The 117,055-nt window shown below is 38.7% G+C and overlaps 4 protein-coding genes, 1 long non-coding RNA gene and 1 pseudogene across 11 annotated transcripts; 3 read left to right on the plus strand and 3 right to left on the minus strand.

Annotated features, from left to right (window-relative positions):
- Positions 1 to 5,172: 5,172 nt before the first annotated feature.
- Positions 5,173 to 5,723, minus strand: LOC119054776 (60S ribosomal protein L31-like). The gene has a single exon (XM_037152826.2). It carries the CDS (start codon positions 5,721 to 5,723, stop codon positions 5,367 to 5,369), a length of 357 nt encoding a protein of 118 aa, XP_037008721.2. The 3' UTR covers positions 5,173 to 5,366.
- Positions 5,724 to 12,105: 6,382 nt separating this feature from the next.
- SHOC1 (shortage in chiasmata 1) lies at positions 12,106 to 76,038 on the plus strand. 6 transcript variants are annotated; one of them, XM_053656550.1, is made up of 28 exons: positions 12,106 to 12,172; positions 12,762 to 12,808; positions 13,499 to 13,579; positions 15,836 to 15,959; positions 19,409 to 19,496; positions 26,561 to 26,745; positions 33,627 to 33,792; positions 33,981 to 34,077; positions 35,464 to 35,611; positions 36,550 to 36,651; positions 37,727 to 37,847; positions 41,703 to 41,917; positions 42,973 to 43,380; positions 44,632 to 44,757; positions 48,089 to 48,265; positions 51,613 to 51,717; positions 53,587 to 53,765; positions 54,807 to 54,879; positions 56,519 to 56,588; positions 57,719 to 57,897; positions 59,579 to 59,696; positions 62,319 to 62,430; positions 64,246 to 64,367; positions 65,255 to 65,348; positions 69,634 to 69,765; positions 71,537 to 71,686; positions 72,336 to 73,302; positions 75,791 to 76,038. In XM_053656550.1, exons 3-28 carry the CDS (start codon positions 13,535 to 13,537, stop codon positions 75,889 to 75,891), a joined length of 4,404 nt encoding a protein of 1,467 aa, XP_053512525.1. In that variant the 5' UTR covers positions 12,106 to 12,172; positions 12,762 to 12,808; positions 13,499 to 13,534; the 3' UTR covers positions 75,892 to 76,038. The 6 variants fall into 6 exon arrangements, with proteins under 6 accessions (XP_053512525.1, XP_053512527.1, XP_053512526.1 ...); XM_053656551.1 differs by lacking the exon at positions 12,762 to 12,808 and having other exon boundaries at positions 12,118 to 12,172; XM_053656552.1 differs by lacking the exons at positions 13,499 to 13,579; positions 26,561 to 26,745.
- On the plus strand, positions 29,845 to 30,604 carry LOC119054671 (transmembrane protein 106C-like; annotated as a pseudogene).
- A 4,140-nt stretch (positions 76,039 to 80,178) lies between the features above and the next one.
- On the minus strand, positions 80,179 to 86,650 carry GNG10 (G protein subunit gamma 10). 2 transcript variants are annotated; one of them, XM_037152665.2, is made up of 3 exons: positions 86,520 to 86,650; positions 82,043 to 82,174; positions 80,179 to 81,116 (listed from the first exon to the last, which is right to left on the minus strand). In XM_037152665.2, exons 1-2 carry the CDS (start codon positions 86,598 to 86,600, stop codon positions 82,049 to 82,051), a joined length of 207 nt encoding a protein of 68 aa, XP_037008560.1. In that variant the 5' UTR covers positions 86,601 to 86,650; the 3' UTR covers positions 80,179 to 81,116; positions 82,043 to 82,048. The 2 variants fall into 2 exon arrangements, with proteins under 2 accessions (XP_037008560.1, XP_037008557.1); XM_037152662.2 differs by having other exon boundaries at positions 80,179 to 81,119; positions 86,520 to 86,648.
- Positions 86,606 to 108,043, plus strand: LOC128626035 (uncharacterized). Its single transcript, XR_008389919.1, has 3 exons — positions 86,606 to 86,730; positions 86,953 to 87,082; positions 105,743 to 108,043. It is a non-coding gene; the product is annotated as an uncharacterized LOC128626035 (long non-coding RNA).
- DNAJC25 (DnaJ heat shock protein family (Hsp40) member C25) lies at positions 90,642 to 111,750 on the minus strand. Its single transcript, XM_037152661.2, has 4 exons — positions 111,319 to 111,750; positions 95,671 to 95,823; positions 93,423 to 93,893; positions 90,642 to 91,483 (listed from the first exon to the last, which is right to left on the minus strand). The coding sequence occupies exons 1-4, from the start codon at positions 111,649 to 111,651 to the stop codon at positions 91,361 to 91,363; spliced, it is 1,080 nt and encodes a 359-aa protein (XP_037008556.2). The 5' UTR covers positions 111,652 to 111,750; the 3' UTR covers positions 90,642 to 91,360.
- Between the last annotated feature and the right edge of the window lie 5,305 nt (positions 111,751 to 117,055).

The following is a 117,055-nucleotide window of genomic DNA, read 5'->3' on the forward strand; positions in this document are numbered from 1 at the left end:
TGACCTTACTTGTATTCTTTATTATTTTTTTTACAGAAATTAACCTTTATTTATTGTACAAAAGTCTGTTTAACTTTTGATACAAAGTAAGGTTTGTCGGAACAGTTTTTGTGCCCACCGTACCATTGGAGAAACAGCCCACAGCACATGCGGTCACGGTCACCGCCCCGGGGACAGCCTACAGCTTGTCTTAGTCGTCCGAGCTAGAAAAAACGTGTACCTGTGAAACCAAGGACAGCACTGAGGACTGAAATGTGTCTGTTCTTGAACTGGGCAAGAAAACATATCCCTTTTAAAAAAAATGTCAGTATGACTAAACTACAATCTAGTGTCTGGATTGTCTCTACAAAGAAGAAAATGAAATAAAAAAAATTTTGCTAGTAAACAAAACATTAGCAACACTATTAAAACATAGGTACTACCCTGGTGACACTGGCACAGAGCCCAGTACAGTACCTACTATTAACAGGACACACAGTTCAGGGAGGAGCCGCTTCCAACCTTCAGCCACAGACATTCAGCAGCAGAAGTGCAAACGAATAAACAAGTCCCAAATGAAGACATCCTCACAGCGTACTGCTCCTGACGTCGGTGCTGTAGCCAAGACTAAAAGGCTCCACTCTTTCTTTAGATTTTTGACAGTGACAACACTAACCATCACGCTTCTCCGAAGACTCTCCATTCAAAGTTTCAAACATTTCACATCCGAGAAAGCTCATGTGTCGACCCCACTTTACAGAGTTTAAGAACTCTGGCAAACACTGCACAGGTATAGCTGTCGCTATTTACAGCACCTAAGGAGGACCCGATGGCAGGCATCAGCTTCACATCCTGCCCAGAACTAGTTACCATCATGAACCCAAGGGGCTCTGACGAAGCAGGTAGAATCCCTTAATGGTAAATGCAGATGGAGAAGAAATGAGGGGGTGTGGAAGGAAGGAGGGAGAGTCTGAGAGATGAGTTCGTAAGAACGACAACGCTGCCACGCCTGATGCAGGAGGGGACCACGCTGCTGCTGGCCAGTGCTGGGTCTGCCGCCACAGGTGTCCAAGCATCTGCAGCCATGATGTTCTTCCATGAGAGATGCCGCTGAGCAGCGGAAAGTTTTTCAGAGCTCTGGTCCCACCCACAAGAAGACTTCAAAGCAAAGCAGCCCCAGTGGGGTTCGGAGTTGTTTCACTGAGAACAGGAACGAAACCAACACCGAAGCAACATGGGGGATCAACGGCGGGGCAGGAGGGGCTGGGCGCTGACAACCTGGGGCCATTGAAGTGAACATAAACAGCCAAATACGTAGAAAAGGCTTGTAAACTTGAGATCTGATAGGTTCTCTTTGTAGCATCTTTGATCAGCTGGCTAAAGAAGGATTTGGGTTGAACCTCTCCATCAACGTTTTTTTTGTGTGTGTTTTGTTTTGACTTAAAGCACATACGTGAGGGGAAGACAGTCTGCTGAGCTGCGTCTGCCTACTGACTTTAAATAACATATAAAAACTTGTTTGTTAAAGGTGTGTGGCACTGGTGTCCTGAAGGGGTAATACAGACTTCAACCTAATGTTGCCTAAGATACTTTATCAGGTGGGAGGGTTTGTTTTCCTTTGGCCCAAATAAGCAATTAAATACTATGAGTGAGAGGATGAGTCACATGCTAAAGTGCTCTTATTCTTGGTGGCCAATAAATCTCTTATGACTCTCAATCTAAAAGAGTATGTTCATAACAGTCATTTACTCATTCATTCAACATGTATTCAGTAACTACCAACACCAAGGTGTACAGCTAGGATATGGAACAAACCTCTGAAGTCACAGCAGGTACGGCAGGAAGAATTCTCAACTGGAGACATAGCTCTTAAGTTTAGGGCCTTGGGTCACCTGGAATAATTTTGCCTTTTGGTCGGCCGCTTGACCTCTCTGAGCCTCAGTTTCTCTATCTGTTAGTAAAGTATGGTAATACCTTGGAGAATTGCTATGAAGATTAGAACCAAATAAGTACATTTATTGAGCTTTTACTCATTGTTAGGTGCTTACCATATATGAAAGTGTTTGTAAAATTCTATGCAAAAATAGCCCTGCCTGGTGTGGCTCAGTGGATTGAGCGCTGGCCTGCAAACTGAAAAGTCACTGGTTCGATTCCTGTCAGAGCACATGCCTGGGTTGTGGGCCAGGTCCCCCGCTGGAGGTGTGTGAGAGGCAGCCAACTGCTCTCTTGCTCGAGAAATAAATAAATAAAATCTTTAAAAAATACATTCCTAACAAAGTTTAATTAACATAAAAAATATGTTAATAACAAAATTTGAAGGCAAGAAAAACTCCACGCCAAAAACAACAACAAAAAAGAAAAATGATGAAAAGATCAGAGAAGATTAGGGAATTCATCTGGGAAGTTTGAATTGCACTTGAGATGCGGGTGGATATTTGGACCTTTAAAGACATGTGAGACGGGCAACGTAGAGAGTAGGACACGAGTGGGAGCAAACAGAAGAGGGAAAACAAAGACAGGAAGCAGAGAACAACGGTGCTTTGACAAATGTGCATTAGCCAAATGAAGGGGTCAGGACTGAATCCCTCAGGAAGTGTAGAGGTGGATAAAATGTATTGACTTCGGCATAAGACTGACTTAGGTTTGAATCTTGACTCCTCACTCCTTAGCGGTGTAGTTCTGAGCAAGTCACTTAACCTCTCTCAGTCTTCTTTCTCCTCTCTATGATGGAGATACTAATAGTAATTCCCTCATAAGCCAAGTTTTCATAATCACTTTAAGTTGATTTGGCATATGTATCATGTACAGGCATTGGTTGACTGGTGAAAGACTATAATGAGCATAGTGGATGTAATCTAAATTCTACAGCACTATGAAGATTAGATTAGAGGGTGAGAGAATGGTTAGAAGAAAATGCCAGCAAAAGTGCTGATATACGTGAAAAGAAATAACCTAAGAACTAAATTCTGGAGGTGAGTAGAGGTGAGATAAAGAATCCTAAGGGAATAAGCCCTGGCTGGTGTGGCTCAGTGGGTTGAGTGCTGGCCTGTAAACCAAAAAGTCTCACTGGTTCGATTCCCGGTCAGGGCACATGTCTGGGTTGTGGGCCAGGTCCCCAGTAGGGGACACACAAGAGGAAGCCACACATTGATGTTTCTCTCCTTCTCTTTCTCCCTCTCTTCCCCTCTCTCTAAAAATAAGTGAATAAAATCTAAAAAAAAAAAAAAAAGAATCCAAGGGAAATAATACTCTCTGCATGATTTCTCATTTGCCTTTATTTTGTGATACAGAATGAATCTTTGTAGGTAGCATAAACAATTTGGAGACTAAGATAGGGCATAAATATAGAAAGATAGCAGTTTTGGAAAGAAAGAGTTATCCACAGAAAGAGGATACATAGACATTTTGAGATGAAAAAAGAAAAGTGAAGGAACACATGAAGTCATCTGCAGAGAATGGGACAGGTTTTATACATATGACAAGAGTGTAGAGAGTGTGAAAATAGTTCAGCCTTTAGTTTAGATCGGGATTTCTTACCTTGGATTCCATCAATTCCATCTTAGAGGGGGAGGGGGCTTTCCTTTCCATTTTAGCAGCATCCTGGTCTCCACCTATCAGATGCCAGTAGCACCTTTTCCCCAACTGTGACAACCAAAAATGTCCTCAGACATGCCCAAATGCCCCCTGGGAGGCAAAATCACCTCCAACTGTCAACTACTGGTCTAGATGTTGTTGGAATAGGATGAGGGGCCTAAAGACATGAATATTGTTTAGTCTGAGACTCTTCCTCACATCTAGAATATTGCTGGCACAAACTGATTGTCTCTGTCTAGCTAGCTAGCTAGATATAAACATATAGACAGATATAGGTATGAAATTAAGGGGAAAAGGATCGACCACTGGCATTGAGGGCCTAGCTAAAGTTGCATAGCATATATTTGTAGTGAAACCAAAGAGCCTGGTTTTATGGTTTTATTATTTTCTTCCAAAATTTTGGAGCTTCCGGGTGCAGAACAGGTGAGAGAAAAATGGAAGCTAAAAGCCAAAGGAGGAGAATGTTTACAAGAGAAAGTGGCCACTAGTGTTACATGTTATTGCTTGTATTTTTCTTTTCTTCTGGTGAGAGACCATACATGTTATCTAACTTCCCATTAAATTTGTACATATCGAGCCCATAAGTGTTCAAAATTATGTGTTAAATTAATTTATATTCTGAGGTATTAGATTGGGTCTGAGTTTAAAATATAACGTGGCAAGAATTGCTGTTTACAAAATCTTTTGATGTATAGGAAAAGCCTCCCCTCAGCTTTTCGTTAAATAAGTTTTCCTGCTTATGAAAGTATTAATGTAACATCCTTCTTCCCCAACTCAGCTCAATGTCCTGTCTCCTCCATTTAAAAGATATAAAGCTTAATAAATGCAATCTAGGATGCCTCAATCAACATTAAAGACTTTTTGGAGGTAAGAAGTGAATTGTTTTCTCATCTTTTGTGAAGACAATGTTGGCTGCCCTGAATGTTTACAACATTTGTTCAACTCACAGCTTGACTTGCCAAGTTTAGACCCTAGGAAGTTACATGGTCGCAAGTTGGTTCGTTTTCCTTTAGAGACACAGTAGTGCTGTTATGGCTTTTATGTTCAAGTACCTTGATTTCCCATAAGTGTGGTTAACCTGAGGAAATACGTGAGTTACATAATCAATTATTTTTTCTGTGTCTCTACAACTCATTTGTTAAAATAATGAAGCATTATAGTCATGTGCTGATTAATGACAGGGATACGTTCTGAGAAATGCATCGTTATGAGAATTTGTCCTGCGAACGTCATTGATGGTACAGCCTACTACACATCATATGGTACAGCCTGTTGCTCCTAGGCTACAAGCCTGTACAGCACGTTACTATCCTGAGCAGCATGAGATTAAATCAAGCACAAGAGAAAATGATGCAATTGAGACCTGGTATGTATGAGGCTGCTGCTGGCCTACTGTTTTCAGCCAACACTTTTTTATATGTAGAAAGAATATACTCTAAAAATGATAAAATGTGTAGTAAATACATAAATAGCATAGACATATATTATCATTATCCAGTATTATGTACCATACATAATTGTATATGCTATACTTTTATACCACTGGCAGCGCAGTAGGCTTGTTTACACCAGCATCACCACAAACACGCCAGTGAGGTGTTGTACTATGATGCTGTGCTGGCTACAGCATCACTGGGAGACAGGAATTTTTCAGCTCTATTATAGTTTTATGGGACTACCACCATACATGTGGTCTGCCACTGATTACAATGTTATGTGGCACAGGACTGTACTTCCTACTTTTGGAAGATTTATAACTTTATTTGACAATCAGCAGTTATTTCTCATCCACATTAACTATGTAGATTTTTGAAGGTGGTGACAGGTACGTAGGTGACCAATGTATAGAGCTTGTCTGGTGAATCTTCATCCTCGTCACATTTCCTGGACAACCACACCCAGACATGGTGTGGGATATTCCTTATCCCTTTGGCCCGAACAGCTCTGCTGATGCCGGCGTGGATGAGCACATCTGGAGTTCCCACCTCCTTCATGGCAGATTCCCGGATCTCTTTGAGTGCTGGGGAGAAACAGTTCTTGAAACCCACTCCATGGATACACTTGTCAATGCCCATGCTGTATTCTCTGGTCACTACTTCACTGCTGGCAGAACAGCCCTTCTTCTCACCATCCTTCTTTGTGGGAGGCATTATGCCGGGCCCAGGTTGCAGAGAAAGAGTGCGAGGTATTGTGGGGAAGGGAAAGAAGGGTTGCAAGCCTGTACTTCTTTCTTATACTCCATCACTCATGACATTAATTTCCTCAGGGAATAACTCGTCATTTGTGCAAACATCTTATTTCTCCCGCCACAACGACAGAGCTGAATCATTAGCTCTCCCCAACTAGCCTAGTTCCTTACACATAATATGTGCTTAAAAATAACTAATGGATAAATCAGTGATGAACAATTGCACCTCACTAGATGGAAGTTAGAAGACCTGTGTTCTATATTTATGTAAATATAGACAAATGGCTGGACCCTAAAATATGAGGAATATTAGGGTGTTACCCAGAGAAATATTCAAGTATAGAGTTAACCCTTCCATTTTCCCCAAAGAAATAACCACTCAGGTGTAACTGTTTATTCTGGTCCCTGGCTTCTTCAGGGATACAGAGTCAAGTCTAAGCATGATAAAGTTTTCATCCTGGCCAGAAACTTAGCTCAAGTGAATTTTTCAATGTGTGTTAAAGATCCAATAAACACATGAGGTATGAAATGGTGCATAATCGGAAAAAAATGTTGAGGGGCTGAACATGCAGGACAGAAAATACTCACAATGTTTATGAAAACAAATGGTGCAAAAATAGGCTACAATCACATTAGGCTTCTTTATCTGAAAAGAGGTAAGCTACGGGAATGTGAAATGTTAGCTTTGTCTTCTATACTTGTGAAAATTTCCTTACATGGCAATGCTACCACAGGTCTTTTCTGGAAGTACTATCTAGTTTAATTATATTAAATATGTTTTGATGAAATGTTTGCTCTCAATATATTGATGTAAAATAGTTCCTTACTGATCAAAAGATAGCATGTGAGACTACACCCATAAATTAGCAACCATAACACAACAAGTTACTTATGCAATGCATTTGTGCAATATTATTTCATTCCATATATCCAGATTTTCTGCATGAGCTCGTTCAGAGTAATCTGTAATTCTATCTCAAGCTAATTATCTGCCATATTCATGCCATGCTCACTTTGGCTGATGTGTGTTTATGTGTAATATTTCATACACTGCAGAACTTCTGCACGTAGTAGAAAATGCAAAAGAATGTGATAACGCCATTTCGAAATGACCTCGTGCCATATTTTGAGAAGTAAATTAAGTTCAAGGTTTACTTCAGAGCTTACTCTAGACAAGGCACTGTGCTAGCTACAAAGTATGTAAAGGTAACAAAGACATGGCTTATAGTCCTTTATCTCAAGAAGATTGCAGTGGGGGAGGCAGATATGAACAAAACAACTGTAATGCAAAGCATGACAACTGCCCAAAGTGGGTACTGACAAATATTGTACCGGGGCCGAAATGGTAACAACGAATTTTAACAGTATCCGTGGGAGGAGAACACATTTAAACTGAATCAATAAATAAAGTTTCAACCTGTGATCAGAACGCAAAATAAAATAAGAGGAACAGAAACCTGGAAGTGGGAGGCTTTGGGAGATGTTCAGAGAATGGCCAGTTGTTTGGGGTTTCAAAGTAAATAGGGCTGAGTGAGTTGTTTCAGGCTAAAGGTTTCAGATTTTATCCTGTGTGTGATAGAAAGGTAAAAGAGTTTAAGCAGGGTAGTGGTATTCTCAGTTGTTATGCATTTTTTTTAAAGATTTTACTTATTTATTTTTAGAGAGAGTGGAAGGGAGGAAGAAGGAGAGGGAGAGAAACATCAGCGGGAGAGAGAACATCAATCTGCTGCCTCTTGCCCGCGCCCTAACCGGGGACTGAACCACAGTCTAGGCCTGTACTGTGATGGGAAATCTAACCGGCAACCTTTCACTTTACAGGATGGTGCCCAACCAACTGAGCCACACTGGGCAGGGCTTGGTGGCTTTAGAAATATCATCCTGGCAGCAGCGTATGGAACTGTCTGAAGATATTAAAGATTAGAGTAACTTCACACAAGGATCTGTGAGCTTCTTAAAGTCAAACATTTGTTTTCCTTATTTTTGCACCTTTAGTGCCTTGGACTCTGCCTGGTACAAAGTATGTTCTCAATAAACATTAAATACTATCATTATGACTCAACAACACAGCATGTGAATACAACAGTGAAGCTTAATAGCATTACAAGAGATTTCCACAATTATGTGTAATTGTTCTGGACAGTAGAGGGGTTTCCCTTGCCCTTCCTTTACAGCAACTCATTTGAGTTAATATTCAAGTGTGTGTAAACTTGTTTTATTTCCACCTAGACTCAAAATAATAATGGTGAAAATAATGGTGAATTGACAATTACAGAAAAAAGTCATTGTTCTAACATTCTCATCATAAGCATAATTTTAGAACTGATACAGAAATGTCAGCTACTGAGAAAAAAATAGAGATGATTTAGATAGGGTAAAACTCACTATAGATATATAAAGAAAATTATTTTAAGAAATTTCCAAAGGTAAGCAGGGTAAGTAATTGCCAAACACACGGCACACTAAGAGCAAGCATTCCTGTTAAAGAGTGTATGGACTGGCTAAAAGCATGGGCGCTGAACCAGGCTGCCTGGGTTTGCAATTTTACCACGTACTTTCTAGCTGTTTAATCTTGGGCAAGATACTTAAGTTCTCACTGTCCCAGTTTTCTTATCTGTAAACTGGGGTTTGTAATATGGTATCTAGTTTATAAGTAGTTGCAAAGTACTAAGAATAATGCTTGGTACATAGTAAGTGCTCAATAAAAGTTAGCTATTTCAAAATTATTATTCTTCTTTTACAGTTTTTAAAAAGTTCATTTATTTATTCATTTTTAAAGATTTTATTTATTTATTTTTAGAGGGGAAGAGAAGGAGAGAAGGAGAGAGGGAGATAAATATCAAGGTATGGTTGCCTCTCATGCGTCCCCCTGCTGGGAACTGACCTGCAACCCAGATATGTGCCCCAACTGGGAATTGAACCACAATCCTTTGGTTTGCAGGCCTGTGCTCAATCCACTGAGCTACACCAGCCAGGGCTAGAGGTTCATTTATTTTTATAGATTTTATTTATTTACTTTTAGAGAGAGGGAAAAGGAGGGAGAAAGGGAGGCAGAGAAACATGGATCGGCTACCTCTTACACGCCCCCAACTGGAGACCTGGCCCTCAGCTCAGGTATATGCACTGACCAGGAATCGGAACAGCAACCTTTCAGTTCACGGCCAGAACCCAATCCACTGAGCCACACCAGCCAGGGCTAAAATTATTATTCTTAATGTAGCAGAGACTGTTATATATTTCCCAAAGTCTGTATTCCCCTTCTTATTTTAGTAATGGAATCTGTAAGTTGTAGTGTGCACATGACTCTCCTGAATAAGCACAGCATCTTCTAGACATTATTACAGCTAAGAGTGACCACACGACTACGTCCCGGCCAGTCATATGCAAGCAGCAGTGTCATGTGGCAGCTTATGGGAACCCTTCTTGAGAGACAAGTAGAAGGAAAGAAGAAAGGGAGGAAGGAAGGAAGTCTAAACTCCTCCTCGAAAAATAAAAAGGGACAAGTTAATACCAGATTCTCTTAAATAGTTTAGGGTTGGTGAGTATACAAAGCAACAGAAACTCTCAGACATTGCTGGTGGAAATGTAAATTGGTAAAATCACTTTGGAAAAACCATTTGGTATTACTGAATACCGAATAAATATGAAGTTATGCAGACTCATTAATCCAGAAATGCATTCCTAAATATACAGTTTAGAGAAACGCAAATGTGTACTAGGATACATGTCAAAGGGTATCAGTAGCAGCATTATTTGTAATTGCCATAACTGTACTAATCCAAAGGCCGATCAACAGCAGAACAGATAAATAAATTGAGGTATATTTATACAATGGTACACTAGTCAGCGAGAAATTGAATTAGCATCCATTGAATAGCAGCAAGAATCAAACTAACACAAATAGTAAGATTCAAAAATAGACAAAACGATACCCTTTAGAAATGCATGCTTAGGTGAAACTTTAAAGAAAAGCAAAGGAATGATTACCGTAAAGTCAGGATTATAGTAATCTCTAGGTCAGGAGTGGAATTCCTCCAGGGAGATCTGTGATTAGAAAAAGAAATAGAGAGCTTCTGAAATGCTCATAGTGTTCTGTTTCTTCATTTGAGTGGAGGATGCGTGGGTGTTTCTTTAAAATACATATTTTAAACTATACATTGTCTTATGTATTTTTCTTTGTGAATATTATATTTCACAATTTTAATTACGGATATATAAAGAAACACTGTGTCCTTGGTCTCTCATCTTCTTCAGTCCTTGCTCTATCCTGCTGCCTGAAACATAGATATTGCCACCTGAGACCCTGAGAACAAACATCGCGACATAGAAATATCAGAGTAATGAGCTGAAGGTGAGTCCCTGAGGACTTTGTGGGGCACAGCTGCCATATCAGTTCTGAACCTTTTGCTTCTGTACTTCATTTACATAAAAGAGAAATTTTACATTACTTTAGAATTTTGTTATTTATATAGCCAAACCTGATATGAATATACCTATATACAAGATCTTCCCAAAGACAACCTCCTCAACAGAAAAATTGTCTGATTCATACACACACAAACATACATGCACACATATATACTCACAAACACACACACACAATAAGGCAATTAATGCATGGAATAAGAATCCAAAGACCTTGTAAACACTAAAAAGTGGGTAATCTTAGAGGTAATCAGAGAAATGCAAATTAAAACAAGATAGTGTTTTTCATGCAACAGATTAGCAAACGTTTTAAAAAGCAATGTACTCATTTCTGTTGAGTAGTCAGGATAATGCTCCCTCTCAGGCATTATCAATGTAATTGCTATAAGTTTTCAGAAGGTAAATTGGCAGTATCTTTTAAATTTGAAACGCTCTCACCATTTGAGACAGCAAAGCAATACGCATCTGTACCACAGAAAAGAAAGCAATAATCACAGCACTAATACTCAAGGTCATATGTTCAGAATTCTTATCATGGCATAATCTGTCAGTGTAAAAAACTGGAAACAATTTGTTACACCCATCAGTAATAGAATGTTTGGGTAAATTAAAGCATATCTTTTCTATGAAATGTTACATAGCTGCTAAAAATGACTTCTATCTTGCTCTAGAAGTTTGTTTATTATGTATTGTGTAGTGAGGAAAATAAATTACTCATCTTTATATAACTGACCAAACTATTTTGTGGAATAATATGTATGAACATACAAGAAGGTGAAAAAAATACACCCAACACTAACATCGGTTATTTGGGGGTCAGGGAGGACTCTTTTTTTCTGTATTCATCTTTGGGTGGTTTTACTTGTTACAATGAGTATAACTATGTGTTGCTTTTGTTTTATGTAATTTAAAATTGGCTTTAATAAAAGGTATAAATCCAAGAATGCAAAATAATTAATGTACCTCAGAGCAAGATGAATATCTTCATAATTGATTATTGTCAAACATTAAATCCATATCACTGAAGCAAACTGCACAAACCTGTACAAAATAAAGTATGTAACTTCAGAAAATCATGTGGTTTACCTACTGATGTTTCATAATTAGTATTTATTAATGAGTAACTTGAAAGATAACCATGTGTTAGTAAAGTAAATAAATGCATGTTACCTCTTGCAACCTTCTGGGAAAGAACTTAATACCAAGCTATGTTATTATGGAAAGGAAGACAGGAGTTAAGAAATACAGAGAAAAGGACAATTCCTGTTTCCTTATCAGATGGGTCTAAAGATTCTCAAAGGAGTGTGTGGCAGGGGGTTATAAATCAAGGTATACCAACCTCCCAGTTCTAACCTCTCTTCCTGCTTCTTCTCAAATGTTCTTCCTCCATCAAAGCATGGCTTCCTCCAGCCAAAGCATGGCCAGCACCTAGCCAGACACATGAGTCATGTTTGCCTCCTCCCTTTTGCTTTGCTTTTCCCCTGAAACTTTGGCTTTTACTGAAACTCTGTGGTTGCTAAATCCCCTTAATTTTATCTCTGGAATGCTCCTGCCCTTGCCCGCCTTCCGAACCTGTTGCATTTGGCCAGAATCATTTAATAACACTGGAGCTGCCACTACCAAGCAAGTTTAGGCTCTCTGCCAGCCCTTCTCAACCTTTCCTATCTGGCTTCTTGTGGCTTCCCACCACCTTCTCCACTGTTGCCCTCCTTTGCTCTGTATGATCAAGATTTTGCTCACCCACGAGGACCCCCTTGCTGACCAGGCCTAGGTATCTGACCCTTAGAAGCCTGGGAAACTCAGGATGTGGGCAACTGCATCCGGAAGAGACAGAAGCCCGGAGCCTGAGGGGTGGGGCAGGGGCGGGGCCAACCCTGGCCGGGCTAGCCAATGGAAACGCTGAAGTCAGGGTCAGAGGTCACCTGTCCAGTGAGCGGGAATTTCCGCCATTGAAGAGCGCGGTAGGAAACCTGCTTCCTCTCGTAAAAGGTCTGAGAGGCTAGAGCGAGGTGGAGCAGATGTGTTCCTGGGCTGAGGGGAGGACAAGTTCAGGATGGGCTGGAGTATGGCGGCTCAGAACTCTCTAGAAAACGGACTATTGTGGCTCTGCGGCGGCAAGGCCCCAGAACCAGCGTCCACGTCCCCTAATTAGGCTAGAATAGAGGATGGGGAGGAAGCACAGAAAGGCCAATAGGACTTCTATCCATTAACTAGAAGCCGATAGTTAGACGGGACGGGAAAATACGGGGGCGTCGCTTCCTGCTCGATTTTACACGGTTAAGATGGCGTTGTTACAGGAGGGAGAGAGGAAGGGGAGGAGTCGGGTGCTTTAGGCTGGCGGGCGGAGGGGGAAGCCAGCCCAGGCTTTCACACTCGCCTGCGTGCGTGGTCTTCAGTGACCCCGGAATTACTGCCAGCGTCTATATGTACACCTTAAATGTATAGCGCTTGTATCGGTATTTGTGAATTATGCCTCAGTATCGCTAGGAGGGAAAAGTCTTGGGAGAGTTTACTCTTCAACCTTGTACGTAAGCGCCTGACCTAATTATCTGTATTCGTTTCCATTTTGGCCTAATAGACACAGGTCAGCCGGTAGTACAGGATAAATAAAATCTTTAAAAACAGGTAAGAAAAAATATTTCAGGAATTGCTGCCACTCAAAAGCCGGCTATTTTAAGCACATTTTCTCTAACCATGATTTTGCTTGTTTCCCCCCCTTGTCTTTGATTTTAGACATAAGGCCTCTCTGTCTCTCCTCTTGTCTATCCACCACTATAAGATGGACTCAAATATCTGTGATGCAAGGAAATTAAGATGCAAATGAAAGAAACGCTATGAGTTTATAACATGGTCAGGGACACGCAGAGGTTGCAGGCTCCGTGCTCCACCCCTGGTGGGAGGCAGCCGATGGATCTTTCTCCTTCACATCTGTGCTGCTCTCCCTCTTCCCCCCTCCTTACCCTCTCTAAAATGAAATAAAATAACATAGAAATAAAAAATTAAATAGTTGTCCTGAGAAAACCACTCTTGCAAACTCTAGCCTCTTTTGCAACAAAATGACTACATTAAATATATTTCAATCCCTCAACTGGACGTTGTATGGATTCAACAATATGAAACTTATATGAGTAATTTTATATCAATATATATTACTACATATTAGATATAAGGGTTACGTTCATAGTTAATTTTGTTTATCATTCAGAGCCTTTTTTTAAATGAATGAACCAAAGTTTTGTAATTAAAAATGATATTTCTGCTCCTGGCTTTGCTATTTTACCAACATTTAACATAATTTAATTTTTATTTTCCCAGCTGTTGAAACTTGCATTGCTTTCAAAGGAAGAAGATATGTTTTCAATATTCAAATACTGTGCGATAGATTATTTATATGAGGTAGGGTGTTACTGGATCACCGTCTATTTACTGGATTTACTAAGAATTGTGATATAAAAAGTGTTATCTGTCATCACTATATGATTATGATCATTTTACAGTTGTCCTTGGATTCATCCTTCATCTCATTGCTTTCAGATTCATTTAAAATTACTTCCTACCCTTAATATAGTTTAAAAATGCCAGTCTTGGAGGGAAATAATTGATAATTTAATATTAAGTTAAAGCTCTTAGGAAACAAATGGAAACTCTTGGCAAGTTTGGGCTGCTTTCATGAATAATCTTTATTGAAAGGAGTGTGGGGGAAAAACAATCTTAGTTATCTTTATGATAAAATAATAGTAACAACACGTATTGACCACTTACTGTGGGCCAGGTACTTTGTTTGATGGGTTATATCATTTGATCATTGCTCCTTTACAATTTTTACTAGTAGATACTAGTGCAAAGGTTTTACAGTTTAGGAAACTGATGTCTAGAGAAGTTAAGTTGCTTGTACAAAGCTAAGAGTGTAGCCAGCCAAACACATAGTTAAGAACTAATTGGTGTACTTGTCATACGACAGTTCACTGTTCTCATGATCTTAATTGACACATTGAATTTTAGTTTTAGGTTATAAAGAAAACTAAAATAAATTACTCCAATATGACTAAACCTTTGTTATATTATACAGAAAATAAATACATAAAGGCATCTTCCGTTTTTATTATTCCCTCATAAATGAGAAGGCAAGTGTGTCCTTATAACATACACAGTAGGGAATGAGAAGTCATTGTTACACAAATATATTTGTGACTATATTGGCCACTTGCAAAACTAGTCCATACTCAAACACCCTCAAACTTTTGCCTTTGCCATAATATCTCAGTTTTTTGTTTGTGTGCCATACCCCCAATACAGTACAAATATGATACTAATCGATGACAAACCTTGCAAAAAGTGCAGGATTTTGTAAAATTCATGAAAACAGTGTTGAAGAACTACTCAAATAACAGGTAAAGTTATTATCAAATGATGATCTTGTAAAATTAGATTAGTTAATAAACAAGAGGCAGAAAATAATTTGAATATTAGAGTCAGAGATGCCTTGGAAAAAATTGATTAAATCCTCTAATATTTTCTAAAAATGCCTTTTTATGATCAAAGGTAAACGAATGTCTAATATACATATTATCATGTAATATGTTTGTGGGGAAATTATGACAAAAAAGCTATTATAATAACTTTATATTTTTAAAGTATCAAATTATTTTTCCTTCTTACTTTGAACCTTTGGTTCTCATTTTATATAAGTTACTTTAACTGAGCTTTTCTTTGTGCCATTCTTGGATATTGAGGATCTCTTATTTATTCTGTTATCACACCTTCAGCAAACATAAAACTCTTGGGAAATAATGCAGGAAACTATTGTTTGTCCAAGTTCCTAAAATAATGAACTCTGTGGGAAGTCGAGAGTCACTGAGGGACAATTTCATAAAGGAGCTAATGCTTAAGATAAGCCGTGAAAAATAAATAAAATTTTGATAGTTAAAGAAGAGTATCAGGGCATTTTTCAGGGGCGCACTGCAGACCATGGTGTCAGTAAGGAAGTGACTGTTCAGTGTTAAGGGAGGTAGTAAGGAGACAAGTCTATTTAAAGAGAACTGTTAGTATTAGAGAGTAATGGGAGATAAAAGCTAGAAGGTGAAGGCAGGATAGAATTACAAATTTGCTTAACTGATTTAACAGTCTTCTAAAGAAATAGTTTTGTTTATTAGATATTTAAAAGTTAGAATCACATTCGATAGGTGTCACAAGTGAAATAATGTGAAGACATAGAAAGCACAGGGCAGGTGGGCTGGGATGGGAGAAATAGAAAACTGTACTTGAAAAATAACTAAATAAAAATTTTAAAAAAGGTTAAGACAGCTATTTGAAAAACATGCTAAGTGAAAAACAAAAGCACATTGCTAAATGGCATATAAATGATGGGATCCCATTTTTTGTCAAACACACATGCACACACATTTTAGCCTAACTTAGAAAAAAAAAGTCTGTAGGAAAAGACACTAACTGGTACTGATATTACCCTGGACCTTGCTTTTCTCAGTATGTGGTTTTATATTATTTGATATTTATAATGAGCATATATTACCTTTAAAGAGAAATATATAAATTTAAAAGACTAGAGGTTTTTAATATTCTGAATATTAATAGATAAATATGTTAAATCTGTTGAACATATTAAAAGATTTTATAATCTTACTTTTGACATAGAATGTAGTTAGAAAGAAGTCTTGCAGAGATACTTTATTGCTTCGAATCCCTTCATGTTTACATCAACATGGAAATTATCATGCAGAAGTTATTGATAATACATTTAGGAGGCCATGGACAAGAGGTATGTTTTATTTTTTATTTCTCAAAAATCTATTTTAAAAATTATTGTAGAGTTTAGCACAATAAATTAAGAAAATATAGTGCTTTTCTCATTAAATAAAACCCATTGCATTTATTCATTTATGTGACAAAATAAGGAATTGAAAAGTTTATACTAGAAATGAATAGAACAAATAAAAGATTTGAAGTCTTAAACTATTCTAACATTGTAAACATTTATTATATAAAAGGGTCTAACTCAATTGTTGGAGGCCTACTTTAAATTGCAATGATACACTGAATATAACACTATTTTTAAATGTATATATACAAAATATCATCACTTGTTTTACTCATGGCATTGACTTAGGAAAGAGGCAGGCTCCATGGACAAGTCAAGTCAGCTAATAACACTTATTTAGCATATATTATATATCAGGCACTGTTATAGGTGCTAAGGACACAGTTACTAATAAGACATAGAAATAGTCCCTGCCCTCAGTGGGTTTTCAGACTGGTAAGAAGGATGTAGCAGTAAAGCAACTAAATACATAAACTAATATCTGTTATTGATCAGTGTATAGAGAAGACATAGTAGTGTGATGTGATATGAAATCTTAGAAGTAAGGAGTGCTGCTAGTTCTGCTGACTATGGAAGGGATTCTGTGTAGAGGTGGACATTTGAGTTGAGACCTGAATAATGAGAAGGAAATAACTACAAAAAGATATGGGGGAGACGCCTTTCAAGTAAATGTGAAGTGCCTGACTCAGGAATAAACTTGATGTGTGTAAGGGTCAGAAAATTAGGCCATTGTGACTGGTTCATAAAAAGGTGGAGATCCAAGAACTAGGCAGTTTCTGAAAGATAGAAAGATTTTTGAAGGCCATAATATGGCTAGTGTGGTAAGTCAATGGACAGTTTTAGGACAGGGAGTGACATAACCTGATTTATACTTTAGAAAAATTATTCTTGTTGTCTAGCAGATGGAAGGGATAGGGACTGGGCGGCAAGAGTAGAAGACAGGAAAGTCAATCTGGAAGCTATTGTAATAGTTCAGAATCTAGACTATTAGGTGAATCTACATTCCACGTAAAAGATGGTGGGGTTTAGACTAGTCTAAATAATGGAGATGTGAGAAGTGGTTAAAACGGGGATTATTTTAGAGGTGCAGCCAACAGTGAGAGGATTAAAAAATTAGAAGAATGAGAAATTTCTTCTAGGTTTTAGATCTGAGCAACTGGTTAGGTGGCAGTGCTATTTTCTAAGATAGGAAAAGGTTCATGGGGAAGCCAATTTTTGGCTGGAATCAGTAGCTCTGCTTTGGCCAGGTTAAAATGCCTATAGGCATTTAAATGGATGCATCAAGAAGGCAATTGTTTATATTCATTTTGAGCACAGCTGGAGCTTCAAATCGGAGTCATCGATATGTAAATTGCATATAAAGTCCTGGAACTGGATGAAGTCTCCGAAAGCGAGGGTATAGACAGGGATGAGAGCCTAGGACAGAGCCTTGGAAAACTCCAACAATTAAAAGGAGGAACCACCTAAGAAGACGAGTGAGATAGGAAACCCAAATGAATGTGGTGTAGCATTCAAAAAAAGAAAGTGTTTCAAAAAGGGAGTAGTCAAAAGCTTTTGTCCCTGTTAAAAGGCCAAGTAAGATGAGAATAGAGAGTTGACCTTTTAGTTTGACTAAATGTAGGGTATTGATGACCTTGGTAAGAGAGATTCCACTAGAATATTGGGTAAGAAAACTTCATTAGAGTATATTGAAAAGAGAATGAAAAGTGGAGTGAGAAGGAGATAGACAACTGTTTTGAGGAATTTTGCTATGAAGGAAAATAGAAAAATGAGGCATTAGCTTAAGGGAGAAACGAGATAAAGAGTTTTGTTGTTGATGTGTGATTTTTAAAAAATTTATTTGATGAGGAAAAAGACTATAAAATGTTTTGTTTACCAGTGGTAATAGTCTTGGGAAAAAGAGAGAAAATGATACAGGAAAGAAAAAGGATAATAATTAAAAAGGGATAGTATCAAGAGCACAAGTGGAGAAGATGGTGTTAGATAGAAGCTAGGATGGTTCTTCCGTTGTGATGGATAGAAAGACAGGGTTTGAAGGTACTTAAGCCAATGAGATGGTAGCATTGGTGGTGAAAGATCAGGTGGTCTTGGTTTATGTCAATGTCCTATGTGGAGGCAAGGCCATAAACTGACAGAGGGTAGGAAGATGAGTATTGAAAATTTGAGGGGGAAAAGTGTTAAACAGTTGTCTTCAAAAGTGAGAAAGTCAGTTTTATTAGGAAGGTGTACTATTATCATGCATCAGTGTTGGATGCCCTTTTGAAATTTATGGTCATAATGAGTTCATTCAGCATGGCTGGATAATTTTTTCCAGTAATTTTCAATTGTTCTAGCATACTTATACAAAGTGGACAGTAGGGGTTTTCCTAAATTAATACAGGAGAAGGAAGAGCAACAAAAGAGTCTTCATAAGGAAGACTTATGGGAAGGTTATGGGATGGCCATGGGACCTACACTGTCTCAGAAAGAAAGTGAGGACATGATGGAGGATGAATACTGTAAAAATGGAAGGGCCAGGGGATGGAAGGTCTCAATCAGGTTGGAGTAGCTTTCATCCAACTGCTCTAAAAGTTCAGAAGGAAAAAATGAGTTTATCATTTCTTCCTAATTATTTTCCTTTTCATCTTTTTAAAAACAGTAACAATAACACCCAAGATGTATTAGGCTCTCACAATATGTCAGGTAGTGTTCTAAGCAATTTACACGTCTCTTCAAATTTAATATGTATACCAACACTATGAAAGGGACATTATTATTCTTAATTTGTAGATAAGGGAACTGAGGTACAAAGAAGTTAAGAGGTTTGCCTAAGATCATATAGTTAATAAGTAGCAGTGCACATATTAAAATCCAGGCAGGGTGATTCTACATAAAAGATGTACAGTAAACTTACATATTTTTTTAGTGAGGTATGTGCTCAGATGTTAAGTGATTTGTGCAAGGTAATAAAACTGGTAAGTAACACTGGTGGCAAAATACAAGTCATTTGACTCTTCACTCAGTTGCTTCTTCTGACACTAGTATATGACATGGTTCCTCTCCTTAAGGAACCAAGGGTCTAATTTGGGACAAAAATATAGATACATACATTTTAAATATATGACTATATAATTAAGTACCAGAGGGAGTGCTACTGACAACATTATAGCCTTTCAAGGAGAGTATATTAGGGTGAGATGGAATGGCTAGTAAAGGCTTTGCCAGGAATAATGTGAGCTGTTGAAGAACACTGTCTGGGGTGGTAGTGCTGTGTAACCAAAAGAGAGGCAGAAGTTGAATGTTTGGCTTCCTTGTATTAAGTGTAAAAGAAAATAGTGTCTAGACTAAATACAGAGAAGCCCCATATACCATTTCCATTAGAAACTAATGTTTACTGTGCTCCTTTCTAGTCTCAGCTGTTTCAGTTTGGGGAATGACAGATAGCTCAATCTTGGATCAGTGGAAAGCAAGCCTCGATGTGGAAGGCTTCCTTGAGAAGTAAGTGTCCTCTGCCTCAAATTTCCCTTTTACATCCAGAAGATAAACAGGAAGTTCTCCAGATAGCTAAAGAGAGAAGATCCTTTCCTTTATATCCTCACAGATTGATTTTCATTTGAAGAAAAAAACCTTAATTTTTCCCACAAAAGAGAGGTTAATGTAAGTGATTTCCATCCTCTTTATCTTTCCCTCATTTATCATATACTATCTGTTCTCTACACATTTGTATTATAAAGACATACATAAAGAAAATGTTATTATGCTTTCATTCAATAAGTAAACTTTTTGCAGAAAGTGTCTATAAAGAGGCCCTTATATTAAAATCAGTCTTTTCCACTGTAGTATAAATGCATATTTAAGACTATTTTCTAACATAGTTCGTCAAAATGTTATTTTTTATTCAGTCATTCATCAGGTATTTACTACATACCATCCTGAGTGCCAGATACAGAATACAAAAGTGAATAAGACAGCCTCTACTCACAAAGAACACACAAAAATATGAAATGGAAATTTATAAATAAATGATTATAATGCAGTGTGGAAAGTACAATGAGATATAGGAACGCAAAGTGTGATGAGAGAGCATCCACCGTGTTCAACATTGTTAATATAGATGTAAATTAGAGATTTGAGTGCAAATGTAAATAATTTACTCTATTGCTACAACACATGCAAAGAGTGCTGATCAGACCCAAGAAGGATTTAGTTATTCACATTTTCAAGTTTTAGTAATTTAACTTTTCCTTAGTTGCACTTGAAAGAAAGAACCAATTTAAATGTGTCTGGACTCTAAATACAGAGAAGACCCATATACCATTTCCATCATCTAAGAATTTAAACTCTAGGCTTGGAAGATAAAATATAAACATATAAAAATTAATAAGATAAGGATTAAATAATAAAATAAATAGCCATCATAAGATCACAAGGCATAACACTAATGCAAAGTATCTGTTACAGGACTGAACTCCCAAGCAGTGAGTAAGTAGGCAGGTATAGTGAAAAGAGCTCTGCATTATGAATGAAAGGATGTGGATTTCAAGTCTTGATTTGAAAAGTCAAGTACTACTTGACAAGCCATTTTATCTAACTCTCACTTTCTCTGTCAGTATAATGATGATGGATCAGTGCTTCTAAAACTTTAATGTAATATAAATCACTTGAGGATCTTATTAAAAATGATGATTCTGATTCAGTCATTTGTATTGGAGATTCTGCACTTCTAATATGCTCCAAGGTGTGCTGATGCTGCTGGTCTAAGGATCTACTTTGAGTAACAAAATACAAGATGATCTCTAAGATCTGTTTTCACTGTTTTAGATTGACAGGGCTGTGCTTTCATAAGGAATTGAGCTAGAGCTGGACACTGAAGGAAAAAACTACTTAAAAGAAAACATTTCAGGCAAAGGAAACAGCATGTCTGAAGGCCCAGAGGCAGGAGTGTGCAATAAGTGCTTAACGAAAGCAGTGATGAGGCTACCTTGGCTCAAACCAAAGATTCATGTATGAGAGAAATGAGAGGCCCTACAGGAATGGACACCCCATCATATCTGACCTTCCATTCATTTTGCTGTATCAATATACTTATAGTCCAAGGCAAAGCAGGTTTAATCTTCAGCACCACCTAGAATAAGATTTACATTTCTCAACCTCTCTGTGGCCAAACATTGCCATGTGATAAGTTCTTCCCCATAGAACAGAAGCAAAAGAGGCCTATGTAAATTCTGGGAAATGTCCTTAAAAAGAAGTAGCATGTTTTTTCTCTCCTTCCTGATGCTTGAATACAGATGTAATGACTGGTTACCACCTTGGACTATACTGATGAGAACTAAATCTAGACATGGCAGAGTAGATCAAAAGGCACCTGAATCCCTGACAAATTGTGGAACTGCCTTACTAGCCGTGAACTTCAAACCTCCAGCCTTTTGTGTGTGTTTAAGCCACTATTAATTTTAGTTTTGTTTCAGGTAGTAAAATTTAATTTTTTGATAGACTTTTTTTATAGTATATTTTGGTTCACAGCAAAATTGAGCACGAGGTACAGAGATTCCCCATATTCGGGTTTAATTTTGAATTATTCAGGAGCCACTGCAGTTTTGATACCTAATGGAACTTAAGAACAAACATCCCGATCATTGACACTACCTAGATTTCCTAAATCTTACTTTTCCTTTCTGTCTCACCTGTCTTTGTTTCTTGTTTCTACTTTTGTTACTTCTTTTTTAAAGACTATATGTATTTATTTTTAGAGAGAGGGTAAGGAAGGGAGAAAGAGATGGAGAGAAACATGAACATGAGAGAAAAACATGATCTTATGTGCCCCAAATGGACCGAACCAGCAGCCTTTTGGTTTGCAGGACAATACCCAACCAACTGAGCCATACTGGTCAGGGCTGTTATTTCTTAATATTAATTCTAAGACCTCAAGTCTTTTACTTTTACTAATTTGTTGGTATATTGTGTTTTAACAATATGGGCATTTTTCTGCCATGTATTCTTAAAAAACCTTGTGTTCTACAAAATTGCACAGTAAAAATAACAGGGCATACAAGAAAATTAGATTCTATAGTCAATGCTATGCAACTTGCAAAAGGGCATTAACAAAAAATAATATCTACCTAATTTTTAAAAAATCATCAGCATAAGTAAAAAGACGTGTTAAATTTATAAGAAATAAATACATACTAGAGTAAATCTAGGACTTTGAAATAAAGGAAGAGTGCTTGATGGACAGGCTAAAGGAAAGATTGAGGATAATGAATTATGGAGACAAGGGCAAAATGCAAAAAGATCAGGGAGAACCATTCAGTAAGCTTCCTAGCTTCTAGGACGGAACAGATAGCCAAATAGAGCAAGAGGAAGAACATATATGAATATTTATATTCTCTGTTCCTCTGAGGCTTGTTACATTCAGATGAATACAGTTGAATGTACGACATTGCATATATATTTACTTCCTGGATGCCTCATAACAACTATGTGAGCTCAGTATTACTATTCCAATATTATAGATGAGAAAGTGAGACAGATTAAGTAACTTGCCCGTGGTCATGCAACCAGTCAATAGTTGGAGCTATTATCCAATCCTTGAAGTTCCAATCTGTATGACTGCAAACCCTATACTTTTTTGTTTGGTTTGGTTTATGTAACAGCTTTATAGAGATATCATTTATATTCATATATTCACTTTTTTAAATGTCCAATTTAATAGTTTTTAGTATTCACAGAGTTGTGCAACCATCCCCACAATCAATTTATTTTATTTTATTTATTTATTTTTTAGATTTTATTTATCTTTAGAAGGGAAGGGAAAGAGAGAGGGAGAGAAATGTCAATGTATGGTTGCTTCTCATGTGTCCCATGCTGGGAACTGGCCCCTGCTGGGAACTGGCTTGCAACCCAGGCATGTGCCCTGACTGGGAATCAAACCGCAATCCTTTGGTTCGTGGGCCCATGCTCAATTCACTGAGCTACACCAGTCAGGGCCCCCACAGTCAATTTTAGAGCACTTTCATCAACACACAAAGGGTCAATGTTCTTATGAGTAATATGGAGATGAGTGAGTTGAGATGATTTTTTTTGTACCTTATATTTTCTTCAAGAGTAAAACAGAAACTTGAGAGATTTTTCCATCTATGATTTTTAAGATATGGCATATTCATTTTCTTCTCCAATTACATTGGGAACTTATATTGATTTTGCTTATTTAAGTCTGTATTGTGAATTATTAAGGCTAAAATATTTTAGGATATCAGAAAAAAGATGTATTAGGATGTGCAGCTAAAATGCCAATAATATTTTATCTGTTGAGAAATTCATTGGAAAGATCTCTTGTGAGTTCAATATCTCAACTGTATAGACAACCTTGACTGTTTCCCAAACCAATTAGGAAATAGGCAAGGTATGGGCAAGGTGAAGGGAGCAAAAAAAAAAAAATAGTGCCCAGGATTAGCAACAGCAGGAAGTTATCAACACCCTAAGCTTGCATGAATAAGTGGACTCAGCAGTATACAACCCAGTTAAGGACTTCAAGAAGGGCTATATGATGAAAGATACAACTTTATAAAAGAATGAAGCAACTTACAAACTGTAGACTATGAGGGAAGAATTTGGGAAAAATTATATCCTGTCTCTCTCCCCACATTTGATCTCCTGGCTGAACCCAACCAGAAACCAGAGGGCTAGCTTAGTAGGTTCTTAGAGATCAGCCTCTGAGATTGTAGAACAGAGTATAAAAGGCTGGATAATAATGTGGAGAAGCAGACATGGATTATCCAGCACATGAGCACTTGGGCAATGCATGGCAGAGTCTAAGAATCTGTGTACCTTTAACTTCATCATTTCCATTTTTAGGAAAATTATATTTTTGAAAATATATATTTTATTGATTATGCTAGTACAGTTGTCCCAGTTTTTCCCTCTTTGCCCCTCTCTACCCAATAGCCCCATGCCATCCAGCAATCCTTCTCACCACCCCCTCCCCCACCTTAGTTCATGTCCATGGGTTGTACATATAAGCTCTTTGGCTTCTCCATTTCCTCTAGCATTCTTAATATCCCCCTGTCTATTTTGTGCCCACCAATTTATGCTTCTCAATCCCTATGTCTTTTCCACCATTCTCCCCTTTCCCCTCCTAGCTAATAACCCTCTAAGTGATGTCCATATCTATGATTCTGTTCCTGTTCTGGTTGTTTGCTTAGCCTGCTTTTTTATATTCAGTTGTTGATAGTTGTGCATTTGTTGCCATTTTAATGTTCATAGTTTTTATCTTCTTTTTCTTAAATAAGTCCCTTTGACATCTTACATAATGATGGCTTGGTGATGATGAACTCCTTTAGCTTTACCTTGTCTGGGACACACTTTATGTGCCTTTCAATTTTAAATGATAGCTTTGTTGGATAGGGTAATCTAGGTTATAGGTGCTTGCTTTTCATCACTTTGAATACATCTTGCCAGTCCCTCCTAGCATGCAGAATTTCTTTTGAGAAATCAGCTGATAGTCTTATCAGAACTCCTTTGTAAGTAACTCTGTGCTTTTCCCTGACTGCTTTTAAGATTCTTTCTTTATCTTTAACCCTAGGCATTTTAATTATGATGTGTCTTGGTGTGGTCCTCTTTGGGTCCAACTTATTTGTGCTTCTTGGACTTGCATGTCTATTTCCTTCACCAAAGTAGGGAAGTTTTCTTTCATTATTTTTTTCAAATAAGTTTTCAATTTCTTGCTCTTCTTCTTCTGACACCCCTATGATTTGAATATTGGTACATTTGGAGTTGTCCCAGAGGCTTCTTAGTCTCCTTGGGTTTTTTAATTCTTTTTTGTTCTTACTGTTCTGATTAAATGCATTTTTCTTCTTTATGAAGAAGAAATCATTGATTTGATTCTTGGCTTCATCCCCTCCACAGTTGATTTCATGTAGATTTTTCTTTATTTCACTAGTATAACCTTCATTTGTGCCTGGGTCTTTTTTATGCTGTTGCAGTGCCCAATGAGTTCTTTGAGCATCCTGATAACTAATGTTTTGAACTCTGCATCTGATAGGTTGGTTATCTCCATTTCATTTAATTCTTTTTCTGATTTTGTTCTGTTCTCTCATTTGGGCCATATTTCTTTGTCTCCCCAGTTTGGCAGCCTCCCTGTGTTTGTTTCTGTGTATTAGGTAGAGCTGGTTTGACTCCCTGTCTTAGCAGCATGGCCTATTATAGAAAAACAATATTGTAGAAAAAAAAGTGTACCTGTAAATTGTGTGGGGCACAGTCTTAGGTGATTGCTAGGGCAGGGCAACCCATTTCACTACTTTGTGGCTCTTTGTGGGGGGATGACTCACAAAGGGGACAATCCCCTGCCTGGCTTCTGGAGTTTTGCCCAGGAAGAAGCTGTCTCCCAGCATTCGCCCTATTTCCAGTCACTTCACTTTTCTCACTGTATGCCACTTGTGACCTTCTGGCTGTTACCCTGGTGCTGAATCCCAGGGGCGGTGGGTCTGCATAAGTCCTAAATCTGTGCAGGCCCTTTAAAAGGAGTCTACTGATAATCGACAGTTTTCTCTGCTGCTCCAACTGCCACTGGTTTTTACAGGCAGTAGTTATGGGGATTTATATTTCTGGTGCTGGAGCCCTGGACTGCTGGGTGGTCCAGTTTGGGGTTGGGATCCCTCACTTTGGAGGTATTGCTTCTGATTTTTATCTACCACATGTGAACGTGAGACTGCCTGTTCAGCTACCTCTCCGTTCCACTCTGTGGCTCCAGGCCTCTCCACCTCTCTTTGTGTCTCCACCCCTCCTGCCCTTCTGGATGAATGTGGCTTCTTGAAATCCTTGGTTGTCAGATTTCCATACTGCTTGATTGATGGTTCTGGGTGATATGGGTTTTGTAGTTTAGTTGTATTTTTTCTGTAGTTTTGCAAGGAGGCAAAGCACATTTACCTACACTTGCATCTTGACTGGAAGTCAGCTGGCTAGTGGTCCTGGCCATGGACCCTGCGGCAGCTCTGGCACCTCACTGCAGTGCTGCACAACTCAGTGCTTTCTCAGTGTCCTCTCTCTGGCAGAGCTGCAGCCATGGCTGCCCTTATCCTGCTCCCTCCCTGCTCCTCACAGCCCCTGGCACAGCCCCCCAGGAAAAATACCTTGATAAAACAAGCAGACAAGTGCACAAAGATATTCCTTGTGTTATAATAGCAAACAATCACAACAAATTTAAATTTTCATCAAAAGGGAACTGGTTCAATAAATTATGATTTACTAACACAATGAGATCCTGTTCATCCATCCAAAAATGAAGTAAATGTACATTGATCAACATATAAATGTACTCATGCTTTACTGTTTAGCAGAGAATAAGTTACAGAATACTGTGTACATGAATCCTTTTTGGTATAAAAATATTCAAAATCATTTAAAAATACATAATTTTTCAGTTCATTTCTTGAGTTGTGGGGCTATTGTAATTTTCTCTGTATTTGTTGGAATTGGGTATTTTTCCTACAGTGAATACAAGCATTTTTGTTAATAAAGTTGTTTTAAAATAAGACATACATAAAATCAGTAATTTTATGTCATAGAAAGACAATTACAGGAATGGTGACTCAGATTAACTGTGAATTTGAAGAAATTGTTCCAAGTTCAAATCCAAACTCCCAAACTGAATTCGAGGAAGCCAGCTTGCATGCTTATAAGGACTACAGTGAAGTCTTTACACCTATTAGATGTTCAGGAAAATGGCCAGAATTTCAAGGAGAAATCCAAGGTAAAACATTTATTTCCATTGTTTTAAAGCATTTTTTACTGATATACAGATTTATTCCAGTGAGTTTGTTCTATTAGATTTATTTTTTAATTTTATTAAAGATACCCACCTCCAAGGTTATAATTCTAAGCTTTGCCACATTAGAGAAATATTTTTCTCTTTTATATTAATCTCCTTATTGTAAACTAGGTTTTTTGGAGTTTAAGTTTGTTGGACATCAAAATAGCCTCAGAGATTTGATCAGAGTTGCTCACAGCACCTGTATACAGGTCTGATGACACAACAATCTGGTATAGCATTAAATTAGTATGTGATTAAGGGGTGCTTATATTCATTTGCAAAAGTATCCTAAAGATTTTCAACTTTTTCTCACTTATGTAAAACTAATTCAAAGTAGAGATGTGTAATTTCAGTATTAGGTCAGGAAATTCATCCAGGTTTTACAAATTAACCGCAAGTAATAATTAAATATTTTATCCAAAATATATTCTAAATATTTCATACTACTAAAGGGTGCTGAATTCTTACAAGCTTATAAAAACTTGCTAAGAACTACCTTTCATGTATGTATAACTGCCTAGTCTCTTTTTAAATTAAAAAAATTAAGACTATTATATGATTGCTAAAATGAAAAAACATATACTTCTGTTATATAATTGCTATTATCATTTAAGATATGCTATAGATAGAGCATGAAAAATAAATTGATTCTTTTGTTGCCACTTTACATAGATAACATATATTGTGTATAAATTTTCAGTGTTGGCCAATAGGTATGTGATGATATATAAAGAGATAAATCCCTCCTATAGTTGCAGAAGAGAGATGGTGTGGTTGCACTAAAGTCTAACCTTCAGAGCATGTTATCGTTTGGGATAGTTATTAAAAATTTCATGGTTTTCAATTTCCTTCTATAATTTATTTTTATTTATTCTAATTTCTTATAAAATTTTGTGTGGATCAAATTTTATACACACACACGTAAAGAAATGGTTTGTAAAAAAACAGGCTACCCAAACATAGCTATTATTTTTAATGTGGCAAACTAGAAGCTACTGTTGGCGAATTTAATAATATTTATTGTCCACTTCCCCTAAAATCGGAATCTTCATTACAATTCACTGAATGAAAATATGCTCGAGTTTCCCAAAACAACCAACTCATAGATACAAAAGACAAACTGATAGTTGCCAGATGGAAGGGAGGTTAGGGGGCTGGGTAGAAAAAGTAAAGGGGTTGAGTACCAATTAGCAGTTACAAAAAAGTCATGGGAATGTAAAGTACGGCATATCCCTGTATTCCCCGAGAGTCAATAATGTTGACTATGTATTGCGCCATGTGGGTACTAGACTTATAGTGGGAGAGGGTTATTTTGTGAGTTAAATAAATGTCTAACCACTACGCTATACACATGAAACTAACATAATATTGAATGTCAACTGTCTGAAAAATAAAAAAATTTTAAATGCATATGAATTATTCATATCCTATATTTTCTTTGGATCCTGTTTCATTAGATCTCCTTCTTTTTAAGGCTGAACATTATTCCCTTGTGTATATATACACCACATTTTCTTTATTCATGTCTGTCAACAGACACTTAGGTTGTTCCCACACATGGGCCATTATTTATAATGCTGCAAGAGAACATGGGAATACAGATATCTCTTTGAGATAGTGATTTCATTGGCCATCTGTTTCTTTCTTCACAACATTTATATCTTTTTTTGTCTCATCGTGCTGACTGAGACCTCTAGTACATTGTTCAACAGAAGCAATGGTAGTTGCTATCATTGTCTTGTTCCTTACAGAAAAGGAAATACTTTAATGTTTTGTCATTAAAAATGATGTAAATACCATTTCATTGTTTACGTCATTTTAAATGATGAATCATTTTCAATGTTTACATCATTCTCAATGGTGAAATGTTAGAGAATTTACTCTGTTGAGTTGAGAAAGCTTTCTTTTGTTTTGAGTTTGCTGAGAGTTTTTGATCATGAATGAGGATTGACTTTTACTAATGTTTTTCTACAACTATTATCTACACCTTTATAGAGTCCCTCTACTAAAAACCTATAGTCCTATAATCTAAATATAAATTGTTTTACTATTATAATCATGCTATGCGTGCATTACCTTATTTTAAAATGTTAACATTGTCTTGGGAACATTTTACCATATACTTAAGTTTTCTTCAAAAGCATGATTTTTAATGACTGAAGTTTTTTAAAATTTAATTTATTTATCTTTAGAAGGGAAGGGAAGGAGAGAGGGAGAGAAATATCAATGTATGGTTGCTTCTCGTGCCTCCCCTGCTGGGAACTGGCCCTTGCTAGGAACTGGCCTGCAACCCAGGCATGTGCCCTGACTGGGAATTGAACCGTGATCCTTTGGTTCACAGGCCCGTGCTCAATCCACTGAGCGATACCAGCCAGGGCATGACTGAAGTTTTTTATGGTAATTTTTTTTCTTTTCAAAAAAATTTTTTATTGTGTGTTTCCATTAATTACTGAAGTTTTTAACCTTATTTATGATTCATATATTTGAGAACACTAACATTGTCTTTAATTTCAAATGTGTATATGAATGTATGTTTTATTTCCAATTATTTCCTTAAGGTGAATGCCTGGAAAAGGAATTATTTGATATAAGTATTTTTTTAGCTATATGTTCACTAGCATGGTATGAGAATAACCTGTTCACACCAACCTTATAATCACTAGGTATATTACTATTGATGTTATAGTAATATATTTATATAATATGATCAGAAAAAATACAGTATTTTTACTTGCACTTTAAAAACCACTGGAGCTGAGTGGCCATTTGCACATTTTTATTTTGTGAAATGATTCTCTCTTTGTCATTTTTCTATTCTTATATTTTATCTTTATATGGCAAAGATATCAATAACTCCAAATCTATTTACTTTGAATTTAACCAGTTCTGTCAATGTTTTCTTTTATGGTTTCTTTCATTGCTTTTATACTTAAAAATTCTTCCTTGAATTAGATATTTATTCATGTTTTGTTTAAGATTTTGGTTTAAGTGTAAAATTAAGAATAAGAGGGGCAGCTCTGAGGACCCGAGAAGCAGGACATGACACCACATGTCTGCCATGGAGTCCCACATTCCGCCTCTGCTCGCCCTTTATTCTACAAGTGAAAGAAAGATGAAAGAGGATACACCAGGTGAATGGGAGCAGGAAGGATCCATTACCCAGCTCCCATGTGTGGAGTTCACTGGGTGGGACAGCATCACCTGTCTCATGTGCCAAGGGACAGGTTACATTCCAACACAGCAATAAATGAGTTGGTGACTTTGATCCCTCACAGTGATTAGAGATTGCGCCCTCAGAGAACTAAACAGTATGTCCTCCTCTCTGTCCTGCTCTGTCTCCTGGAATTTGGTTTGATGACTTTCTTCCTGTTTCCACATTCAGTCCTTGTGGATGGTGACGGCATCAGAGTGATGAAAGTCACATTTAATAATTGGGACTCCCTTGTAATCCTCACCATCAAGGCCACCCTGAAAATCAGGAACTCCAACTTCTACTCTGTGGCAGTGACCAGCCTGCCCCACCAAGTTCAGTAAATGAACACAGTGGTTGGGTCACATGTGACAACTAATAGCTCCCTCATTTCATCTCAGAGCAAGCAACTGGTCAATTTTAGTGTGCGGGTGGAGATGGGAGGACCATTTTCCTATGTGTACTTCTGCATATTGCCTAATATCCAGGTGTACAACAGTGATCTTCAGGAGAACTTTAGTGAATATTTCATACATTGGGCACATGACCAAGAGCTTCTTGGAGATAGATCACTATGTGGATGGTGGAACAAATTCCTCAGCTGTTTAGAAACTGCTTTTGGTTCTTCCATGGCAGCGTCTCAGAAGAGGCACAGCATCTACTTCCAGTGCCTGAGTTCCATACCTGCCCCGGGTGGTGGAAGCAGAGGAGAAATTTGTTCTCTTAATCCCCAGCACACACCCTCCTGCTGCTTAAGAGGAAAACTCACCTCTAGCATTATTAGTGTTTCTCTGAACCAGCAGAACTACTGCCCAGTACCCAGTCTATGCCCAGCAAATAGTAGGCACTCCAGGTGTGAAGAATTTAATCCAGATCTTTTCTGCTGTTCTTGGAGCTGGTATGATTTGGAAGCATACCATTGTACTAGGTTATAAACCAGACTGACATGAAGGTAGGACTCTTAGTGCAACGGCACAACTATTACCATGATCTCATCTGTACAGACAGGGCAGCAGAGAGGGCACATTTGAATATATAAAAGAGCACAGACCATTCGATATGTGAAATTTTTCATCTCCCAAATGCCTCCTTTTTTTCTGCTTTGAAGAGCCAGATCTTCAAAATGAGTTTTCCCATGGGAATCAGGCATAGAAAATACTTAGACTGTTATGGCTTGCTCTTGCTAAAACTCCCTCACTGTGGTCTAAAACAACAAATGTGTATTGTCTATCTTCAAGGTAATTTCCAAAGCCTGAATGAGTTCTCCCAAGGACAGAGCTAATGAGCTCATCGTCATTCCCCTTTGCATGTTATTTTTATATCCTTGATTGTACCTAGAATGTAGACAATAATATTCTACGTGATAGATAATAAATCTTCCTATGATGTAAGACCCCAGGAAAACAAGAAAAGCCTGTCTAGGCAAGGGTCAGGGCACTCCCCTCTTGAGGGAGTGGCCGAGGCACCACAGGCACTCTCCCCTTGAGAGAGTAGTCGTGCCTGTTCCCTTTTTCCACACAGGGTTGTTGTCGCCTGTGAATGATTCTCATTGTAAACCACAACAGGACTCTGCTGGACAGGGTCTGCAACAGGTTAGGGGATGGAAGGACTGAGCAAAAAAGGAAAAGGACTCATGGACATGGACAACAGTGTGGTGATTGCTAGGGGGAGGGGTTATAAGGGGACTAAATGTTAAGGAAAAAATACAATAAAGATTAAATTTTAAAAAAAGGAAGTGCCTTGGTTAAAAAGAAACAAAAACTATATTTGTAGTTATAAAGAACATTAATTGTGGTGTTATGCTGCCATCTAATGGCTTAATCTAAAAAGGGTGGTTGGAAAATAATGTCCTTATGGACTCCCAGTAATAATACCAAGATGAGCCTGTAGGAAGGGAAATGAGTAGAGGGCCTGAGCTTAAAAATGAAATGTGAAAATGGGGATATAAACAAATGCTGTTTGGGTTTTTACTATTAATACAACTTCACTGATATTTACAGAATGAATGTATAATGACCTGTCTTTTTTATTTTTATTTTTTATTTAATTGTTCTTCAAATACAGTTGTCTCAAAATATGTAATGTACAGCAACCAGGACCATCCCTTTGCCTGCTCCTAACCTAAAGTGTCAAAAGAGAACTTGTTATATAAACTAGCCTCCTAAGAGATTGTTTATCTGAACCTGTTAAGTTCCTAACAATCTTGTGGTCCAGAGCTTCCCCTTACACACTAAGAAAACTAGCCATCTAAACATATTATGTTTAGTTCCCTATCTAAACAGGGCATATCTGAGAAAATTTAAATATGGTTAATTTATATTGTCCTGGCAGTTCCACTCTTGAGATGGTCCCAGCTAGAGTACATTACATATTAAGAGTACATATGCCAGTAGGTCATGGGAGACTCCACTCCATCCTATCCCTCTCTCGTACCATTCTAATATTATCAATACTTAACTGAAATACCACCGCCCAGGACAAAAGATCATTGCTTCCCTTCAAGGTGTCTTTTGCTTTTGGGAGCTTAGCTTTCTGAGGTAGTTGAGGAATGGGTCCAGGTTTTAAGTTTCTTCCCTTGGTTCAGAAACTGTTAAAGCCCTGCTACAATTAGCTAGGATTCTAAAGTAACCCAAACATGGTAGGTAGGATGGGGATAGAGAGGAGAAATTTATTCTAGGAATTACCTGTTAGCTGTAGTGTTTCCTAATATGTAAGATATATCATATTTCTCAAGTAGATCCTTTGCTCTGTCACTTTCTTTTTTTTTTTTAAATATTATTTTATTTAGTTACTTTTCAAGTACATTTTTTTTTAATCTATTTCTCCCAACCCCCCTCCCCTCCCCCCATTCCCCCCCCCAGTCTCATCTCTGTGTCTTTCATACTTGTTCCTCAAAATCCCTCCCCCTTTTTCTTTGTACCTAATTTTATAGCAACATGTTTAAATGACAGGCTGACAGTGACAGGAGGGGAGAGGGGAGGGAATTTCAAGGGAAAAGGGTGAAGGGTTTGCAGGAACAAGTATAAAGGACACATGGACAATAATGGGGGCGTGGAAATGGGAGGGAGGGCTAGAACAGTGGGATGGGGTGGGGGGGAAGGCAGAAAACTGTACTTGAACAGCAATTAAAATTTAATTTTTTTTTAAAGTGCTAGAATCAAACTTGGTCTCACTTGTAGCCCTTGCAGACCATCTCCGTTTGCTATGTCAAAGTCTCTGGGGATAAACTGGAGAGCTTAAGAGACCTTGCAGAGAAGAAAAGACTATAGTCATCAAAAGTCAAATGCTATTATTTCTTTACAATTTGTCTAGGCTACTCTTGGCTATTTTGAAGTATAAGGCCACAAGAGATTTCCGTCTATTGATTAATTTTTGTTGAAAAATTATGAGTCATTATAACTGTTTCAGGATATTTACTTACTACTCAATGTACGAGATGATATTAAAATTTATTGAGCTCTTACCTATTTACCACTACTATGCTATCTGTTTTATATGTGCAGTATGAGGAAGAACTAAAGAATTAAAAATGTGTTCGAAAACCCCAGCATTATCTAATAGCTCACTAGTGTCTAGATCCTTTTGTATAACTTTCAGATTTTATTCTTTTATATGTCTTATTTCTTTCTAGATTTGTTGTTTGATCATGAAGAAATACTTTTTGCAGATAATTTGACTGCCTATAAAAATCATCTACCAACATCACATACTTTGTTGAGTAAGCTAAAACCGTTTTTGCTAGAAGACCCCCCTTTAGACTTCAAAGAACAGATCTTCACAGAAGCTAATTTTTTCAGGTACTTAATTGCCCAATGTTGTAAATATTTTAAAAGGAGAAAATATTCTTTGTATACTTACAAGTCTAGATATTACCAATAATAATATCAGTACTCTAATTTTAATCAGTGTGTATTTTTATTGGCTGCAATTTAGTATGCAAGTTGCTATTAGTAAGCACTAATTTAATGTTTTATTTTTTGTTAAGGGAATGTTTCTCTTTTCAAGGAGATTTGAAAGATCTTATAAAAGAAGATTTTTACATAGATAAAGAGAACTTTTGTCGGGTGGAGCTAGATGATACGGTAGGTTTAAATGAAGCTATAGTACCTGCTTTCAGTAATGTTTATAAAAGTGGTAAAGCATACTTTAAAAAATTAATAATATATTTTGACTTGATAATGAATTAAAAGCATGTCAGCTTAGAAATTAAATTTACTTCTAAGATAGTGGTTCTAAACCTTGGCAATACATTAGAATTACTTGGGTAATTTTTTTAATATAAAACTGAAGCCTGAGTTCTACCCAGATACATTCTGATTTAATTGGTTTGGTGTGCAGCCCAGTTATAGGAAATTTTAAAACCTCTCCCAATGATTTTTAATCATTGAACCTGATGTAGGACATTAAGTGATTATGTGGACATTAAGTGATCATTTTCTATTTAAAAATTGAAGACTGGAGCTAAAAATGTTGATTTGTGAGTTATACAGAAAACAGTTAGTACTTGAAATATATACTTGAACTGATCTCATTGAAAGAGTAAGAATAAGGATGGTCTGAATAAGAATGGTCTGAATTAGGTGCTGCCAGTGATTAATAAGGAAGGTAGCATCTTTGCACATTAAAGGTCAATCTTTTCAAAGGCAGCCCCTTGTTTTTAGTATACATTTCCAATTGCACACAAAGTATTATATGATGTTAATATTGCACATAAAAGATTCTAGCAGTTGAGAGTGTGAATAACTTTTCACAGTGATAAGCTAAAAAAAACTAGACCCATGTGGATTAGATGCATTTACAAAGCTACTTTAAATATTTTGGAAAAACTACAAATGTTTTATATTTGGAGCTTTTCTTAAAACATTCAAAGGCAATATAGATATAGAGTAGTTATAGATACAGATAAAGATATACAGATATAGATAGAGAAGTCTTAAGGCATTTAAAGGGTCTCCTTACAACTAAAAATGTTAGCAGATGTGGTAAAAATATTACTTCTTTACTCCATTTCCCCTCTTGCTCACCCATTAACTTTGAGAGTTGAGGGCTTCAGTTCTGTAGGAAGAAAAGGGAAGCATTCCAGGGAGTGCAGTAAAAATCCATTCCATTCCATCTGCCCCTTTTCACTTCTCCTCATTCACCATTTCTCATCTACTGTAGTGATTGTTTTTAACTTAGAATTTTTAAAGTTTATTAACCTAAAAGAAGATATTTCTGCATCTAGGGATATTGTACATCACTAATGTAATCAGTGACCATAAAGGACTCAGAACATTGCTTATTATGTAGCATAATATATTTTTGGCTGCTATACCTCCATTTTTAAAATATATGCATAGCATGAAATTTTTTGAGGGTGGGTTTAGTTTAAAATTTTGTATAACAAACAAATATGTCTGTTTACGAATTCAGAAATCTTTATTTGGAAAACCTAACTAAAAACTTTTTAAAATTATATATTATCTCAGCCATTATTTTTGCTTGACTATGAAGTAATACCTCCAACTTTCAAAGAAGAAGTTGATATTCCATCATTTTCAGAATTGAAGGAGTTATTAAACTTAATGCCAGAAATAATAAATTATGAAGATGAAAATGAAAAGCTTTTTAAAAAAGGTAAGAATTAATTTAAAAATTTATTACTTATAGAAACTATTGAATAATTTTTCTTATAAAAATTGTTGCTCATTAAACTTTTTTCTGAACCTCTAGAGTTTTAAAGAGTGTTCTGCAGCTAATATGGTGAAATTTCAGAATTATTGATGAGACTCTTCTCATCTTTCTTTTTATATGCTTACAAACTTAAAATATCTCTGAAATTAATCTGTTTGAACACACATAAAGCCAAGACACTTATGACTATACTAATTTTTTAGTTGTTTTCTTACATAGAATGACAAAGCCTAACAACTTACATGCTAACTCTAGTTAGGTAGAGAAGCTCAGAGTAAGGTTATGATGCGTGGAATCAGATGGCTGGTAGAGTCATAGCCTAAAATTTAGATGGTTTCATCTCAGACAGACTTAGTAAATATTGTTGAATTCTTTTTAATGACAACTTGAGCCCAAGTATTTAACTTCCCTCATAAATTACATTTGAATGATGGAAGACATATAATATTAGTGAGGAGTGAAGGGGATTTGTGACGTCCACTGAGAACAGGGATGCTTGCTATCTGTAGAGTACGAACTTGAAGGGATCCTTGAATACAAGACTAGATCAGGGGAATCATCAGCCTACAAATCAAAGCAAGGGAGTGAAAAGCCAGTTTGAGTAAGTGAATGAAATCCGTACTAAGACTGGAAAGTATAGCAGAGCTCAAAGTTGCAGGGTGGCCTATGGGCTTTTCAGCAGTACACACATCTATGAATGCTAATGGAAAGATGCGTGACTTTCATGGATGACTGTGGTATTACACTCCCAGCCTTTACTTGGCTGTGATGGTGACTGAGTAAAACAGAGTCACTGCCACAGAGGAATGAACGAAATTACAAAAAAAATCTAATATACTAGCACTTTGGCTGATAGTAGATTTTCTTCCTTTTCTTTCTAGATGTTACCACTAACCATGGAATTGACATTGAGCATAGAAAATACAGCTCCACAGACATTTTGGCCATTCAAAGCCAATATGAACCAGAGAGCAATGAACCAGGTAGAAATTTGGGATAAATCATCGAGTTTATTAGAGGTTACTTATATATGATGTAAAAGTACAGTGCATTCACTTACAAAGTCTATGGGACAGTTTTCATGTTTAAAATTTGATTATTATAATCCAAGGTGTCATATGTTTCTCTTATCTGTTCCTTTACATTTGTACTATCATTAACTCATTAGCCTTCTAGCATCAAAACTAAATAATATACAAAGAGAGTTACAAAGACTGAGGAAGAAAAATGGGGAAAGAGCATTAATATTAAAATAGAAATCTTATAACATTATAACTCAGTAAATAAAATTTTATATTTTCTCTTAGAATAAACAGTCTTCCTAATCCCTTTTACATCTTTATAAATTTAACTTTTAATCCCAAAGTAATCATATCATTATTGTTAATGTTATAATTTTATCACATTTGGAACCTTAGAATCATTTTTTGATCCAGCATAATGCCAAATTGTATTGCTTCTTAACTATGTTGATGATATTCTTATTTAGTTACATTTACAGGTAGATCACATGAATCATCTATTTGGAAGTTTACTTCTTTATTTATGAAAGTTGGTAGAAACATACCATTTATGAATAAATGAGGATCAGTTTGTCAAGGCTATCCTATAAATACATAACTCTGCTAGGTCACCTAGACTCCAGACTTTTTAAGGTGTAGGGTTACCCACTATTAATACTATTTATTTAACATCACCAATATTTAGTATGCAGATTAAAAGAGTACTAACCTCTAAATACTGACAACCCAAGTTGTAAGAATTAAAAGCATTATCACACATGGAGCTCTTAGAATTTGTCTCATAGAGCAAACTCAGTCAAGTTTGGTTATCAATGGGTTTTTTGAAAACCACCAATATCACAGTTGAGACACCATGTGATGTATGCATGATTCCTTGTATAGGTAGAAAAGTAAAACAGTTATTTTATATTTCAAGTAGCCCAAGTTTTACTGAAAATTTTTGTTGAACATAATAGCTGCTAACAAAAAGTTCTACATTATATGTAATTTTATTCAATGTTTATGTAATATTATGATTTTTTAAATTTTATTCTAGAAGAGTTAGGAGAAGAGTTAGAAATGCCATTGTCTCCTCTACACCTAACAAACCAACATTCTTCTGTGAATTCATTATGTACAGAACTTCAGATGTTTCCATTTTCTCCTGTTTGTAAAATGTAAGTAAGGATTACATCTAGAACTCAAATTGCAATTCAAATCAAGCAGTCTGTAATTAAATCTCTCCATGTAAAGGCAATTTCCAGGACAGCTCTAGCTCTGTGAAAGAAAAAAGTCTAAAAGATGGAACAGTGCCTACAGTAAGCAACTGGAGGGAGAATATGAATATACATATACACGCTTGTTTCTATGTGCATAGAATATATTAGAAGGACACAGAAGTGTTAGGTAATGTTAGTTGTGTCTAGAAGGGAATCAGGTAACCTGGAAATATGGGAGCTAGTAGTGATAGAGCCAGGATCTTTTATACTTTTAGTATTTCAAATATGACTATATTACCATTAAAAATAAATAACTTGAAAAGTTAAAACATTTCTGGCATTGGAACAGTCTGCTTAGGATATTGCCACCGGATGCTTGTTAATGGCACTGCCTCTATTTGGCACTCACTGCCATGAAAGACAGTGTAGAGGTGTCCTAATTTGCTAGGGCTTCCATAACAGATACCATGACTTAAATACCCAGTCTACGATAAATAAATTTGTTTTTTCACAGTTGGGGCTAGAAGTCCAAGATCAAAATATTGGTAGAGATGGATTTATTCTGAGACCTGTCTTCTTGGCTGTCTTCTCATGGTCTTTTCCCCATGGATATCTGTGTCCTAATCCCTTCTTCTTACAAGGACACCAGTCCTTTTGGATTAGGGCCACCCTAACCACTCCACTTTAACTTAATTACTTCTTTAAAGGCTCTATTTTCAAATGGTCACATTCTGCTGTACTAAGAACTAGGGCTTCAATATATGAATTCTGGGCCACAATTCAGTCCATAGTAAGAAGTTAAGAGCCCTATAACATTAATTGACCTGTACTTCTGTTTCCTTACCTGTAATATCAGAATAATAACATTTCATACCTCACAGTATTGTTATGAGGTCTTCTAAAAGATTTGCCATAGCCTTCTACCAGGAATAGCCAAGGATCACAGAGCAGTGTGGACAGTGGTTGACCAATAGATTTGGCTATCAACTTACTCCCCTAGGAGTATCAGGGATCACACCCTATTTCTAACAGCAGCCCACTGACCTTGTTTACCTCTGTCAATGTGATATTGACAATGTGAAATTGGTGTTGGGGGAACCAGTCAGGTAGCACCAAGTATTGACCCATAAATCTGCTCAATACCCCATTGTTACTGCATAGATGGTCTATAATCTTGGAACTGTTATAGTAGGACTGTACCATTGTGTTCTAGTTTGAGCCAAAGTTGCATAGCTTAATAACCCAGCATCTTTGCCCTCTGAAAGAAGCCTGAGGTAGCTTTGGTTGCTATCTTGTACCATGTGGCATATGTGTAACTTAATATTTTCCAAGTTCGATTCGTTTGCTGTTATGTAATAAAGCTACCCATTCCTCTGCTTCTTACACTACTTACAAAACTAGGAACATGACTAGTATAGTCCCTTCTTTCTTACTGTAATCCTGGAATTTAATATGTCCTAAAATAGTACAGTTTCAGGAAAATTACAAAAAAATTATAAGTCTCTAACAAATTTTTTTCCAAGAGTGGGAACAGTGGCAGCTATATGCTGGATTTTTAGTTCTTACGTATGGTCGGCTGATCTATCAGAAGAGAATGCTGTTCAGTTGCTGGGAACAATTCATCACACGCTGCTCAGGCTGCTGTTAATGGCTTCAGGAAGGTGTCACAGCATAAGATGGAGGAGGCTGACATTGAGGGTCCTAGTTGCCTTCATATTCTGGCAAAGGATTATGTCATTTGGGGGTTATTATATCTGTGACATAGAGAACTCTACCATGAATTAGAACTGCCCATACCAGACATGAGCTCTAAATAACAGCATGGGATAGGTATAGAAACCACTTAGAATTTGTCTAAATGCTTTGAGTCTCTTTGCTAAAGTGCCAGATTTTGTTTGCAGGACCTACACTGTTATTTTTAGTGGACTTCTACTGTTTTATTTGCTCCACACAGCTGGATCCATCTATTCAAACAGATTCGCAAACTGAAACAGAAGCTAGGAGAAATTAGTGTAATTTTGAATTTCAATCAGATATAAAAATATTTACTTAAATAATAATAAACTTTTAATCACAAAGGTTATATATCTACTTATTGTTATAACTCAAATATCTAATGTGAATTTATGAAACTTAAGTCTTATCTATGCATTAGAAATTACCAAATTTAGAAAAAGACTTAAATTAGCAAAGGTACTAAGGCCATTTGAACAGTTTGAAGAAGTTGTCTCATTACCACTACCTTCGCTAATAAGCGGTAAATCACTTGCATTTGATTTGTGAATTATAAAAGGTTAAATATCCCTGTTTGAAAAATGGATTTATACCTCAACTATGAAACTAAAAGCAGAAAGTATTAAAATAAAAATACAACAGAAGGGAAAAGTAATACATAATATTGTATTTTTAACTTGCTTTTATGGCCCCGGTCACTTTTGTTTCAGAGCACATTTGGATGGAAACATGCCCAGGTAACCCATATTTTCAGTGCCTACCACATATAAAACTCTACACTAAATTTTCTGGGGCTAAAAAGAAAAGTCTCTATGACATAAGATTTTATTTCCATACCAACTGATTACTGAATTATGAATATATTTTTATTTATGACCAAAGAAGATATCAAATTCAGAAAAAGTCTTCAGAAATTTCCATTAAGAATGAGAATATATGTCTATATTATGGTTCTTTTTTGGATATGGCTTGCCTAAATAGTTCTCCTTCCTTTTACTTTGAAATAATTGCCTACAATCTGAGATGTCTATTTACCAAAGGCCTTGGTAAGGTTCAAGATTGTCTAGATTCTCAGATTTTGCCAATGCATGCCAGATTTTTGGATTGTGCAGGTAAATTGGATGATTTAGACATAAAACCTAGCTTTTTGCTGCCCAGGACTGTCAATTGTAGCAGCACTTATAACTAGCATGCTCATATATGTTTCATATGAACAGAGAAACAGATGCAATCAATCCTCACTTAGGAGGGAGTGGAAGGTTTGGGGGACTAGATAGAAGGGGTGTGAATTAATGCCCACTGCACTACCAAGGCTAGTATCTCCATAATTGTTAATAGGCTGTAATTTACATTGACAGTTTGCATAATTCTCCTTTTGGTACCCCCAAAATGTGCAAACAGACACTCATCCCTCACTCACACACCCACAAAGAGTGAAGGCCTGAACTAAACTTTAGGACCTGTCACTTCCTGAGAAGGGAGAGCAGACAGAACTTTTTCATAGTCTGATCCTCAGCCAGTAGAGGCTCCAAAATTTTGGTTTAGAATGAACTTGGGCACAGCAATTATGTAAAAGTTTGTGTTGAAACTACTATTTTGTGTGGCAAGGAGAGTAATTTTACTTGCATTGTATTTTTATTTTGAGTGACTTATATATAGGGTTGGTGCTAGCATGTTTTATAGGGTAAAGTGCTAAAATCCTTCCAGCTCAGGCTCTTTTGACCGTAGGTTCACTGAGGGAGATAGAGGAAGGTGTAAGTTATAAACAAGCAGGTGCACTTAAAGAGCTGACAAGTTGCCTACCCTCCCAGGAGAGAAAGAAGTATTTGAAGTTTGGTCTATGGAAGTCTCTACCTTAGCTTACCCATTTATAAAATAGTTAAATTTTCACTTTGCTTTTTTAGTGAGAAAAATACTTTTCATAAAATGAATTTTTACACAAAAAACTAATATTATTAATGTATTAAACTTTTACTTTTTTCAGTAATTTGCTTCTAAAAATAAGCTAATGAATATTATACACTGTAGCAATCAGAAAGCCACAGAAACTTTTTGAACTCAAATTTTTTTTTATTATAGAGGGAGTGGAGAAGAAGAAGGAAGAGACAGCGAGAAACATCAATGTGAGAGAGAAATACCCATAGGCTGTCTTCCACGCTCACCCGGAGGGACTGAACCTGCAACCCAGGCACATGCCCCAACTGGTAATGGAACCCATGACCCTTCGGTTCACAGGACAACGCCCAACCAACTGAGCCATACCAGCCAGGACTTGAATTCACTTTTGCTTCCAGGTAAAGATTAATTGGTTTTGAATGCTAAATAAAATGTATACACAAAAATGTATAGTAAGTAGAAATGTAATAGTCAGTTTCATTGTGTTTATTATTACCATCATTAAAAAACACATGGCTCCAAAATTAGAATTTTCAAATTCATAATCCTAATTTTGGATTAATGCTTATAATGCAGGTAATAATGTCCCATAGTCATACTAGTTCAGTTCCTCTATAAATTATGATTTGTCCCTATTTAGGCTAGCAATATTAAAGCAGAAAGCTCTGTGCCAAAATATCTAAGATGATAGTCATTGTAAAATCTGATCAAATATCTCTTCTTGTTTAGGTTCATTATAATGAATTGGAAATTCAAATTGAATAAATCATATCAATTCTTTAAAATGTTATCAAATATACTAATTTGGTCAAAGTAGGAGTTCCATCTCCTACTAAATATTAGAATAATTTTAACTTCATAATATTTCCACAGATTGAAATAAACCTCTTATGTGATTACTATTGCTGTAATATTTTAAATTTTTATAAATATTGGCTTCTTGAAGATAAAATACCAGATATGTTTATTTCACTTTTTTCCTAATGTGTGAAAATTTATTTCATAAGAAATTTTTAGTTGTTCTGTTTATTGTATTTCTCATCTTCTTTGGCCTATAAACTTTTACAGACTATTCGTTTTATGAGTTATTGTTTTTTAAGTGCCAAGAACTTAAAAACCCAACAATCAATATTCAGTTACAGATTGAAAAAGATATTTTCTTTTTTTAATTGTATTTTATTGATTATGCTATTAGAGTTGTCCCCATTTTTTGCCCCGATCCCCCCTCCACCCAGTAGTAGTAGTAGTAGTAGTAATAGTAGTAGTAGTAGAGATATGCTGTGTTTTCATCCTTTAATAATTTTATTTTATTCAAACCAAAAACTGATTTTTAAAGCATAAACAAAGTACTCTTAAGGATCAAATTATATCAATAATTTGTTGTCCTAATACCCTAGTAGGACACTCATATAGGCATGGAAGTCACTTGAGTATTTTTATTCTCTGTTTTCAGCATGTCTAGACCATAAAAGTTGTTCCTCATCTATTGCACTTATTGATGAAGATTCTACAAATAATAATTTATCATTTCCACAAAAAAGTCCATCTCCAGGAAAAGAAGTACCAGACTTGTGTTTTTCTGATGAATATATCTCTATTAAAAGTCCAACAAAAGAAAAACCAAAGGATGACCAAGAACTAGTTTATAGACTAATCCAAAATAAAAAAAGTAAAGATTGCTTGGAACTTGATTGCACAATACTATCCACCGGATCATCTTCAAAAATTGAAAAACCTTCTTTTAAACATGGTAAAAAAAGGGAAAATGACTTGGACCTGTTGAATGACTTTATTATGATGCGAAATAAACATGAAATTTGCACCTCAAACACTGAAGTTACAGATAATGATGAAAAAGATGGTACGTAATTTAGTAATACTTTGGTATAGATATGATAGCTTTGAGGACTATAATGTATAACTTATTAGAGACAATAAGAAAATAAAGGTCTTCCAGATAGGAAATATTATATTTCAAAGTAAAAAAAAGTCATTGATTTGTGATATTTATTGTGCATGGAGAAAGATATGGATATAGATATAGATGTGTATTTTCAAAAATTTTTTTAAATCGCATTTGAACTTGTAAGAAAAGTCCCTGTTTGTAAAACTTACTTTCTACAACTTGTTCATACAGATTTATAATATTTCAAACTTTTTTTATTATTCTGCCATTCTTTTTTCTTTTTTAGCTGACAGTTTTATCTCAGTACTTTAACTTATATTTTAATGTATACTTAAGTACACTTTGCCCAAATGATTGCTTGTTAGTCATTTTTACCTATACCAAAGACTTTCTGTTTGAGTTATAACTATTTTACATTTTGCTTATAACCGTATCAAAAGTAGTATAATGTCATATCATTTCACTTCTGTTTAAAAATTGTTATTCTAGAATATGTTTAACATACCCAGATGAAATACCTACAAAAATATGTGTAAGTGAGTATATTTAGGTCTTACTGTTGTATATACTATTAATGCACACAAGATCTTGCTTGCCCTTGAATCATTTACAAAATATGACAAGAGGTAAACTATATACCAAAATATCATCTCTATTACTAATGAAGGGTAAATCAGGAAAAGGAGCTTAGTCTGAGAGTCAAATGGCTTTGTAACTTAACACCAGAATTGGGCAGAGTTACCTACCCAGTCCCAAACTATACTGAACTTGGACAGGATTCCCCCTGGTTGGGTGGAAGGACTGCTTGGGAAAGATTCATGACATAGAGAAATAAGAATATGTGGAAAGTCACAGAGCAATGGAGTAAAGTAGAATAGTACATGTTATTTTAGGTGTCGAGATGGTACTTGGTGTTTAATCCTTGTAATAATAATTCAGTGTGGGTATATTCATCTGTGTTTTACATATGAGGAAACTGAAGCTGGTGTCGGACAGAGAATGAACCACTGGGTTGATGTCAAAGTTCTTTCCATTATTACCACTCGACTTTCTACCCAGCATAGTAGTAGGTCCATTCACCCAAATCGTTCAATTTAATACTGATGTGTTTCAAAGAACTTTAACAATATTAATCATAATAGGAAAAAAACATTTAATAGAGCAACATTGTTTCTTCTGAATGATACAAATTAATATTTTTATTAGAATTTCAAAATAAAGAAGATACTTTGACTCCTCAAGAAGAAAGTCCTGTTGTTTACACTAATAAAACTCTAGAGAAAATAAATTGTGAAAGGGGAGCAGATAATGTCATTGAGATTCAAGCATCAGGTATGCTATATACATTTTAAAATCATTTCTATTGTTATTCTATTACAGTTGGTCCAATTTCTCCCCTTTGCCCTCCCGCGCATCCCACCCCGTATTCCCACACTGTTGTCCGTGTCCATGGGTCATTCATACATGTTGCCTAGTCCTTTCCCCATCTTTTCACCATTATCCCCCTCCCCACTCCCCTCTGGTCACTTTCAGTTTGTTCCATGTTTCCATGCCTGTGGTCCTATTTTTTTTGTTAGTTTATTTTGATTCCTCTGACAGGTGAGATCATACGGTATTTGTCTTACCCTGCCTGGCTTATTTCACTTAGCGTAGTATTCTCCAGTTCCATCCATGCCGTCATGAAGGGTAGGAGTTCCTTCTTTCTGCTGCATATTATTCCATTGTATAAATGTACCACTGTTTTTTGATCCACTCATTTACCGATGGGCACTTCGGTTGTTTCTAGCACTTGGCTATACATAGATCAATGGAACAGAATAGAGAACCCGGAAATAAACCCAAGTCTCTATGGTCAATTAATATTTGACAAAGGTACAGGAGCATACAATGGAATAAAGATAGCCTCATTGATAAATAATGTTGGGAAAACTGGATTGGTACATGCAAAAAAATGAAACTAGACCACCAACTTATACCATACACCAGAATAAACTCAAAATAGATTAAAGACTTAAATTGTGACACTATATGCTTTTAAGACACACTCAAATTAAGTAAATTTGAAAGCCCTTTCTTTCCTGGGTATCTAGGATATACCTCATTTTCCAGGTAACTTTCTTTACTTGTTTCAGATATTTCTTTATTCCACTTCTACTTTCAAGTTATTTCCAAACCTGCAACGCCCTATTCACTGCCTCTGCCTTCCCCTTTACTGTACTCCAGTCCACTAAGTGTTATTTCTTCTTTTATTTATTTTTTCTTTTTTTAAATATATTTTATTAATTATGCCATTACAGTTGTTCTATTCCCCCTTCATTCCCCTCCACCCTGCATACCCCTCCCCCAACATTCTCCTCCCTTTAGTTTATGACCACGTGTCTCAAGTTCTTTAGATTCTATATTTCCCATGCTATTCTTGCCCTCCCCCTATCTATTTTCTACCTACTGTCTATGCTACTTATTTTCTGTATCTTCTCCCCCCTTCTCCTTCTCCCACTCCCCTGTTGCTAACCCTCCACGTGATCTTCATTTCTATGGTTCTGCTCCTGATCTAGCTGTCCTCTTAGTTTGCTTTTGTTTTAGGTGTGGTTGTTAATAACTGTGAGTTTGCTGTCCTTTCACTGTTCATCTTTTTTATGTTATTTTTCTTAGGTAAGTCCCTTTAACATTTCATATAACAAGGGCTTGGTGATGATGAACTCCTTGAATTTGATCTTATCTGAGAAGCACTTTATCTGTCCTTCCATTCTAAATGAAAGTTTTGCTAGATAGAGTAATCTTGGTTGTAGGTCTTTGGATTTCATGACTTGGAATACCTCTTTCCAGCCCCTTCTTGCCTGTAAGGTCTCTTTTGAGAAATCAGCTGACGGTCTGATGGGAACTCCTTTGTAGGTGACTGTCCCCTTACCTCTTGCTGCTTCTAGGGTTCTCTCCTTCATTTTCATCTTGGCTAATGTAATTATGATGTGCCTTGGTGTGTTCCTTCTTGGGTCCAACTTCTTTGGGACTCTCTGAGCTTCCTGAATTTTCCGGAAGTCTATTTCCTTGGCCAGATTGGGGAAGTTCTCCTTTATTATTTGTTCAAATAAGTTTTGCACTTGATCTTTTTCTTCCCCTTCTGGTACCCCTATAATTTGGATGTTGGAGTGTTTAAAGATGTCCTGGATGTTCCTAAGCCTCTTCTCGTTTTTTTAAATTCTTGTTTCTTCATATTTTCCTGTTTGGCCATTATTTTCTTCCTTCTGGTTCACTCCCTTGATTTGAGTCCCAGTTTCCTCTTCATCACTATTGGTTTCCTGTGCAATTCCCTTCTTTTCAATTAGTTTAGCCTTCATATGTTTCCCTAATTTGTGACTGTAATCAACCAGTTCTGTGAGCATCCTGATGACCAGTGTTTTGAATGTGCATCTGAAAGTTTTGCTATTTCTTCGTCACTTAGATTTATGGGCTCTGGGGCTTTGAGATCTTCTTGAGCCATTTTTGGTCTGTTCGTACCCGTTAATTATGAGGAGCAGAGCCTTAGGTGTTTACCAGGGCGGGGCGCCCAGGTCTCTGGGTTGTGATGCTGTATGTGGGGGCAGGATCAGAGCGGGGAAACGGAGGCCCCCTCTGCTGCCTCTCACTGCTGGGGCCTGCTTGGTCCCGTCATCTCACTTCCCACTCCCTCGCTGGTCTATCTGCGCAAGAATGCAGGACCATAGTCAACCTGCTGCCCTGCATCCTTGCTGGGTACCTGGTCGCTCATTGGGTCGCTCTTTGCCCCTCTTACTGGTCAGGCTGAAGAATTTGTTGTTATCAGACTTCCAAAAAGTTCAATTTTTTGTGTTCTGGCTGTGTTTTCTGTTGCTAATATTTTGTTGTCTCTCAACTTGGTTGTGGGAGAAAGCATGGCATCTCCACCTATGCCTCCATCCTGGCAGAAGTCTTATTTCTTCTTTTAAACTGCTACTTCCCTACATTAAAACAGGGAAGAGCAAACAATTCAGGCTCTTGTGCCTAGTCTAGAAAATGATCTGTTAATGGTTGTCTTTTCTAGTCCCTCACCTACTATCAGAGTATTGTAAATAAGCTGTTATTGACTCCTCTGCTAATCAAACTTTTTGTTCTGATGTAAAGAAGAATATTCTTTGACTCCTAAAGAACAGCCTTCTTTAGAACATCATGCTCATTATTAAAGTCAGTAAGAAAATACGATAGTGGTCCTTGAACATTTTTTCATTCCTTTGGTTCAGTTTTACTTATGACCTTCAGGTGATTATGCAAGTCTTTAAAATTTAATATTCTGGTGAAAATCAGAAACAGTTTGTTGTTATAAATTTGTTTGGCTTATGGTTGTAAGCTAATAGTTGAAAGAAAAAAATGTCCATTTCTCTTCATATGGCTCTTCATAGTTGTCATGTTGTTAGTTACTGAATAAATCCTTTCTAATAAATAAGATAGCCATGAAATTATACTAATTGTACATGGGAAGGTGTTTTTTTTCTAGTTTATTCAGCATAAACATCTTAAATTAGCTTCTATACAATCTTATGTACAATATCATTTTTAACTCAGTAAAGAATTTAGAGTTCAGTTTTCCATAGAGTAACATGTTAACTTGGCTTGTCAAAAAGAGCACACAGTCTTTATAAAACTACTGCTTTTAATGCTTTTATTTTTACAGAGAGCCAGTGCCAAGCGTACTGTATCCTTGAAGCAGCAGCTACTCCTATCTTAAAAAAACTTGGGTGCCTCTGTACTCTCCCTGTTGCTAATTGGAAATTTGCCACTGTTATTTTTGATCAAACAAGATTCCTCTTAAAGGAACAAGAAAAAGTAGTAAGTGATGCTATTCATCAAGGTGAGTGCAAATATAAGTATGTTATTGAAAAGAATATACATTTGTAGATTATGTATCAAATTAGTAAAAAATATAGAATGTGCAGAAATTAATCATGGATGAAGGCAGCATATGGCACCCACACACCCAAACTGGAGAATCAGCTAAGTAAGGAGCAAAGGGTAAGAGATGTCATCTGGTGTTGCTTCCTAGTGAAGCTCCATTGACATACACAGGGTGGGGCAAAAGTAAGTTCACAGTTGTTGTTATAGAAAATAATACAATAATTAATAAGTAATAGTACAAAAATACTTCACACACTCAAAATTGTAAATCTACTTTTGCCCTACACTACTTAATTACTTGACAGATTCCTATTACAGAAACAAAATTAACCCTATTAATGGTAGCATCTGAACCACCTAGTGTCCTTCCAAAAAAGAGAGGAAGGTAAAAAATAATCACATTAAAGTCAATTCTGGACATTTGCTTCTGGCTACGATGTAGTAACAGAGGTTAGATTTAACATCCTCCCCAAAATACAGAAAAAAATGACAAAGACAAAATACATGAGACCAGACTTTTAAGAGCTTAGACATCAAGCAATGAAGAACAGGTGTTCCTGGGACATGGAAAACAAGTGAGATGGGTCCTACCATTGCTCTGAGATACTGCTTCGAAGGAGTTGCCAGCCCAGGACACAGGTGCCTGAGGCAGAGCCAGCGGGCAATCTGAGCTAAGGAAACAGAATGGGGAAGCCAAGAAGACCGAGGCAGCTAGAGTTAAAAGGGTAGAATATTAGAGCAGAGAGCTTCACACAGAGTCCTGGAGATCTACAGAGAGTCTCCATCTCCCTCAAGTTTTCAGCAAAATACAAATCACAGAGTATATGCAAGGTTGGGGAACTACCTGACATTGCAGAAACAAAACCATCTGAAAGGATTGGTGGAATAGCATGCTGCATTCACACAGGGCAGAGAATATGCCACCAGCTGGTCAAGAAAAACTCATACTTCGTGGGGTATTAAGTACAGTATTTAGGAAAGTTTTGCCCAGTAGTGGGGAATAATTATCTCTAGACTTAGCACTGCTCTGGATCTGCCTAACAAATTATAAAACCAAAGGATCAAACTATTTCCAAGGAACTTAACTGCATCCCAGAACAAAGCTAAAGATTATTATTTATATAAATACAAAAATACGGCCCTGGCTGGTGTGGCTCAGTGGATTGAGTGCTGGCCTGCAAACTAAAGGGTTGCCTGTGTGACTCCCAGTCAGGGCACATGCCTGCGTCACAGGCCAGGTCCCCAGTAGGAGGCACACAAGAGGCAATCACACATTGATGTTTCTCTCCCTTTCTTTCTCCTTCCTTTCTTCTCTCTAGAAATAAATAAATAAAATCTTTAAAAAATATATGTAGCTCCCAATAAGGTGAAATCCACAATGTCCAGCATTCAGTCAAAGATTATCAGGCATAGTAAGAGACAGGAAAACACAACCCACAATGAGATTAATCAATTAAAACAAACTCAGACATGACAAAGATGTTAACATCAGCAGAGAAAGACACTGAACCTTATAACTGTATCCCAAATCAAACTTCTAGAGACCACACTACAATGTATGAGATGAAAAATGCACTGGATGGGGTTCATGGCAGATTAAATATTGCAGAAGAAAATGTTAGTTAACTTAAAGTTATAGCAATGGAAACACCCAAATAAAACACAGGTAGATAAAAGAATTTTTAAAAAGAAACAAACAAAAGAGTGATAGTGGACTGAGAAGCAATTTCAAATATTCTAACATACTATGAGTTCTCAAATCAGATGTAAAATAAGGGTAAACAGAAGAATAAATGTTTGAGGAAATAATGACTATAAGCTTTCTAAATTTCACTACAAATCCACAGATCCAAAAAACTCAGTGAACCCCAAGGACAAGAAATATAATAAAGCTGTACCAAGGCATATCATAATAAAATTCATCAAAGTCAGTAATAAATAGAAAATTAGTAGGAGCAGCCACAGGGAAAAAGATATATTGCACTGGAGACACAAAGATAAGGATGACATCAGATTTCTCATCAGAAATAATGCAAATGAAAAAGACAGTGAAGTAACATCTTTAAAATCCTGAGGGAGAAAAATTTCATCAACCTAGCTTTTTATACTAAGCAAAAATACAGAGTCCCACACAAATAACACTCCTTTTTATTACAAAATCATAAGCATGTAATCGCATAATGTAACAATATCACACTCAAGCATACCACATGACATTTAAGCGAAATGTTCAAATTAAAACTATAAATTATTACAACCATATTATTACCCTGCCAACCACACTCATGCAGGCATTACTTCTGCCAGACCCTGTATATCACAAAAACAAAGGTGAGATAGAGATGTTTTCGGACATACTGAAGCTGGAAGAATTCATCAGGTGCAGACTTACACTGTGAAAAATGTTCTGCTAAGAGTAGAATAAAAAAATCAAATCTGGTTTCTCTGTTCTGTTCTCATCCCATCCAGGTGATGGCTGACTTGCTTCCACAGGTCATTCCCAGGGATGGATATACTACCCATAATCAGTTTTTCTGTTGTCTTTGATACCCAGTAATTAACTACTACATTTTCCTTGTCTTTATTGATTAGATCAGCAGTTTTCAAATGTTGTAGCAGAATTCTCTTAAAATAAATATTTCATGGGATCCCACTATACAAAACAGAGAAAAGTAGAGTTTCTCTGGTTAAATTGGGGCAGCGGGTCTAGAATCCTGTCGTCTTGGTCTCACTTCTGTACACAGTGAAATTCCAGCTATCATCATCAAAAGACAATTGGCCTGTCCCTGTGAATACATCTCTTTTTTAAGTCATATCTTTAGACAAATATTCTCAGGTGTCTATTTTCATTTGAAGGTATTGCTTTATGTTATGAGTCTTTACCTTTAGTTTGACCAGTTAGCAAGCTATGAGTTTAATTTTTTTCTTGTTTCGTAACTAGAAATCACTGACCTTTTTTCCTACCTAGAGTAGAAATAATTAAATATTCTTTGGAGGCAAAAAGAGTGTGAGCTTTAAAGTTAGCTCTCTGGGTTTGCATGCTAGCCCCACCGTTTATTCACAAATTGACGCTGGATAATTACTTAATGTCATTAACACTAGTTTCTCACCCATAAAATAAGGGCCATAATAAACTTGCCTGGTAGGGTTATCATTATAAATTTAATGAAATTACCATCTTATACACAGCCTGGCATAGTAAACACTCCATAATAAATATTAGCTACTATTGTTAAACATTCTGATACATACTCTAAAATTCTAATATATATCCTATGCTTTTAAATTTTTTTGATTACTTAGGTACAAATGATGAGAGAGACATGACGTTCAAGCAGGCGGGTCTCTTACACCTTCTGGTCACAATTCGTGATATCCTTTTAACATGTAGCTTGGACACAGCATTGGGTCAGTGGGGAAAATTTAAAATTTTCCTTTTCTTCCTATTGAAATATTTAATCCAAAATAATTTTTAATTTTCTGAAAAAGATGAAACTTATAAGAAATTACATAGCTTCTTTTACTTCTGTGTTAAACATTATATACATTTTAACATAATTATAATGAAATATATATTTTACTTTGTTTATATTCATTAAAAGGAATTAACTATAACAAGTATCAGCACCTAAAATATAGGTTTAGTATTCCCTTACCTAGTCCTGAATTACAGAGTCCTGGTGGCTTTAAGCATATTTGATTATATAATCATTATCATGCACTAATTTTTAGTGTAAGATGACATTTTGCCATATACATTTTAGGCCCTTATTGAATGTCTGTGGCTTTTCATCTTTGCTGGATGAAATATGACTAAATTATTAGTAGTAAGATCTTTAACATTTTTTGGTTGTATGTATAAATGAGGATATAAACTACTTGAGTGATAAAAATACAACTAATTTCATTGCATTGACAATTTTGTGATTCTGGAAATCTTTTCTAAACTATAGAATCATTAAAATATCTGTCTTACTACATTACTACTTTAGCCCCTTATTGCAGAATTATTGAGACCTGTTCAGTAATGGTACGCTTATAGGATTATGTTGTATAATTAAGAGTTTTTAGAAAGTATTTTAAATATAAAAAGAAAATAATTTTCTCTGATCTGTGACCCAGGTGTTTCTTCTTATCTGTGACCCAGAAAAATATTATTTCTCTAATCCAAGGTTCTAAACGTAAGTATTGAGCAGCAGTGAGTTACAATTATACTCCCTCTACAACACTAGGACTTATAACACTTGGTTAACTATTATGTCATCTGGCCGAGAATTATAACTAAGTTACAGCTACTCTTAGAAAGCTCAGCATGGTGCTTTCCCTTTCTTTTCCAATTAAACCACCTGGGTGTTGATGCTGGATCTGGTTTTCTTATCTTCATCCCCAGACAAATAAGGATTGGGAACAATATTCCTAATTTACAGTACCTGGACTTAGTGTAAGGGTATAGTGTTACATGCCCTTCCGCATATTTAGACACCTGTCTTCATTAGACTTTTTGGCTTTTGTAAAAGATTGCTAGTCCTACTAACAGCTAGGCTGATGTTAAAGTATAATAGTAAGGCAGAATATCAGATCTAGCATATCTGAGCTCCCTGTGCTGTAGAGAGTACATTTGTTATTTACTTCTGCTCAATACTTGTCAAAACCTTGAATTAGAGAAATAGTAAAAGAATTGCTTGAAACATATTCACCTTTAAGTACTGTACAAGTTACCCTAAGATTAAGTGAGACCAGAGAGCTTATACTAGTATTGTTTTTGCTCCTCAAAGACATGCATTTACTAAATTAAACTTTGGCATTACTATTTGACTACCTTGAAGAATATTATAAAAATAAAATCCTTGTGGGAAAGCTAACTTCTTAAGCCCTAGGTACCAAGCCATTAATGAACAGCCTAACTGCCTTAGACACTTTTTAGTGGAGGGCTTTTCTATTCCTCCAAACCTCCGGAAATCAAAGAGCGAGTTATGTTTTCCTCCTTTCCTTCCCTCTCTCCAGTGCAGAAGAAAGGTCTTTACAGGTCTAGCTGCCTGCCCTAGTCCCTTACAGAATTCTGTATCTTCTCCCAGCTGTGTTTGCTACTTCGGAGCTAGCAAACCAGAAGTTTCAAGGCTAAAGATATTGTTTCAAAATCAGAAAAGAATTAAAGGAGATTTTTATTCTTTTTTTTTTGTCTGTATTATGACTCTTATTTCCTCTCAGGTTTTTACCATGGAGTTTCTCAAAGAACAAAAAGTCATGCTTTCTCCCCCTAACTTTTGTTTTTAACAGGATATTTGTCAAATGCAAAAGATGTGTACAAAAGCATTTTAGCTTCCTATTTGGATGACATTTGGAGACAGCTAGAGATTGTACAATTTATTAAGGGAAAAAAGCCTGAAACCAACTACAAAATACAAGAATTACAATGTCAGATACTAAATTGGATGCAAAGTGAACAGCAAATTAAGGCAAGTACTAGAATGAAGCAGATAACAGTAATTAATTTAAATAAGAACTGAATGTAAGATACATTTTCACACTTAATTTTGAAATTATAAGATAGTCTATGCTATTTGGTCCCTTGACAGTTTTCTTCTTAACTAAATTAACAGAACAAAATCAGACCCAGAGAAAGGATGATTTGCGTCATTATTCATATGTCTCGATTAAAAAAATCATTTTTATCATGCACAGTTCTCTATGGATTGCTTCTCCAAATCTCAAAAATTTTGTCTGATACTTGTAAGTTCATGAACATATACCCAGTAGTAGAACTACAATAATTTATTTTTAGATATTGAACCAAAATCTCACCTTGTGTGATTCTACAAAAAAAATAAAAGCACTTATTTTATGCCTTGGATTATATGGGAAGTTTTTGCTCACCCACCTCAAGGATATGATGGTGGCACTAATAATTATTTAAGAGAAAATGCTTTTTAAACTCTTTTCAAGCACAAAAACATTTCAGGTGTTTTACATAAAATATGGTTACAAATTTGGCTTTTTTTTTCTCTCTGGACCTCCAATATTTTAATCCCCAACTTTATGGTTACTTGGTAACTTGCTTGAGTCTAAAATAAAACAATCAGTAAGAAATTTAAGTTTGAAATGGATTTGTTGTCTCCACTCTCCCCTTGTCCCACCAAAAAGAAAAACTGCAATGGTAGATAGGAAAGTATAGCAGCAAATCATTGGGTTCCTCCAACAAATTCACACAATACAGGCAGAGACAACTTGTGTCTGGAGGGAATCACCTGCATGGGAATACTTGAAGAATGCTAAAAATGTTGTATTGCAAATTTCTTTTCTCATTAATATTTGATCTTAGCAGAATTTATTCCTTTTTATTTAAGCATGATATCTTTTACAGCACAGATATTTACTTTGTAATCTTATTCCCATTAGTGTCATATGACCAATTAAATTAATTTTGTCACTGTAGCAAAACTATGGAAAATAATAACTATTCAAATATTCATATATAAGAAATTCTTATGTTTGGTCAGGTGCTGATTATAATAAGAATGGACTCAGACGGTGAAAAACATTTACTCATTGAAATCCTTAACAAAATGGAAGGTAGGCAGTTTTTAATTATGCATCATTTGATAACATGTTTGAACATAAAAATATTGATTAAACCAAGTTTTAAAATTAAGACATAACTGACACACTAGAAAATGCATCCTTTAAAAGTAAATAACTCAGTGGTATGTAACAGGTTTTTAAATCAATCTGGACTATACATCTACAATATAAATATACTATAATGTATGCTAAATTTAAATAATGTATATATTCTTATCAATTGATATCTTTTATTGAATATCTACTAGTTGCTAAATAATACTATTTACAACAGCTCTATGAATAGGTCTTATTAACTCTATTTTACAAATAAAGAAACTGAAGTTCATAAAGGTGATGTAGTATGCCACATCTCATAGGTACTAAGTGAGGGAATCAGAATTCGAAACTAGGTCTCTCTTGTTCCACTGTCATTCTTCAGTTCACTCTTCTGCCCCCTACTGCTCCCTCTGCCAACCCTTTTGACCTCGTGCTGTGGAACCCATTGCTTATATGTAAACTCTTCTTCACCTCCCTATCTCAAGTGAAACCCAGCTCTCCCCAGATGATACTCCTTCCCGTGTCTTTCTCAGATAGAACCTAGGACGGTCATTTTGTGTGTTTGCAAGATCCTCGTCATGCACTCAACAAGTAATCCGCTTTGGAATCATAGCTAATACAAATCATTATTATTTCAAAGGAATTTAGCTTCTAAAAATATAACCTTATAAATTATAAAAGAATAATCATACTTTCTCCCTTCTTATTGCTACCAAAACTATTGTCATATCAATTCAAGTAAACATGAAATTATTAAGTATTACTTGGTCATTACTACATCATACCATTGTGATCTTTCCAGTTGAAAGAGTACAGTAATAGAGTGTAGAATTTATTTTAACTAGAATTAGTTATTCTTAAATCAGTTATGTCTGTAGAAAATAAACTGTATGTGTAGATACAGAATTTTTTTTTGTTTATTATATTTTCTTAAAAATTAGTCACATGAAATTTAAATTGAAATGCAGTCTCTTGATATTTAGTTATGTACTTAAATTTTTACTGGAGAAAAAAGGTAAAATCTACCATGATATTTAGCAAAATAAAAATAACTGCACAGGATTAGTGAGTAGGTTTTACTTGGTCATTTTTAAATTAAGTTTTTTATCCATTTTATTATTTTACATAATAAATTCAGATTTCCCCTGCTCACACACACACAAAATACACACACCAGAAATATTTCCTACAGTTTAGACTTTCTGCTCCCTAGACTTAGCAAAATAACCACTCAGATTTTATTCATTTTTGTGGTAGTGAAATATATGACATAGCTAAAAATTACATATGAACAAAACCCTGAAAGCCCTGGCCTGTGTAGCTCAGTTGGTTGGAGCATCATTATGTAAATGGAAAGGTTGTGTGTTCAACTCCCAGTGAGGGCACATGCCTAGGCTGCTGGTTTGGTCCCTGGTTGGGGTATTTTTGAGAGGCAACTGTTTGATGTTCTCTCTCAAATTGATTTTTTTCTCTCTGTCCCTCCCTTCCCCTGTCTCTGAAAAAAATCAATAAGCATGTCCTTGGGTTAGGATGGGAAAAAAAACACTGAAAAAAAAAACCCCTTTCTTTCATTACTATTTTTTTCTAACAGGTTTAACATTGACTGTCTTACATCCAAACAAAAGAAGAGACTATCTGGAATCTGAAGGTATTTTAGATGGGTAAGAATATATTTCTTCATCTATGGGGAGCAAACACACAAATTCCACAGGGAAAGCACAATTTCTCCTAGAATTTAACTTTTATAAAAGCTTTAATAAAATCTGAAATTAATCAATGTCTCTACCCTCTTCCTGAAAAATGCTTTACATAGAGCATTTTAATTCATTGTTCATTGCCTTGCGTTATATATTGTTGTTGTCCAGAATTTTAGTTCAATCTTGCTTCAATATCCCTAGACTAGCATTATTATTGTCATTGTCAATATAGAAAGTGCTTATTTAAACTTACAAGATTTTACTAGTTTTTTTGCTCAGCATTATTTCTTGTATTTCCTTCATTTGTTTTGGGTTCTCTCTCATTCTGAAGTACAAAAGTATAAATTCTTTCAGTGAGGCTTGCTAGTGATAAATTTAGTGTTGACTTGTCTAAAACTGTTTTTATTTTGCCTTCTTTTATCTAGAAATTATTTGTTTTTAATATTTATTAGAAATCATTTATTTCTAATTAATAAAAAGAAAAGATGTAAATCAAATAGAAGTTCATAAAAGCTATACATAGATAACCTTTTACTTTTTATCAATCTAGATTGCTCTGGGCAGAAACCAGTGGTAGAGAATTTTAATTTTAGCATGTGCTGTTATATGAAATTCAAAGATGGTGAAGATAACTTAAGTATCCATCTTTTTTGTTGTTGTCAAATCACTTATGAAGCCCATTGGAAAAAAAGTACCCCTATTTCACAGTTGTTAGATAATATGTTATTACATAGTTTCTCAAAGATTAAACCCTTACATTTGTAGGAAAATGAGATTGATTTCTCATGGTGATTTATCTGCTATGGATAAGACTCAGTTAATAATAATATTAAGGACCCTTGCATTTGAGAATGTGGAATAGTCTATAGTTTTTCATATCTGGGTTAAATAAAAAAGTGTGACTGTCAAAAAATATAAAAAGAAAGTAACACAAGTGGAGAACAAATCAACAAAAAATACACCAGTGCTTTTCTAAGATATGTAGACATAGATTAGAGAAGAATAAAATAAGCCCAAAACAGTTATCTTTTAGCATTCCAAGTAAATAATGGTACAAGTATAATTCCATTTTCTTGGCTTTCTTTTGTCTTCAGTACAAGTTCCTGTGTAGTAGTACATAATCAATCTATTGGAGCAGATTTCCCCTGGAGTAAGTTCTCATTTGTCGTGGAATATAATCACGGAGAAAACTCGTGTTGGACTAAACACTGTGAAAAATGGAATATTCCATTCATGGCCTTTAAAGTGATTCTTCCAGACACAGTTCTAAAAAGTAAGAATACAAACCAAAAACTTTTTTTGTCCCATTAGGATGTAAAATTTCTGTTTTCTGTTTCTGATCTATGGGAAGAGAATAAGCTATGTATGTAGAAGACTTGAATTTAAGTTCTAATTTTACCACTATCTATATGACATTGAACAAGTCCTTTAACTATCTCTTATGTCATATTTATCATTTGCAAAGTAAACTATACTGATTATATTTATCTTCATCCCTTTAACTTCTAACTTTTACCTGTAATAACAAAATTTATTATAATTATATCTAATATCAATTTGGTACTCTTATTTTATAGTATGTTATTATTACATTTTAGAAAAAATATGCAATAATATGTGGACTGATTCAGAAAAGTGTTTTTAATAATATGATTCAGAAAAGTTTTAATAAACAACAAAGTATTATACACAAATACTTAGGAAAGAGTCTAAAACCACTTTGTATATCCTTTGGTTTCTTGGTGTTTCTCGCCTCACATGCCTGAGGTGGTGAATCTGAAATTAAACAGCCCGTAGATGTTTCCTCCCAGCGCATCTCTCTTTCAACAGTTCTCATAAGTCACCTTGTGCCCTCCTCAAGCATGGGTGGGAAGTTGGAACTGAGTCGTTTCGACTCAATTCTAAAATATACCATAATTATTGTTTAGAATCCTTGATATTTAGAATTAAATGTTAAATTGATTAAATAATTGAAACATAGGCCCAAGAAAAGAAAAAAGATAAGCATTCTCATTTAGAATTACAGGCTTCTTTCATTCTCTCAAAGATGAACTTAATTAACCAATTCATTATTTGAAGCATTTACAATTCTCCACTATTATACTGTAAAATAAAGTAGTTTTATGTCTTGTACATTTTTATATATTTGTTTTAAGAAATTAGAATTCTAAGAAATAAAATTAATTGCTGGGTCAAAGGTCTATACACATTTATATACTGCCAAATATCCTTCCAGAAATACTATTCCAATTTATGTTTACACAAAAAGTGTGAGAGGATATTTTTCCTTTATCTTTACAATAAGTAGGCAACACTAATCTTTTAAATCTTTGACAAAATTATAGTCAGAAAACATTTTATAGTTGTATTGGTACATTTGTGATTATTCATGTATTTTCATATGTGAATTGATCTTGTATAGCCATTCTTTTGTAAATTGCTTGTTTATATCCATTGTCTGTTGAGCCATTTATTCTTTTCTTATTGATCTGTGTCATTCTTTATGGGTTATTATGCATAATTTCACATTTTGATCAGTTTATATTTACACAGCAAATGTCCAATATACACTTAAATGAATAAAGCAGATTTTAACATTTATGTATATTACTATCCTACTTTTTCTTTTTCTTTTTTAAGTGAGTATACATGTGTGAGTATATGTAAGCAAAGATATAGAAAAAAGTCTGAAAGTATGTACTAAACTTTGTTTTTAGTATATGGTAGTTTTAGTAAATCTGTGAACTCTGTTCATTTCTAGGTAGTAGGATAACATGTGGCTTTTATTTTATTCTTCAGTCCTTTCATTATTCCAATTTCTAATTATTTACAGTGAAAATGTATTATTTTCTTACTACTTGAACATACCTGTTACTCTCATGTTTAATAAAAAAAATAGAAAGAGCTGAGGGATGAGAATAAAGATAAGTATTTATAAATTTTCTCTTATTTAGGAAGCAATTTGCCGGATACTTTTGGTGGTTTTCTTTTGGATATTCAGATTCCATATGTGTTTTTTGCATCTGAAGGACTTCTTAATACTCCAGAAATACTTCAGTTGCTTGAATCCAAGTAAGTTATTGATTTCATAGCTTTAGCAAAGGTATATATATCCTAATGGCTAAACAGTATGCTAAATATACGGCACCATTTCTCTTGGATTCAAGCCTGGTGTTATATTACACAGGAAGTTTTCCAGAAAGTTTATGTCCAAATACATTGCTCTCCTTCTGGTATACCATCTTAATTATTAAATATTATTTTTTGTTAATATAAATCAATTTTGTGGTTTCTGGCCAAGATGGAGGCGTAGAAAGATATGGTTCACTTTCTCACACAACCAAAAGAAGGAAACAGCTCATTTAAAAACAAAAAACAACCATAACTGTGAGAAAATTGAACCGTATGGAAGTCTAACAACTGAGGAGTTAAAGAAACATTTATCAGACAAGTAGGAGGGGCAGAGACAGTCACCAGGAGCAGAGAGAATTGTGGCAAGGTGGTGGCTGATGAACTGGGCAGTCTCATGTTAGCATGCAGGTAAACTGGTAGGAACAACTGGGGAGTGAGACAGACTGAGCAACCCAGGGTTCCAGTGTTGGCAAAATAAAGCCTCAGAACCTCTGGCTATAAAAACTTGTTGGAGTTGTGGCAGCAGGAGGAACTGCCAGTCTCTTGAAAGTGGGGTGAAAGCTGAGCAAGCAGCACTGTTCCCTCTCTGACCCCTCCCCAACATACAGCACCACAACGTAGGAAGTGGCTTGCCCCACCTGGCAAATGCATAAGGCTCTGCCTCTTACAGTGTAACAGGTGCACTGAAACAAAGAAATATGGCCCAGATAAAAGAACAACCAAAATTCCAGAAAAAACCTAAGTGATGAGGAGATGGCCAACCTATCAGATGCAGAGTTCAAAACACTGGTAATCGGGATGCTCACAGAAATGATTGAGTACAGATGCAAGATAAAAGAAGAAGTGAAGGCTATACAAAGTGAAATGAAGGAAGATATACAGGGAACCAACAGTGAAGGGAAGGAAACCGGGACTCAAATCAATGATTTGGAACAAAAAGAAGAAATAAAAATTCAACCAGAACAGAATGAAGAAACAAGAATGCAAAAATTAAGAAGAGGCTTAAAAATCTCTGGGAGAACTTTAAACATTCCAAAATCCAAATCATAGGGGTGCCTGAAAGAGAAGAGGAAGAGCAAGAAATTGAAAACTTACTTGAAAGCATAATGAAGGACAACTTCCCCAATATGGCAAAGGAAATAGACATGCAAGTCCAGGAAGCTCAGAGTTCCAAAGAAGTTAGATCCAAGGAGAAACACACCAAAACACATCATAATTAAATTGCCCAAGGTTAAAGATAAGGAGAGAATTTTAAAAGCAGCAAGAGAAAAGGAGACAGTTACCTACAAAGGAGTTCCCCTATCAGCTGATTTCTCAAACCTTACAGGCAAGAAGGGCCTGGCAGGAAATATTCAAAGTCATGAAAAGCAAGGATCTACTTCCAAGATGACTCTATCCAGCAAAGCTATCATTCAGAATGGAAGGGAAGATAAAGTGTTTCCCAGATAAGGTAAAGTTAAAGGAGTTCATCATCACCAAGGCCTTATTATATGAAATGCTAAAGGGACTTATTTAAGAAATAGAAGATCAAAAACTATGAACAGTAAAATGATAAGGAATTCACAACTCTCCCCACTGAACCTAAGAAACAAAAACAAAAACTAAGCAAACAACTTGAACAGGAACAGAGTCACAGAATTGGAGATCACAAGCAGGGTTATCAGTGGGGAGGGGGAGAGTGAAAATGGGGAAAAAGATACAGGGAATAAGAAGCATAATTGGCAGGTACAAAATAGACAGGGGGAGGTTAAGAATAGTAGAGGAAATTGAGAAGCCAAAGAACTTACAGGAACATTTTATGTGGGTTTATTCTGTGAATTACATGATCAGGATATATCTTGAGTCACTGATAATACAGAGAATGACTATCCTAAGAAAAGAGTGTGACTGTTCTCATTTAGAGGTCTTTAAATACTGCCTGTGAAACAGGACTATAAAGGTCTAAATGAATTTTCAAGTTTTTAGACCTTTAGTTCTAAGATCATACCAGCACTGAGCATTTTAAAATCATATAAAACTTGACCAAAGTACACAGTTGTCACAGGAATAGTAGACAGTGGGCTATATCTCAAGGAGGAATAACGATGCTGTGACCTTAGTTAAAATGCAGATTTATTTTCCATGCTTTTGTATTTATATCTTAAAGCTGTGGGACAGTCACAGAAACTTCTGAGCTACAAAAAGGTAGTTAAAATTTAAGCCAGTTTTAAGGAGAAAGAGAAAATTCTGATAAATGCAGAATATTTAGTCTAATAGCATGATGTTTTGGCTTCATTAATTATTATCTAAAGAACAGAACAAACTGGTCAATACATATGTAATAGTATTAGGTGCAGTACTACTTAGCAAAGTACCTAAGGCAACAAATAGCCAACTAATTTGTTATATATACTGAATAAATCATAATTTCATCCCTCAAATTTGTAATGTAGAATAAATTGATGTATAAAAGAAAAGGCACAGTAGTTCAAATAATTTAATATGTAGGAGGACAATACAGCTTTTCTCAAAAAATTTTCATAGTTATTTCATTATGTCACCCCAAAATATTGTATTTTACAGCTATAACATCACCCTAGTGGAGAGATGCTGCAGTGAGTCACTGAAATTCTTTGGAGGGACGGAGTGCTATGTAGTAGTGACAGTTGATGAACACACTGCCATAATTTTGCAGGTAAAAGTATACAGTAAAAAATATAATCAAATAAATTAAGATATATGTGTAGCCATGTAATTTATTGTTAGCTTTACTATAGCTACAGCTTAACCTTAATCTATTATGATTTCTTCCAAATGTTTGCAAGTGAGGCACAGGTGCCAACACATCATCGTGGAAATACCTGTTACCAAGCTTCTTCGGTGCCTTGTAATTTTTAACATACTTTAAGACAAAGCCAGTACAGAATCTTTAATATTGTTTATGGACCTACTATTAAATATATTTATAGGATAATTAGAGTGTCAGAAACTTTAAAAACTAAATCCTACCCACTATGTTTTTTAAAGGGTGGTGATATGTTAACCCCTGATTGGTAATATAGGATTTCCTGTGAGCTAAGTAGGGAGTGCCTGTAAATAAGCTGGTTTTTAAAAGAGTGAGAAATTCTCGTAAAAAACCCATATAGCTTAGAATTTAAGATGTATAAATTCTTGACTGAATCTCTGATGTTTGCTTGATTGGAGTACAAATCACAAAAAATATATTTTATTTTTTTAATGGGGTGGAATGGGTAGCAAAAACCAGTTTGCTGTTATGGAATATGAATTAATAACAACTATTATGATAAAATGCTAACAATATAAAAGTTATATGATAGAAACGCAAAGCTCTGTCAGAGGGATTCTTAAGAGATATTGTGCCTTGCATCTTTAAGGCTCTTAAAAATAATTATTTGGGGAGAAATGTTTGGGAAAACTCTTTTAATCCATAGTTACATAAATCACTGTAGAATAAGGCACTTCCTTAATATTTACTCTATGAAAAATTGTGTTAAAGGAAAAAGAGAATTCTAGACCATTACATAGAGATTCCTAGAAGTCCATGAACTGCTGCTTTCTCATCTTCCTTAAGGAAGCATTTGGAGCAAATTATCTATTTTAAACACATTTTCTATTGCCTTCAGGAGTAGCCAGATCTCTGTCTACAAAGGACTTTGCCCAAACAGGGGCATTCTGTATGTAGGCTGCTCTCTTCATGTCTAGGACTTTCGGGGACTTGTGAGCCTTTCTTGCTGAAACTGCCACTAGCTGTTTTATGTGGCAGACTCTGGCCAGCAGAGTCTACCTGTTGTGGCTGATGACAAGAATGATTGCACAGGCGGCAACAATCCTATAGGGATTGTTGGAGAAGAAGGGGACAGCATGGCCACTCCCTCAAAAGGAGCGCACTTCGACCCTGCCTAGACAGGCTTTTATTGTTTTCTTCGGGTCTTACATCAGAGAAAGATTTATTATTACATAGAATATTATTGTCTGCATTTTAGGTACAATCAAGGAAATGAAAATAACATGCAGAGGGCAATGGCGATGAGCTGATTAGCTCTGTCTTTGGGAAAGTTTATACAGGCTTTGGATATTATTACCTTGAATACAGATAATACACATTTGTTGTTTTAGACCAGGGTGAGGGAGTTTTAGCAAGAGCAAGACATAAAAATCTGTATGCATTTTCTAGGCCTGATTCCCATGGGAAAACTCGGTTTGAAGGTCTGGCTCCTGCCCACCACTTCGCTTCTGTAGGTTTTCCATACAGAGCTGAGTCACGTTTGCCAGACCAAAACAAACAGGTCCCTTACAGTTTTACATATATTGTAGCTTTTCCCCTACTATTTCTACTGTGATTTTAATTTGTTCCATAAACTAGAAGCCCATACCCACTATTCTTCTCAAGTTATAATTTACATATCATAGATTCTTGAAACATGGTAGCAATAATTTCATAACAACTATTAATCTAGTGAATCTTTTTATTTTATGTATTTTCTGGCAGGATCTAGAAGAACTGAATTGTGAAAAGGCATCAGACAACATCATTATGAGACTGATGGCATTGTCATTCCAGTACAGCTCTTGTTGGGTAATTTTATATGCCAGGAAAACATTGAGCTCAGAGTAAGTAAATATTTCTTCATCTAAAATCACATTCATATTTTTTTTAAAGCTTTTAAGTCCTCTTCTGTGAACAGAAGTAGCCATGCAGATTTTCCACTTGCTCATCTACTTTGGTTTAAGTCAGGGGTTCTCATGGTGGAGGTGTGCCCAGAAGAAAACAAATCAAAATCTTGGAGATGTTTCCCCTGGAAATTCTGTGCAAACCATCCTCCCGCCTCCACCTTTTTAAGGATTTCAGCTTTAAGTGTTTCACTTATCACCTTTAAATTCTGGACTTACCTGTTAGAAGATAGGTGTTTTTTTTTTTAAAGTTGATTGTAGGGAGAGAGAGAGGAAAGGGAGGGGGGAGAAAGAGAGAGAGAGAAGGATCAATCTGTTATTCCACTTATTCATGCATTCATTGGTTACTTCTTGTATGTACCCTGACCAGACATCAAACCTGCAATTTTGGCATATAGGCACAACGGTCCAACCAACTAAAGTAGCTGGCCAGGGCCTAGATAAGTCATTCTTAAATTATTTCTCTCTGAAATTGTTTTAAATACACCAACTAACTAGCATCTTGCTATACTTTCTTTCATAAATGTGCATTATTGAATTACCAAAAAATCCATGCCAAGAGCAGTAAAGGGATGAGTTAAATTTCTCCCCTGCTCCTCCAACACCAGCACCCCCTAGATTTAACAGTATTATTTAAAAAATGGAGGTGGAAATGTTTTTAATCAAAAATGTGCTGAGTAAACAAAGAAACATGGGTCTGCCGTACTAGTATTTTTTTTAGCCAGGTTATTCTAATAACATCATGAAATGTGGACAGCAAAATGAATTTTTAATAAGTATGATCAGATGTCAAATGAGTGGAGGTATAGTAATATAATTCTTTTTAGGTACTATCTTACAGAAAAGACACTTCATCACCTAGCACTGATTTATGCAGCTTTAGTTTCATTTGGGCTAAAATCAGAAGAACTGGATGTAAAGGTATTCTTTTCCTATATGTTTGTTTATAAGTATTTTTCATAAACCAAAATTACACTCAAACTCATAAGCCCAGTAAGAAGAAACATTAAACGGGTAAGCCAAAACTGCTTGAAGGCCAAATAAAGAACAGTTTTCAAAGTAATGAATATTCTTTCCACCTAAGCTTCTGTTTTAAAAGCCTTTAGTTTAATAAATTTAACATTTTTTTATCTCTTAACTACCACTTAGATTTTTGTAACATATCAGGATATAAATAAAAATAAATATATCCCTTGAACAAAAATGCTCACTTACAAAAGATACACTATTATCTGCTGTAAAATGGAAATCTTATGACACATGAATAGAGTAACATTTTGGTAATCTCTAATTAGTCTCCTTTCTTAGTGCTATTTTTCAGTGTCCTTGCTCTGAATTTAGCCATTCCTCCAACCTTAGGACTCAGTATTCTTTTGTACTTTAGAGACTTCCTTAATAAACTCAACCATTCTCACAAATTGCAAAGTGAAAGTTGCACTAACGTTCATTTCTGGGTATAATCCATTAAAATTTCCTCACTTTTGTTAAGGTCTGCATCTTTAGTCTAGCATTCTACTGGAAAGCTCCACTGGACTATCCCATAAGTACCTGAGACTTCGCATGTATTTAATGCAACTTCTCATCCTCTCCCAAATTTAGTCCATGGTATTAGTATTCTCATCTAATCTAGGCTAGATTCTCCTTTTAACTCTGCAGTGCCTTCCCTAGAAGTCTCTTCTTTCTACTCCCACTGCCATTTCCCTAAATTCAGGCCTGCATTACCTCTCACTTGGAGCTTCCTAATTAATCTCTTTTCTACTTTTTCTCCACTCCAGTGTATCATATATGTTGACACCAGTTACATTTTGAAATACGCCTGTAAATATTCACTTCCTAGATAATAGCTTCTGAAGGAACAAGAACATCTTTATTCCTTTTGTATTCCTGGCACCCAGCACAGTACAAGTAGGTACAGAGCAAGTGCCAAGTACACACCAGGCTCTTGATAAATATTTGTTGTTGAGTTGATTTCTCTTGCACAGAAGACCTCCCATAGCTTTCTATTTGATTCAAACTCAGAAAGACTCAAAGTTCACAATGTGACCCCTAGTGATCCTTCATCATTCTACTTGCCATTTCCTGAATAGGCCTCCATTCAATCACCTCTCAGCCATTGCACAAACGTGTCATTCTGGCCTGTCTTTCCCTGAGAATACTAGTCCCCATCCCCTTATTGCCAGCCTTCATCATTCTGTCTTTTTCTTCCCAGTTCAAACACTACTTCTTTAAGAAATTTGCCCCATTATACCCTCTCAGGATAAATCTCCCCTTGTCCTATTCTCTCAATAACACTTTGTCCCTTTGTTATAGTATAAGGTATTCATAATTATAGTATTACTGTAGTATTATAGTATTCATGTACCCTTAACCCTGAAGGGCCATTCTTCTTTGTGAAACCTATAGTATCTAGCACAGTGCTGTGTGCAAAGGAAAAATACTCAACGTCAAATAAGTACAATTAAATCAAAGCACAACCTGTTAAGAAAATCAACAAATGATCTATTTGACATAAAATCCAGATAATTTTGATCCATATTAAACACAGAAATAAAATTCTTAGAAAAGATATCTAAATAAATGAATGGTAAATGTGAATTTGTTTCATTTATTAATTCAAGTGAAGTTTTACCACTTAATCAGCCTCTTCTTCCCAGCTCACAGCAAGCAGTTGTATGTAAAATATGCTTAGTGTCATTTCATTCCTCTGTACACTGAGTACATGACGCCAGAGAGTGGTACTGTATTCAGATAGAGCAACATGGCTTGTAGAGGATATGTTCCAAGGACGGTATTTGGGGATGAAAGAGGAGGTACTGCCCAGGCACACTCCATTCCAAATGAAAGTCTGCTCCCACCTGGGTCAAACTATTTCAAAACCTTTTCAAGTTTTACATAATCTAAAAACTAGGTTGGTTTTTCCACGGAATTTGAGAAACAGCTGTGATCAATTTATTCATACTCTACTATAAATATGAAGGTCTGTCTAGAAAGTATCCAGCTGTGTACTATGAAAAATAGACATTTATTGGACAGGATACGAGAAACATTGTACACAGGACAATGATGCCTCAGTGCATACAATGATGCCTTCAAAGTGCACACCTCACAAAGTGCACCCCACACAGTTGGTGATTCTTCCAATCACCATCAGCTGCCCCGTCGTATTTTCCTGAATCTCATCAATGGTCTGAAATCTCTTTCCTTTCAAAGGTGGTTTTAGTTTTGGGAAAAGCCAGAAGTCACAGGGCACCAAATCTGGGCTGCAAGGGAGCTGAGTCAACTGGGTGATTTGATATTTTGCAAAAAACTCTGTACAAGATGTGATACATAGGCAGGTCCGTTGTAATGAAGCTGCCAATCACTAGTTGCCCATAGCTGCAGCCCTCTGAATCATCTAAATAGCTTCCACAGAGGAATGTTCAAGCTTAACACAAAATCTGATGCAGATTCATTACTCTACTCGCTCAGTCATTTTAAATGTGATGGCCACACCGTACACATGCTCACTCATTGGCATCTAACACCCCCACTGCCTGGTGCAATGAAGTCATTATTCACACATGCACATTCCAGTCCACTGTCCTTGGCTGCCAGGTTACATCGATGTCACACAAACTGTTCTCATTATATTTACAATGGCTAGACTTTTTCCAGACAAATCTCATATGTCACCAACACTCAGACCTCCCATTCTCCTGATTTAATGATATTATTACATTAGAAGGGATTCCCTACATTCATATTGTTTTAGAATATATTGTTGCTTTACCTTAGTTTATTTACTAATATGACTTTTGGCTTTTTAGAGTGCATTAGTATGGATTTTTTTTCAGGCATCTGAAGAGCTTAGCCATAAACAAAGTATTAGGAAATTTAAGTAAATTTTCTTTAACTGAAAGAAAATACTGTTAGTAGTTTTATGCTTTATTTTAATCTAATTTCAAAAAATTCTATAAATCTATTATGACCTGTCTTTCAAAAATGCATAGATGCACACATGTGCAAAATTTGTAAAACAATATTAGGGAATTCTTGATTTTGCTGAAGTCTAGCCATGAGCTCTGCTGTAATAAAGTAGTGTGATAAACACCATCACAAAATTATGCCTTTTAAAATAGAGTTTATATTCAAATAAGAGTGTCAGATAGTCTCAAAACATTCAAAACTTAGCAATGAAATAAATTTGTATCCAAACAGTATATTTCTGTGCACTCTATACATACTTATTATAATTGAAAGAAAATCCTTCGTTAGAATATACATATTCATTCCCCAGGTATGTATGAACAGTTTTATATTTGAAACTCTTCTGAAAGAAAATATTGTTACAATTATTTTGTGAGGTTTGTACAGTCCTTGCTTTTTAAATTTCTACTACAGGACAGGATATTTATATTTCTAAGATATGACTGTTTAGAGTGGTATTTCACTGTCCACATTAAACTGCTAACTCATGAACTATCTTTTCTTCAACTGAACCTAAAAGAAGATAAAGATAGAAGTGAAAGAGGAAGAGAAAGACTGCCATTTCAGAAGGGAGAAGGGCCTGCAGGGAAACACAAGTGACAGACAAGCAGCAGAGGAAAATAAATTTTTTCTTAGCATTTAGTCTAATACACAAACACATTTTTGGTAGGAGTATCTTAGTGTTAAATACAGTAGATTGGATGAGAAATTTCCAAAATGCTGGTGATGGCTACTCTAAATCAAAACCTTACTTTATTTCTTTTTGAACAGAGTTTGAAATTCATCTGCAAATTTCCTTTATTTTTAACTTTGCTTTTGGAAAATATAACACTATATTTTTTAAAGTTCTTGTTTTTAGTGAGAACTATTAAGTTAACCTAGAAGAAGCTTAATATTAAACATCACTAGTGATATCCAAATTGCTTTTTATTCTACTATAAATGAAATATAACAAATATACTTAAAATATTTTATTAATAAATGTCAATGGAGTGTAGAAAACCAGTTTAGTTCCAAAAGTTGGAAACTACAAGGATATCAAATTTAAAGAGAGTAAATTGCTTATGCTTACAAATAAAATATCCTAGATTTCACATAGACATTAATAAATTAATCTAAAATAGTGCTCAGAGATTAGAATCTGGCATTTAAAATTTTTCTTCTAATTATAAACACATTTCCAATGATATATATTGCTTCCTAATATTTCCTACAGCCTAACATTACAAATTTTTTTTAGCTTGTAATTGCCCCTGGAGTAGAAGAGACTGCAGTGATAATTCGACAAATTGCTGACCACAACTTAATGACCTCGAAGAGAGATCCTCATGAATGGTTGGATAAATCCTGGCTTCAAGTTTCACCATCTAAGGTGGTTTATTTCTAAATTAATAAATTAGATATTTATAAAGCAAATATATGTATTTGAATTTTCTTTCTGGTAGAATATTTTTGTCCTCTAATGCTTGCATGAGCATATATGACAATAACTATAATAGACAATATTTACATAGGTCAGTTTCCAGGATCATTGGTACTTTTTAATTTCATAGAACTTTTAATGGGATTTTTACCCTACCCACTAGACCACCAGGGAATCCAGGGGATTTTTAGAACTTTCAAATATAAGTTATTATAGGATGAGCTAATAATGCCAATCCTAATATTTTAAAAAAATAACTATATTTATAGTTCCTAAATATAAACATTTAAAAATAGTAAATTTATTAAGAAAATAACAAAATTTTATCATTTCACGACTTGTCAGTAATTCAATTATAGAATTGTAACCCAAAGTAGAGCTGTGAATACTTATAAGATTGTATAGTTAATTTTTAGAAATTTCTTTGTTTGAGCATAAAAATTTCCAAGATCTCATACCAACTCAGTGTTTCTGTTACCTTTATTTTTTTTATTTTTTTAAAGATTTTATTTATTTATCTTTAGAGGGGACAGGAAGGAGAGAGGGAGAGAAATATCAATGCACGGTTGCCCCTTGTGCATCCCCCTGCTGGGAACTGGCCCGAAACCCAGGCATGCGCCCCGACTAGGAACTGAACCACAATCCCTTGGTTCACAGGCCTGTACTCAATCCACTGAGCCACACCAGCCAGGGCTCTGTTACCTTTATTTTTAAAATATATTCAAATCATGAAGCCATAAAAAGTTGACAGGGCTCTTTGTGTTCTGACATGGAATAGTCTCCAAGATAGATTATTAAGTGAAAACTGAAAGTTGTGGGACAGAGAGCATGTGGTATATTACTATTTGTTTAAAACAAGGGACACTAATATTTATATATGTTTGCTTATAAGTTAATAAAATACCTCTGGGAGGATGACAAGAAGGTAACACTGGCTATCTTCAGACAAGAGAACTTGGAGTGATGGGGTGGGAAGGAGACTTTTTACGTTTCAGTGCCTTTACAATGTTGAACCATGTGACTCTTATACCTATTCAAAACCTAAAATTATAAAACAAATACATAAAATGAAATATTCATATATTCTAAATCACAGGCCTTTTACATGCTTAAACAGAGCACAGTGCTATCAGCAAGTGTGGGTAAAATTAACTATGATGTGTGTGTTTGCAATTTCCTTCCTTCCAAGGTATGTCCATTATGCTCACATCTGTCATTTGATAAAAATCCAAGAGGGTGCAAAAAGCCAGTGCAATCCAGGAAAAAAGGGAATATGGCAACAGTAGAGATGGCTGTTTCATTTCTAGACTTTTATGATATCTCTCTGAAAACACACATTTTTAGACTGTCAAGGTCAGTTCAGGTTGATAGCAGTTCTTCTTATATGCTGTTCACAAAACTTTCCTGAAATTATAACATCTCTTAAATACCATAAACATGATTCATCGTAGTCAAACAGTGATAGTATATGGTCTACAAAGGGAGGTTCTAAACTAAATCCTTGAAAAGATTTCTCTTGAGGAAATGTAGCATTAATTACAGCAATTTTCATGTGAAGAAGGTGAACTGTAGCCGATCTTTTTTGGATGAGTGATGAGACTGAATAAACAAACTTTCAGATCCTTCCCAATTCTAAGAGTGTACAAGTCTTGACTGCGTACAAAAAAATGGGTCAGTCTCAGAAGACCACTGGCTTATTATTCCTAAAACTCTTTTCTAGGAAGAAATGTATTTACTTGATTTTCCATGTATTAGTCCATTGGTGGCTCAGCTCATGTTAAATAAAGGACCTTCTCTTCACTGGATATTATTAGCAACTCTTTGTCAGCTTCAGGAACTCCTACCTGAAGTTCCAGAAAAAGTGTTAAAGGTTAGTTATTCGAGATCTTTATTCTTGTATAGGTTTATTTTCTTTCCATCTGAGTATTTATTTTTACCATAAGGTTTTCAAAATGAAGGTATCCAAGTATAATTGTGATGGACTTCACACAGCAAAGAAATATTTCACTTGACCTCAATTTTATATAGAATTCTCATTGACTGTCAATTGAATTATACGTTAAAGTTATCTTATACAGATAATTCAGTACAGTCAGTTTATCACACTTTAAATCATTTTGAAGTGTTATTGTGGTCCAAATATCAGTTATATACTCTATTCATATTAGTTTATATAATCTCTTCCAAATAATCCTGATACCCTTCATTATAATATTAAAGAGAACTTAATTATGAAAAGAGCCTTATTGGTAAAATTTTTAACTTTATGAAGGAAATGGTATTTATGTGTAACTTATATAACTAAAAATTCTATTATAACTGATTAGAAAATAGATGCAAATTACAATTTTTTTCTCTTAATGTAGACCAATCATGTTATTACATGAGTCAATATAATACCCATGAATGCACTACTTCATTATATTTAGCTTCCCTTCCATATAGATAAGCATTTTTATTTACATTTACTTGACTGCTGTTCATATTTGTATTATATTAATTCATTTTTAATATTTTAGCATTTCTGTGACATCACTTCCTTATTCAAGATTAGTTCTTCTTCCATAACATCACCTCGAATTTCATCACCTGAGGAAACTATGAATCAGAGTAGAACCTTCCCTTCTCAGAGTTCAGCTTCTGGTTCTTCACACTCTGTCATTCAAGAACACACTGAATATTGCCAGTACCCAGACTTAGAAGAGACTGTGCAGAAAGACACAAACACCGCTTCAGATTACAACTCTTGCTTTGTGGGACTAAGGGAAAGAGAAAGGCCATGCGTTTTACCATCTGTGACTTCTTACAGACAGACCAGCTATTGGAAAGACTCCAGTTGTAACCCTGATATAGTACAGAATAATCCCTTCCTGATTAATATGGAATCAAGGAACTCGGCTGGTAACTCCTTTCTAAACCAGAATGATTCACAGACAGATGTCTTTTCTCTGGGTCTAACACAAATGAATTGTGAAACCAGAATATCACCAATCAACAATCAAAAGAGAGTTGCCTCTAATTTTATAAATTCTCAGCAAAAGGGAACACATGAAACAAAAAGACCTATAAATAAAGAAGTATCTGCCCCTATGTTTTCATTAGAATACTCTCAACCTCCTGCTCATTGGAACTATAAGAAAAATGTATGGGAACAAGAGAATCACTCTTTCAATTTACAATGCAGTGCAGAGCAGACTATGTATGACAAATGGTACTCTCAGAAAGAAAACCTGTACACTATTCAGCAAAAGTGTCTATCAAATGAGTTGGGCTCCACAGGCAAAAGTTCAAATGCTGAGACTCATGAGACTTTCTGGGAAGAATTACCATCTGTCCCCGGTTTGGATTTATTTTGTTCGTCTGATCCTAACCTAAATCAAAAAGAATTCAACAGTCTTTATTTCCACCAAAGAGATGGAACATGTTTAGGACAGAAAAGGCATGCTGAATTTTCATCTAACTCAGGAGACCAGAAATCATTAACAGGTAACATTATTCAGTAGATGATAAATTCAGTAGATGATGTTTTCAAATGTAATTTAAAATAATATAACCATCTCCAAAATATTTTTTTTGTTTTAATTACTATACTTGAAGAATCTTCAATAACTTTTGGTTCAAAGAGAAAACCAAAATTCTAATTATAGATATCTAAGAAAATAAATGTAAAGAAAAGATGTCAAATTCTTGTAGCTTGAGATGGACTAAGCATTCAACTTCAAAAGTGAAAAACACAGAACTCTAAAGAGAGCAGAAGACCAAAATTAACAAAGATTAAACAGAAATCAGTAAATTAGAAAATTAATTTTTTTAAGATTTTATTTAATTTTTGAGAGAGGGGACAGGAAGGAGAAAGAGAGGGAGAGAAACATCAATGTCTGGTTGCCTCTTGCATGCCCCCTACTAGGAACCTGGCCCACAGCCCAAGCATGTGCCCTGACTGGAAATCAAACCCTTGACCCTTTGGTTCACAGTCCAGCACTCAATCCACAGGCCACACCAGACAGAGCAGGAAATTAATTTATTTGTCAGGCAGGGATACTTAATGAGCTCAAGTTTATTAAGAGTTTATTATCCGCCAGGTGCTGTTCTAAGCTCTTTATGTGGATTATTTACTTCTGACAATCCTATTAAACAGATACTCTTAACTCTATTGTGCAGTTGATGTTTCTGAACATCTAATAATATCAGTTTTTTGAAGGAAAACTTTATTTTCTCATTTCTGGTAATTATATCTTTCTTTTCTGTCATTATTTATTGCGTTGGCCTGGACATCTAGAACAAAATATTAAGTTTTAATGGTCATACAAGATCAGAACAAAAAGAAGAAAAAGAAAGAGAAGCTCTTGATTCAAAGCTCCTCTTTTGTATAGGCCCCTTTGTAAGGCCTGAGAGCGGCCCAGAAAATCTTGTATTCTTTATTAAAAGAGGACCTCCCAGATTGTATAAGCCCCAGGATCCACAAAACTTGGGTTGGGTCCCTTTCAACAGTTACAATTTGTTTTGTTCCTGATTTTAATGAAAAGTATTCTATTCCTAGTTTTGTAAGAACTGTTGTGAGGAATAGATGCTGAATTTTATCCAAACTCCTTTTGGCACCTATCAGAGAAAATCCAACATGTTTTCTCCATTGACCTATTCATGTCAAGGATTATATTTACAAGTTTAATAATATTAAGTCATTTTTGCCATTTCTGTAATAAACCTAATTGGCTTTTGAGGAGTGGTTTTTAAGATATGTTGTTGAACGTGGTTGCTAATATTTATGATTTTCTTATCTACATTCATAATGAAATTATTGTGTTAGTTGTACTCTCGCATTTTGATATGAAGTTTACTCCAGCCTCATAAATGAACTGGATGAGAATTTCATTTTTATTCATCCTGGAACAAAATAAGCATGGAAATTCCTGTTCTCGAACATAGAGCCCCCAGTATAGCATAATCCTCCCATTTTTTCAATGAGATTTCAGTAAATATATTAAAATATATTTTAATATTTAAGCTTTAGGGACATAGATGGAATAGTCAAATAACTACACATTTTTTCCATTAATTTAGTTATAAATATGTATTTTTAAGTCATATATAAGTAATGGTTAAAATATTGAAAATATATTTTTAAATACATCAATTTTTTCCACTTTCCCATTATTTCCATAAAATAATTTTATTTTAATGGTTCACATAAATCTTTGATGTTGGCATCTTCATCACCACTACGGCAATGTTTTTACCGTGGTCTCCATAGCACATAATTGCCTCCAAATGTGTCGGTTCAGATATAACACATTCCAAATTCATATTGATGCAGCTCTGGAACATTTATCCAAAGCCTTTGGCATAACCTCCACATAATTTCCATTTGTTCAATAGATGTACGTTTGTGATATCTATCATGAAATTATCTACTACGTTGTCTTCTTTAAATTTGCTTATAATTACATCCAATTCTTGCAATTATGAGATTTTTATCTCCAGGAATAATTACTAAAATGGTTTTAAATTTTTAGCCTCTTTTTTTTACTGATTTAATCACTGAACTTTCAAAGTATTCAAATCTAGGCTATTTTAGGCTTACATATAACATAACATATATAATACAGTTTTTTAAGGTGAGTCCATACATCATCCCACATATCACATAACAGCTCAGAATAAATTCTACAACATCACGGATATGGGTTAAGAAACAGGCTGACTGTGGGAAAACTTAGAAGTAAGAATCTTAAATGAAGGAAGATTTACTTATTTGTGCAAGGTATGAGCATACAGATGTGTGTCTATAGCACTAATTACTACTGGACCATTAGGTATAGGTACATTTATGCTAAAAATATAATTTAATAGTCACTATTTTATGCCAGTTGGAAAATTTTAAAACTTTGACAGGATCCATTTGATTAGCTGGAAAAAACAGCTACACTGTATTATTACCAGCAATAAATGGTTTTCCTTTTTCTCTTTTTAACAGAGTCCACGTGCTTACAACGACCACAATCCAAAAAACAGCGTCTAGTGTATGAAAAAGTCCCCGGTAGAGTCGATGGACAAACTCGTCTGAGGTTTTATTGAAAAAGAAAGAATAGTCCTACATGTCACATTCCATTGTTTTTGTTGATAACCCAGTAACGAACTAATTTAGATTTGGTCACACATGAAAGAAAATACAACTGTTCATAGATGTTCTCGGTTTTCAATATTAAATTCTCATAATATATATTCTGCCCTATACTTTGCATTCTTTGTAAGTTAAATACTCTAATTAGCATAATTGTCTTAAGATCCAAATATCTCCAGATTCACCTAAACATTGCAAAGTCTTCTTTAAAAGAAATAGAAAACTTTATTGTGCATCAAAGGCTTATTCAGTTGTCTTCTGAAGGGCCTACTGACTCCAGCTTTCCCCGCCACCCCCCCACCGCCTCCAGCACCACTTCTAAATGAGCCTCCATCTTAGTCTGACCCTTTGAGTCGAGAAGTGAAGATCACACCCTGACCCGTGTGGCCCAGTGGGTTGGGTGACGTCCCGCGAGGCGGAAAGGTCACCTGTTTGATTCCAGGGTGCACAGACGACCGACTCATGTTTCCCTCTCACATCGATGTTTCTCTCCCCTTTACAAAAGGGAAGATTACCAGTCAGTCAATCCTCCATCACTACTAAGAAAGTTAAAACCTAAGGCAAAATTGAAGTTAGAGAACTTCCAATTTAAAGTATATTTGTAAACGAAATTTAAAACAAATTACTAAGAGGAAAATATTGCAACTCACATAATAGAAAAAGGGTTTGCACTCCTATTATACAAAGAATTCATACAAATTGATAGGAAGACAACAGCCTAATGGAAGAACGGGCAAAATACATGAATAGACATTCCACAAAAACAGCCAGTAAACATTTGAAACAATGTTAGGCAAATGCAAATTAAAACAATATGTTACTGGGGGTTTTTTTGCTTATCAGATCAGCAAAATTTTGAAAGTTCAGAATGTCCAAAACCCAGACATTACCTTACTTGGAGTCTGGCCAGTGTTTGATACTGTTAATCACATCCACCTTTTTGAAACAGGCTGTTTGACCTCATACCATTTGTCCCGCTGTCTCTTTCTATCCTCTTTCTACTGCACTTATTTTAGGGGATGTTTGGGTTTGCTTGAATATGTAGGGAGTGGAGACTTTAAGGAGGAACTATTCCTGGAAATCTAATTAGAATTTCTCCTCCACTTCCTTAAGTTTTGACAGGATTGCTCCTAAGGTAAGGCTAGGGCTTCCCAGAATGCACACCTTTATCCTATTTTTAGTTAGCTTCTAGAGTGGAAAGAGTCTCTTCATAGGCAATAGACTGAGGCAAATCTTGAGGCTGAGCTTCAACACCTGCCTCGCTGCTTCCTCACCAAATGCAGTGGAAGCAACTGAGTCCTCCTGCTGTGTTTCTCAGTGATGCTTGCTGATAGAGTGAGCTCAGCACCATCAGAGCACTCCCAGGGAGTAACTGTCACCTGAGAGCTGCAGCTGGTCCACGAGCAGAGCCTGAAGGGTCTGGACGGACCCTTGTGAGGGGCCAGAAGTGTCGGTTCAGCCTCCAAGATCCTCTTCCAAACACCCAGTCACATAGAATTGTTTGCAACAGCCCCAAACTTTCCCAGACTGGCTGTTGCAATAAAAACTTCAATTCTTTCTCTGAGAGCATTTCATTGCTTTATGAGGTTTTTCATGTTCTAAGGAGAGTTACTTGCATTTAGACTCATTGCTGGTGATAGTGATGCAGACCTTTGAGGTATTGTGAGAAGCCTTACTCCAAGTTCCTAGGCCCGGCTCAAACTTTGTAGGCCTCTCCAGGACCTCACGTCTCTTCCGCGTGCGTGCGGGTGGACGTAAGAGACTCCTCCCCTTTCCACTGCGGCTCAGCGTACAACTGGGGATCAGCAACAGGGTGTCCCACACCTTTCCTCTCATTGTAGGGCCCCGGGTACTGTCCCCAAATATTGAGCCCCACCCTGAAACAAGGGATCAACAAACGGAGTAGTGTGAGTGGAAGGCAGTGGGGCGCACAAACTACCAAAGTAAGTGCTGAAAAAATGCCTTTTTCTGTCTTTTGCTTTTTTGTTATTTTTACTGTACAACAGTTACTAATTCAATACTTAATTTAAATTCCTTATTTATATAAATTACTTAAGTTTAATTTGATATAGTCAAGTATATGCATCTTTTTTGATTTCTGGGTTTCCTGTCTTGCTTGCTTAGTGAAGACCTCTTCTACCCTAAAGTTGTACAATTATTATCCTAATTATTCTTCTAATGCTTTTGTATTATGTCTTTAACCCCCGTGGATATTTTTACATAGTGTAATATCGGCCCAATGTATTTCCTTCCCGATGGACAGGCAGTAACGGCAGCACCATTTATTGAGTAAACCATACTTTCCCACTGAACAGGAAAAAACTCAAGTCTATTTCTGAACGATTATGACCCATTCATCTACCTGCCTATTGGTACACACAATAAAATTTTTTATTTTGGATTTTCTTTTCAAATTTTTTATCTTTTTAATTATATTGTCTTGATTCAGCAGATTTAAAGTTAAGTTTTAATAATGAGTGAGGCAAGTTTCACCCTTTCTGTAGAACGACACACAGCCACACAAGGTTTAAAAACTCTTCTTGGACGCTTGATTTTTCCACGTGAACTTTTAGATATTTTACCACTTTTCCTCAAAAACAATAAAATAGGAATGCCACAAAATTTATATGAAATTTAGATTTCATAAAATTGCATTTTAATGAAATTGCCTTAACATTCTGTAATTTATGTAGACCCTGTTCTGTAAACATCAATACCTTTTCTTGGACTTGCAACTCTTGTTAAATTTATTCTCAAGTTTTTTTGTATCATTTTGCCATTCAAGTAGAACTGGGATATGGTTTCCATTTCCACTTTTAACTAGCTATTACCAGTGTAGAAATGCTGTTTTTCTCCATTTATACTTTGAATCCAGAAAGTCTTCCAAATTCTGTTATAAGTTCAAGTATTTCTTTTACTAGATTCTATGAGTTTTTAAGGTGTGCAATTATATAACCATATATATAGATATTAGTCCTAACATGTTTACTCCATTTCATTTTTTCATCTTACCACATTGCTTAATAATTCCAAGCAATGCCGAATAGTGATGATAAAAGATAGTCTTCTTTTATTCCTAATATGCTGAATGTTTCTACTTTTCACCATGTAGTATAAATTTTCCTGTTGGCTTTGACAAACTGTCTTTATCATTAATTTTTTCCCATTCTATTTTCACTAATTCACTCAGCTTTTATTCAGAACAGCTATTAAATTTTATCGAATAACTTGTGGACATAGATTCTCCTCTTTAAACCATTCATGAAATGAATTACATCGATAGGTTTCCTTACAGCAAAAATAGCTTTATCAGATTGTATCTTTCTTGATATACTACTAAATTTGATTTGCTTATATTTAGGGCATTTATTTCTTGCTTCTATTTAGGGCATTTATTCCTTGTACTATCTTACCAAGAGTTTGCCAAAGGAAAAAGTGGAATAAAGAGGTTTCTGTGGGTATTTTTTAACATACAAAAGACTGCATGTAATTAACATATGCAACTCGATGAGCAGATGAGGGAGACCACCCTCAGGATCTATGCCCTGACCCTATTCGGCACCTCCAAAGTTTTCTTCTGCCCTCTGTTTTTTTGTGTTAAGAATAGGTAACATTAAATCTACCTTCTTAGAAAGTTTTTAAGTATACTTGTACAGTACAGTATTGTTAACTACAGCCACTATGCTGTACAACAGATCTCTAGGAGTTACTCAACTTGTAAACCAAAATTTGTGTGTTAATGGAAATTTTTTTCAATGCTATTGTTAAGATTGAGAATGGAACATGCTTAAAAGCTGATAGAAAAGGCCCAGTGAAGAAGATGAAGTGGAGGAGAGAAAGGATAATTGATAGTGTGACATTTCAGAGACAGTGAACAGATACAGAGAACAGTACAAGGGTTCGAAAGGGGAGACGGACTTATGATTGGATGAAAGGAGCTCGCAGTGGTTAGACTGGGAAGTTCAGTGGCCAGAAATGAAGGGAATTCCCATCTAATGGCTTCTATCGTCTGTACTGTCACAATACTTATGCTCAAAAATACTTTTTTATTTATTTATGGTCTTATACATAGTTATTTCAAGAGCAAATGTCAGTAACAGATATTTCTGTATGTTAGACATATATCTGTTTTTACAAACTTCTACAAGTGTTTACACAGGATGTTACCTCTCATTTCCAGCACGCAATCCACAAGCAAACAGAAATTCATGAAGCCCTAAAACAAAATCAGGCACACAGAATGTTGCTGTTGTAGAAAATGATGAGTTAAGCAGAAATTTTATTTCCAAGCTCTTTAAAGATTATCACAAACACAAAGTATTCTTTTGAAAGTGTCTCAAATGAAATCAAAGGCACAACATGAAAGTAAAACATGACATTAAAAATTCAATTAGTTTGTAAAACATTCACATTACTTTGTTTTTAATCACTTGCAATGTTCTGTAAGTCACATTTTAAATGTTTTTCAAAGACATGAAATAAGGTAGGACTAAGTACAGCCACAACACCAGAGGGGCTTAGGAAGAGCTGTGGTCACACACAGAACCAGGAGATCGAATACGTGGTGCATTCATCGTTCCAATGAGTTTGCTAAGAAACAGCTTCCATGTTTAGTGTTAAAAATAAAAGTCTTCTCACTTACAAAAATTAAGACAGCATTTGATTAATAAAGCCTATTCTTCCCACAATTTTACACTGGCTTATCTTCATTTAGAAATTGTAAATTCATGAGAAAGGGACAAATTTTTTTATCGTGTAAAAATCTTAGGAACAACAAAATTCCAAATATTGAGTTTTTTAATAGACAAAAATGGTTTATTTTCCAAAATGTAAACATCCAGTAAATAAAACATACATCATATTCCAGGTATAGAAACACTAGTAATTCCCTTGTGAAAGAGGTGCATTTTTGTATATTTGGTGGTAAGGTTTCTGCCTTAAGTATAAAGCACTTCACCAGACAAACTGGGCCATTATTACTTAAAACTCTTCTCCTTCACCCAGTTTCATTATTTGAGTTGAAACATCAATTTCTGTAGAATTTTGGCGATAGGACCAGGCCACTGGGAAGGTCTGAGATACCTAAAAGTCATTTGGTTGGGGAAAAACGCTTTCTTGAGACTTGGAGGCAGGCATCCGTCACTTTGTGCCTGAAGGCATCCCTTGACCCACTTCTTTCCTACTGGAAAGAGAATTTGGTCAGTTTTCACTTTCGTAAGACTGTACATAAAATTAACTAGTAAGCTCTTCATAGGACACTTGAGTATTCTCAAAGCAGAGAGTAACAAGTTTAAAAAAAAATCCCATCCAAACCACACCACTGAAGGAAGAGCACCCGTAAAAGTGCTCTGTAAAAAGACAGATGCTACGCTAGCCCAAACTATCACTTTAATACCTCACACGTGGGCCTTTTTCATGAAAAGGTCCAACGGTGCCTGATAGTGTAATTTGAAATATGTTGGCCCCAAAAGACTCCAATAATCTCCCCGAACTCTTCCAAAAAAAGGAAAAAAAGTAAAAATATGAATGAGACCCCATAAAATGCATTAGAATCCATGAACTTTCTAATATGCCACCAAAGGGATGTTTTCATTTCAATAACTGGCTTTTAAAGCTCTTTTAACCCAACTCACACTTTCTCCAGTAGCTACATTAAAGCCCCCTCCTTTAAAACCAAGATATACTCTGAAAGCCTTTAGGAAAGAAACCACGGCTGGTAGTAGGAACAAGTCTCCTCCTCGGGGGAGTCCTTAGTCCCAAGAGCAGCACCAAGCAGCAAACGACAACTCTGGGTTGGTGTGAGGACAGAGAGAACAGGACTGAGTTCAAGACATTACCACCAGCCAGCTCAGTGAAAGAGCTCAAGCATACAAGGATATTAAAGCTTATGAGTTATTGCCAATGAGGACTGAGACTCTCTTAATTAGATGTAACCCACAGGCAAGGCGAATACAAACTAGACTCACCCTTCAGGGACAGTTGTGCATTTTGCTAGTTTTCATTTTAATTCCCTCAAGAACAGTAGATATTCAAAACAGCTGCCCAAACCCTTTGGGAAGCCCTGTGACAGTGCCATGGCCTCAGGTCATGGTCTAAGTTACTCACCAGTGTTCAGAGTAGAGCACAGGATCTGGGCTCCCGGAAGGGGTTGCTTCCCGCTGGAACGCCGACCAGCAGGGCGTCCTTGCAGGCATTCTGCATGCAGTACTGTTGGAGCTCTGCAGCCGCCTGGGAGACCTGAAACCAAAGGGCTACAGCTTGACGCGCTGCCCACAGCCAGACCCACCCGGCAGCCACCTGGTATTCTGAAAAACGATCACACGGCCTGACCACACTTTATGTGACCTCCCAAAGCCCCGGTTTGCTGAAAGGTCTAATAATGAACTTCAAAGAGGAAAGGTTACATTTCTATGAGCTCTGATTTAGGATATTTTTGGCTGGTTGCTTACTCAACAAAAGACAGAAAAAGCAGTGTCGATCCATATAGAAGCCTAGTTCTGAGACTCAATTGGTAAAGAAGTAGCTCATTCTAGTGTTCCCTTTACAAATTTTTGTTTATAAAGTATGCATCGATAGGTCCACATTTCCTAGGTGAGTGAACCGCTTTACTGTATGTATACAAGGCCCGAATCCCACCCAGCATGCTCAAAACAAGCGACAGGAGTTCTTCCCCCTTGCTTTGGGGTGGGAACCAGGCTGTTTAGTCTCAAATTCAGCTGTGTCACTACCCGTATGTGCTTGAGCAAGTTTCTTAACTTCTCAGTACCTGTTTCCTCATCTGTGAAATGTATTTAGTAATAGTACCTACTTCACCGGGTTAATGTGAAGATCGAGTAAACAGCATGCAAAGCACTTAGAATAGTGCTGACACATAATTAGCAATACATGTGTGGCAGAGTGCAGAAAAGCCACACTATTTTGCAACTCCTCCCACCAGGAGCTGGAGTCTGTTTACCCACTGCTCGAGCCTGGGCTTGTCCTGTGACTAGTTTTGACCAGGAGAATTAGTAGAAATAATGGGCAACTTCCAAGCCTAGGCTGTAAAAGCCTTTGCAGTTAACTCTCTGTCTGTGCTTGAAACCCTAAAATCATGAGACCAAGGTAGATAACTGAAGATCTTGTGGAAGAGAAGCAGTCAGCTAGCACCTAGCCACCTGCTTAACGACCTCCAGATACGTGAGTGAGGCCACCCCAGATCACCCAGCCACCAGCCAACCCCCCATTTGACTGCTGATCCATGGGAGGGCTCGGCAAAGACCAGCAGAAGTAACTATACAGTTGATCCCAGCTCAACTTGCTGGCCTAAGAATTGCGAGTTAATAAATGTTGTTTGAAATCACTAACTTCTGGAGAAATTAGTCAACTCTGATTCAACATTGTCCTGCATTTCCTCTTATCCTCCATTTGATGCATATTTGTACTTGGAGCCTCTTCTCACTTCCCCTTTTCCTTGCACTGAAAAGCTGTTCTGTGTAAAAACTCACCTACATTGTACAAACATGATTCCAATCGCTGTTTGAGTATTGCTACCACTCTGTTAATTTTCCAAGCTTCTAAATAACTGCAAAATCAATTCCTTATGTTAAGGCTACTACCTAGTTTCTAGAATGCTTTTAGAAATTTTAGTTTCATTCATGTAACAACCATTTATGTTATATAATATAAATACAATATAAATATAACATTGACAGAGTAATGTTTAAGCTTACCTTTAATACCTCAACAGAAGGTCTGTCGTTTTTACATTAATTATAATTGGAATTAATGGCTATCTAGAAGTCATTAATTCAAAAGAAATTTGGAACCAATTATGCTCATGCTTTCTGTCCCTGTATCGGAGGGAACAGGTGAACCCCACACATGAGAGGAAGGAAGCTCTCCCAGGACCCCTTGAGAAATGGGACTAACTGAACCTTAGCCTAAGCGACGTGGTCAAAAAGTTAAGGTGAGAGGACACGCAGGGAAACTAAAAGTGGTCAGCATTTCTCGAGCACTTTGGACTGGGAGAATTCAAACCCCAAACAAACACTTGGAAGCTATAGCTGGCTACTGGAGGCAGATAATGCCCCCCCCCCAATCATATGACCTTCCTTGGTCTGAGCCCATGTTCACCCAGCAACTTCCAAGAGGCTTCACCACAGCAAAGAAGGGGTTCTTGGAAGGATACAGAGCGTCCCAATCACTGGGAAGGGATGCTCGAAAATTGGTGTCCTGGCTTATTTACCAGTTAGCAAGCCAGTGAAGGAGAAGACCTGTCTGGGTGTGCTGAGAATGTCCACCTCGGAGCCCCCACAGGAGGGGCCCAGACCGTGCACTTTGTGACTCCCTGATGTGCCTTCGTGAAAAGCCCTGCCAAGCTACCAGGAGGACACCCCTCGACTAAGTGTATTGACTGTGTGACCTTGAACAGTTCACTCAAATTCTCAGTTTCTGGGTCTCAGTTTCATCCCCCACAATCACGTTTTACATGCAGATAGGAGTATGTTCCCTAGCTTCTTCACAGGGCAGGCAGGCATCTGGCTCAGCTTTCCTTTCCCACTCAGGTGGCAACAGCATGGTGAACACTTGCTACAGCCTAATTTCAGTTCCCTGACCTCCTTCCTCTCCTTGAACAACCATCTCCTCAATGCCAAGAGTCACAGCCAAGACCTGCTAAGCGCTCCACATCTGAAATTCTACACTCCGACATCCTATTTTCTGATCGATTGCAATCTCCCCTACCCTTGCAGGGTGCTGCTTTCTAGTCTAACTGAGCCTGCTCTTTGATCTCAGGGGGAACCCCACTCTCCTTTCCTCCAGCCCATCACCAGGATGCTTGCTTTGCGCCTTCCCTATCCAGCCTAGGTCCAGCCTCTTTCTGGGGAAACCCTCAAACTCCTTGCCCTCCACCTCAGCTGGCATCTTTCTGGCATACCTCCCCTACTCACCCAAAACTATGTTCAGACTCAGATTCCCCGGTGGGCAAACGCTGCCAGAGGGGAAAACATCACAAGCAGGACAACCAGTCTCCACTCTCGCAGTGGCTGGGTCTTCAGAGTCACAAGGTGTCCAGGGACTTGCCTGCTCCGGAATCCTCCCCCACTCCTGACAGCACTCCCTCCCCCACCCTCCCTCTGGTGATTCCATTCGCTCCCTCTCCTCTGCCCTAGAAGAAATCCGGGCCTCGGATTTCACAAAGAAAACTGTCTCCATACAAGTCCGTAAGTCTGTATCTGGAAACATCTTCATACATATCCTTACCCCCTTTCTTGCCTTCTTAGAGGGTGCCCCTCCAATCCCATGCTCCAAAGGACAGACCCCCATCCCCTCCCCCTCCAAATCTCCTCCATTTGTTCTTTCCCCTCAACCTCAAACATGGCTTTTTGTTCCCTAAAAAAAATTAAGTGGTTTCCTCTTGAAAACCATATTTCTTTTTTTTAAAGTCTGCACACCTTATTACAATCTAGATTCTGCTTGGAACACCACTGAAACCTCTTCTTCATTCCACACCTCTCTTTACCATGTTCTATAATCTGCACATCACTTATTGTCTGAAATAGTTTTATTTATTGGGTAATGTGTTCACTGTTTATCATCCCCACTAGAATCACCATATTCTCAGTACCCAGGACGGTGCTGGATGCAGAGAAAATGCACGAGTGAGGCCCACGGACCAGCAGGGCAGTGTGCACAGACACACACGTTCTACTGACAACGCTATGTACATGAGCTGCTGAACACAGTTGCACAATAGATGCTTTTTTTTTTATTGTTGACGCTATTGGAGATGTCACCCATTCCCCCCTTTACCCGCCTCCACACCCTGCCCTCACCACAACCGTATGGCAACAGATGATTTTTAACGAACTGACCAAACAAATACTGGGCATGTTGACTAGGCCCCAAATTTTGCTTCAGAAACCTTGGTTTCCCGTGGTTCTTTTCTCTCAGCCACCTCTTTTGGCTGGTCTGGTCCCTAGGTTCCCTGCTCTGGTTGCTTCGCTAACGCAGCTTTTTCACCCACCATATGCGCACATTCAGATTCTCTCTTTCAGCCTCGATCTCTGAGCTTCAGCCCATGTCGCTACATACCTTCTGGACATCTCAAGTCGACTACCGAAAACTGAAGTCGTCATCTCCCACCCCCTTTCCCTCCCCCGTGTTGTAGCAAATGGCCGCGCCATCCATGCTGTCACCAAGCCAGAAACCTGAACGTGGCCAGTCTCCTCCCTCCGAGCCATCACCAAGGCCCATCCATTCATTCGGTCGCCTCCGCATCTCTGGCCTCCACCCCATCACTGGTCAGCCCACGTCCGTCCCATTCCTCTCCGCCGAGTCTCAGTCTCCATCAGGGCCGGGTCCCCTTCCCTTCGGACCCACGTCCCTACGGCTCCAGGGAAGCGGCGCCTGGGTCCAGCTCGGCCCTGCGTGGGCTCCCATCCCTCCGCGCGAGCAGTGAGCTGGGGCCGGGTGGAGCTGTCCCGCCGCCCCGCCCGCCCCGCGCGGCCTCTGCAGGGGCCCGGCCGCCCGCCGCTCGCGCTGGCTCAACGGCTGCGCCCTAGGCCGTCAGACTGGCCGGAGGAGGCGCCCCCGCCGGCCTCACCTTGATCCTCTCCACGGCGGCCTCCAGCTTCAGCTGCTCCACTAGGCGCTGCAAGGCGCTCACGCTGGCCCCGGCGGACATGGCGGCGGCGCTGCGCTCCGGGGCGGGAGCTGGGCTGGCGGAGCGTGGCCCCTAAAGCCCCGGCGCCGCCCGGGGGCGGGGAAGCAGCAGCGCCCGCCCCGTCGCCGCCCCAGCTGGGACCGCACGGCAGGTACGCGGCGGTTGGGGCCCAACTGACCTGCGAATCCCACTCCTGCTGCGTTCTGAACGGGCAGAGCCGCGTCTGTCCCGGAGGCCGGAGCCGCACGACTCCACCCGGCGGCTGCATCTCAGCACTTTTTAGAGATGTCAGTGTCCTTGCAAACACGAACATCTCATTTGGGTCCCTATTATCAACTGTAATTCTTTTTAATTTTTAAAAATTTACTTTTAGAAAGGGGGAAAGTGGAGGAGAATATCGATCGTTGCCTGTCAACACGCCCCAACCTGCGTGCGAGTCAACGGGCGACCCAACGGCCACCTACCGATTTACGAGATGATGCCCAACCAACTGAGCCACACAGGTCAGGCCTTCGCGTCTTTGACATATATTTTTATCACCTTTTTACTAACAGAAGGTTTTTTCTTCTTCCAGAAAAAGGGGCTATAACTCACTCTTCTCCATAAAAATAATGAAATGGGTGTTTCTGCCAATGTTACATCAAAACGGCAGTAATCTGTATCTTCGGTTTTCTAAAATGATTAAAAAGAAACAAGAACACATTTAACAACAATATTTAATGTGACACAACATAATGTATCACAAATTATTTCACTTCCTTATACCCATTGCATTATTTTTAGAACTTAGCATGAACCAAGAGCTAAAGATCCAACCGCTGGTTTGTAGATTCAGCTTCTCCAGATTTTCACAGGCAGTGGGACTCCCAGACGGTGAGACTTAGGGGTACTTGATGTCCTTTGGGCAGGGGTTCCAAGCCCGCCTGGTCACCTCATTACAAGTGTCCTCCAGTAAAGGCAGGCCTGAAACTGGCGAGTAGCCGATTGCTCTGTTCTCTGAAAGTTTTTTCCTGAACTGTCATCTCCGCCGCTTTACCACCAAAGGCAACAAGAGGCAGGCGGCTGCTTTTACAACACACCACCCCCAACCCTGGGGAGCATCACTTTTCCTCACTTTAGTACCTACACACCTACTCAAAGAATAAAGAAACACGGATTTTTAAATCATCAGTAAACACTCCATTACCATGGATTTTAACAAATGAGAATGAATCCTGTTCCCTCTGAAGGCAAGGAAACTTATTTTTCGGAGCACTTTGTACACTTTCCCCCTATCTTGTTTAATTCTTATAATATGAAGTGGTGAGTATCCCTACTTTTAAAAATGAAGGATGAGGTTCAGAGGTTAACCTGCCCAAAGTGGAGCTGCTGGTCAGCGGCAGAGCCAGAAACCAAAGCTTGGTCTGTTGGCAGGAAAGCCCGAGCCCTTCCACCAGCCCTTCCTCGGCATCTTCCTTGGCCTCTCGCTCCATCTTCCCGAGGTTCTACAAGGAGAGACTGTTGAATGAAATTTCTCCCTCCCCTACTGACACCGGGGAGGAGTCTGTAAGAAACCTTACGTCATTGACCTGAGACCAACTGACTCATTCCACATACAATTATCAAGGATACTCTGAAACTTTTAAGTACTGAGAAGCTGATTAAAGTTCACAACTAATTATGTAAACTTTTAAAGTAATTACCCACAACATTTCCCAATTTCAGGCCATCTAATCTACTTCAGACCCTAAACCTATGTGAACTTGCAGACTTACAGAATTTTGTATCCTAATTAGCTAAAAAGATCCTCTCATTTCAGCTGAGGGAACTAGCCAGGGTAATTTGTTAGCAAATTTTATTTAGTTATTAGGTTCCAGATTTGGCCTTAGCCCATATTAAAATGTGAAGAGTATCATTTTTGCCAATAAGATCAATTATATTACACACAATAGTTTGTATGAATAACATTTATCTGCCTCAAATGCACAATCATAACCCACCAGAAACCATGTCTGATTTACTCTCTTAAAGTAGCTAGATTTACTTATACTAATATCTAAGAAAAGCCGTGTCTCTCTGATTTCCACAGAACTTTCAGTCTGGGGTCGGCAGACCAGCTCATAACACTAGCTGAGTGTCGACCTGGCACTGGCTTCCACGTAACCAAAATTAGCACCAAAGTCTGGGGGTTCAAGTTTATTCCCTGTCAGTCAAACCAAACCAAACAAAGAACCTCAAAGGAGATGAACTATGATTTTTCTAAACATAAATTCCATGGTACTAAAATATTTGTTAATTCTCCAATTTCAACTGTTTTTTTTTTTCCTGTAGCATTTTTAAATCCTGTATACCGACTGTAGTGTTTAAGATGCAGGCACAGTACCTACCAAAAGTGTAATGACACAGCAATGTACAATTTGTGGAACCTGGGGAATTTCATAAAGAAGTATGGCCAGGAAGGAAAGGGTTAGTAGTACGAGGAAATCCGCTGCAAAGATGTTGGAGGTGAATGTAACCCTGAGTAATCTGAGCCCAGATCCCAGTTACCTGAAGTGATAGTAAATACCCATGTGCTATCACTCCTGCGTGCCAAGTGCGAAAAGGAAATGTGACGGCCCTAAAACTTAAGCACGAGAAAAATTTTCTAACTGGAGGGGCTGCAGGATCCTCTGCCCAAGATTCTTCTCCAGATGTTTCTGAGATGGAGACGTTTGGGTGTTTGGTGGGTGATAAGCAGAGGACCTGATGGTGCTTGGGCCAACTAATGGCCCTTTCTTCTCGCTTGGATTTTGAAACATGTTTTGTTGAGGGAAGAGGAGAGAAGGACCACAGTCCTTCCATTAACGAGAGTCCATTCATCTTGACCCAGACCATGACCAAGGCTCCAAAAGACTGACCGCATTTTCACCAAGTGAGCAGACTGCTGGGACAATGCCAGAAATGAATCATCCAGAAAGGAAGAAATACAACTATCGAGCAGATAAGCAAAATAATATCCAAAGATACATTTTTTTAATATCAGCTAAACCTGATGAATGCTAACATAGCCAGTCCTCTTATTTTTCCTTGTTAGTAGGTAAAAGATAACCTGGAATATCAGAAATCTCCTTAAAATTTTAAGGGGCAAGTACCCACATTTCTCTCTGGTCTGTATAATACTAGGCACATACATCTGTTCTTAGATAAACACTACTGTGCGTCAAACAGATAAGGAATTATAAGGGGCCATCTGCTGCCTCTGCAGACCAGCACAGCATCCTGAGAGACGTTTAAAAGCTGGACATTTGAGGTTTGAAACAGCTCCCTATAATTTAGTTCTGTCACCCCCCCCACGCTCCTACAAAAGAATAGAGGCACAAAACACTTTTACCTAAAATGTATAAAAATATAAATATTGTACCATTTCAGAATCTTAGATCTGTAAAAGGGCCCCGATGATAACCTCATCAAACGCCCACAGGTTTCTAATCAGTTCAAGTGCCCACAGACCAGACTCCTCACTTCACGTCTTCATCTCCATGGGCAGGGACAGAACTCTGCCCTCTGGCTCCTCTGTGCGTGCCACGGATTTGGGCTCAGCTCCCAAAAGGACTGGTTTACTTTGGCTAGAAACAGACTCTGCAAACCTACTACCTATACTAGTCTTTTAAAATTATATAATACAAAAGCAATATGTTAATCTTTGATTTACAATGTCATACCAACAAACTTGATATATTGCAACCATTTTATTAATATGAAGCAATGGGATAAATCCCTTAACAGGAGTCTAAAAAAACAAAAAACAGGAGTTCTGATTCACTACCATGAATATGCATCGATACTTTGGTGCAGTATCATACTTGTTTCAAATTATGTGTGAGTTACTTTCACTCCCACACGTATGAGACGCTTACATTTCACTGTCTGAACAACAGCACGTGGCCAGTTGGTTCTTTTTTCTGGTTTAAATGCATGTAAATGTATTCACGTACAACAGAGTTTTCTCACCGCTCAAGGACTTCCTAATCTACGAACGGCTTTTCAGTACACTATTTCTGCTTCATCATTTTTTTTTAAAAATTGAAGTGGTACAAAAGGTCTCTTCTGGAAGAATGTTTGGAAACAGGTGTAGTCCTAAAATGACTGTCATCAAGATCGTCCTACAAGGACGTGAGCATAGATTCACTCTCCTGGAGAGTTTCCCACCGGCCGTGTGAAGAGCACGTGACCGGGGAGGAGGCGGCAAGCGGCGTCCTAGCAGGAGACTCTCTTAGAGAGACATTTTGAATGTATTTCAATCCTAGAATGACTGTAATGAAGATGATATTGAAATATTGAAATCATCTTGTTGAAGTCTGTGTCTAGAAAGACACTCAGAATACTATGAGTAAATGCTGTTAGAATTTTTTATGTTTTGTGAAAATATCAGAGGCCAGGAAAGCAGAAAAATGTAGCCCTATAACAAGGAACAAGGGAACACGTTGGAAGAATAAGCATTTAACACGTAAAAATTTTCAATGGTATCTAATAAATTTTCATGTCAACTCTTTTAACATATAAAATTCTTATATGGCAACTAATAAATCTGCATGTCAAATCTTTTAACAAAATCCACAAATAGATTGTAAAAAATTGAAGAATCATAAATGTCTTATGTATAAAGTTTTAAGATAAAGTTTAAATTTCTTCATTATTCTGTTAAATCAAACACTTGAGGGATTTTAGCTCCTGCAGAAGGGCAGTCGACACATCTCAGAAATGACCCAGTTGTGACAATGGCATCATGACTAAGGTGTGGCAGAGCAGTGTCCCCGCGGCCTCTAGTCGTCCACAAACGTCAGCCGCCCGGGCCCCTCGTTCTTCATCCATCTCCTGTATCTCTTCCATCTGGGGTCACTGGCCAGCTTCTTCTTTAGTTCTTCTTCCTGTTCTTGTTTGTAGACCTGTGCATGTAAATGACACTGACTGACTTTGTAATTCAAGGGGAAACATTTGTTACCCGCTTTATAGCAGCATATTTACATTTTTCAAATACAAGTTTAGGAGAAAGTGACCAGTGACTGCATCGGTCTGTTGTCTCAAGGCCACGCACTAAAAATGAGTAATTACGCACCTTAGCATTTGGTATTAGATACAAAAGAACAACCTGTACAAGGAATAGTCATTTTGGTCAACAATTTCTGTGACCAGGAAATACATGCTTTCCCTCACTGAAATCATACAGAAGCTGAGTTTAAAGGGTTTAAATACTTCCTCTCAACAGTTAATGTCCAATATTAAAGAATCACTTAATTTTTTTTAAATAGTACTCAATAAATTTAACTGGTGGTTTTCAGTATTTGTGGATCCTAACCAAGGAACAAAATGACCTGATAATATACATTTGTCTCCAAACTGAATTTACATCTACTTTTATCTTCAAAGATAATTATTGGTTTTTCAAAATATTTTATTAAAGTTATCAAGGAAGGTTAAATGAACCTCATGGGTTAAGAACAAAACATAGGCATTTCTGGAAATTTTAGGGATGTCAGCTGAAGCTAAATGGACAAGTTTTCATGACCAGTTTCACAGTCACATCAGATTTTAAAAAGAATTTCTTTTACTTCCAAATTTTAGGAAATTGTGACTATGATAACCTTACAGAATAATATAATTGAGCCCAGTATGTTTCTGGGTCAGGCTGCCCAACCAACCTACTTTTGTTTTTAAAAAAATGTATTTATTTTTAGAGAAAGGGGAAAGGAGGGAGAAAGGGAGAGAAACATCAGTGTGTGGTTGCCTCTCACGTGCCCTGCACTGGGGACCTAGCCCGCAACCCAGGCACGTGCCCTGACTGGGAATCCAACCGGTGACCCTGTGGTTCGCAGGCCAGCACTCAGTCCACTGAGCCACACCTGCCAAGGCTGCTTAACCTACTTTAAAAAGAAAACTTTTCAAGTCATTTAGGAACAAGAGAATATGTTATGTTCCATTTTTATCTTATTCATAAGCAGGCTGAATAGATTTACTTCCCAAAACATTCTGGCAGTTCATAGTGAGTTAAGTTACTTAAATATAATTCAAACTGAAAATGTACTTTTAGTAAAATCTATTTAGGATACTAGATATTAAAAAGAAATGTGTATGAAGCTAAAAAAAACAAACGTAGCTCAGATTTCTTAGGAAGGGTTCACTCTTCTTTATTCTTACATTTAATATATTAACCAATGAATTTTACCCCAAACCTAAAGATGACTAGGTCCTTTAGACTTTAGCTAGACAGCTGACCACCTCAAAGTAACCATTGTAGCTGACTGTAAAATACTGCATTTATTAAAATGCCCAAAGTTTAGAGGCATTTTAGTAAGTCAATTTAACTCAAAAATAAAAGCAACCTTTCATACATATGTTAGTTACTATGCAGAATATTCTGTGTTCATTTTATTTTGAAATGAAGTTATTCAACAAAATTTCCATCTCTTATTCCCTCTGTTTTGTTTTGTTTTTTAATCTCCATGGCTAAATTTACATGACGAGAAGGAACTGTGGGAAAGACCAAATTTTAGTGAGTGCAATTGAGTGCAGGGGGGTTGGGCCCCCCTGCAAACTCACACTGTCCCACCCTGCACTTCCACACGACCAGTCAGACCACTCTTCACACGTTCAGCATCAGTCACTTACAGTGATTACAACTCGACTTTTAAAAAGATGAATCACAGGTTAAAAACCCACTGTTCCACTACCAAATATAGCCATGCTTTCCAGAAAAGTAAGATCTTTATTCATTATTTAGCTCTTGGATTTCAGAAATGTGAGCATAGTCTGCGATCCCTTAGCGCACACCTCATTTTACCTTGGTAAGGAAGACGACCCCCAAATCGCGGCAGACTAATTACTCACCTCGTAGTTCTCCTTGATCCAGAGCTTCCGTTTAAGAAAATCTTCCTTCTGATGATCTTCCAGACTATCAAACTGAGACTTCGACATCTTCATAGATTTACGTATAAGATACAGTCTTTCTTCTTCCCCATATTCTTTGCCTTTGATGTTAAAATTGTAGACCCACCGGCAATACCAGACTAGGTATGAGCACAGGTGAAAAGGTGCTAAGAGGATCTGAAAGAGGAGAAGATCCCGGATCTGGGGCTTCTGATAGCCTCCCTTTATGTCTATCTTACTCTTGATAATGTTCTTTATAATGTTCTCCTCCTCGTCACGGATCTCCTCTTTGGGTTTTTTGTTTCTGCCCTTCTCTTTGGCTTTTCTGAGTAGCCCCTGCTGCTTAGCGATCTCCATGGCTTGGATCCGGTACTTGGGCACCGTGGCCAGGTAGCTGATTGCCTTGTCGTAGCTGTTCCACCAGCTGAAAAACTAGAATATGGAACAGAGAAAAATGGGTCATTTTTATCACCCAAATCCATCTGGGTGAGCACCACCCCCTCCCGACCCATTCTGGTTAAAAACAGGAACCTCAGGCATCTTAGTCAGTAAAAGACACAACTGAGTAACCTTTCTGTGTAAGTCAGGGGAGCCCTGAGCAGAGCAGAAAAGTATTAAATCAGACAGAAGATGCCCAAGATCAGAGGACAGATTGATGGAATCACACACCAGTGATTTCACGTCTTTACTATTTGGCTCTTTCCGAGATCACGATCAAGACATCTCTTTCACCCTGGCTGGTGTGTCTCGGTTGGAGCGTCACCCAGTAACCGGAGGGGCCCGTCCGACTCCCCGTCAGAGCACATACCTGGGTTGCGGCCCCATCCCCAGTTGGGGTCCACAGGGAGGCAATCGATCCATGTTTCTCTCCCTCCCTCCCCCTCTCGGAAATCAATAAGCGTGTCCTCAGGTGAGGATTAGAAACAAAAAGGAAGAAACCACAAAGTGCAGACTCGGCAACTATATTCATCCCACCTCTTCCCTAAACCGTCTACGCGCCATAGTTAATGCTCATCGTATTCTGTGCTGAAAGATTCAAACATGTTTAAACTCTTTACTGATTTGGACAGGAAAACATCTAACTTGTTTTATAAATATATGCAACCGCAAAGTGTTTTATTAATTGTCAGAAGAAGTCCTATTCTTCACATTTCCACACATTCCATTTGCTATTTTATTGAATAAATATAGCAGTTGCACCAATACTATCCTGAAATATTATAGTACCAATCTATTAGGAATAGGAAAACTTTATATATAGCTATATATATAAACTACATACATAGTTTATATATAAATGTATTATAAAAATACCATATTTAAAAATTATATATATATATATAAAACTAGGGGATTATATTATCTAAAACAGAAAAGTAAAATTATCCCTCTTGTCCCCCTCTGAAAGAATAAAACTTCTATAGAATGTGATACATTTAAAATATACAATCTATACAAGTTTTCTATAGAAATTCTTTTTTGTATAAAGTGAATCTCGTTTCTGGAAATCAAACTCAAGAAGCACCTTTCGAACTAGCAAACTGCTTTACTCTAGTCCCTTGATAGGTCCTGTTCTTCTAAAGGTCTGCATGATGAGTGTGGTCAGTTTAAGAACAGTGTGGGGACAACCAATTTCAGGCTGAAGTGAAATTTTTGTGATATTCCAAAAACAACATGAAGACTTCAGCGGTTGTGTGTTATTTCAGTGGTCCAGGCCGAGCAGGGGCACCCCCAGCAGGCGGGTGCTCGGGTGGGGGGCGTCTCTGGCGGCCACGTTGGTGTCAAGCACTACCGGCATCCAGGGGACAGGTGCCCGGACCTATCGAGTCATGTTCAGCTGCTCAGACTTTTCTCAAGTTTAAGGGAAAATCATTGAGAAGTTCCACAGAGGTGAAAGACGTGATCAGGTGGACATGGAGCCGGCTGTCCTGGGGAAACTGTGCTGGAGGAGGTGGCTATGAGAGAGAGACCCTCTGCTGGGTCCTCTCGGTAGTGATACAGCGACGGTCAGCAGTTTCTTGGACTTCCCACGGATGGAGATTCCAGTATTATCACTGGTTGAAAAAAATGGATATTTTTCTAACGTAAAAATACATCAACTGGATGAAAAATGTTATGAAAAGGTACTTCCAGTTCAGTTTCAACAACTAGCCCCAGGCACCGCACACTCGAGCACATGCAGGTGGACACACACACCACCAACACCCACCTGAAACACTGAAACGGCACACACGCTGACCAAAATCACGACCCTGACGTCCACTTTGGGGGCCAGGCGCCGGCGGTAGTAGTGGTAGTAGTGGCGGTAGTACTCCTCCGGGTGGTCCAGCATGTAGTCATAGTCCTTCCGCGTTTCCTCATCCTGCAGGGCAACAAGACACCCGATCTGATGGACACTCCCCCAAAAAGGCCTTAGTTTATAGCCTGTTAAGGCAGACCTAGAATTCTATAGTTATGTAAGCTTAATCTGAGGAAAACCACTGGAACGATCAAAATAAAGAAATTTCCCATCCCTCTTCAAAGGCACACGTTAATTTGTTTCCAGAACGTTAATGTTAGTTATAAAGCATAATAAAAAAAAAGATGTCCCTATATTCTTGAGTATTGCTGGGCATCCTAGAAAAAGAAAAATGCTTTAATAACAATCAGTGATGCCTTTGTAGCCAGTGCTGTGCTAACAAAAGTGCCTTCGTGCCCTTATAACTTGGGAGCACGTGGACACCTACACTCAGCGACAGCTGACGGGAGAAAATGTTCGTGTCTACTGTGCATATTCAGGACTCTCCAGCCTTAGGTAGACAGTTTTCTGCTGAAAGCAGCGATGAAGACAACAAAGAGCAGACGGAGCCAGCTGGGCCCGCAGGACGGAGCTGTGCTCGCCCCAAAGAGGTGTCCCCACCGGGCAGTGGCCAGCGTCTGGCTTTGGGACTTCGGGTGAAATGTTTAGCCTCTCTGAGCCTCCCCTTTTTTCTTTTTTCTAAAATAGAGATAATAATACCTGCTCTGCTGAGTTTACAGAGTTGTTTTGAGTATCAAATGACATACATTAAACAAAAACATGTTACAAATGCTTGGTACATTGCTACTGAAATGCCTTGTCACAGCCAGTTCATAAATATGGTAACATATAAATCTCCGTCATAGAGACATGTTGAAAAAATCATAACACTCAGACATGCCGCTGTTTACAAATGCTCACAGATAAAACATGCCTTAAAACCTTCTCTGATTGTGATCAATTTCTAACAGGGATAAAGGCCCATCTTTTATTGAGCTCTATCGGCTGAAGAGCTACTACGATAGCTTATGAATTGCTTTTAATCACACAGGAAACCTATTTTGTCTTTGTGCCTCCAAAATCTTAAAGACTAAAAGCACAGCAAATTCTTTCCTCTCTGAGAGAACACAGGAACCGCCATGAAAACTAAACTCTTTTTTCACCTGGAGAATGTCTTTTTGTTAGGATGAATTCTTTAACGTCCACAGAATTGCGGATTTTTAGGCAAAGGCATTTCTGCAGGTGAAATCTACAGCCGGTGCTCTGCTGCAGCCACGCACAGCGGTTCTGGAGGCTGTCCGGGACCTCCTCCGCGGTCCCCCAAAAGGCAGTGAGTGTGCCGCAGCCTTCAAGTAAAGTCTGCTAGTGATGAAAATCTTCCCTGTGCCCATTAAAATCGTTAAGTGTTTTCTGTTAAGAATTCTGAATTTGAGTGAGCACATTTTCAGTGACAAATCTCTTTCATTACATGAAAAATATTTTTAACTTCTGACTAGAGTTTGATACTAGATATAAATTAGTATCCAGTACAGTTAGATGTGAATATATACAAACTCCCCAGTACGAGAACTGTCTGTTATATAAGAAGGGCTAAGGACCTGATACTGTTTTCAAATTCACTCCTTATATGTTCATTTCTGTCAAAAAAAAAAAAAGATGTTCTGTGGCCATTGCCACACTCCCCGGTGTCAGTCAATTGTTCCGTCTATAAGCCATTATTATTCTGTAGAGCTTCTAGCCTGAAGCGGGTGGAATGTTAGCAGTCATAGAGCTAGCTCTGAAGACTAAAACCCACGTCTCCTGGTGAATCGCATTTTGCGTACTTCAAGACAGCCTTTGAGAATTTGCCCATTGTCCCTCCATTTTTTGCTATTGGGGCTAATTTTACAGAAATGCTCTGCTTTTGGCCATAAATCCTTGGCTTTTAACTCAGCCTCCGAATGTTGGCAGATGCCTTTTAAAACGCATTTCTTCAAACCCGATTCTTCTCCTTGCTGCAACTGGACTGCAGGGCGTTCTGAGCTGACCGCCGCCCTGGCAGCCAACTCCTGCCAGCCTGCAGCGCCAGTCTCTGGGGGGGCCCACCCGTGCGTCTGGGTGGAGTCCACAGCAGGATCTCGGAGGTGACTGAACTCTGCCACGTCAGGGCCACGCATCCCAGGGTGGCCCTTCCTTCTCTGTTCTCTTGTCTTAGTGAAGGTCCCAGTCCACAGAAGGCAGATACCCCTCCTCAAACACGTCACCCGCTCTTCCCCAGGGGCTACCCTCTTCGCACTGGTCCCTGGATTTGTGACATCACCAAGTCCTGTGCTCCTCTAACAACCAGGATGGTCAACTCATGCTCCAGCAACCAGCAACCCCAAAACCTGTACCTCGAGTCTGGCCTCTCCACCGCAACCAGAGCCTAGAGTCTGACCAGAGCCTGCTCGAGGCCCTCGCACTACCTAATCCCCGCACACAGCTCCAGGGCCGGGTCTGGCTGCCCTTGGGACGATTTTCTTTTCCTTGGAGTCACTGTGAATGTATGACCCTGTCCTGGTCACGATTAGAGCCGAGAAGGTTGGAATCTTTACTCAGTCTACAGCTTCCCCTGCAGAATGAAAACAGCGATTTTAGGCTGAGGCCTGTGCGTAACGGACTGTAGAAGGCGTTCAAGGTTGGCACAGAGTGGAGTGTCAGGAGCTCTCGCAGTCTAAGTCAAAAGCCTACTCGCTAGTAGCCCACAAGTTTCAGAACCAGCCCAGTAAGAACACAAGGATACCAGGAATCTTAGCAGAAGAGAAGACAGAGGCTGGGGCCCGATGAGAGAGCTGCGGGTAGATATGTATTTGTTTGTTTCCTCCTGTGCGTCTTGGAACTAAGGTGGTCTGACATTCTTAAAATTTATTTTTTAACCTCCATGGCTAATCAGTTAAAATTTCCCTGGCAACCAACAAGGCCTCCGTAACTGGCCTATCTTGCCCAGCAACACCTCGTCCCTTCCCGCTCTTCGGTCCACAACCAACAGTCAGACGGTAGTTTCTAGACCTAAGTGTGGCCTTCCAGCACGGCATGCTCTTCCACGCCTGTCTTTGACCCAGGAATTCTTTCTAACTCAAATGCCACCCCTTTCTTCCAATCTCGGGAGCTCCCATTAAGCCTTTAGGAGAAGAGCTACTGCTTCAGACCGAGTTACACCACCCTCTTACACAGGTTACCTGTTTGTTATAGCACTTATCACATTGTAGTCACGGGGTTTTTTATTTTTCTGGAATGAGAACATCTAGAAGACAGGTAGGGTGACTCATGAATCTCTGCATATCCAAGACCTAGCACAATGCCCGTCACTCCGTGAATGTCATTTTAAAAAGGAGTGAAACTCGGGAAAGGCTCCGCCTCCCTAGAGACAGCTCTCCAGCCAGCGGCTCAGGCCTCCGTCTCCCGGGAAGGCTGGGCGGGTGATGATGTCACCGCAACTTCGGCTTAGCAGGCACGGCTGCTTTTGCTGTCCAGTCTATGGAAGTGCGCTGCTACTGTGGCTTCAACAGCTGAAACCTGAAAACAGTTTAGTGTCTTACCTTTCAACAAGCAGTACTTTTTTCTTTCAGCAATTTTGTGGATCTTAAAGTCCCAGGGTCAGGAAGATGCCAACTTCTTTTCAAAACCAAAACCTTTATACTTGTTTCTTCCTCCTCTCTGTCCTGAGCCTTGACAAGCTGGGCAATAAGCTCCTTGTCTCTACTCTCTACCAGGAAAAATGGCGCTTCTGCTGGCGTGCGCTCCACTGCCAATCCGCTCGGGCATACGCAGCAGGGCTGGACACAGCCACCACATCTAGATCAAAGGTGAACGAGAGGAAACCCACAAAGACAGCACTGAGTCCTTCCTTCTCCGAAAGTGGTCACCCCCCCGCCCCAGAGGCAAAGATACGTTACGTTCTTGCCCTTGAAAGGAACAAAGAACTGTTTACTCTTGATAAACATAAATTGCAATAATCTGATATTGCAGCCAGTTTCCCATTAAAAAGTTTCTATTACACAGATAGTCAAAAGCATTTTAGGATGGTAAAGGCCAGGAATCGATAATATATGAAAACATAGTGATATTTTGTTTGGACTTAAAAATATGTATTCATCTTTCCTTTTTTTAAAGAAATACCCCCACAGACAAATGATCTTAAAAAACAAAAACATCTGTTCCCCTAAATTTCCTTCCAGACTACGGCATCTACTACGGGACACATGAAGCCCTATCAATTCCACACCCTTTCTTGTTCCCGGCCCACCGGCCACTGGTGTGCAACTAACCACCGTCTCAGACACCTTCTCGGCCTGCAGGTGATCTCGGCAAGTCCCGTGACGTGCAGTGTCACGTCTACACGAGTGACACTCACACCTGTTCTTCCTGTGTCCACCTATTTTCAAACATCTCCTCAACATTTCCTAAAATGTCACAAAAAATCTCAGACTCAACATGCTCCAAATCAAAATCTGCTCCTCTGTGTTTCTGTGAATAGGATAATAATAGCATCAGCTTGGTTACCTGAGCTTTTAAACACCTTATTTTCTACTTGGCAAATAAGTATTCGGGGCATTAAGCCTTGTGCTGAACTCAAAAGAGGATAAAGAGAAAAATAAGCTAAGGTCCTAGCCACAGGAACTCGCCAGCTAGAAGAATGCGGCCAGCCAGAAAAGTGCCATCTGATATGCAGAGGAATCCAGGGTTGACTCACTCTGCCGGACAGCGCGGGCAATGGGATCACAGAAGAGATGAAATGAGGGCTGGATTTTGAAAAGCAAGTCAGACATGGAAACACTTGTTCCTGGCACGAGAACAGCCAGTGTCAGGGTACAGGAGACTCTATGAATATAATGGATTCAGGGAAGCTTGAGCAGTGGATTCAAGAGAGAGGAGCAGTAAAACTGGCCAGGAAGGGGGGTTTGGAGGGGAACCGGAGGACCTCAGAGACCAGGCCGAAATGTTAGGCTGTTATCGTCTGGACTGGTCGAAAAGTGATAGAGTTAAGAGCAACGGCATTGAGTAGAAGTATGTATTTTGGAAAAACAATGATGGTAGTCCTGTAAGGAATGGAATGAGGGAGAAACAGATTTTAGAGGCTAAGAGGTAGAATGAATGGGGCTGAGTGATTAGAGTACAAGAGTCAATCACGTTGACCATGGCGGTGAAGTTTTAATTACAGTTACCGTGTGGACCTTGTTGCTATAAGATAAGGAACAGAGGACAAAGACAGTAAATTTGGAGAAGATGCAAGGGAAGACTGGAAATTTCTGAAATGGGGAGAAAAAGTAATTACAGTACGTCTTTTCAATCCCTGGGGACTCCGAGGACTATCTGCTCCTGCAGGAGGGATATGCCTTTGTCTTTGAAAAGCCAATTTTACCTTTGTAGAGACAGAAGTAACTTGTAGAAACCTGGAAGCGACACAAATGATTCTTGGTCGCAGAAAGACCAATTGTGTCACGTAATGCAGCTGATTACTGCCTTGTCACACTGACCCATTTCACAGGCAGGTCAGCATCCCTCGTCTGACTATACACGAGTGGCTTTTTTTCTCTTTTGAACCAGTTTTAATATCTTACTGGTCCCTGCGTTAATTCATGAGTTAAATAAAATCTCTGGTACTTGTTCATTTTGTATTTGTTTGAGAGTCATGATTATATGGGATGTGGACTCCGACCAGCAGTATCCAGGTGTTGTGGATGCAACGAACAAATTCACACGGACTGCAGGAGTCCAGTGGAGAAAGGGACAGCACGGCCACTCTCTGAGTAGGAGAGCACCTTGACCCCTGCCTGGACAGGCTTTTATTGCTCTTCTGGGAGCTGACCTCAAGAAAGGTCTTCATTCATCATGGTCAGGCAGTAAGGATCAAAGAATGGATAGAATTCAAAAAATTCAAAGAACTATGAGGGCTTATTCTGAGTCAGGGTCAGTTAGCTAAAGGACCTTGAAACTTTGGGAAACAAACTCATTTCATGCTTGGACCCTTATCAGAAAATTGAGGACATTCTTAGCAAAGCAGGCTTCACAAGATTTTATGCATTCTTTTAAAGGCCTGATTGCCACGGGGAACTCCCCATTCCTGCCCAGGGCCGCACCCACCTCTGGCATGGTTTCAGGCCTCAGTCAGGCAGGGGAAGTAAGGCAGACAAGAAATTAGGAGACTTCTCACAGGCAGAATGAGGACTCAGGCTATGTCAAAGCCGAGGGGTGAGGGTCCATCACCCCCTTTTTCTATAGTCCCCCAAGCCCTTCTCTGAGGGTCCCATCCTGACTGTGCCTGTCTTAGGTGGTCCCTCCCTTGAGGAATCTTAACTGCCATTGGCTAACTGCTCCAGTCATCTTGCCCTGGGGCCAGGCAGGGTGAAGTAAAGGGGGCAGAGGCAGTGGCCCTGCCAGGGAGATAAGCTTTGTCTCTTTAGTGACCTACAGTCTCAGGGTCTCTTACTCAGCCTTAGCCATGGGGAGTGGGGTTACAGCTTCTGGAACCACAGAGGGCAGCTCCCAACACCATCTGCTTTTAAAACTTATACTTTAGCAAAGATTAAAGAGACGGTTTCAGACATGTTTAATTTTGGGTGCCTGTGCTACAGATGAAAGGCTATTGAAAATATGAACTTAGAGAACACACAGATTTTAGCGCTGTCAAGGATTTAGTTGAATTTCATCAGGAAAAGCTCAGAAATTTAAAAAAAAAAAAAGAAGAGTACTAAAAGAACAGAACTCTAAGGAAAAGCAATGTTTAAGGTATAGGCGCAGGGAAAGAAGACTCTGGAGCCTGAAAAGAAATGACTAGAAAGATAGGAGAAACGGGAGAGAATTACAGCAAGAAGTCAAGGGAGAGCATCTTAAAGAACTACACGGTCAACACTATCAAATGCCACAAAAAGTTCCAGGGAGAAGAATGACGAGCCCTCAGATCTGAAGCGGAGAGTGCCAAGTTCACCTAAGAACAGTCCCGGTGCGTGTGCTGACGTCCACACCAGTCTCCGACAGCGTGAATGAAAGGGAGATGAGCACAGACAGTCAGCGGCAGAAAAAGAGAAGAGCAGAAAAAGAGGGATGTTGGGACCACAGCTTTAACAGAAAAAAGAAAAATTAAGTGAAGGAAATGCGAAACAAACAACCAAGAGATTCTTAAAGTTACCAAAGAGGAGTGATGAGATTCCAGAAGATGATGGTGGAGATAAAATCAGTTCAGTCGCCAATACCTCTCTGCCTTCCCCAGCCATCCTCCATATCGTTCTAGAATATTCCTTCTGAATCAAACAGCAGATTTGTGTTACTTCTCTACTTTGAAACCTCTGGTAACTGTTCAATACATAAAGTTCATACTCTTGAACTCAGCTTAAAGGGCAGTTCTTCATGGGTCCCCGAACTAAGTTTCAGCCTCCTGAAACATTCATTCTCCCTGTGAATCACCGGACAGGCTTCTTACCTACAAGTAGTAGATCCCTAAAGTCCATGAAAAAATGCCACAAGGGTCTTTGTCATATGAATATCTCAAAATATTCCATTTACCCAAGATAAATTTGCATGAGCTAAGTTAAAACGTCAAGCGCTCAGTTTCTGGCTGGAATAATATCAACTCTGATTGGCGGTTGGTAACATCACATGTCAGGTGGTCACAGCACTAGAATTAAATACCTCTGGTGTGTAATCAACCTTGGCCATAAATAGGGTGTAAGAGCTGAAAATTAGGGATCGGTAAAAAATAAACAACACTTAAGGGATCACAGCAGAAACGGCAAATGGGGCACGCAAGGTCCCGCCCCGCTCTGGGCCCATGGGAGAGATCACTCTCAAACCTGTCATCTTTCCCACCGAATCCAGACAAGGCCTCAGAATGTTTACAGGTGGGTCAGGGTCATGACCAATCAAAGTTGGCATGTGAAATAAAGACTATCTGCTCTCAAGCTTACTTAATTTGGCTGTTTATCGGCATCACAACTGTCATAAAAATTTACCTCGATCTGGATTGATGCTGGGAAAGAAAAGCAGCAATACTAATAGGTGCTATCAAATTTTTCCCCCTAAAAACAAAGAGGCCCGGGGAATCAAATAATAAAAGTGATCCTTGGGCCCTGGCTGGTGTGGCTCTGTGGCTGAGTGCTGGCTTGAGAACCAAAAGGCGGCTGGTTCGATTTCTAATCAGGGCACATGCCTGGGTTGCAGGCCGGGTCCCCTGTAGTGGGCCCAAGAGAGGCAACCACATATTGATGTTTCTCTCCCTCTCTTTCTCCCTCCCTTGCCCTCTCTCTCAAAATAAATAAAATCTTTTTCAAAAAAGTGATCCTTAGTAGAGAAAAAGCTCACCAAACCACACCTCCCCCCTGGACCAGCCCTGCACACTGGCGACTCCGTGTTTTTGTTGGTCAGGCTCTGCCCCGACCCCATTGGTCCCTTCCCCACCCACCTCGGTGACTATCCAAGATCCAGATCAAAGGGTATATCCTACTCCAAGCCCCAAAGAAGAAATAATTATATTCCGTCCTGCTCTCGCTGCTGCAGTATCATGTATGCACCTTTTTATCATGCAACTTAAATGAACAACCAAACAATAACTCTCTGTCTCCTTGTTATGTTAAAAGCTTAACAGCAGGAACAGCCCCGTGCACAGGAGACCCCTGCTGTGGTCTCCTCCCCAGCACCTATGTCTCCGTACTGGTTACATACAGAAAGGGGAAAGAGAAGGTACTAAAGAAAACCAGAACGCAGTGACATAGAGGGGCAGGCAGTTCCCAATCCCCACTTTTGCCGAGTTTCGCCTAAGCGCCAGTGCCCTGCCAGCGGTCAGACCGAGGGAAGGAAACCGAAGGGCTCTTGTGACGTCCCTGCCGAGACCAGGCCGGAGGAGCAGAGGCTCTGTCTGCACAGCGCTGACCGACCAGGCCCCTTTTCTATGCTCTCCTCTTGCAGTCTTGCAACATGCGGTCCGATTCTGCGTCTTCCCGTCTTCCACCAGTCACGGCGTTTCCAAATGCACCCTTTCCGCGGGTTCCCTCCTCGGCTTATTTTTTATGCCATCTTTCTCATTTTATCTATTTTAGCCAATTCCTATCTATATTCAAAAATTCTTGTTCGGACTCTAAAACTTTCAGAACACGATTTCTCCTTAAAAGTAGAAGTGCATTTTCTTTTTCTTTCATCCAGGAATTTTTCATTCATTTCCGACCAATCAACCTCAGCTGTGCCACTCTTTCAGACTATCATCACTTCGGGGTAAAATGCTGACGCAAGCTCCCCACACCACTGTCAGCAACTGCAGAAATCCACTTCCGAGTTCCAGTCTACCGGCGTTTATCTCAGACATGAGTTTTTCCCTAACGGACACTCATCATCCGGTGTGCCAGACACCGTGCTAGGTGCCACAGATACACGTAGGAGAGAACTGGGGAGCAAGGCTCGGTGGAGCGGGGAACTCAGTGTTCACAGTGCAGTGTGATAAGTGCCATATCCATGTGAAAAGACCCAATGTTGACATAGTGAGCGATGGTCTGCTTACCTAACTTCCAAAGTCCACGATTCCCTAAACCCCCAGGAGTCAAAAATGCTAACTACCGTTTCACTGGCCTCACTCATGTTACGAAGCAAATACAAAACGGTGTGTGAAATCCGGAATTGTCTGGAGCCCTGCTGAGATCTGGAACTCTTCATTTTTATTTTTAAAAATTAAATTGATGGGGGTGACAATGGTTAATAAGATTAAAGAGGTTTCACGTTGGACAGAGAAAGTTAAGAACTGTATGATTTCACTCGTCTGTAGGAAACAAAACTGGAATGTTATTTGAGAATATGAACCTGCGCCAACGACGGGGGTGTGGGGGGGTGTGTCAGGAGCCCGACCAATGCCTTCACCTTCCAGTACTACCACCCTTCTTTTCTCTCGGGGGTGGGGGGTGGGGGTGGGGGAGGGGCATTTCCTGGACCTCGCTCTGCACAGACAGACTCCCTGCTGCTGAAACAACAATGACTAAGGGTGCACTTTCCCTTTTCACCGAAGGCTGGCAACTCCGAGTCCCCTGCTGGAGCTGAGACACGACGATGTGGCCCTGGACAGGTCCCGCGGCCACCAGCCAGAGCCAGCAGAGCCCAGCCGTTCCGCCGGAGAAGCGGCTGCTCCAGGGCCACCCACAGCCGGGCTGTGTCAGTGAAGCCACCTGCACTGCTGTCCTTCATGGCAGCCCACGTGGGGGGTTTCCCACTGTTTAATGTTCTTTTTCTCAATTGTCTTCTTCTCTTCTCATTTAATTTTTTTTTTAATTTGTTCTTTTCCCCATTTTTTTCTTTAGATTTTTTTTAGTTAATTAGCATTGTTTATTAGTACTGTTCGTTAGCATTGTTAGTACAGTGAATATAGTTAATATGAGTGGAGTTGCTATAGTTAGCATTGTTTATTAGCACAGTTAGTATGTTACCATAGAACAGTTAGTGCTGTTAGCAAAGTTAGTAAGCACAGTTAGCATCGACAGTGTTGTCGGTATGGTCGGCAAGTCGCCATGTCCAATGACCTTGCAGCCATCCCTGCCAACAAAGGGCCCCATGTTGGCCTTTATGAGCTCCTGAAAACCACTGGCCAGGGAACCTTTGTCAATGCAAGGGTGGCCCAGCACATTCTGATGGGGACAGAGGTGGCTGTCAAAGTCATTAATTGGTGGGGCTCCCCTATACTTTTTCAAGAAGCCCACTACATGAAGGGCTTGAATCACCGGTAACAGTTATTTGAGGAGACTGACACCGGGAAACATTACTCTTTTCTGACACTGGCTTGGTTACCTGGAGGGCCGCACGACTGGGGAGCAGGCCGGAGCCCTGTTCTGTGTCAGCGGTACAGCACCGCCACCAGAGGGACATCATCCACAGGGGCCTGCAGCCAGACAACATCCTCAGAGATGCTGAGCCGACTGGCAGACTGGCAGCCTTCGGCCTCAGTAGTGAATTCATTGGCCGTGAGCGTCCTGTGGCATCCTCTCTTATGTCGCCCCGGAGCCCTTCTGCCGCCAAACGTACCGTAGCCCCGGGGTTGACGTATGGAGCCTGGGGGTAGTTCTGTGCGGGGACCCTGCTGTTTGTGGGGGAGCACTTTTGAGATGAAGCATCGGATGCGGAGTGGACACTTCCATGTACCGATACTTTATGTCTACAGAATGTCAAAAAGTTTTTAAAAAATTAATGACCCTTGGAACCCGGCAATAGAACAACACTGGAATATGTTACGAAGGACCCAGAGCTCAACCCGGGCCAGGAGGAGGTGCTCAGGCCTTACAGGGAGCCCCCAGGACAACACGGATCGCCCAGTGACAGAGATAATAAAGAACCTGGGATTTGAATGAGACAAGATCCAGGAATAAGTAACAGAAAGAAAGTACAACAAAGCAATGGGTACATGCTTGATCCTAAGTCCCTGAAAACCAAGGTAAAGAGCACACCATCAGAGTAAGACCCTGCCCCAAGCCTGAGAGGTTCTGCCCTGATGGCAGAAGACCAAAGAGCCGGCTATTCCCCCTGGCCAACCTGGAGTCGAGGACCTCCATCCCCAACCCAGCCTTCCATCCCCGGGCCCCAGCGAGGCCCGGGGTGGGCTGCCCCTCCACCTACAGCAGCAGCGGCGGGCCCCCGCAGTGGCGGCCCTCCACGGGGAACCAACACCAAAAACTCTTTTCATGTTGGGCAGCCTGATGGTGGGAGCCCAGCCTCTCCCTCTGGCCACAGGCATGGCCAGCAGGGGGCGGTAACTAGGAGGTTCTTCTGTTTCCCATTAAGACGTACGTGCTGTAGGCTGTCCACTAACAGAAGCAGAAGTGAAACCAATATAATTTTTAAAATTGTGGAGAACCAAGGCAGGACCACAGTCAAGACTCTGGCTCAAGCCACAGCCCCTGCATTTTACACCCAACGAGAAGGCACTGCGCACCAGGGCGGCCAGCCACTGGGGTGCAGGGGTCAGCCAGAGGCTGGGTGCAAGCGCAGTAGGGGCATGCGCACCTCTCAGGGGGAGGACTTGATCCAGTGGACAATGGAGAGGTGAAACCGCTTAGTTCCGAAAGTGGCCTGTAGCCCCCCAGGCGGGTTGGGGGCTGGGGGGCTGGCTCAGAGGATAGGCCCCCCTCACTGCAGGTCCACCCCTCAGCCCCCACTTGAATGAAACTTCAGAGACTGAACTGTTTTTCCTGGGGGCCCTTCTCCCCTACGCTGCTCTTCTTTTCTCTCACGTTTGTGGGGGTTCTTATTAAAGTATTTGGTTCTTCCAAATCTTATAATAAATTTGAAGCTCCAGGGAAAAAATGCTAAGTGTGATATCTCCTTGTCTTAAAAAATGTATTGAAATCACATTGGTGTACTTATTTTTAACAACCACCATCTAAAAAAAAGAGGTATTTATTTGGCCAAGACAACATTAGAATCATAAACCCACTAAATCTTACACAAATATATTCCCACTTGGTGATGTATTTATTCACTATCGACATTCAGAGATCTTTGGTTACTAGAAGCTTTGATGTGACACCACCGTTAGGTTATAATGAGTATATACCATCTTCTACATTAAAAATACGAAGAGATTCACTCGAACCATTATGCAATACACCTGAAACTAATACAGAATAAAACTGCACAGAACCCATAACTGACAAATTAAATAACATGATAATAAAAGAAACTGAAACAGACCAATAAGAAGAGAAATGAAGAAGGTATGAGAAAATTACAGGGGGAAAAAAGATTCCCAGCTCCAGGGCCGTTGCAGCTAAATTATTTCACACTTCACCAGAGAAACGACTTCTGGTAGGTACCCTGTCCCAGAGGTGAAATTTACCTCTGCCCGCTGCAAAGCAAATATAAAATCTACTTTTTCCAGCATATATATTCCAGCAACGACTAACCGGGGTTGCAAAGGACAGTCTTCCCAGCTCCCTCCCCTCCTTGCTGACTGACTGGGACATAAGAACACCTCTCACAGGGTTTACTGTTATTCCTTATGGGGAGAGAGGCAGAGTGTAACAAAAATGGCGAGCAGATGGAATGTGGTCCCAGGTGTGCAGCTGCTGCCTCCAGGAGACGATATGCGGAATTCTAGATACGTGGAACTTCTGCAACTTGCCTTTTTCCAGGGCCACTGGACGGCACCTCCTCCCACTCTCCTATCTGACCTGCTCTTAACAAAGGCCCTGTGGCCCTCTTAGCACTCACAAGCTCTGTTCCCAGCCTGCCCACAGAATCCACGCAAAACAGTTACAGCCCCACGGCCTCTAGGGAGTAATGCGGAAGGCTGAGGCCATCCAAACTGAATGCCCCTGTTCACTGGGCCTTTGCGTTACCCAGAGATGATACTCTCTGGCAACATTCTCACAATTTTCCATTATGACAACTAATTATCAGACCACCCTGTTTGTTTTTAATAACTTCTTCAACACACAGCAAGTCAAAGTCCTTTTCCTTGTTCCAGGAGACGGCATCTGCACCGAAGTTTTTGTTTATTTATTTTTGTTTGGGATTTTGTTTTGTTTTTAAGTTTCCCTGAGCTGTTCCAAATGGAAATGGAATCCATGTCCATTTCTATACATTCAAAATGGGGCTTTTCACTGGGCTCGGCTGAGCCTGATATTCAAGGGTCTGACTAGCCCAACACACCCTTTTCTCTCACAGATAATTTCCATTCTCTTGCAGTAACACAGAATGAGGCTGGGAAACCAGAGGACACGCCAGCACTCCCTCCTCCCTCAGCGCAGATCCAACTGCAGTGTCCTGTTTGGAGGTACCACAAAACTCCTGTGGGAATCAGGAGTAAAAGTGTTATTTTCTGCAGACCTGCCAGTGTTTAACGGCCCCAGAAGTCCTTGTTCTTGACTGGACAAATCATTTTAAAGTACTTTTTATTAGGCGACCATTCAGTGCTAAACTTCAGGGGTAGAAACCTGTAGAAGCAACTATTTTAGATCCACTAGATCAGCCTCTAAGTTTGTCTCTTCAAGAAAACGGCAAGTATATTTAGAGTTTTGAGGTTCCTTCCACCAAGAATTTCTCTACTGTCCCTATTTCTTGGTAGTTCTTTTACTAACATGCTCACCATTCTCACGCCAAGCCTACCACTTTCCGACCACAGCAGAGGGCACTGGCGCTAGGGTTTCTGCTGCCTTCTCTGGAAGCCCTCCACCTGTCCAGTGCTTTCTTACACGCCACCAGGGCTTCGGAGGACCAGCAGCAGCCTTTCCGGTTGCTGGTTTGGACCACTATCCTTCCCCACTGCAGAAAAACACAGCCTGGGGCTTCAGATGATGGTTGCTCTGGATGGAGAAGTTCTTTCCTACAATTTTGAAGTCTTTCTTCAATTACTCCTTCTCCTAAATAATAGGCAAACTCAGCCCTCTGGCCTTAGCACTGTCCCAGCACTCCCCCCTACCCCATTCCTCAGTTAATTGCCAAAAAAACTACAACCCCACCCATGCTAGTGAAAATTTAGTGAACTAGGCATGCTCATTTTATGGCCCCACACTATTCAGACCACTGTGGAAAGCATGAATGAAGAGCCTTTAACTCTTTGATTCAGTATTTTCAGCTCTAGTAAGCAAATCTGGAAAAGGAATCCATGGTAAAATTAAAGCATACCCACTCAAAGCAGTCACTGAAAGCAGACTATATAGCAACATGAAAAACTGGCAAGAAAGGAAGAAAAGAAAGACCATACAAGTACAACTGCCCTTACATTAGAATGATGGGGCCTTTGAAGCAGAAACACTTCAACTGAATATGGTTTATACTTTGTGATTTCTTACATGGTTTGATTTCTGCAGTAGCAGAAGAAAGCAGGATGGAGCTAAATCTCCCCATCCCCACAGGGCTCAATAAAACCTTTGTCAAATGACTGCAAACATGCAAAATATTTCCTACTTGAAACTCTTCGGGTCTTGAACCCCAAGTCATTAAGCACCTAGTTATTTATAGGCCCCGTGCAGAGGGGTTCTCACACTTGTTTAACCCTCATAAAAACCCTGTAAGGAGGCGTCACGGCCTTAATTTTACACACGAAGAAACAGCTCATCCAGCACTGTAAGTCACTATCCAAGGTCATGTACAGCGTCCGATCCAAGAGTTAAACGTGGTCTTCTCAGTGGTGTTCATTGCTCTTCTCAGATTTCTTTAGATCCTTAAACCCAAGCTAAATGTCACAATTAATAGCATCCCCACTAACCAAGTTTCTCTCAGGCCACCTGGCGCTATCACACTATCAGTCAATATTAAAGACCGTTCCTGTGTTTCTATCGCAGATCCTGGTACCATATAATAATCACTCTGCTTCCCGAATGGGAGCTGCACATTATTAAACTACTTTCACTAAATCGCAAGATGACCAACCCATGCTCTGTCTTCCTTGCACTGCAAAGACTGTCACCAAGGGGCGGGGGCTGGCTGTCCCCCTAAGGCCAGAGGGGGTTTCTATCTTTGTCAATGGGCCGTGTAGGCTCTTACACAGGCCCAGTGGGAAAGTGCGAGCTTCTGATCTCACGTGGTGGTGTCAGCACGGGGGCCGTGCGCTTCCCCGAAGAGACCCCGCAGCCCACCGGTGACCCAAGGCCTCACCTTGAGAGTCTCGTAGGCGGTCGCCACCAGCAGGAAGGCCTCCTCCGCGCTCTGCAGCGTTCGCCCGGGACCCTCGTCGCCGGGCTCTGGCCGGTAGCGGTCGGGGTGGTAGCGCCGGGCCAGCTGGCGGTAGGCCCGCGCGATCTCCGCCTTGCTGGCGGTGCGGCTCACGCCCAGCACCTCGTAGCAGTCCCGCGTGCCGCAGTACAGCCCCTCCACCAGGGCCCACGCCGGCCGCGCCAGCAGCAGCGCTAGCAGCAGCCTCGGCAGCAGCACCCCCCGGAGCCGGTCTGCATTCTCGGCTTTCCCGCAGGCAACCAGCCGCACCGCCATTCCGGCCCCGGCCGCCGATCCGCCACCCTAGCGCCTGGCTGCCAGCCGCCGCCGCGCTCCCAGCTCTTCCGCGGCGTCCAGCTCCCAGTCAGCAGGACCCCTCTGCGCAGGCGCGGCTGCGGCGGCCAATTTCACCGCTGTTGCTATGGCGCGGGACGCCTGAGCCACCTCGCAGCTTCCGCTGTGTCACCAAACGCCTTCCCAATCCCGGGACCGGAGGGTTTGTCTTTATTGGATTTAAAGGCACAGGTAACCAGTGCGTGCAGAGCGCTCTACCATCCGCAGTGCCTTCTTACACACACGATCTTCTGGACAGTGCGACATTTCACCTACTGCAATGGACAGTCTGGTTCCTTGCCCTCTGGTCCTCAGCGTCAGGAAGCGCGCATGGGGTTTTAAAGCCCGCTCTCCAGCCCCAGAAACTTTCCTCTCACTAGCTCCATGCTGCCTTTCCAAAAGGAAGAATTTAGAGATTCTAGGCGCTGACTGTTAGAGACCCTTAAAGTTTATTCATGGCCATCTAGGTCAGGCTTTCTCTGCTTCCACACTGTTGACATGTTGGACCCGGTAATTCCTAGCCTTGTAGGGACTGGCCAATGCGGTGTAAAATGTTTAGCAGCACCCCTGTCCTCTACACCCCCTCCAACCAGGTGGGACAATCAAAAAACTCTCCGGATACTGCCAAGTGTGTTCTGAAGGTAGAGTTGCCAGAAAAAAAAAAAAAAGAAAAATCAGGTAGCTCAGTTACATTTGAATTTCAGGTAAAAAGAAAAATATATTTTAGTACAATTATGTCCCAAATATTACATGGGACTATACAGCAACATGAAGATCTTTGCCTCAAAAAATTGTTTCTATCATTTTTCAGTAAATATTTTTGAGTCTTTACTATGAGCTAGGCACTGTTTAGGCACTGGGGACATAAAGATAAGCAAGACAAAGTTCTTGACCTCAGGGAGCATACATTCCATTGAAGGATGACATAATCAGTGAACTTTAAGATACAGTAAATTCTTTTTAAAAAATTACAACTGGCTACATTTAATACAGGTATTATAAAGGTTTACATTTATGGACTGAAAAGTGAATACATAGCATTTCAAATTCAGTTTTGGAAGTGTTAATAAGTACTGGCCCACAACAATAAACTCTACCTACCTTTTTAACTGTCCATCATCAGCACTGATAAAGATTCAACAAAATTACCTTTATTCCCACATTTCAAAAACAATTCTGCAAGTTCTTTATCAAGTTTAAGTATAGTCACAGACCTTAAATATTAAATTCTTTTAAGAAAATTAAACAAGGTGAAGATATATGTATAATTATGCAGCATGTGCTATACACTATATACTATCATATATATAATATACACACACACTCACACAAAAGAGATATAGAATTAATGAAAACACGTAGGAGAGTCACCTAATCTGAAATTATTAAAGTCAAGGTCAATCATTAAGGTCAGTTCCAGGAGGAATTAACATCTAAGCTGACTTGGAAAGACAAATAGAAGATGAATTGAAGGGTGGGCGTGAGGGAGGAATTTTGGGGTAAGGAGCTGTAAAATAAGTACCAAGAAAAAAGAAACCTGAGCAAGGAAAAAAAAAAAAAAAAGAAGCTTTCCAAGAAATGAAAGGCAGTTCATAGGAGTGGAGGTGGAGATGAGGAATGGAGGACATGAAACTGGAAAAAGCCGCGTTGTGAGGGATCATTTTATTCCACCTTGATGAAGTTGCTCTTTCTCCTAAGAGCCATGGAAAGCCAGTTTGGAGTTTTTAAGTGGTAAGGTGATACCTTCGGATGTGCCTTTCAGAATAATTACTCTGAGAAAATGAGTTTGGAGATGTCAGGAAGACCCTTATCAGACACTTCTAAGAATCCAAAGAAGAGACGCTACAGGCCGTCTTCAATGGCGCGCTGAGAATGGAGAAAGAACAGGGAGAAGCTGAGGCACACTTATGAAGCAGAACGGGCAGTTCTTCGCCACCGGTTCTGGAGGAGTGGAGGAGAAGAAGGAGTCGTGACAGTGGCTCTGGCTTCTGGGTTGGGCAGCCAGCTGCCGTCCGGAAATAAGGAACACAGACTGGAAGCGGCCTCTCCATGTGGGAGGGTGCGCTCACTGGAGAGCTGCGGTGTTTGAGTCGCCCGCCGTCGCCTCACTGGATCATGTCAGTTCTATGTGAGACATTTGATGATTGCCATCCGACCTTGCCTCCTGCGAGGCTCTTCAGTTATGCAGGTTACTCCGTCCATTTCCTTCACCCCAGCTCCTTCCCAAAGGGAAGACGTTCCCGGGGGGACTGGAGAAAAAGGAAATTTTCTACATTACAAATTTAGTCTCCCCCAATTTCTCCCTCAAATACCTTACCATGGATTTCAGAATTCCGCGACGACCTAGGGTCTCACAGGCTCTGCTTTTTGTCAGTCTGGTCCCTCTGCCTAAGATGTTTCATCTCTGCGAGGCCCTCCAGCCCCCTCGACCCTGCAGGACTCAGCCTGAGTGTCTGCTGTATTTGGACTCTTCCCACGTCACAGTCCCACAGCTTATTTAGAGCTTCGTAATCAATGTCAAACTATTACAGGACAGGCTCTCTTCAAGCAGACAAATCCTGGGTCTGCACCTGTGATTTATTTATTGCCTCCAGGATGCAAACCCGCATTCCTCACTGCGCTCCGCAAACTGCATTTCCCCACCCTGCCAACAGAGGGCGCTTGAGGCACACTGCCTGGCTGGAAAAGGAAGGTGTTTTTTCCTCCAAGGAAATAGATCAAGGTGCAGAGTTCCCTGTCCAGTGTCAGTGTCTTTGCTGGTGATGGCTCCTGCTGTGTGTTGAATTATGTCTCCCCAAAAAGATATGTTCAAGTCCTAACCTCCAGGACCTGTGAATGTAGCCTTACTTGGAAACAGGGTCCTTGCAGATGTAATTGATTAAAATGAAGTCACACTAGAGAAGGGCGGGTCCCGGTGCGAAGGCTGCGTAAGGATACCCGCACCGAGGAAACTACGCCGTGAAGACAGGGCAGCAATGGGAGCTACGCTACCCCAAGCCTGGGGACGCCGGGGATTGCCTGCCACCTCCGGAAGTTAGGAGGGAAGCGTGGAACAAATTCAGAGGCCCCAGAAGGGACCAGCCCGGTGGAAATCACTGATTTCAGACTTGAACCTCTTAAACCGTGAGACAATACAGTTCTGAGGTTGTAAGTCACCCGGTTTGCGGTCATGCGCGATGACACCCCCAGGCAACTCCTACAGCTCCCGGCAGTGTCCTCGTCACCACATTGGCGGCAGCTGTTAGCCCTCATCAGGGGACAGTTGGTCGCCAAAGCAGCAGGCACGTGCTCGTGTGACGACCCCATTCTCTCCTCCGAGCGAAAGAAACTAAATGGATGCTTAATGGCTACAGGAGTTGCTTTGGCGTTATAGAAAGTTCTGGAACTAGATCGAAGCGATGGTCACAGAACATGGTGAAGGAACTTAACGCCGCCGACCTGTTCGCTTTAAAATGGCTCCAACGGTAAATTTTATGTTTTTCACAATAAAAAATAAGTGCAAAGGATGCTACTAGCCCTGGGGCTGAGGGAAAAGTAAATAGATCAAGAACTTAAAAAACGCAAAGGACTCTCTTGCCTCAAGTCTGAGACTAGTTTTTTTTTTTTTTGTGGTAAAGTACACATAAAATACACCCAAACCAGAAAAGAATAAGAGCTAACGGCGTCCAACAACGGTTGTAAACAACCCTCCAGCTGGACCCAGCAGGAACGGACGCACCGCTCTCTGCCGCCGCAGGGCCAACCCACTCCTGACGCTTCCCCACAATCCCCGCCCCCGGGGCGGAGCTTCTTTGCAGTCCCAGCGCTGCGCTGGAAGAAGCGGCAAGTATGGCCTTCGGCGTCTCTGCCAGAACCCAGACCTGGAGTGGAATGGGGCTGTTATCACCGGTGTTCAGTAAGTCAGAACAGTCTTCCGGGTGGGCTGCGTTGACCAGTGTACATTATTTGCACATAATAACTTCTTAAACCAAAACATCCTTATTACCTAAATTCTGGCCTTTGCCTCCATTTCTTTTAGTTCAGAGTTCAGGACTAAATTTTGAGGTGTGGTCTTATCTACTCCTACTTTGAATTTCTTCGTAAGGTAAGCATTAGGAGAAATAATCAGCATAGTAAACTGATTCCTTTACAGATAACCTTTAGTCAAATGACTTCAGTTAATGAGCTGACTTAGGCTAATCGAGTTTAGCAATCAGCAACTTGGTTACAACTGTGTTTAGGATTCTGGTCATTGGGATTGATCTCTACAGCGTTTCTAAGTTTTGATAAACAGTATTGGAAAGTCATATGGAGCACAATTTTCTAGAATTGACATGGACTTGAAACTTTCACAAACTTCACTACGTTTCATTTGACATTGACTTGTCACAGACCAAGCACACGTACTTCTCTTCCAAAGTGGAAGTCTCTATTAATAGTATTTGCAAATTTGCAAGCACACTCACAATTAATTCACACAAATTGCAAGAGATCTCAAGATTAAAATCTTTCCCTTCAAAGTAGAGAAAGAAATGCTTTAAAGGACATATATTTAAAAAAGTAAAATTATAGTTTAAAAAACTAACTCAACTCCAGTATGGCAGTGGCTTTAAAGAGGCAACACCAAAGGCACAGTCCGCAAAGGAAATAACTGGTAGGCTAGACTCCATTAAAATTTGAAAAACTCCAGCTCTGCAAAAGACAATGTGAAGAGAATGAGAAGACAGGCTTGTCTTCTGGAAAAATCTTTGCAAAAGACACATCTATCTGATAAAGGACGGTTATCCCAAATGTACAAAGAACTCTTGAAACTTAATAATGAGAAAACAAGTAACTGGATTAAAAGGTGAGTCAAAGACCCTAAGAGATGCCTCACCAAAGAAGATACACCGTGTACAGAAAGCAGATAAGCGTGTGAAAAGTTGTTCCAGATTATCTGTCATCGGGGAAATGTAATTAAAACAACAATGAGACACAACCACAAACCTATTCGAATGGTCGAGATCCAGAGCCCTGAGAACACCAAGCGCTGGAGAGGATATGGAGCAAGAGGAACTCTCGTTCATGGCTGGTGAGAAGACACTTTGGCATTTTCTTTCTATTGAATTTATTGGGGTGGCATTGGTTAATAAAATTATGTAGGTTTCAGGTGTACAATTCCATAATACAACATCTGTACATCGTGTTGTGTGTTCACCACCTAGAGTCAACTCTCCTTCACAATGTATCCCTCCAGCTTGGCATTTTCTTTTAAAACTGAACATACTCTTACCATATGACCTAGAGATTGCACTCCTTGATATTTACCTAAAGGAATTGAAAGTGTATGTCTGCCCAAAACCTGCCCGTGAATACACATGTGTACAGC

This window comes from Artibeus jamaicensis, unplaced genomic scaffold, assembly GCF_021234435.1.
Source record: "Artibeus jamaicensis isolate MK-2021 breed Jamaican fruit bat unplaced genomic scaffold, CSHL_Jam_final scaffold_1964, whole genome shotgun sequence".
In the NCBI taxonomy this organism is placed as follows: Eukaryota; Metazoa; Chordata; class Mammalia; order Chiroptera; family Phyllostomidae; genus Artibeus; species Artibeus jamaicensis.

Excerpts from the sequence above, each read along its gene's own strand:
- LOC119054776 (XM_037152826.2), bottom strand. The coding sequence starts at position 5,723 with ATGCCTCCCACAAAGAAGGATGGTGAGAAGAAGGGCTGTTCTGCCAGC.
- DNAJC25 (XM_037152661.2), bottom strand. The coding sequence starts at position 111,651 with ATGGCGGTGCGGCTGGTTGCCTGCGGGAAAGCCGAGAATGCAGACCGG. Across the intron at positions 95,824-111,318 it reads CCGCCTACGAGACTCTCAAG|GATGAGGAAACGCGGAAGGA; the intron begins GTGAGGCCTTGG and ends GTTGCCCTGCAG. Across the intron at positions 93,894-95,670 it reads GTGCCGTTTCAGTGTTTCAG|TTTTTCAGCTGGTGGAACAG; the intron begins GTGGGTGTTGGT and ends TCCATATTCTAG.
- SHOC1 (XM_053656550.1), top strand. The coding sequence starts at position 13,535 with ATGTTTTCAATATTCAAATACTGTGCGATAGATTATTTATATGAG. Across the intron at positions 48,266-51,612 it reads AAGTGATGCTATTCATCAAG|GTACAAATGATGAGAGAGAC; the intron begins GTGAGTGCAAAT and ends TTGATTACTTAG. Across the intron at positions 56,589-57,718 it reads TCTGAAGGTATTTTAGATGG|TACAAGTTCCTGTGTAGTAG; the intron begins GTAAGAATATAT and ends TTTTGTCTTCAG.
- GNG10 (XM_037152665.2), bottom strand. The coding sequence starts at position 86,600 with ATGTCCGCCGGGGCCAGCGTGAGCGCCTTGCAGCGCCTAGTGGAGCAG. Across the intron at positions 82,175-86,519 it reads CCGCCGTGGAGAGGATCAAG|GTCTCCCAGGCGGCTGCAGA; the intron begins GTGAGGCCGGCG and ends CTTTGGTTTCAG.